Here is a 144,179-nt window from a genome sequence, read left to right on the forward strand (position 1 = left end):
TTGTAAGTCACAAATTTACATGCAAATATTTTTTCTTCTTTAAGCAATTTTTCTAATTTAAACTGTCCTATTTCATAAAAATATCTCCCTAATAATCAATTTTCTTTCACACTTTTACTCTTTTGTATTTCTTCCATAGCAATAGCGAATGTTCTAACTCAGTTTAATATGGTTTTCATCAAATAATCATTTAATTAATCATAAAAATTGTTTATTATTTAATACAAAATCTGAATTAAATTAAATAAATATTGAAGATTTACTTTGAACCAGCCTTTTGCTATTATAAAATTATAAACTATTTTTTACAACAAAATTGTGAAACATTTTCTTACAAACAAATTGTTAAAACATTTCATAGTAGAAAACTATCAAATACAATATATGATATGAATTATATTTACAAGGTTATTCTTATTATTAGTATTTTTACTGCAAGTAATTAATTTGATTGAAAATTTGGTAAAATTTAAATAAATAGTCACTATAAGATAATTATTTTAGTTTTAAAAAATAGTTATTAAAAGATAAAATTGAAAAAATTATATTAAAATTTCTCTTTATTGATAGTTTAGATTATATTCATAGTTTTTATTTTCTCTAATTTTAAAAACAAATTACACAATTTTATGATAACAAATCGTTATGTAAAGTTAAAAATAGTCTCCTTACTAGATAGTATTATCTTATTAAAATAGACCATAGTACTTACAGGATTATCTACAAATATAAAGAACATAACTGTTTATTCATTTGCGAATATTTTTTCTGCACTTTATTCTCAAAATTTTTATTATAAAATGTTACATCCTCTTGTTTTTTTGAAGTCATATTTTGTATTGATCTATAAGACACTGTAATTTGTGACAACCTTTTCTATTTATTGGAGAGTGAATACAAAGCCTAAACACTTACAGACAATAATAAATAAATAATTTAAAGTCTATCCATCTGTTAGAAAAACTTTTTTATGCACTTTACTGATTTTTTTTGAAAAAATATTATATCCCTTGAACTCATATTTGATATTGTTTTATCTGTGACAATTTTTTCTATTGGTCGAAAGTGAATATCATTTGTCTTATGTTAAATAAATAGAACAAAACTCTCACTTTCTTTTTTTTGTCCTCTTAACTAGAAAAACATTTCAAAATATATTTTAAAACAAGAGAATAAATCTTTTAATTGAATTTTTTAAAAATAATTATCACTATTGTGTGTCTATTTTGTGCTAACACTCAAATTTAAAAAAACTTTCTAGTTTCTCAAAATTAGAAAAATAACTAAAACTAAATTTGGTAGAATAAAATTTAGGATTTAAAACCTAAGGTTTATAATTGTTTTTAATTCTAAAAATTAATATTAACAACAACAAAAAAAATTACCACAAATTCCAAGATAAAAAAACATAACTAAATAAAATATAAATAAGTTTGAACCTTTCACATTCGACTTATTTTGGTAAAGATAAGAAATTAGTTGAGGAGTCACTTCACTTAACTGGAGAGACAAAAGGTTAGGTCTGTCAGTCATTAATAACTGAAAAAATAAAATATATTTATTGTCAAAACAACTTTTACAACAGAGTAGTCTCTACCACAAATAAATAAATAAATTAAATATATAATACAAATACAGCAAAATCCATTTACACAGTGATTTCAACTCATCCTTCATGCGCAACCGCCACTAATTGAAGCTTGTTGTCACCATTATTGTGACTATTACTATTATTATTATTGTTGTTAGAAGCACGAAACGATTCGTTTTGGTGTGGCTTTCTTCTGTGCTTGAAAAAATAAAGCAGCGCCGAAGCCACTAACAGGACGCCACCTGTTATTCCGCACACCAGACTCGCCGTCATCAGCGCCTGTCCCACGTGGCTTCTTCCGCCGCCGCTAACTCCCCACCACGGCGGCGGAAGGGCCTCCGTCGCGTTACCGAGTGGAACGTCAGAAGCAGAAGAGCCCTTGGTGGTACTGAAGAAGGACTTCATCTCCGGCGAGGAATTGGCCGGCGGTGAGGCCTGGAAGAAGAGGCCGTGCTCCGACGGCCGGAGATCTCGCCCAGCGGAGGAACTTCCGGTGAAGAGCAGCGCAATCGCGATGAGGATCGCGGTGGTGACTCCCCAGAGCGACAACATCAGAAGAAACGGGTTGAGCTAGCGTAAACACAGGAGAACGGTAGTGACTGGTTTGAACGGTATATAAATATAAATATATAAATAAATATATTAAAATACTGGTTAAGATGAATAGTTTAATTTACATATATTATTATTTTCAATTTTATATTAATAAAAAATGTTCTATGCAATTTATAAAATAATTATTATCATGTTTAATATTTTTAATTAGAAAGGAAAATTTTAGATTAATATAAAAACACTCATCCTTTTATTAATATTAGTATAATATTAATGTATTATTTACTTTCATGAATCAAAGTAAAGCATTTTATATCATTGATTATAAAATATAGTTTTTCCTTCAAATTAATTCATGCACTTTTTAAAATCACTCAACATTATTTAATTATAGTTATCTATTTTCCACAATTATTTAATAATTTTGTAAGGTTTATTTCTGAAATTTATATTTTTCAAAAGAAAAAAAAACTGTTTGTTGAGTGTTATATTTTTATTTCTTTTGGGTTGCTTAGGTTTTAAGCGTTTCCTTGTGTGACTACCTGTCCCTCTCACCACTTGCTGTAGTGTCCTTTTCACGTTATTGTTTTCTATTTCCTTTTATTTTTTATTTTCTCATTATCATGTCAAAATTATACCTTTTTTCTGTTACTTTAATTCCCATTTTATATTGACAGGGAGTTTATTGAAAAGAAATGTTAAAAAAATAATAGTTCATAGCTTATGGGATACCACTAAAGTTGAGTCTCATATAATTTTTTTCTCAAACACTTAAGTCTGTTTGATTAATTTACCAAGACATCATTATTCTATTTTGTATCGAGTTGAATAGGAGTCTGATGAATACAAACCTGTTTTACCTTTTGAATTATTTTTCCAAAATGATAGTCAGTATTTAGTACTATTTATTCATTTTTATTTTATATTTTACAAAACCCACATCTTAATATTTTATTTAATTGATGTGTTTAAGACATAAAATATTAATTTTATTATTATGAATCAAAATCATAAAATTCTGTGTATGATTGGCAATTTTAATGTCCTTGCTCCTCGATGTAATGAGCAAAAGGATTTTCAAATCATTGTCTTTTATCATCTATGTTACAAATATGTACTCCCAATTGTTTTGAAATAGGAAATAGATCTCAGAATTAAATAGCAAAATAATTTAAAGGGGCTCACATGTTTCTTCATCCATGCTTATCCTTTTATAGGATGATAATCCTTATTAAAATGATTCAGAATTTGGCAAAAGAAAATATGTTGCTGTCCTTAACAAAGTGGACTCTACCAGATGCAAGTTGCTTGGTTTTTGAATTCTGCATCGATCAAGAACACAATGTATCATTGCAATTTCCTAATACGGAACAGCTACAGCTACTAAAGCTGCTGGATGAATATTATTATTAAAAGCACCAAATGAAAATGTTTTGTATTTTTCTTCTTTCAGACAAAGGGGACTACTACTCTGCAATCTGCACTAAAGAATCTCAGTAGACCTCAACATGCCACTGTTTGTTCTTCTTAAGTTGAGAAAGCTTCTCTTCCCAACTTTCTCCTCTTTGCTCAGCAACCCTCTTCAGTGTGTCTTGGATCCCAGGCATCATACCTTTCAGACCACAAAAATATATGTGGGCCCCGTTATCCAGGAGTTTGAAGATTTCATCACTATACTCCTCAATCTTATCCTGAACATACATTTTCCCCCCGTTCTTGTTCTTTTGTTCTCTGCTAAGGGCTCGATCATACCGGAAATTATCTGGATAATCCGTGAGGTATTTACTGAATTCCTCATCGTAGAGAAGACTGTCAGAGTTGGCAACGCCAAGGAAAAGCCATGCCAGTCCACCGAACTTGTATGTAGGGACAGATTCCATGAACATTCGACGTAGATAGCCTCTGAATGGAGCAACACCAGTGCCAGTGGCAATCATTATATGGGTAGCATTAGGGTCATCCTCAGGCAAAAGCATTATCTTCCCTGAAGGGCCTGCCAAAAAATTGTAGATGACTCAATTCCTACCCAGAAAGATGCAAGCTCATCAACATTCATAATAGTTTGCCAATAGATCTCTAGTGGGTAGGTTTTGTTATGCATCCTTCTACATCACTACCACATAATTATACAATGAATGCACTTCAATTATGAGAAACTTAGCAGTGTACGCATTAATTACTAGGAAAGCGGAAACTGCACATTGCATAAATCAAATAGGGGTAGAACAATAACAACCAAAACTTTCTAACTCATACTCATGATGAATATAGAAATGCAGTCATGAACTAACCCGTAAGCTATTGTTCAATATATACTTTCTCCTTGTTTGGTTTATCACATTTCTTTACCATGCTCCATACGATAAGAGTTTGATGTTAACCAATAGAACAAATGTTATATTTAAGAGCTGCTAAAGTGTGAACAACTGGTTCACTAGTATACTGCATGAAAACCTTACAAAGTTCAGAGAATTTAAGCACATCAAATCACCTTGTCTGTTCAATTTCAAATCATTGTTTATGAAAATGAGATTTTTTTCTCAATCACAACGTTCATCATTTAAGCACATTGCTGTCTTCACATACGATTCTACCATTCGCAACATAAAGTCCAATAGATTAAACAGAAAACAAACAGCAGGATACAAGTTATATTCCAACATTACATTGAGGAAGTATAGATTAGCAAACACACTCTGGTAAGGTGCGTAGAACACACCTATGGTAACAGCAAAAACAAGAAACAACTGATCACGACAACATCAATATATAAAAAGAGATTAAAACTTGAGCACGGTGCACCAAGGCATCACTCTGTTGGAATACAAATTTTGGGAAGTTACACAAGAAATTAGAGAGTATGTCAACCTTTGCTCAAGTAGAAAGAGTTAAGCCTTACTTACCTGTGATCTTAATTTTGTCTCCAGGCTTTGAGTCACACAAAAAATTGCTACAAACGCCATTCTTGGATGGATCTTCCTTTCCTGTCTCAGGATCATAGTAAACAGCACGGCGCACACACAAGCTGGCTGTTTTACCATCAAAAAAGTCTCCATACCTCGTGGAAGCAATTGAATACAGTCGTACATTATGGGGAGCCCCAGGTTTCTTTGGATTTTCACCCTGTCACCCATGTAAAGTGGTATTTACAAGTTGTGAAACTAATTTAGAATTTTAACTGCATTAACTCCTAAATCTGATCCGATGAAAAAGAAAAAAAAAACGCTTTATACATGAATCAATAAGCCCAAAAGACACCATTAGTTTTGAGATGGAAGGTGAGAGGGGAGACAGAATAAGCTTAAACTCTGCTGATGACCATTGATCACCAAAATCCTATAGGAAAAGGACTCATAATTAAACATAATTAATATTCAAAACCCTTTCCTCCATCAAGATCACTTCATCAAAAAAATCTTAAGGCAAAGATCAATCATCATGGATTACCAGCAGTAATCAGAAAGAATGAGAGGGAAGCATAGTAATAAGTCACTTACTGGAGGAATAACACCATAACTCTGTCCTTCCCAGTAGGGAACATTTCCACCATGATCAATCACAATATGACAAGTTTCCCCAGGAGCTTTGGGTCCCACAAGCCTCTCAACAGACACAATAGTTGCTGTATAGGGCTCTTTAGGCTTGTGCAAGTTCAATGGAGGTTCTTTAGCATCTTCCAGTTCTAAAGGTGAGACAGAAACTTTGGGTACGCTTGCTTGTTGCACTGACATGCATACCACATTCCTACTTCTTAAAGAACTGTTAGCCTTCAAATCCAAAGTTAATACTGGTGCCCATGACTTTTCCCGAAAGTTTAAGTTAGGGGCCTGCACCGTCAAGTGTAATTTTTGTTAAAAATAAACTGCAGTATTATGTTCTTAGTTCTTTGAAAATCAATTAATATATAACAACATATGCATCTATGAAAACAAAATTGTACAAACCCAATACACATGTGTTAAGTAGACACTCTGACTAAAACACCACTGTTCTGGGAAAACCAAAATGCATCAATGCTAAAGCTCTACATTTCTAATATAGAATTAAAAATACTCAGTTGCACCATACAAGTAGAAGACCATATATAACACCAGTTAACAACTACAACCAAAAGATTTTTTTGACCAAAAGATAAAACTTTCACCTTTGCCCGATGTTTGTTCCACTCCATTACAGTTTTGCATGTATAGAAATGAAGCAAATCAAATCTATAGTAAAACATAGCCCTTTGGCCCCTTTCTAAACTCTCAGAAATAAACATGTTCATCCACTAATCTGTGTAATTGAACTTGACCCCTCAAGGTATTCTAATAGCCATACCAAATCAACATAATCATAAAAAAGTTAGCATAACTACATATTATTCACAGTTGGATCGGTTATTTAACATGACACAGAGTAGAAGCATCAAATAACTTCCAAAGTCAAAAGGCAGAAAAAACGAAACAGGAGTACTATCAAACCTTGAACGCAGATCTTCTGAGAGACAAATCGCTGCCAATAGGAACGGTTACAGCCGCCTGCTAAACCCCATAAAAGTTATAGTGCTCGTTAATTAAATTTCATGCACCAACTGATAAAATGAATTATCACTTAAAACTCCACTCAGGTTAAATTTCTCAGCTTTGACTTTCTACAAACACATCTCCACACACACCAAAAAGAAAAACCCAAACAAAAATAGAGAAAAGAGAAAGTAAAAATGAAAAGTTTGAATTTTTATTCCGATTAGAGTGACCCATTGATTCTGGAAAGCCCAAAACAGTGACAACATGGAGCAAAGGCAATGAGTGAAAGGGAAGTACCTGAGACAAAGTCAAATGAAACATCCTGAGATCGAGAACAAAGAGGCTGTAGTGGCTATCAGAGCAGAAGATGTGATTGGAAAAAGGGTAGATTTGAAAAACAGAACAGTTCTTAGAAGGGTCTAATATAAAGAAGCTAGCACACCAAGGACTGTTCAAACTGGTCTTGATTTGGGTTTTTCGATGATCCTTTGGCGAAAGGGAAAGGTCGGGTTTGTTTTTTGGCTCCTGGAGTGTCAGATAATCTCTACCACCTTCCCTTGAATAAGGCTGCTATAGTTAGACCAATTAAGGAGTACTTTAATTTAATTAAACACTCTTAATATAATTATTAATTACTCATTCAGTTTATTATTATTTAAAAAATATAAATAATATTTTATATTGTTGTATTATTAGGGGTAAAAGAGGTCTGGATTTGCGGCCTGGTCCACTATCTGCAAAATTTTGACAAATTGGATTGGTGGTGTTTTTAATCTTTTACCCATCTTGTTAAAAAAATTTCAACCTATTTTCTTGGGTAACCCACCCTAGCGGCTAAACGGGTCAATAGTATTACTACTAACTTTTTTAAATAATTTTGTTACTATTTATTTTTAAAAGAAAAATATACCTATAATGTTTAATAAAATCCAAAAATAAATATATTATGAAAATAGCATCGGTATCTTCTAATGTTTGAATAGAGATAAGGAAAGTAATATAGTGGTTTCTTTTATTGTTAAATGAAGTTATTAACAAATATAAAAAACTTGTGTTTGTTTCTATTTTTAATATAATTTTTAAATTGAATTAATAGTTATTATAATATTTTTTTATAGTCTGTATAGAAATATATCAAATTTAATAAAGTTATTGCAAGTGATGATTTTTTTTTAGATATTTAATCGTTTGTTTTACATGCCTAAAAGTTGTATATAATTTGAGAGTCAAACTTACTAAAATGTTTTTAAATAAAAGATTGTGATGGAATTAAGTTCTAAAAATAGACAATATAATGATGACAATGTCTAAGAAATATGTGATGATCAAAACATTAACATGTATAGTCAAAATCTAAACTACTATAATTAAAAAAAAAAGGTATATAAGAACTTTTGTTTAGTCCTGTAAAATACATTTTCAAAATGAATATATTTAGATTAATAATCAGTCCATAAAATGGTTATTTAGTCTGTAATTATATTAAAAAAATTGTCTTTACTTTTAAATATTTACTTTTAAAATTTAAATAATTATTCATAATAAAACACTATTTTCAGTTTTATCATTTCGGTAATTACTTTTTTTAATTCAAATAATTATGAAATAATTATTTACACTTTTATCATTCTAATAACTACTTTTTTTAATTTAAATAATTATTCATAATAAAAAAATTATTTAGACGATATTACTTATAATACTTTTTTCTTAAATAACTAAAATTTATTTTATCTATAATTATATACACTTTTTTTTGTTTTTTTTTCAACTTTATCATTTTAATTACTATTTTTAATATTTAAATAATCATATATAACAATACATAAATTATAAATAAATATAAATTTACCTAATATATTAATTTAATAACATTATAACATCATCACCTACTAATTTAATATAACAAACTTATGAGAATAATCATTCAACATTTAATTTTATTTTTTTAAATAATGAAACAAGCATGCCGCGTTCGTTATAAAGAACTCAAGGAAAATATTGTAATTTGATTGCGTAAACAAGTCATTTTTGTTGATGATTAATAAAATAAGTTATTTTTTATTTTCTATTTAATAAAAATCATAATCTATTTATATACATATATATATATATATACATATATATATATATATATATATGTATATATATATATGTATATATATATATATATGTACATATATATATATATATATATATGCCAAAGAGTTTATAACAATCATCACAACTACAAAATCAAATGAACTACACATCCTTAATTGCATATAAAAATTTTCAAATATAGTGGAAATAAAATAATAATAATACATGTTTTATGCGCAATGTAACCTCCATTGTAAATTTAGAAGCAACAAAAATTGTTCAATACACAAATGCATTAAAAAGCATATAAAATTATTAATATTTAATTAATATTTGTATAAACTCTTGAAATATCAACATATAATGTTATAAAAATATAATATGTAGCGTCTAAAACACTAATAATAAATACTTTACTATTATTTAATAATTAAATTATCCATTAACCCGTGTTATTATTGTATCAGAGTAAAACTATGATTAAAAATTCTATTTTTTCCTAATTAAACAATTTTTTTTCACAAATAGAATTATATATTTTATTAAGGAGTGTACAATTTCCATATTCTAAAAATGTGATTATGTAACATAAAAGAAGCATTAAAATGTATATCAAAGCAAATAATTTTAGATAAAACAGCACACATGGGCCATACGTGTATCAGAAAGGAGAAAATAAAATATAAATAAATAAATTAGGTGAAACACTAGAAATTCAAGAAAATGAGAGTAGATATGTTATTCAAGAGAATAGAAATCAATAATTAATTGTACAATTTCAATAATCTGTTAGAAAAATTACATGAAAAGAGACCTTTGAAACAATTATATCCGTTTCAGCATTTCAAAAGTCCGCTTTTTTCTCTTTAAAATTTTCAGTGTAAATGTGAGAGAATTTACAAAAATATAAATAAAACTTTGTATTTCAAATATTATATGTTACAACTCAACTTATAACTAAAGTGTTTCTATTGAAACAAATTACACAATATTCTTGTTGGATCACGTATATTCATGAACTGTAATTTACTCCTTACATAAAAGGTCAAGTCTTTTAAAAATGATCAGACAAAAGTTTAAAATTAATATAAAATATCATTAAAACCTTAATAAGAAGCTTGCATCAAAGAAAAAGTTTAAAAAAATTGTGGTTATACAGTACAACCTACCTGAGTAATATAAGACTTCATAGAATAATCTTTGAATTGAATATTACCTTACAAAAACAATTACCTGAGATTACCTTACACAAGAATAATTATGACAATAAAAAGTTGAAAATTTTACTTTACTAATATCAAAGGGTAACCCCTGAACTACTAGTTGTCAAAATGCAATGAATTTTCTGGATGATACTAATATTTTAATTAAATTAAAAACAGCTTCCACATAGATTTCAAAGCTATGATCCAATAACAAAAATTTCCTCCAGCAAAATTGAAAGGTAGTTCGATTGGTATAAAGTGGCAACGAAAAAATTAATAGACACTAAAAAGACTACTCAGTACTTAACAGGGGCAAGAATATCAAGTTGAGGACCGAGTTTCTCATCAGCAATCTTCTCGGCTTTCACCCTCAATTTGTTGAGCTGCTTCTTTCTCTCGTAAACCAACTCTGCCTTATCCTTTCTCTTCTTCTCCAACTCCTGCGAGCAATAATAAAACAATTACTTAAATAACCAAACACACCTAATATGAAAAGGCATAACATTCACACAACAGAAGCACAAATTTTCCATCAATCACTTAGCATGCCCTCCAAGATTGAACAAGACAATTTTTTTTATAAGCGAGTACATCATATTAAAAAAATAGTAACTATAAACTCCCGATTGGCACAATCATAATAATCATAATATTTGATAGCCAATAGGCAATACTAGATACATGAAATATCCACCCACATTCCCAAACTCCATCTTTGCCCTATCACAAGATTAATTAACAACAGCTAAATAATAATCATAATATTTGATAGCAATGGGCAATACTAGATAAATGAAATGTACAACCACATTCCCAAACTCCATCTTTGTCTATCACAAGATTAGTTAACAACAGCTAAATAACAAACAAAAATATATTCTCCACACTGGGCAAGGAGATCAAATTAGAAGTACTCCAATCGCTTTTATAAAATAAAAAATTGCAACTAGGCCATAAGTTCACAGAGCAAAGACTTACCCTGATGGTATCGTAGTAGCTCCATCCAACTTCAGATGATAACCTGCCCAGCACACAATACTTGTGTCCTTTCTGAAGCCTCAAAACCCTGATACCAATTTCCATCAATTAGCTCAACGTCCACTATATAAACAACACCATTCATGCAATGCAGTTTAACAGGCAAGCCCTAGCAATAAAAGAATTTTCCACACTTGCATCCAATTATAAATCAGCATACATGGTAAGTTCATTAATCGCCACAGAAAAAAAAACTAATAGCGTATCATACAAAGAACAATTATGATCCCTAGCTAACACATGTACAATTAAAGTATGACGCGTTATTAAAAATCACAAAAAAAGTAGTTTAGGAGGATAAAATACATACTTGAGAGCGTCAGGAACAACCATTCTCTTGGTCTTGTCATACGGAGGAGGGATCCCCTCGTAAACCTTCAAACGATCAAGAGCAGCTTCCCCACGTTTTGTCTTGTGCGGTATCATTCTACAAAACACAATACGATATTTTAAAACCTCACACAACGAATTAAAACAAAGACAGTAGAAACTGACCTTAAAAGCCCCGAGCATAATCATAAGTTTTCGTAAAAACAAAGAATAAAGAAAAAGAAAGAAACATTTGAAGAGAGAAGTGACAGACCCACGAACGGTACGCCAGAAGATCTTGGCGGGGGCGCGGAAATGAATTGGGCCATGAGAAGGCTTGGTGTTCATGCGTTTGCGCAGGAATCTCATGTACTTCATCTTCTGTCTAACGAGGCCGCCGGAGATGCAGATCTCTTCGCACCGCACCACCACTACCTTTTGGCCGTTGAGAAGTTCTTTTGCCACAATGGACGCAAGTCGACCCAGCATGTGGTGCCGCGCGTCAACCACCACCCTCTTCGCGCAGATTCCCGAACCTGACACCATCTTCACTTCACCACACAACACAACGGCACAAACCCTTTTCTCTCACGGTGCCCGGTGCTTAAGGAGGAGAACATTAGGGTTTTTGAAGTTGCCTCTGGGCTGTCGTTTTGGGCCGAGCCCAACTCGTTTAGCATACTTTTTATGTAACTAATTATCATTTAGGTTTTTTAACCCTGTTCAATATAAAAGTATCAAATTTTTATATATAATGTTTAGGAATGTGAGAAATCATCTTCAACCACACCTAACTATTACCGTCTTCTATATAAATATATCTTTTAATAATTTTAGCAATTTTTCTAGTAAAAATCAATAAATATAAAATTTTTTGCTACAATTTATGGTTGGTACAATATCCAATGAGAGCTTATTGTCTTCTGCTATCTTAATTGTAGTTTTATCTTTCTGCACCTTCCTTTTTTATGCATGCGCTTTATAGGTGTAATGAAATGACATTTTTACCTTCTTCATTTTCTTCTGTGTGTACAACCCGGGCAGCATGGGGAAAAGGAGAAATGAAGAAAAAAAGCAAGTAGAGGAATGGGAAAAAGAATAAGGGTGGGAGAAGGATGAAAAGAAGAAGAATAATGGAGGAGGAGGGAAAAGAACAAAAATGGGAGAAGGAGAAGACAATGGGTATGGATGAAGAATTGAGGAAATACCTAAGCACCTATTTTTATTTTTATTTTTAAATTTATTATGGATTATGTAATTTTAAGGTATTTTTTATTTTAGAGTGTACCATTCATGATATAATTTGGAAGTTATTTTTAGATTCAAAAATACGTTACCAAATCTATATATTTCCAAATGTATTTTTTGGATGCATTATGGAATGCATATTCCAAAACATGTTTTCGTATCCTTACGGTTTTCACAATTTTGAAAATCAAGTTGTGTGAACAATTTTTACTTTTTTTATTGCAATTTTAAATGTTAAGTATGTTTTTAATTTTTTCAAGTTTGACGCAAAATTAAAACACGTATTTAATGGTTGATGCATTTTGGTTCTTAAATTAAAAAAACAATATAAACATTTTAATTAATTACATGAAATTATTTTTTAATATAAAATGTGTTTCGTATTAATATTTGAGTTTTTTAAATTACTTGTGCTTTAATATCTTTTAAAAAATATATCAACAAATTTAATATAATTGAATTAAAATTATTTTTATAAATTTCTAAAAAAATGTATCAAAGTTTGAGGAAATAACCAATTCTAATTTTGCATCAAAGTTCAAAAGGTAAAAATATATTTAACTCAAATTTTAATAAGGGGTAGTATAAATTTTATAGGAGTACACAAAAGGATAAATGGGTAGTATAAACCAAAATGACTCATTGTTATCCCTTTTCACTCCACAATTATTTGATTGATAACAAATAATTTTACATATTTTTATGTATATAAATCAACTCTTTCCGAATGTTTACCTTGTTTTGTTCTAAAGTTTAGTGTGTTTTCATGATTTTTTATGTTTTAGTCAATGTATGTTTGTTTACCTCTAATCTCTATTTTGAGTGTATAAAACAAGTTAATAAGAAGCATTTTTGGTGGAACAAAACAAGTTTGAACTCGAAGAAGCATGATTGGACAATAAATAATTATTTTTAAACAAATACTCACTTTGAGGGCTTTAGAATCATACTTAGCGTTGCAAACATCATGAAAAAAACTCACTTGTAGGGTTATATTTTCATAGACCATCCTAGACGACCAGAAAATCACTATTAGGCGAGTTGGCTGCTCGTTAGACGACATTGACGACCTAAACCTGTAGTGTTTGAGTCATTGAGCGAAAAAAAATGGCTCCCTCGGCGAGTTACAAGTTAGAGAGCATTGGACTTTAAGCCTCGCTAGGCGAGGATGAAGTCGTTGCCCGAGTCTGCCAGTCCCTAATATACGAGAGTGGGTATTTAATCATATTTTCATGAGGGTTTTTATTATTTATAATTCTTACACGAATAAAATCACCTAGGACGCTTGTGAGAGGCTTTTTGAGGTTGTTTAGAGCTTTGGGAAGCTCTTTGTCTCCTTATTGGGTTTCCTTTTTCGTCCAAGGTGGTTTTTCTCCTTTTGGGATTAAGGAAGAAGATGAGTCACGAATTTAAGGTGTAGATGCAAAAGGGAGACGCAATTGGAGCACGGAGCAGTTGACAAGAACCTTGAGAAATAGCATGCATTTCTCTTTGATTTCAATTTCTTCTTTAATTCTTTAATTTGCAGAACTCTAAGTTCTCCACCATTGAAGACTATTTTTATTTGTTGAGATTAGATGTAATAAATTGAATCTTGTGTAGTTCGTTATGTTGATGGACATGCTTTTACTTTTCAAAGTTAATATTGATTTATATGCTTAATGCTTGGTGTGGCTTGGTCACTAATTGCTTTATTTGTGGTTCTTAATGTATTGGGAAACATGACTTTAACCTAATATTGAAATTGAATACCTAATGAAGTTTTTATCTTGGGATAAAACATGATTCATTAGTAATCTTAAGACTTTTGATCTTAATGCATGATTACTTGTTGATGATTCATTAAAACTTAATAACTTGTCATATGCTCAAAGTTGGTAGGGATAAGAGTTGAGTATGTTGGTGAGTTGATTTTGACTTGAATATGGAATTAATATGTTTGTGAATGCATGCGAGTAAAGTTGACTAAATCTAATCATGACAATTGTAAACACTCTTACATTTCCTTGCACACCAACTATACAATGAAAATACCAAAAAGTGTTTCAAGTGTTTTTGTGACCTTTGCGGTCTAATTGAGTTGGAGTTCAATAGTTGTTTAGTGTTATACAAATTACTTGGGAAATAACAATATTTATAATTTGTTACGCTTCGACGCTACGGTTGATGCACTTACTCTATTGGTTTTGTAGCTAACATTAATGCATCTCCACGTTTACACTTTTGAGTTAGAAACTCAATGCTCTTTATTATTCCAACATAAAGTTGTTATTGTAACTATATTGTACTCACTATACTTTATTTATATTGGCCTTTTTGCACTTACACATTCACCCATCCATAAGTCCATAAGTCCTTATACATATGTTACTACAACCTATATTATCAATGTGTAAATGCTAAGGATGACAAATAAAGTTATTCTCGTGAGTGTTATCAAAACTCATTCATGTTTTAATGATTTTTTTCATTTGGATACGTGGATGATTGTGTTTTTGTCACCATCACTTTTGTCATTTAAATTATTAAAATATATATGATTTATTAAGTAACCACACACGTAGGTGTATATATATATACTTTCTATTTTTTTTTAAATTATTTGGCTTGTCATTAAATTCATTTACATATCTAAGATATTTTTCCTCTTATTTAAACCTTTGATTAAATATTTTTTATCTCATATTTGAATGTTTATATTTGTTGTAATCTTTTTATTTATTGTGTATTTTTTCCTTACAAACATTTAACTATGTATTTAAGTGTTATTAAATAAAACAAGTCTTTCATTTATGTAATTTAAAGCACTTAAATTTTTTATTCTCTTATTATTGTTTTTTGTTCTATTTGAAAAACTCATTTTGTTTAGTTTAAATAATTTTCGTTATCTCTCAATAATTCAACTAAGTTGGTATTTGAAAAGTTTCATCAAATCTCTATGATATTTTTCATTTCATTATACCTTTAATTAATTATATATATATATATATATATATATATATATATATATATATATATATATATATATATATATATATATATATTTCATTCAATGATTTGTCAATTTATTTATGAGACACATATTTGATTTCTTTTTTAATATTTTTATGTATTGTTACTTTTTATCAAGTAAAATATTGTTTTGATATTATATATATATATATATATATATATATATATATTAATTTTTTAACTCACTATCATAAGTATATTTTTATAAACAAATTTTATTTATTATAATATTATAATTTAATGTAATTATCATTAATATTTTTTTATTACCATGCAACATATATGAAAATTTAAAAAATGAAAATTTAAGTTAAATTGAAATTATTACTAGTTTAATGTTTGTTATTTGGGTGAAAAAGTTGCTCCAAAAGTCTTCATTATAATAGGGTTTCAATGAACGTAGAACAGTCGTATTAAAAATAATGGAAGTGTGTTAATAGTTATGAGGGTGCAAAAAGTAGATGAAAGACCAAAAATTCAAATTAAGGAGATGTTTACATTCTAAAATACCCCTTTCCGTAAAGTAAAAAACTGTGGCGGGTGAGATTTTTGCAATGTAGAAAGAATGAAACCCTAATTAAGGAGATGCTTATTTGAAAAGTGCACGTGAAAAATGGGATACCAGTCTCACGGAGACTCTGGCAATTCAAGTCTCCATCTCCTTGGCACTCATTTCTAGGATTTTAGAGATGTAAACCTTATCCATGATCCATGAGCTAGTTATATCCACTCTTAAAACAACCTTCTTATAGGAAATCTCCTAAGTGAGGAACAAAAGAAAAACTAAACCTCTAAATCTTTTCTGAAGTGAATTAGGGTTAGGATTTGAATGGATTATCCCAATTACAACTTTAATTATTAGAATAATATTATTTATATACATATAAGATTACATATTTTAGGTTTAATCATTCACTAAGTCCCTATTTTCACATGGAATCTCAATTTAGTCCCTTTCTTTCTGGAAATATCAATTGGGTCCCAAATTTATGAAAATTGCAACAAATGTATCCTTTCCGTTAAATTGTGTCCAACGATGTGTGTTTGACGTGGCACGCTGTTGTGAACTTCTTATCTGACGTGGTTGATTCAAGCAGTAACAGTGAAGCACGTGGATATTTACAATTTTTTAAGTAAAAAGAAAAGAATTGTTTTAAAAGGGGATTCAAGTTTTCTGTGGATCGAATTAGGGATCACTTTCAAAACTACAGCAAACAAGAGAAAGGCTTAAACTTTGCAACAATGGAAGCTTACGAGAACGAATCGAAGAAGGGGTTCTGGAATGCGGAGGAAGACTCATTTAATTTGTTCTGATTTTGATTGTAGGGTTGAAGAGAAGCGACAAAAGTTGCAGACTGAGATGGATGAATTATCTGAGGGTGATTGCAAAAGCGGCAAAAGCGGCAAGAAGCTTGGTGTTGATAAGAAGGGAAAGAGAAAAGCTTGTGTGACTGCAAAATATATCCCTGGAGTTGAAGCTGAGGGTGATTGCAACAGTGCATCATCAATGGAGAGGAGTGGCGAAGGTGAGAAGCTTGTCCATGAATAATCCCAATCCCTAATTCCTAATAGTGTGTTTGATCTGTGCACTTCTCCTTACTGCACTCAGAATAATCCCATTTTGGTTTAAAACAATTATTTTCTTTTTATTTAAAAAATTTAAATATCCACGTGCTTCACTGCTACTGCTTGAATCAACCACGTCAGATAAGAAGTTCACAACAGCGTGCCACGTCAAATACACCCTAACGCCGTTGGACACAATTTAACGGAAAGGATCCATTTGTTGCAATTTTCATAAATTTGGGACCCAATTGATATTTCCAGAAAAAAAGGGACTAAATTGAGATTCCATACGAAAATAGGGACTTAGTAAATTATTAAACCTATATTTTATTATATTGAAATCAATATTTTTATCTTATATTATTATTATTATGGTATTAAATAAAATATGCAATATATAATTTAACATAATTATTAATTATAATCTATTTATTAATTTTATCATTTTTTTAGAAAAAAAAATGTATAACATTTAATAAAACAGTACATAGGACATTGCGATAAAGTTCAAAACATGACAAAAAGAAACATAAAGTCCAGCTAAAATGTAAAAATATCAGATTAATTTTAATAAAATTAACAAATAATTTATTTTTTACAATTGCTAAATATATATTTATCACACACTTACCTCTCTCTCTCTCTCTCTCTCTCTATATATATATATATATATATATATAAAGAGAAATAAAAATTTGGTAGAATTTAAGTCATACGTTAAAAAAGAAAAAAAAATAAACAACTTACAATAAAACAAATCCATAAATTTATTATTTTAAATTTTTAAAGTGAGATGTCTTATTTAGATTTTATTTAGATATAAATAGTTTTTCACACAAAAAAATCAAATGATTATCTTTTATACTTTAAGAATATGTTTAGTTAATAAAAAAAATATATTTAAAGAGTCAAAGATTTTAACATTATATGTTGTTGTGTAATTTTTCTGTATAAGCATACAATAAAGTTTATTGAAACCTCCTACAAAATCTATCTTAGTTTGATTAAAATGTTAGCATATGATTATATGTAAATTAAAAACATTTAGATTTATGACAAATTAAGAATTAATCACTTTTGTTATTCGAAATAAATATATATTTTTTTAAAATAAGGTCCACGTGTTGTCTCTTATATGACTTTGTAAATATTTGGGTTCTATAAACTATTTTTATAAATTCTTCTTAAGTATGAGTTTTTATAACTTCAAGTAGATGACTATCAAATTACGTGAGAGGATCAATTTTATTATATAATCACCTATAATTATATTTATAAATTTGTTATATATATATATATATATATATATATATATATATATATATATATATTACTTGTTTTTTGAATTTTAAACTTAAAGGTATGATTAAATTTAAACATGTATTATAGAAAAATTAGTTAAAAGATCATGCTATTCTCCAACCATATAACTTTTTTTTCTAAATTAGAACATGCATTCACGTTTTATTTTTACTCAGGCTTTGGGCTGGACTGTGATCTTTCGAGATTTTTTTTCACTCATTTCTTATTTTGAGTTTGAATTTTTTTATCTATTTTTCATTAGAAAAGTAAGTTTAATTAAAAAAGTTAGTGAAAATGAGACCCTTATATTTATATTTATTTAAATAAAAATATATAATATTAATAACGGTAGTTAAATAAAAGAAACGGTTAATTGTTACATTTAAAGTGTATGTGCACTTATTTCTATTATTTGGATAATTTAATTTTACATTTTTTTTTCTATATTGAGAGTAAAATAGAAATATAGATTTTTAAATATAATCAATGGTATGTATAAATATGAAATGTATACACTATAGGAAATAATCTCATTTACATATTGTTATTGTTATAAATAACAATTTATACTCATTTTTTTATAACTTTAATTAAGGATAAATACATGCACATACCAAAATAAAGACTTGCATTGCATATCGTTACATGTGAATAATTTATACTTTTATTAATTTAAAAATGAAAATAAAAGTAAAGCAGAAATACGAGACGTGTCAAATGAAAAAAAAGTTAACTATATATTACTATAAATAAAATAAAACAAAGCTAAATTTTGCATAATATAAATGTTTTACTCGGTAATACGGATTTTAGTTCTAAGTAATATATATATATTGAAAATAAAGTATCTCAATATTTATTTTATTGAATTGGCTATTTACTCAGAAAAAAAAAAGTTTTCTAATAAAAAAAATATAACAAAAGAGCCAATGCTATACAAATTTGTAACCCTTAATTTAGCGTTTGATTCTTAATTTACTCAACTTAAAGCTAAGCAGTGAGTTAAATTACTCAAATAGAAATACTCGTAAGTTTCGTAGACATAAATAATTTAATTTGAATCAGAAATCAATTTTATGAAATAAAAAGATCATGCAGGATAAAGTATAATTGGAACAGTTTTCCTTACACACTTGTTTTGTTTTTCAGTTCACGTGAATTGCAATGCTTCTCAACACAGGCAAACAACAACTGCAAGTATCCTTAACTTAAACAAAAGACACCTTAATTTTCGACGTGAACTCAAAATATCACTCATCAAATGTTCCTGTATAATAAATAGATAAAAAAAATATTAAAATATATAGCTTGAACCACATTTTTGGTTTTATATAATTATTATTGAATGTATTTATAGATTTGGTTTTACTAGAGTTTAATAAAAGGAATGAAGTGAGAGAAGTGATTGGTTCCTATTATTGATGAACGAAACATTTTCCATGATTTGAATGTTGAGGTATATAAGTGTGTGTGATTGGATGAATATGATTATATATATATATCTTTAATGACAAATGAGGATTGTCAAAATTGAAAAGAACCCTGTTGGCTTCTTGTTTTTAACATTATCTGCTTCTCACCGATTCTATCTAAGCAATCATATCATTTTTGGCTAAACGTTGTTGGGATTTGTCTTATTGCTGCCAAACTTCTTCCTATTTTTTTTAACGTTTTTACTTTTTATTTATCGTAAGTTTTTGGATAAGTGTTCTCAGTCACTAACTTGTTATTTGTCCTCTTCTAGGTGCGATTTTATTCGTTATCTCACAAATAATAATGATGCTTAAAGCTAACATCACTAATTTTTGTTTTAATAATGTCATCGGTTTCATGGTAATAAACATCTCTTCAATACCATTTATAGGTTTTGCAAATGTATGAGTAAATGCAATTGCTATTATAATTAAAAATGAAAGTAGGAAGAATTTCGGCGGATAAGAAAATTTGGAAGTTGACAAGAAACAAAGTTAGGAGGAAATTACCAAAAGTGAGTACACATAAAAACATGTTTGGGAATCTTATTCTGAAATGCAATTATGCTTTTGACCTCAACAACTTATCAATCATTCGCAGGCCAGAATTTGAACTACCATGAACCAGCTGAAAAGTTTACATTCATAACCCTTTTTCTGCATAAGAAACTGATAAGGGGTGGAGTTTTGTGACTTGATTTAGAGTGTGTGAAGATTTTAAGCCATAAAATAGGGTATTTTCTGGACAGTATTCTTCACTACACCTCCACTTATTAATTGACATTGTTCAACTGCGACAGGAACAACAAGGTTTGTCTGTAGTTAAAATAACATTCAGAAAACAGAAAAATTAGACATTCGAACCTCGTGTGTGTGTTTTTTAGAGAAGGAAACCTTTTTTTTTCTATTTTAGTGAACTTTTTCAGTATATCACTGATATGTAGAAAGTGACTAGCTATCTACAAAACTTATATCATGGAACTGTCTGTTAATTGCGCTTTCAGTTTCTTTAATTTAAATTGGATTCTATTTTTTTTCAGATTTATTTATTTAAAAATAAGTAAATCTATTATTTCCATCATTGATGTTATTTTAAATCCTTCAAAGTCTTAACTTTATTCTATATATATACACCACGATTTATTATGAATTGAGAGTATGAATCTATTTTGTCACTTGAGATAATATTGTTATGGTTGTTGACGATCACATTTAAATACTATTTATTTTGAAGTTCAAAGTTTTGGTATATTTTTTGCTTTTGATATTTTGAAAAGTTAAAAAATAAAAATATATGAAATTATTTTTGACTTTTTAAAGTAAATGGGACTGTTCGATTAACGAAACAATTCTTCGATCGATATTCAACAAAAGTGAGAATTAATTTTTGTAATTATTTTTTTGTATTCTCTTAGTGTCTAAAAAACGGATATTTATCTTTGAAATCACTTTTTTTGTTTTTTAAAAAGAAGGGTTCGTTTTTAGATTTTTGATTTCATTTCCCACATATTACAACAATATATTTAAAGAATAAAATTATAACGTGGGATTTCAAATTTCAAGATAAAAAATAGATAGAATGTAGTGATTAATATAACAATGTTATGATAACAAAACAAGAACAATTTGAAAGTTTTTTGAAATTATAGAGTTGTATATAGAGATAATATAACTGTATTTCTTTAACTATCTTTACTTATTTTCTCCCGGTTGCAACTTGCAATAATTCACATACTTGCTTTCAGGTTATTATAGAAAAAGAAAATCAATGATTCAATTTTTATTCTTCTCGTGTTCATCATATCAAATTTATTTTCCTCCATCTTGTGTATTTTTCGCACTCTCATTTCCAATTTTTAACACCACAATCCTACTCATCAAAAGTATACTCGATTTTGTTATTATTTTTTTTTATCTTCTTTCCATCCAAATTTAGTATTTTGCTTAAAATTAGTAATTCAATTATCGCTCTAACAAGCTTAGTGACAGGTGGTTGGGGGTAAGCACTAAATGCCTTGAAATTTAGTGCCAAAGGTAATATTATATGAAAGTGCATGTAAGTATATTTGGAGTATTTAGAACTTGAGAAATATAAGAGGAGAACTTACAATAGATATTGAGGGAATATTTAACTTGATCCAGATTAAGGGATGGATCTGGATTAGGTATAAATTCAAGAAGACACACTTCTCATATTTAGAATGGTATCCAACTATTTGATACAATTAGTAGTTTAGTTAGGAAAAGTGGTGTGATGATGCTCTTTGTAATTTATATGATAATTTGATTGGTTTGTACCTTATTTTTGTTCTTTGTAATGGTTTTTGACATTGGAACTTAAAGTTTATTAGGACAAAAGTAAGAGTTTTCGCTGGATTAGAGGGAGCTGATTCAGGATTAGTCAATACCCTTCTACTTGTGTAATATTTTGCTTTACATGCTGATTGGAGTATTCCATTTGTTTTTTATGTTTAAATTAGTTTATGTTGAACAAAAAAAAAAATCTTTTCACATTTTTCTACGATTCGATTCCACAGTTACTTTGTCTCATTTTATGTCAATTAATGAGTAAAATGATTAAAAATGGGGAAAATGTATTCATTATCGAACAAGAATAAAAAATTAATAAAGCACGAATTTTAATAAACATGACAAATAATGCGTGCAATTGTCACAGAGGTGGGAAAGTATAAAAGAAAGCTGCATGATTTAATTTTACTTCAACCCTTTATATTATTACTTTAAATCTTAAATACAGGGAATACAATTTTTTTTTTGGTGATTGACATGAGTTGTTGTTTAAAGATGTTTTATTAAGCTTAAACTTAGTTACAAGAAGGAAGGAGCCCTGATATGAGAGACAGTATATATATGTAATGCATGCATGGGGAGTGGATACATGATAGGGAAGTTGGAGAGTTGTTAATAATGTATGAAGGAATAAGTGTATATATCCATGAGATGATGGGTTGGAATATTTGGGTTCTTTTGTAAAGTATAATTAGGAGATTAAATCGACAGTATATACTTAAATAGCACTACTAATGATAACGATTAGAAATGATATGTTGGCATAATTAGTTTGCAAGACATTAGATTTTGACTCACATGAGCATCCTATCATGGCGGCCACCTTTACACCTCTGATCATGCATGGACCCTCATGAAGGGAAGAGAGAGAGAGGTGTAAAACGAAAGCAAAGGCATGCACACAATTCCAGAGAGAGAGAGAAGGTGGTGGGTGCATGTGGGGTCTGGTGAGTGAGTCCATGACACTCTTTTGGTGCATGTAAGGAAAAAGGTTGATCAGCTCAAAACCAAGGATTAAAAAACAAAGGGTTTTGGGTCCCCGCATGGGACTGGAAGGAATTGAAAGGGACCTCCACCTTTGTTTGTTTTTTTATCAGCAAAATCACGCAATGGCCCTGTCCCAATGGCGGGGTCTCACTGTCCCAAATCTCTTCCTCTTCCAGAAGCAAAAGCTATAGCCATAGGGGGGGACTCCATCATCATCACACATTGCAAAGGTAGACAAAAAAACACCACAGAGTCTGTGTATACACCCATTACGACTCCGTTAATCATATTAACTGCTATATGAACTCAGACCTAATAACATTCTTTTTATCAAACAGTTGGAGGGTGAGAGAGAAAGTAGCCAAACGAGTGAGATTATTAATTTGGATGGATCATTGGATGCTCTGAAGGATTGAAGGAAATGTCAACCTTGTAAATATCCAAAAGTCAATTGCTTTTGTGAGGCATTATCTCTCTTGCTCTTGGATCCTTATGAGTAAAGGGAAAGAGGTGGGAAACACTATCAATTGTGAAGAAAAGGAAGGAGGTTGGTGCTTGGTGGATCTCAACCACAAAGTTGGATTTCGGGGTTCAGATACGTGCTACCTAGCTTGCAGGCCTAAAACTTATTCAACACTTAATCGTAATTAAAGCATTTAGATTCTACACTCGGATACACCAGTGTTCTTTAAGCCACTTCTCATCATTAACTTCTTCTTATTAATAATAATCACTAAATATATATACTCATTAATTAAATATCGTATGTAAATTAATTAATATTTGTTGTGCATGCCTACTTCGTAACATAAGCATGGATATACAATAGGTGACTTCACCCTGACGATAATTTGAACCGAGACTAATTATGGCATTGGATAATGTCCATATGAAAGTAGACATGTGCGTACATTATGTATACCAGGAAACCATTTTTAATCGAATAATTAGGTATACACTATGTAGGTATCATTCTATACCATTTTTTCCTCGCTGTTGAAAAGTTTCATCCATGTTATATTAATTCTTCATCAAAACTTGGTGCCTTCCTTTTAAAATTATGAGTAAATAATTTTGGGATTGTTATAAATAATGATTTTCATGCAAATCTATTATCGATTAATTAATTATTTTACTTCCATTTTGAATGGGCAACTAAGTTAATCTTCGGTTATTGCTTTCCTACTTGAATCTGTCACGAGTGTGTGCGTGGAATCTCAGATTGCTCTACAAGACCCAGCTAGAAATCACCATAATTTATGTTTTTTTTTTTGTATTGCGTTCAAACTTTTCATCAAATAACATTTTTATCATAATTATTTTATGCTCCCTAAAATAATTTTGAAAAGTTGATAAAATATCATTAATTTCTTATAATATCTGAATAGAAATTTAATTGTTGATAATTTAAACGTGAGTTTTAACTGTGGATAAATATAAATAATCTAAAAATATTATAAAATTAAAAACTTATAAACTTTTTATTTTAAGATTTTAGAATTAAAATTGAATAAATTTATTATATAATTGAATTTATATCTCATTGATATTATATTTTTATAATATATAAATGACCTATTGATGTTATTAGAATTAAAGATTAATTTTGACGACTCATTCAAATAAGTATAATATGAATGAAAATTTTGTATTAAAAGTTTTCGATGATAAAGATTTTTCACAATAGATAAAAAAATTTATAAACATTAGTATTTTATTCTTGTTAAGTTTGCAAGTTGTGTGTTTTTCAAGTTAAATGAAATGTGGTAGATAATGACTGATATTTAAATATGATAAATTAAAACTGATTTAAGTATAAGATTTGTCCTGATTTTTCTAAAAAGATAAAAAAAAAAAGAGTCAATAACATGATTTATTATACAATTGATTATCATAATAATAGGTTTTAATTTATTTAAAAAGTCCGTATACGATGAACCACTTAGAATGAAAGTTGACTTATAAATGGGCAATTAATGGGTGCATGCATGCAATTGATGAGCCATCACATAGTCATAAATCATGTGATTAACATTTCTTAGTGCTCTTCGCTGACTCTTCTCATACAATTTTTTTCAACACGGTTCAATTAATGCTTCTGCTTAAGTAAATTCATAGAACTAATACGCAAAAATATTAAAATTAAAACAGGGAAAAGGTAAACACATCCTCGGATTTTCTCTGGATCCAATCATGTTAATTACTCTTCACACGATATATAACATCTGTGGACCAAACTATGTGAATTTCGTTTACATAAAAAGACGTATAACGAACATGTTTTCGACGTATTTTATTATTGAATAGAATATAGTAGAAATTAAATTACAAGTTTCAACTTATAATAAATCACGTCTTGAGAATAACGTGTTTTTTACTAATTTTTTTTTCATAACAATATTTTCTTCATGAATTGGCATTTATCAAACATCTCTCAAGTGTTTTACTCTTATCGTTATTGTTAGAGTGGCCAGTGGATGTCTATTCAAATTGATCTTGATTATTATGTTATGGCCCCAAAATTTAAGATAAGGTATCATGTTTAAGAAGAAAAAAAACAAAAACAATAACCCTTTAAGTTAAAAATTCGCTTTTACTCCTAATCATACTTGGTTGTCAATTTTTCCTCAACTTCAACTTTCATTCATCATTCTTGGTTCGTGAATAGGCTAATTATTAAGTAAAATTATTATTTAATTTTGCCACTTTTTAAGAGAATGTTTCCGTAGTCTACAACAACTTATACAACGAGTTTAAATTTTTCTCATAGATTTCATCAAAAGGCAAGACAAATACACCATAGTAATCAGTCACACATATATAAGTCTAGGCTTATGTTCTTTATACAAAATTTATAAAGTCACATAACATTGCATAAACTATCTGTATTTAGTAATCTGGTAGACCATGTTCATAAAAGACATAATAAACGATAAAATAAAAGGAGTTTTGTGTTTTTATATAATTAAAATTAATAAAACAACATCACAAATTAAAGTAATATTAAATTAGTTTAGCAAAGCTAACAAATTTAAAGAATTTTTAAATGAGATACACGAGGTGTGCTGTTCAAAGTACGGAAAAAAATTTATTGAAAATTAAAATTTGCATTATTGTTAAGTTTATTGATAAAAGTTCTGTATTTGACATGGTCTAAGTAAAAAAAGAAAGAAAAAAAGGAGACTTTGTGCGACAATATGTGGAATTTTTGAAGTACAAATAATAGAGAAAAGAAGTAAAAGGAAAATCAAAGTGAAGCCAATTTTATGGGATCCTGCTAACATTTTCACCCTGCAACCAAATGTGATGCCAAATATTTGTCCGTCTTTTTTGTCTACTCTCTCCACCTTTCTTCACCCTCTTTACGTACGTACACTGTACTGGTACTATCCCTCTCTCTCTCTATATCTCTCTCTATATCTCTCTTCCTCATCCATATCATTTGCATCATTACTACATGTACATCCAGTCATGCATGCATACCATACCACATCATCATCACCCTTCGTTTTGAAACATGCCTTCATGAAGAGAGAGAAGCTTGGCTATTGGTGTGCCTGCGTGCCTGCAATATAGTATCTTTTTTCTGCACAAGGAGGAGAGAGAAAGACAAAGGGTTTGCAAATCACAGGGAAACTGAGTCGTCAAAAAATCGTATCTGTTATGCGCTTGTGCTGTCCTCTCATTTATATCGCTCTTTTTTTTTTTCATTTATTTGCTTTTCGTTTTAGCATCACAGTGACCAGGAGTAAAGAGCAAACCAGTTTGGTACTGCAGGAGCAACCAAAAAAGGAAAACAAATAAAAAATATGGCTCAGTAACAAATTAAAGTCCCTTTAATTGCCCATTGGTTGTTTGCTTCCTTCTCTTTGCTTTTTTCAGCCATATTGCACTACGTATTACCTTTATTTTATTATTTTATGCTATACATACAATATAATAATACAGCACAATAATATTACTATTATATTATCACAGAGACAACACATAAAAACACACAACACATTCTTTCTTCCTCAGTTCTTGTTCCATCTCTTTCTCTTTCTTTCTCTCGTATTCTCGAGATTCGGGTGTGTGTGGGATAGAGACTACTGTAGCGCCCCTTGAGGTTCTATCCAGAGTTGGAATTTGAGGAACTGAGCAGCATCTAATGAAGGAGAGTGGAGGCTCTCTTGGAGAAGAGAGCCTGCCCGAGACTACCACCAACAAGAGCAGTGAAGAAGAAGAGCCAAACTAGTTTCTTTCTTTCTCGCTCACTCCATTCCCATTCGTGTTTTTTTTTTTCAGTCTCAAAGACTACTTTAGTGTCAGTGTGTGTATATCAGAGAAAGCAGTGTGTTTTGGGGTGTGATAGTGTGAGATGGCACTTACTTTGCACAAGGACTCGGCCAACAACCAGATGGATTCAAGCAAGTATGTTAGGTACACACCTGAGCAGGTTGAGGCTTTGGAGAGGGTCTATGCTGAATGTCCCAAACCAAGTTCTTTGCGGAGGCAGCAACTCATCAGAGAGTGCCCCATCCTTTCCAATATCGAACCCAAACAAATCAAAGTTTGGTTTCAGAATAGAAGGTGACCCTTTTCAAATAACCCAAATGTCAAAGTCTTCTGTTTCTTATCATTTCTTACAGAAAGCCATCACCTTCACTACTTTTTTTTTTTTTTTTTATCTTACCTCAGTAAAGAAAAGTAACTTGTGCTTGCGTTGGTTCTAATAGTACCTTTTAGTTTCTTTGTTTTTTGTTCTTACAAGACATTGGTGAATTTGGTGTGTAGGTGTCGTGAGAAGCAGAGGAAGGAGGCTTCTCGGCTGCAGACAGTGAACAGAAAGCTGACTGCGATGAATAAACTGTTAATGGAAGAGAATGACCGTTTGCAGAAGCAGGTTTCTCATCTGGTTTACGAGAATGGATATATGAAGCAACAGATACAGACTGTGAGGACCCATCCCTCTCGCCTTCATTTTCTGCATGTTTTTCTTATTTCTAAATGTTAATGGTTGAACCATGCTTTGGTTTGAACAGGCCTCTGCGGGCACCACCACAGACAATAGCTGTGAGTCTGTGGTAATGAGTGGTCAGAATCAACAGCAAAACCCAACACCTCAGCATCCCAATAGGGATGCCAACAACCCAGCTGGGTATGTAACAAACTATGAACTACTTCTTAGTATTTGGGTACTTGTTCGTTTAAATGTTTTCGTGGTAGTAACATGGTTACTCTTTATTGTTTCAGTCTTCTCGCCATAGCTGAGGAGACCCTGGCAGAGTTCCTTTCCAAGGCTACTGGAACTGCTGTCGACTGGGTCCAGATGATTGGGATGAAGGTATATTCATTTTAATGAACATTAGTACTTGTTTCCTAATGTCTTCATCTAAGCAGTAATTATTACTATGGAGTTGAAAAACATGTACAATTTGCTCATTTATGTTAATGTTTTTTGTGTGTAATTATTCGTTGGTGATTTGTGTTGTGTAGCCTGGTCCGGATTCGATTGGAATCGTTGCTGTTTCCCGCAACTGTAGTGGTGTGGCAGCACGAGCCTGCGGCCTTGTGAGTCTAGAACCCACTAAGGTGTGTTGTTGTATCCCTCATGTTCCTTTGGTTCCTCATTGTCGAACAATTGGACTGTATTTTTCTGAAAAGTTGTGACTGTTGTTTGTCAGGTTGCTGAGATTCTGAAAGATCGACAGTCGTGGTATCGTGACTGCCGATGCGTGGAAGTATTGAGTATAGTTCCCACAGGGAATGGGGGCACCATAGAGCTCATGTACATGCAGGTCTGGTGGACGCTTTCTGCACTTGGAATGATTTAATGATTAATTTCTTGATTTTTTTTGGTTGAAATTTGATTTCTTTTTTGCCAGACATACGCGCCCACAACATTGGCAGCGGCGCGGGACTTTTGGACACTGAGATACACGACAAGTTTGGAAGATGGAAGCCTTGTGGTATGGCAAAGGATATGGTGTGCTGTGTTTTTTTTTAACAAACATTTGTCCCTGCCAAAATGGTTGTTTATTGTTCTTGTGCTGAAAATAGTCATTTCTGGAGCTGGTACCTGTACCCTCTCTCTTGAAGAGAAGGGTAGACAACATATTTGCACTAAGTCTACTAAATACTAAACACAATTTCCATTGGACACGACTTCTTATCTTTTCTTTTGAAGTTTCAACTTTTTGTTAGTTCTGTTCTGCAACATTTGAAGGTGTTGTTGCACAATTTAAAATGATTGTTTCTTCTTCCTCATGGGATTTTAGAACAAATTTGGCTTATTGAAATTATAATGCTGGATGGCAGATATGTGAGAGATCATTGACATCCTCAACTGGTGGTCCCACAGGGCCTCCTGCAACAACCTTTATTAGAGCTGAAATGCTTCCCAGTGGTTATCTGATTAGACCGTGTGAGGGTGGTGGATCCATTATTCACATAGTTGATCATATTGATTTAGATGTAAGTAAAGCATCTACAAGTTAAATCACTTTATAATCTCTGATCCTTTACGCAGTATTTTACCGTTATTGTTTGTTACAGGTATGGAGTGTTCCTGAAGTACTGAGGCCCCTATATGAGTCATCAAAAATCTTAGCTCAGAAATTGACCATTGCTGTAAGATTAATATCTTGTTCGATGAATTCGACTTTATAACTTACTCAAAATCACCATTAGACTTAAAAAAAAAGCTATACTCTTTCAGGCCTTGCAACATATACGACAGATAGCACAAGAATCGAGTGGCGAAATTCAATATGGTGGGGGTCGCCAGCCTGCTGTATTGAGAACATTTAGTCAGAGACTTTGCAGGTAAGGCTTGAATCTCCTTGTTATGTAGAACTAGTGCATAATTTTTGAATAATTTGCTGGGCACTTTTTACACTTTATGTGGGGTTGCAGCTTTTATGGATTAGTATTTTTCATATTCTCGCTAAAATTCAACTACTCAATAAGATTTTATTTAACATAATTCTTTAGGGGATTTAATGATGCGGTGAATGGGTTTGTTGATGACGGTTGGTCGCTGATGGGTACTGATGGGGTGGAAGATGTGACCATAGCTATAAACTCTTCTCCAAACAAATTTTTGGGGTCCAATTATAATGCTTCCATGTTCCCAGCCTTTGGAGGTGGGGTCTTGTGTGCCAAGGCATCGATGCTCCTGCAGGTACTTTAGAAGCAAATAGTTATATGCACAATTCCTCTTTTTCCTAATTTTCCAAGCATTTTGTATGTGTTTATTATAATCTCCTGAACAACGGTTCCTACAGAATGTTCCACCTGCTTTGCTTGTTCGTTTTTTGAGAGAGCATCGTTCAGAATGGGCTGATTACGGGGTTGATGCATACTCTGCTGCATGCCTTAAAGCTAGTCCCTATGCAGTTCCCTGTGCAAGACCTGGTGGCTTCCCGAGCAGCCAGGTCATTTTACCTCTTGCTCATACTATTGAACATGAAGAGGTATTTATCTTTTGAACTAAGAGATAACTCATTCTCTAGTTTGACAATTCATTTTATGTTCCATGCTAAATTGTGGCATGCCGTAATGTTGCAGTTCCTGGAGGTGGTTCGCATAGAGGGTCATGCATTTTCTCCTGAGGATGTCACGTTGGCTCGTGATATGTATCTATTGCAGGTAATGTGTCCGAATTTTTTATTTGCATATTTTGTTTAACTAACTTTAAGTATTTATGTTCGACACTTAATGACCCTTTTTATTTGCAACTTCTGGATGTTGCAGCTATGCAGTGGAGTTGATGAAAATGCAATTGGGGCATGTGCTCAACTTGTGTTTGCACCTATTGACGAGTCTTTTGCAGATGATGCTCTGTTGCTGCCATCTGGATTTCGTGTCATTCCATTAGATCCTAAATCAGTTGAGTGACATTTCTTTGCTATTTATATGGTTTCATTACTAGTTCTTGGCTTTTTTTTATAAGCACTAGCTCTTGGTTATAAAACTACTCCCAGTTTATTTACATCTAATCACGGTAGCATAATCGCATTAGCAGATATCAACCTGTTATGGTGTATCTTAGTTCTTTTTTAATGTGCTCCAAGTTACTAATTTTTTTGCATCTGAATGCATCCAGGATGGTCCAGCTGCAACTCGAACATTGGATTTGGCATCAACAATGGAAGTAGGATCTGCTAATGCTCGGCCCTCTGGTGAAGCTGATTTGAGTGGGTACAACCTTCGGTCGGTCCTTACTATTGCTTTCCAATTTACCTTCGAAAATCATACGCGGGACAATGTTGCTGCAATGGCTCGGCAGTATGTGCGTAGTGTTGTTGGATCTGTTCAGAGAGTTGCCATGGCAATTGCTCCTTCCAGGCTTAGTACTCAACTTGGGCCAAAGTCACTCCCTGGTTCCCCTGAGGCCCTTACCTTAGCACGATGGATCAGTAGAAGCTACAGGTTTGTCTTCTATAAATTTGGATCGCAAATCTATTATTTCAGCGTGCGGAACTTAGCATATTATATGTTTGATTTTGTTGTATTAGAGTGGTTTAGGAGCTGTTAAAGTGCCCTTAGAAACTGTGTTATCTATATCTATAGATATTCATTACTAGTATAATCTATATAGTTTATTGGTTATTTGAAAGTTGAATTCTGTTTGAACGTGAGGGGTGTTTTTTAATGTGGTGCACGACTTACTCGACAGATCTTATTCTGTTTAGTCTGACACTATATTGTGTTTCCTTTAAGGATCCACACTGGCACAGAGCTTTTTAGAGCTGAGTCCACTACAGGTGATGCAATCTTGAAGCAACTTTGGCACCATTCCGATGCAATCATGTGCTGTTCTGTGAAAACAAATGTAATCCCTTTCATAACATCTTTAATTTCTTTTCGTTGGAATTTGAAAAATCGAATAGTTGTCAGAGGACTTTGTTATTAATAATATATAATATGCAATATGTTTTGGAAGAATGTGCTATTCTTTTCTCCAATAATATTTCCATTGAGTGGGGTACTTCTGAAATCATCGCAGGCATCTCCAGTGTTCACCTTTGCTAATCAAGCTGGGTTAGACATGCTTGAAACTACTCTAGTCGCACTTCAAGACATAATGCTTGATAAAGTGCTAGATGAATCTGGCAGGAAGATTCTTTGCTCTGAGTTCTCCAAGATAATGCAACAGGTATTTAAAAAGTGAATTGCGTTTTTTTTTGTTAATTTTGGCTCTATTATGAATTATGTTCAAGTCTATGATTATCCTTTTCTTTGCTATATCCCCGTCATCTTATGCAAAATTATCTTTTCTTTGTTTCTTTTCAGGGATTTGCTTATCTACCCGCTGGGATATGTGTATCGAGTATGAATCGGCCAGTGTCTTATGAGCAGGCCATTGCATGGAAAGTCCTGAATGATGATGATTCTAATCACTGCCTAGCCTTCATGTTTATGAGTTGGTCTTTTGTATGATGGACGAACCATATAGACTCTACTTATTTTACGTACTAATTTATATTCAGTACTTAATTACCATATGGTACTATCATAGACAACTGTACTAATGTAAGCCTTACTTTATGTCAGGTGTATGGTATTTTATTGCAATATAAACGTTCTACTTAATGTGGTGAATTTTTTCTTCTCATTTCAGAGTTTACATTTTGTAGAGAACCTCGTATTGATGGTTAGCCTTGTTTTAAATTTGTGTTGATGGTTTTTGCTTTATACTTATCTGGGGTCATTTTGATGTTATCATCATCGGGGTAGCATGTTTTCTCTTTATCTTCCTTCACAAATCACGAAGATCATCATGGTGTTTTTGCTTGCTTCTAAAGCAAAAGTGCGCCTTGGTTTCAACTTCCAAAGTCTAACAAAAAGTTATTTTTCAGATATAATATTTTAACCGGATTTTAATTGGGAAGAATTTTGATATATGATGGTATCTTTTACTTTATAGGTGAAAAAGTAACTTTTGTGCGGACTCTTGTCTGTCACTCTAACATTCTATTTGGTTTTCAAAAGAAAAAAAAACTGTAAAAGAAAGAGTGGAAAGAGAGAAGATTTTAGCAACTTTTATTGAAAAGAAAGAAAAATATGCCTTCCATTGTTTGATGTAGGAGTAGATAAACGACAAAGAAATGATACGATTGACATACATACGTGTGTATTTTTTTTCATGCACATATATACGTGTGTATTTTTCTTAAAGAGGATATAAAAGAAATTTGACCATGAGTGACATTGTTCAGTCTGTCACTGGTCAGCCTATTCGGAACAGTGTGATATGATTTAGCAGAAATCCAAATCCAACTGAAGTGCAGGGTGTTATGCATCCAAATCCAAATCACCTTTTCTCTAAATATTATTTTAAGCAAAAGAAGACAGTATAATATAAGTGTGAAGTAGTATTTAATTTGAAATTTGATTTATGTGTAGGTATGGGCAAGATGTTTGTTATGCTGCATAAAGTGTTGTCAAAACAAGGAATCTGGTGAGGTTGCAAAAGTCAGTAGTAGCCCTCACCCTCGTCATTCAAGTAGATATTTTTGCGTCATGGCAAACATTCAACGTTATGGGCATGTGGGGGTGGACGAAAGAAGAAAAGGGGTATGAAGAGTCTTCTAATCTTGTCCAAGGATTTGATATGATGACTATGTGCAAGATGGGGTAATTGTGAAAGATTGTGTCAGAAGAAACCTATACCAAATTCAACCTTATTGTATGACAGAAAAAAGAAAAAACTCAAAACATTAGGCTGGTTGAGAACTTTCTGCATGACAAGGATGCACATGAAAGTGACACGCAGGTAATAGATGCACCTAGTCACCTACACTTCCCATTGCTGTGATGGGTTTTAGTCTTGTGAAGATGCTGATCACGACACAAGTAACACCATTATTATGCAACACAAACCAGCATTATGCAATGTATGAAAGAGGATTAGTTGTCACAAGTGATGATGTTTTTGTTTTTGTGCCCGAATGTCTGGAGAAGGACTTCGATAGCGAGATCAAAGGAAGAGCTTGTTGTTCTAAAGGACACGCATATATGCTATGAAGCAGTGCTTTCTAATGATAATGATGAAGCTTTGTGATTTAATTGAGACAAAGATTAGGTTAATGATACTTTGTTGCATTAAACATTAAATGGTCCAACGCATGTGCTGCTACAAAAAATTAAGGTGACTCTTCTGTTGCTGTCTGCAGTGTACTAAATGGATGATTAGTTGCTTTATAGCAGCTTTGTGATGAGTTTGTAATTTAACTTAGAATTAAAGAAATAAAAAGGGAAATGCAGAGATATGTGGGGCCCACAGAATCTGGGTTACAAATTGGAGTAAATATATATGGTCAAAACAAGGGATGACGACATGGTTCTGTTGATCCATCACAACACAACACAACTCTGTGCCTGTCATGTCCCTACCTTATCCCATGGATTCTGTTCCTCTCTCTCACCTCACCATTCGACTGTCTGTCACTACTATTTTCAACCATGGAATTCGAATACTCGTCAGATTTATCATCTTCTTTATTTCCTTCATCACCCTTCAATCTCAACTCTACACTCATTCAAGTAACAATTGGAATTTAGTTTCCTCTATTTAAGTGCAGAAATTAGGTTCTCTCTCTGTATAAGAGAAAATGTAATTTTAGCCAGCCAATATAATTTGTGCCTATTTATTAATGTTTTAGGTGTTATATGTTTCTTAAAACTACCTCGAAAGAAAAAAAAACTAAGAACTTATAGTTGGTAGTTGCTGAATGAAACTCTTTAGATTACTCGTTAGATTATAAATGTTTAATTAAATTAACTAAAATCTAATGCTTTTATTGATAATATGTGTATATATATATATATATATATATATATATATATATATATATATATATATATATATATATATATATATATATATATATATATATATATATATCGAGGGTTTTTCTAACCCTTTTTTTTATTGATTTTAAGCTCTTATCATTTTTTATTTATATATATAAAATGTGTTGGTATCTAATACATTTTTTTTTTAAATTGTGTATTTGTTAATAATATTATATTATATCTTACAATATTTATATTCGAATTCAAAATAAAGTAAAAATAACATAGAAGTAGACTTAATATTTAAAATAAAGTAAAAGTAAATTGAAGGGCAATGTCATACGACTTTCTTTAAAAAAAGAGTAAAAAATAAGGTTAAAAATATGTTTTTAATTCATATATTTATATGTGAAATTAAAAACATATCTCTTAAAAAAATAAAACAATTTTATCGGTTATCAATATTAAATATTAATGTAGTGAAGTATAAAATATATCTTGTCAGAACCCATTAAAATCCACAAAAAATCACAAGTAGTGGGAGCCAAGTGTCAAGGAGAGAGAGTTAGAGTTTCAGTTTATGGAAAACAAGTGGCTGTAGGACAATGGCCGTTCGGTTTTGGATGACGGTAGTATTTAATGCTAAATTTCAAATGTCGTGCCACTTCTCTGCATGTTTTCTTTCTTCTCCAAATTGCTGAAACCATTTTCTCCTCCTTCTCTCTAAATCTTCGTTATCTTCTCTCTAAGAAAATCTCATTTTTCCTCTTCCGATCACCTCTCAGGCACCGTTTGAACTCTCCCGACATCAAGAGCTTTCGTTTAAACCGATCGGGTTGTGGTTCTAAGCCGGTGAGTTACTTTCTCCTTAGCACGTTCGTTCTTTTCGCATGCAAACCCAAATTTCTGGTTGCCTGAGCGAATCATATTATTCTGAGTATTTCTGGTGTTCTGTTTGGTTCAGTATTCCTAAAACGTGACTGTCGAATGTTAAAGTCTTTGGTAGTGGTGAGCTCTATTCTGAATCGGTGAGAGTTCGGTTACGTCTAGAGGTAAGGGAAGCTTATATAATTTGATTAAGATTTTGTTTTGAACGTTTGTATGTTTGTATGATACTTTGTTTGATTATTTGATGAGTGTGAAATATGCGTGTTATTGCATGTTAGGATGTATGGATGAACGACTGATAAATGGTGTGAACTGAGTTGAAATAGGGTGTGATCTTCCAATTGTAGTATTTTGAGTAAATGTTGTAGTATGGTCGCGTCATTCGTGATCGTTCGATTCTTCATGGACGTGTATGGTCTTAACTAATTTCTTATGCTTTAGGGATATTGGCTGAGAGTCATTCTGTAATACTCTGCATAATTAGGTAAACTGTAATCGAGAGTCAGTATTGGTCGTTCAGTTTTCCTTTGAAGCGTCCGTCTAAACTAAATTCTTCTTCTGGAGAGAATTTCGTTCTTGAAGATCATTTTATATTATTAGATATATATAAATAAGCGTTCGGTCTAAGTGTAGTTCTCCTTTAGGTTTCCTAAACAGTTTAGTTAATGTATACTATACTACTTAAAGTCATAGAGGGTGTCATTATTCTTCATTAAAAATTAAGTGTGGCACAAGTATATACATATATATATTCATTCATTTTATGTAAGTTTAGTATTGCTCGGTCTTGGACCAAGCGTTCAATCTCAGTAGCGCTCGTTCTTGATAAGTATTTGGTCTTGGACCAGCGCTCGTTTAATAGTGTTCGGTTTCTACAAGGCTTGGTCTTAAACCAAGCGCTGGGTCTCATTTCAGTAATCTATTATTACCGTTTTTAGAATAAGAGTCTTCAGCCAAACTCAATAACGTTCGTTACTTCATAGTTTCTCATCAGTATTAGTATTGGGTGTCAAACAGTGTTGGTCTTTAAAAGGTGTTCGACCTAGAGTCTTAGTACTCGGCCTAAATTGAACTCTTAAGGGTCTGGTTATTGAAATAGATAAATTCGTAAATAGCGCTCAGTCATGTTAGTTTCTAAGAAGTGTTATTCCATTCGGACTTGTGTTATGATGAGAAAGTGTGATCTTATTTCAGTTGAATATATTGATGATGAAGTATAAGAGAATTTGAAATGTGATGCGAATGAAATAGTTTGGTTATGAAAGAGTATTCCAGGGAGGAATATCTCAAAAAGTGGTTATTGATTGGTAAAGTATGAATGTGGGCAAAGCTTAGCGAGCGTTTATCCTGATATTCCGTGATTACTCATTCTCACGTAGAGAGGAGTAAGTCATGTGTGGGAATGACAGGAGGTCTTAGTCCATAAGGTTAACTTGGACGAAACGAATTAACCCTGGGTGGCAGCTGTTGAGGGTATCCCAGTTACTACATCACCCGGGTGCATAAATGTTGTAGCTACACAGGATTCATACAGTCCGGACAGTGAGAGTCAAGTGGTCGGTCTTTGTATGCCATTACGCATGAATTATGATTTGGGTGTTGTTGATTTAATCATGAATGTTGTATGTTGTTATTGAATTAATTAAATTACATAAGCTTATCCTGTTTATCATTTTGTCTGTGTTGTGCGTTCGGTTGTTGTCCTATTGCAATGATCATCCGTGTAGATGTGAGCAGAAGGAGAGGAGTTGCTGGAAGAAGCATTGGAAGAGGCGGAAGTGAAGGCCGAACCTTAGGAACGTTTGGTCAGTTGTTGGCTTCATCTTTTGTAAGACCGTTCGGTATAAGTTTTTTTTGTAAATCGTTCGGTCTAGTTGTAGCCAGTGTGCGGTTTAATTCCCTGCTATTATGTAAGGTCGTTCGGCCATAATAGTATCTCGTTATGTGTAGAACTGATTTGTAGTATTATTAATATGTGATTATCTTCGTATATGATTTTATACTGTATTTTTAGGATGTTACATATCTTGTATATAATAAAAATAAATTATATAACATAGAAGTATCTAAATAATAAAAGCTTATGTTCTATCACTTTTAATAATTTATTTGATAAAATAATAAAAAAAGGGACGTTTGTGTTGGAACTATATATAAGGTTAATTAGTTTAAAATACATATATGGTACAAATCTTATATTAGAAGGTTTGGTGGAGTTAAGTTAGTTTTAAAATTCAGTTATCAAAATGGTATCATGAGTTACATACTACCCTAATGAGATTTAATGTTTTGTGGACATATTATTCTATCCATATCGGGTCGCTATTGAATCACTTATTAATATATAATCTTAGGCATGAGATGTATATAACTCATGGCATGAGAAAGAGTATGAACATCTACTAAAGATAAAATTAATTTATAATATACATTAATACAAACCTCATTCAACAATTTTTTTTATGAAGTTTAATTAGTCTTAAAATTCATTTTTTTAATATAACTTAAATAAAAGAAAAAATATTAAAAGAATAATTTTTATTTAATATAAAAACATGACTTATAAAATAATTTGCACCAATACTATTGTAAATAAAAATACATAAATGGAACAAAGTATAAATTTATATTTTTTTCATGAATTCGAATATGATGTTATTGATAAAAAAAAAAAAAGGTTGTAATTTTCTTTTATTATAGTTAATATTTTTAATGTAATAATGAGACACATCCCTTGCATTGCATGAGTGATTTGAGTGACAAGAAAGAAGACAATTAGGTAAGCCAAGGCCCCACACGTGTTGCCTATTTTTGTCTCTTATTCCATTTCTGTTTATTCAAATGCTTCCCATTTCACACTTTCCATTTGCCATTTCAAGTTCATTATGTCCTCTTGTTCTGTTTCTCATATTTCTCCTTTTTTTTTCTTCAATTTTTAGTCAAATCAAACTTAACTTACCAAATTATAGTTTTATACTCAAATTGGAACTCTAGAATTCAATGAAAAATAAAATTTAAGTTTAATCCATATAAAAATTTCCACTATCTCTAACAAATATTATTGGTTAAGCATATATTTTCTTAATATTAGTATCTCTAATTTTTATTTAATATCACTTAGACCTTTTAAGAATCTAACTATAAAGCCATAACTTTTAAAAAATAATAATCAGAATTATACTAAATTTAGAATTTTGAAATTACTGGTTAAACTTTTTTATTTCAAGAATTTGATACATTCATATGCCATCTAAATATTTCTGAATTTGTGAAACCTTGTTCCCATTGACTGAGAAAGTGTACATACAAATGTATGTATCATGTGTATGCATACATGTCCCCACAAGTAACATAGCGAGATATCATGATGATACATATTCGGGATGATGATGCATAAGGCATTTTGTGATTTGGGATATAAATATAGTAATGGTGAAGGGTGTAATTTGTTTTGGGTGGCTTTAGGATGATATCCTTTTCAGCTTTTGAAATTCGAGGCCTTTTAAAGTTTGAGTGCGAAAGGCACTGTGGTTTCGAGCCTCGTGCCCTATTCTCTATTCTCTCCCTACCCTTCTGCAAATCTATATTATTCTTCTAAAATGTGTGCTACCCTTTTCAGAATCACCATTTTTACTCTGATTTTTCTTGTAATTTAGCTAATTTTACTGTAATTAAGTTGATTAGAAGAAATGATTGAGTTTAATCTAATAGGACAGAATGCATGAATGCAACCAAAGTTGTGAGGTACTGAGTCACAATCACATCATGGTGAAATTTGTTTAATCTGAATTTGGTTATGTATTTTTGACATAAAGAGTATTGAAGATGTGGTTAAATAGCATAAGGGGTTGTCTGTATTGGTGGGTCAATGTTGCGTTATGGTGAGTGCAGGAACAGAGCAGAAAGATGAATGAAAGAGGAGAGAGTGTATTTGTCTATGATCCGCGTGAGACCCCTCGCTTTCCACTTTTGTTTATAGCAGTTATCATATGTGTGTCTCACGCTTCACATGCACTTTTAGAACTACACCAAGCAAAATTTCCTTTTTTTTATTTATTGTTTATTTGTGTTTGAATTAAAAATTCTGAGTAGGCATGTCTTTGGTCACTGTTTGGTTCCTTTGCAACATGTTAAAGTGCAATGTTAAAGTGCAAAGTTCTGCAGCTTTTCAAAATCCAAGGAAAGTGAGTGAGTGAGTGTGGTTTCAAACACACATACACCTACCTAGTGTTTGATGTTATGTCTCAGTGTATATGATAGGCTTTGTAATGGCATGGAGGCTATTTGAACCTGAGAATAAACATATCTTTCCTTTGCAGCTTTGCAGGGTTTTTAAGATTTTTAGCAGACCAAATTAAAGAGATGAAGAAGTGGTGCATAATAGACCACTAGACTATCATGGTCTGTGAATTTTAGAGTGTTAATTTGAGAAAGTTGTTGACTGCTACTTTGGGATTTGGTTTTTCTTTCTTTTGCTAAGTTGGTAGTGAGGGGTCAGGTTTTTGGTTGTTACTATTTTGGTTGAATCGAATTTCAGATAGAGAGGTTTTGATTTTCTGATAGATTATCAAAATCAACAGATAATTTCTAGGCAAAAGAAAGATGCATAGTCTGTGTCAAATTGCTTGTTAGAGAAAAACTTGTAAAATGATCAGAATTAACAGAGTAACTTGGTTCGTTTACCCAGAGGATCTCTGTGCTGCTACACTAACTAGGCAGAAATTGAACTGTGTTAATTGAATGCATGGAGTAGACTGCAGTACTGAATAATGTTTTTAAGTTGGACTTGCAGCATAACAGCACAATTTGTCTGCTATATTTATCAACTACTACCCAATAGTGTTCAACAAATTTATGCAGAATGCAGATGACTGTTCCAAACCAATTCATCAATTAGCTTACTGCTTTTCATTCACTGCTTATTAATTTCCCAACAGGGTTTTTCAACTAAAGAAAAAGGGTATTACTGAACCTTCTTCAAATGCTTGGTTAATACTATTCTAAAGTTCAAAGTGACAGCTTCAAAATTTGAGGGGTTTTAAAGTCTCACTGCAAAGATTTTGATTATTGACTCCCTTTTGGATATCATCTCAAGAAAATTATGATTACTTTTTCGTGCATTTACTGACATTAATTGTAACCAGAGAGCTCTTTAATGGAAGGAAATAATGTACTATCATGCTAGTTTTGTGGACCATCATCTGACCAGAAAGTATTCTAGATCAAACAAAAATTTTCACCACACTTAAAAACAAAAGTGCACAACTCTGTACATAAATTGCAACTTCTTTGCAAGCTATTTTATAAAGAATTATAAGATTGTTTTTACTATATTCACAGATCAATATGAAATTTGTACATATTCTACTATCAAAAGTATAAGCTAAATACCGAAAATAAATAATAAAAAAACAAATTACAAAATATGGAAGATGAATTGGGACAATAAATAGAGAATTTTAACTGTAAAAATCATGATATCATAAATTTCTACTTGGACTTCATATTTAATATTTTATTATTTATTTCTCTTCATTTTTACAAATACAAAATTTTATTTTTTTAAATGACTATATTACTCTTAAAAATATTGTATTGCATTTCACATAGATCTCAAATCTTATTTTAAAGGGATTCACAGTGTGTGAATGGATCTCTTATTATCAATAGCTCATATAATAATACTTCTTATTTTGATAGAAGAAAAACCATAAAATTTTTAGTAGATTATACTCTCTCTTTTTTCAAAATATAAGATGCGAATATTCTATGGAACAATATATTTTCTTCATGAAAAAGAAAAATTATTGAGAGAAATAAGTTCTTGTAGTGAATAAGAGTTCAAGTTTAGGGCAGCATAAGAAGACAAATTGGAATTGATCGAGGTTAATATAGTAATTGTAAAGAACTCATATAAAGTTGTAGGTTGAAACTTGAGTGCTGTCATTTTAAAAGAAAAAAAAATAGATGAGTGGAACTTGTGAATAAAGTGATCTTTCTAAAGTAAATATGATAGAGGGACATATTTTTAAAATGTAAAGTGAAAGTCAAAAAACTAAAAGAAAAAGGTTAGTGAAATGGGCCTTTTGACTTAGGATGTAAATAAGAGTTTAAAAGATTAGGGCCCATTAAAACTGGGGGTTGACATTGTTAGTGGATTTTACCTTTTGAGCTAGCTTTATTCTTTTCGTAGTAGAGCATTTATATAGCTCCAATAGAAATCCAACTACCATCTTAATAAAGTTCTATGATTAAATTAGACCTTTCAATTCCATTTCTTTTTCACATCTAAGTCCATTTTAAAAAATTCATAACATTAAATGTCCTCAATTAAATTCATAAAAGTTCTATAAGATACAATCAGTTGGACTCATTTTTAGAAAAATATTTATTTTAAATAAAAATATATAATTAATTCCTATTGTACACATCATATATTTAATTTGTTATATAAATATTTTTTATTTTATTAATTAATACATAAGATAATAATTTAAATATGAATTAAAACTAAATAAAATATGTCAATTTAAAAAATTAAAATAATAAATTTAATAAATAATGTTATCTCACATTCATGTTTTCAAATAAAATCCAAAATCAACCTATTTAAATTTAATCTTTTTTAAGACACTATCTTAAAAATGTTTTTAACAGAAATCAGGACATTTCTAATTGGTGTAATTGGGTTTGTGTTTGATGCAGCTGACCTCACACTTGCTAATGCTTATAAACTTAAATATAAAAAAAAAAAGTGATGGTATGTAGTGGACTTTTAAATTCATAATGTTTTCTGATTCTTAATTTTAAACTAATATATTGTATATTGTTGTTCTTTGTCCTCACATAGGTTCTTCATTAACCAGAATTAGCAACAATTATTGTTTGTTAGTGTTTCATGTCTGTCATTATATTTGCCAACATCACTGTCATCAGCAGTGTCTTGGACAATCATGTTGCTGCTGATTTTGCACCAAATTTTCTATTAAAAAGTTACTAAAGAATAATATATTGTAAATTAGTTATGATTATATCTGTTTCCCTGATTAAAAACTCATATCAATAAAAAAAAACATTATCACGATTAAATAATGTGTTCTGTATACCAGCAACTGACATTCAGATAAACTTTTTAGGTTTATACAACATAAAGAAGAAAATAATAATAAAAAAGGATACTTTTTCTGTTAATTGAAATCAGATTATCGTTGAATTAATATGTTAAATAATTTTTTTATTAAGTTCTTAAGTATTCAATTCAAATCATACTCTGTAACTTATGAAATTAAAAGGTAACATCTGCCTAATAATATGTTAGGTGTATATTATAAAAAACAAAGGCATGGGTTTGAAAGTGAGTAAACGTTTATATATCATTAGTTTAATTTGAATATTTTTTCTTTACTCAAAAAATTTGTAATTTAATTTCGAGGGTTGAATTATTTAAGAATATTTTATTTGTAAAATTTATTTTATAAATTTATTATAATATAATGAAAGTCGAATGATTTGACTAATCTATTATAATAATAAAGTTAAAATATTAACTTATTTTGATATAATAAAGATAATAATTAAAAATTAAAATATCAATTTACATAATTGAAAAAGAATTAAACGGCTAAAGTTTTCAAATAATATTAAAAAATATTTTAATTTTTAAAATATCAAACTAACAACTTATATCATTAAAAGCAATACATAATTATAAAAAAATGAAAATAAAAAAAGCTAGTGAAGGTGAGTTATATGTTAATTTATTTCTAACTTAGTTGAAATACGATTAACACGTGAGTTAAATGAATGATGTTGACCTTCGTTTCATTTCTTGATGAACTTCAAATCGAACTACTCAATTAAGATACAAGGGTGGTCCCAAACAATATTTTCCTTTAATAACCAACACATACCCCAAAATAGATCAAATAGATTTTAGTATTATTTATTAATTTTATGTTTATTGATTATCTCTGTGTCTAGTATTGACTGTATTTCCATTTTTCTCTTATTACAAAAACATGCAACGCTGTATCTGCATCCTATGTGCCAAATCGGATGTGGACATCCATAGAGCTTTTTTAGCTTTTCAATTCTGATAAATGTTTTTATGTATGTTTAAATTATATTTGTTATATATTTAATTATTATTATAGTAGTTTATAATTATTTATAAATTTATGTATGAGTTTAAAATTTATAATTATTTTTATATATACTTTTTAATTGATATAAATTTAATTGATATAATTATATGAATTTATAATAATAAAAATAATTTAGAATAAAAAAATTGATTATGTGCCTCGGACGTGGATATCCGATGTCTTGATTCTTGGATATCACGTCCGATTTATATTTAATATTTTACATAAAATTTTTATTACATTATTTATATAATTAATTTATTAGTTTATAATTATGTTTAAGACTATAAATAATTTTTTATGAATTCAGAATTTAATTAGATAATATATAATTGTTAAAAAATAACTTTTGTGATTTTTTTAGATTTAATATAAATATTTTAGAAAAATTAAAGTGTGTGGTGGGACGTGGATCGGATATGGAGATCCAAATTCGTTCTTTTGCATATTTGTATTTTTCTTCTCTTTTCCATTAAAGTTTGCTACAAAAGGTATTGATTTATAGATGTTTCAACATTAAGAACTTTTCGAAAGGTCTTTGGTAAATTTTGATGTGCAGTGGTTGAGTTACTTGTCTTCAACCAGTGAGTCTGCAATGAAATTAATGTTAAGATTTAGTAGTTTTTAGTTGACATACTGAATGCTTTCTTGAACTGGGTTTACCCCGCTTCAAGTGTAATGATGGTGCTTAGATATTTCTTTTGTGTTGATTTCAGAGTGATTGAGAGAGTTCCTTTTCATGGCGGTGTCTATGGAGACTGTGGCGGTGAACTCGTGGATGAGAGTAGGACAGTATTACTCTATAAATCACTTGCCTTCCAAAATTTATGAATCTTCTCCGCTAGTTGCTTCTTAGTGTGTGCTTGCAGTGTCCTTTGTGCTGTGTGCCGAAGAAGCAATGGAAAGAAAATAATAGAAGAAGAGGAAAGCAGTGCTCTGTCTGCAAAAGAAAAAAATGTTACTTCGGCCCAATTAATAAGAGAATTTCGGCCCAGACAACAGAAAGAGAAAGGGTTGATGAAATTTATGGAGAATGGACTTACTTTTAACACCCCTTTCTCTTTTTCGGCCAAAATATAATTTTCCTCTCCTATTTTCTCCCCTGTAATTTCGACCTCTCATCATAATAGAAACCTTTAGTCTCTTAAATTTACAAATTTGGTGATTTTAATCAAACTATTCAAATTAACATATTGATTATTAAATATCGATTTTACAAAATATTTTTGTTGCTAGTTTTGCATGACTTGAATGTGGTAAATTTGTATGTATTTTTCTCGACGGAAAGAAAGACTAGACACCTGTATATTTGTGTTTTATTTTCATTAACATTTTTATTTTGTCAAGAGGTTCTTGTTGGGTTGAAGAAGCTCGTGTAAAAATAATATTTGAGTAGTTTATTAAAGATACACATGCAAATAAATACTTATTATTGTGGAAACTAAAAACGTTTTACCTAAAAAGAGTACTTCAAACATTCTTATCAAATTGTATACTCTTCACAGAGCATCTAAGATTCCATGTAGTCTTAAATTATGACGAATCGCCGTTAAAATTTTGCTAATTCTCTTTAATTCACCTTTTTTTTAAATAATTATTTAATTTAAGAAAGTTTATTAAGTTTAGTCAAGTTTGTAAATCATTATTAAGTTTGGATATCTGTTGTCATCATCTTTAAATTCAGCTTGTGCTAATAAAAATCAATCCTCTTCTCATGGACTTTTATCCCGAAAAAAAAAAAGAGTGAACATATTTCCAAAATACTATCATTTTTGTGGCAATAAATGGAAAAAGAAACATAAATTTTAATGGCAAGTTTGAGATAAAGTAAATGTCTTGGCTCAGGATAATCTAAATAAAGGATTGCATAGGTGACATTACAAAATCCTTCATCACTTTATTCACTTTATGTTAGTTAACATTGATGGAAAATATACGTCAAAGGTCTTTCCATATAAAAGTTAATTTGATTTTAAAAGAAAAAAATAATAAATGTGTAATTAATGAATCATTTACCATTTATTTATAATTTTTTAATAGATTTTTTTATTACAATCAACCTAATTATTATTCAAACTTTATTAGTCACAATTATGCTTTAACGATAATGGCTTTTTGAGTTAATCCACTTTATCTCAATTGTTTGGTCGTTATGGCACAAATGCATTTTGGCCACTCGTCTTATTGTAATAAAATTACCACCTCTTTTGTTGATTAAATGATTGACTGTCTAACTATTTATTGATTGGACAAAACACATTATACACAAGGCTCCCAAGCTTGAGCACCGTCTATGAGATACGAAGGGATTTGTATTTTAGTTGTTCGTGTTGGATCGTTTTAGATTGTTAGATGTAAAGAGATATAACAGTTGAGGCTTCACGACGTTTAAGGTACACACTTCTAAATAGGGGTGAAGTTAACATGTCATTTTCACCTTTTTCTTTTGTTGTCTCTATTTCATCGTTTACTTTCTCGTCAAATGTGAGATGATTTGTAGTCAATTTAAGATTATGTACTTATTTCATTGACTCTATCAATATTCTAAAGGAGAAAAGAAAGAAGATAACTTAGTTAATTAAAATTATTACCTTATTTTCTATATATATTTCAAACTTAAAATTAGATAATATTGATAATTCAATTGAAACTTAATGATGATGACATAATAGTTCTCAAAAATAATAAATTTGAAAATGAAGTTTAACTTAAATATACAATACCAATTCGTCTTATTTTTAATTAACGGATAACATATATGAAATTATATTCCAAGTTTAAAGGATCTTATAATCAAAATTTCATTCAAAGATGAATTAATCCAAATGAGCTTTTAAACTAACAGAAGTGCAATATGGTGATTGTAGAGAAAAGAAGAAGATAATGGTGAAAGATTTATGTAGCACAGATGTCGGCAAAATTAATATTTTAAAAATTTCTGCCAAACTCTGTCCAAAATAATAAAAAATAGAGGAAGTGGTGTGTTAGAGATGCAGATTAGATATTGCAGATTTGAAATTGCACTTTTGCGGCGGCACGAGAAAAGCAAATTTCTAGACATTTTTTTATTGACAAATAAAAAATATAGGGTATTTAAGAGTTTGAATTCTGATTATTTTTATACGATTTTTTTAGTTAAAGGACAATTCATAAGAAGTGTCTTTAGATTTTTTTAAAGGAGATTGATCTTGGTTAAAATTTGTAAGATAGTAGCCGTAGTGTTCCAAACATCTTCCTACATAAAATAAGGAAAAATCGGATAACCTTATATTTTAAAAATATATATGTAATTAATTCTTTAAATCGATGTTTTTTGTTCATTTTTTATTCCTAGTTCAATGACTTAATTAGTTAATATAACAACGTACATACATTTAGAAACTAAAAAAATTATGGGGTTTTAAATGAAATCTAAGAAAATAAAAACATAATTTGTATTATTGGTTGATAACCTAATATTATTATACCACGCTCTTTTAAATACACATTTTAATCGGTTGCAGTTTATTAAGAATTGTAAAATTTAACAAGTTCCCTTCCATATTAAATTAATCTATCTTTCATTTTATAGTTTTCAGTAAATCTTCGCCAACAAAAATACTTAAAGGATATATTCCGAATATTCTTCTTAATTAAAATATTTTCAACTTCAGGATAAAGATTCCATAAACAAAAACAAATGAAACTCAAGAAATTTTATACATCTAATAAATTTGACTAAATAAGAAAAGGGTACATTAAAAACAATTTGATTAATACATTTTTGTCATGCTTAATAAATACTGAGAGTTATTTTATAAAAATAAAAATTATATAATTTACTTTTGAAAAACTTATAAGAAATCTTTTTACAAACCCATCCACTTAATGGTAGATTTTAAACTTAACTCAACATTTCAAAATTAGGTTATAAATAAGATTTGCACTCATTTATATACAGTAAATTTGTCTTATCTTTAGTCATTTTAGGATTTCCAACATAGTCCTCATGTTAAAGAATATACATATAGTATGTGAAACTAAATATTAATGAGTGATTTGTATATTTATCTTATCTCTAGTAAGTGTAGGATCTCCAACATATTTTCGCACATGTCGAATGTGAGACTATATTAATGAATGATGGGATAGTTACTAGATAACGAGTGACCCGATAGATTAATAATTAATAAATTTTGTTACGATAGACTTTGGATTTCTCTTATATCATCTAAAATTTGGACTTTAAGTCTAACTCAATCTTACAAATCAGGTGAGGTTTCCACCTACTCATAATTTTTTCTCATTTATATGTGGAACAAAAATAGTGCCTACTCAATCTTACAAACTAGGTGAGGTTGAACACAGATAGTGTCTACTCGCTACCGACCTGCAACAAAAAGTTATTTTAGTCGCCAGATACCCATAGATACCCAAAGATATTTAAGCAAAGATATTTAAGCAAAGATATTTTATATATTTTTCAAATAAAATTATAAAAAAAATAATATATAATATAAATTAAAATTTAATCTTAATTAAATTTAACCTAATAAAATATAATTTTAATTTTAATTAAATTAAATAAAATATAAATTAAATTTTAAATTTAACTTTTTACTGGTAATGAATACCGCAAATACGAATAGTATAATACCTCACTCGACCTATATATAAGAAGATATTAAAATATTTGTTATTCACTATTCGCAAATAACAAATACGTGAGATACCATTATTCAAACAAGAGTATTTTTGTCATTTTTAACTTTGTACTCATTAATATATTAATATATTGTGAATATTTTTTTTTATTTTTTCCTTTAAATAAATTTTTTGTGTTAATTAAACTCTTAAACAATATCTTAAAACATTAAACAAAATATTTCAATTATCTTTTATTAGGACTGTTGAATAAATGTGGGACAATTAAGCATGGAAGAATAAAATATACAAGCACGCTCAATGTAGATAATGCATTTGTATATGTTAGTGAAGTGATGTTAGAAGATGTTTTGGAAGCACACCGTTGAGGTGAAATAATGGCAGTTGTTGAAAACTGACTCTCCGACAACATCAAACAGGTGATAGAGAGAACCATATACCTACAAGGGTCAACAAATAGTTAATACTAACACAAGTGGCTACAATAAACATGTCAAATTCACAACACATTACTGCCAAAACAACTACTATACAATTTTATCATATGTATTTTTTTTTCTTATTGTTAAAAAAATAAAACGCATGTTGAGATAAAGCTGAAAAAGATGCTTCCATGCCAAAACGATAAGGTGGGGAATGTTTCTCTTTAGAAAAACAAATAATTTCAATGGATTTCTCACGCAAAATTATAATTCAAAAGTGCTTCTCATCAGATATCCTTCCCAGATTTAACACTTTTTTATTCTCTTTCACTACACAACAAATTTAATTTAAAAGTGCTTATCTGATTTCAATTTCTTCATTTTGCTCTGATAATAGTTTTTTTTTCTGTCTCGGGAAAGAATTAACTGATAATATAATATATCATTTAAAAGTGTGACATGTCCCTGATTTATTATTTTAGTAAATTGTGTTTTAAATCTCTGATGAACACAAAAAATTATAAGATCTAATTTTTAATTCTATAAAAAAAGGTTTATGTTTGGTTGTGAAAATAGAAGGATCAAGCATATCTGATATTGCAGATTTCTTTTACATTTCATTCAATAGCCGTGCAGATTTCCCATTAAGCTAAAAGAAGGAGAGAAAAAAAACGTGTAATATTCTTCGGATGAAATCCTTACCAGTAATGTTGATCTTGTCAAAAGTAGGATCAACATTTTGGTTCAACCAATCACAACTTCATCATCATTCTTTTAATTATGTCAATTTAATATATTCAATCTTCTTAATTATTATTAAGTGAGATACGTGGATACTTTTTGTTTTTTTGACTCCAAATTATATAAGTTGACAAAAATAATAATTTTATTTCATGAATATTAAGTTCATGCAATTTTAATTTTCAAGTTTGTATTATGTTAACTGATTTTTTTATAGTAAGAGTAAAATAATGTATTAACTAGGGTATTTTTAAAAATAAAGTTAACAAAGAAAAAAAAACAAGTAACATGAATCCCACTAAAAGTGGTGGTGGTGGGAAATGTTGAGATTGAAAGGTTGATTAATGTAGTGGCACCTATACATATTCTCTAAAAAAGTGTATCTGAAGCATGAATCGGTCAAGATTGGGTTTGAGTATTATTGCATATGATGGATGGTAAGTGACTCTTTGGACATAGCCCTGTCAACAACAACAACACAAGTGCCTTCCATCTAGCTAGTATTTCATAAACAAGTATTTCATAAAACACATTATATACTATAATAGGAGGCATAAATGAAAAATACAATGTTAAAAAGAAAAATCTAGGCTATAAACAGGAATCATGTCGCATGGGTGTGCTTTAAAAGGGAAATCTAGACCACAAAAATAAAATGGCAACAAAGGAAAAGATCTCATATAATGATAACGTTATGAGATTTTGGAAGAATATAAAATGAAAAAGATTGAGAGTACACTAAATACGGCACACAAATAATAGTGAAACTTTGACACAATAGTGTTGAAGGAATGCACATATATAAAGCCTGAGAAGCTAGCAAAACAGAGATATCATATTCGTCTTCATAACCAACCATGAAACATTCTGTGATTTACCTTACTATGTGTCTTGCCTCTTCCATTATCATGGTGATGGCCACGGTACAAAGGGCAAGGTTCTTGTTGGGCACCAACGATTACTACGTTCGAGTGATCAACGGTTTCACTGACAATTCCTCTGTGCCGTTGGTGATTTGGTGTTCTTCCGAAGAGATGGATCTCGGAGGACGTGCCCTTCAGGAACACGATGATTTTAGCTGGGTGATGAGGCCAAATTTTTGGAGCAGCAATCGCATGAAGTGTACTATGAAATGGGACAGTACGAGGAAGAGTTTTGAGGCGTTTAAGGCTTCACGAGACACTGAACGATGTGGGATTCATAGGATGTGCTCCTGGATGGTCACTCAGGATGGCTTCTATTTCAGCAATGATGAGGTTAATTGGAGGAAGGACTTTTTGTGGTGAATGTGTGAGAACTGTGATGCCAAGGTTTTCCCCTTCATCTTGGATTCACATCACAACCCTGCTTCAATATGGGGATGCTGTTAGCCAATATCAGCACAGAGGAGTTTTGTATAATTATATATAAATTAAATAAATAAAAAATGTGTGTGCAGTTTTTGTAATGGTAGAAAAGGTGACGAGTTTTGTTTTGTTTTATCGTAACATAGGATGTATCGGTCGAGAATCCAAATGTTTTGCTTGTAGAACTCAGCTATGATAATGAGGATGCCATTGTCGTGCATATCCTTCATTTCTTTTAATAAAGAAAAGAAAAAATGTGTTAAACCGCTTTGAACTTTGAATGTAGGATCAGTTTAGGATTCTCCAGTTACTTCACTGAGTCTATCAATGTCCTAAAGGAGAAAAGGAAGAAAAAAAATGATAATTTATTAAGTTAAAAGGATAAGTACCTTATTTTCTATATATATGTATATATATATATATATATATATATATATATATATATATATATATTTCAAATTTAAGATTAGATAGTATTGATAATTCGAGAAAAACTTGATAATGATACATAATAATTCTCAAAAATAATAAATTTCAAAATGAAGTTTAACTTAATTATACAATACCAATTCGTCTTATTTTTAATTAACGGATAACATATATAAAATTATATTCTAAGTTTAAACGAACTTGTAATCAAAGTTCATTCAAAGATCAATTAATCCAAATGAGCTTTTAAACTAACAGAAGTGCAATATGGTGATTGTAGAGAAAAGAAGAAGATAATGGTGAAAGATTTACGTAGCACAGTGGTCAGCAAAATTATATTTTAAAAATTTCTGCCAAACTCTGTCCAAAATAATAATGAATAGAGGAAGTGGTGTGTTAGACATGCAAATCACATATTGCAGATTTGAAATTGCACTTTTGCGGCGGCACGAAAAAAGCAAATTTCTAGACATTTTTCTAGTGACAAATAAAAAATGGAAAATGACACTTGAACAACCATTTTTTACAACATTTAGACACGCGCACACGTGTCTAAATTTGAGTGGTCCATTTTTATTTAATTTTTCCAACTGGACCACTCAAATTTAGACACGTGTGCGCGTGTCTAAATGTTGTAAAAAATGGTTGTTCAAGTATCATTTTCCATAAAAAAATATAGGGTATTTAAGAGTTTGAATTCTGATTATTTTTATACGATTTTTTTAGATAAGGGACAATCATACAGAAGTGTCTTTAGATTATTATTTTTTAAAAGAGATTGATCTTGGTTAAAATTTGTAAGAGAGTAGCCGTAGGATGAGTGTTCCAAACATCTTCCTACATAAATTGTTTGTAACCATCATATTATAGTCTATAAAAACTTTGGAAAAACAAGCTTGTATTTTAAAAAAATATATGTAATTAATTCTCTAAATTGATGCTTTTTGTTCATTTTTTATTCCTAGTTCAATGACTTAAATTTTAATCGGTTGAAGTTTATTAAGAATTGTAAAATTTAACAAGTTCCTTCCATAGTTAATTAATCTATCTTTCATTTTATAGTTTTCAGTAAATCTTCGCCAACAAAAATACTTAAAGGATATGTTCCGAATATTCTTCTTAATTAAAATATTTTGAACTTCAGTTACATAAACAAAACAAATGAACTCAATAATATTTTACATATTTTTAATAAATTTAACTAAATATTAAAAAGGTACATTAAAAAAAATTGATTAATATATTTTATCATGCACGATAAAAACCGAGAGTTATTTTATAACAATAAAAAATTATTTAAATATATATTTTTAAAAAAACTTATAATTTTTTTTACAAACTCAACTTTTTGGATTTTAAACTTAAGTTCACCTACTTACTTATATATAATAAATTTGTCATATCTCTAGTCTCTAGTCTCTATATGATTTTGAACATAACTCTCACCTCAATGCGTGTGTATATATATATATATGAAGTGTGAAATTAAACATTGTTAGATGATTGTAAATTTGTTTGATTTCTAATCGTGGTAGAATCTTTAACACACCCTCACACATATTGACTGTGTGACTAGATATTAATAAATAGTCTAATAGTTGCTAGATAACAAGTGACATGATAGATCTAACTAACAACAAATCTTATTATGATAAACTTTAAATGACCCTGATATCATCTAAAATGTAAGTTTTAAGTTTAACTAAATCTTACAAAATCATCTGAGGTTAGCACCCAATTATAAATTTGTCTCATCTCTAGTCATGAAATCTCCAACACATTTCTCCCATTCTATATACTTCTCTAATGGAAAATAGATATTAATGGGTGGTATGACAACGACCTGATTATAATGACACAATAGGTCCAACTAACAATCAAACTCCTAATAATGGGTCACATGATAAATCCAACACACAATAAAATTTTCAATAATGGGTAACATGATAGGTACAATAAACAACAAACATTTAATAACCAGTAATAAGATAGATCCAACAAATAGTAAATTTCGTTATGACTATGATAAGATCTTAAGTTATAAACTTTAAATTTAACCAAATCTTACAAAATCTAGTTTATAAGATAATATTTATATCCATTTATATATTATAAATATGTCTTATTATTTTTCTCTTTGAATAAAATTTTTGTATTGATTTAATTCTTAAACGATATCTTAAAACTTTAAACAAAATATTTCAATTATCTTTGTTACTACTATTGAATAAACGTGGGAGAATTAAGCATGGAAGAATAAAATATATAAGCACGCTCAATGTAGATAATGCATTTGTATATGTTATTGAAGTGATGTTAGAAGATGTTTTGGAAGCACACCGTTGAGGTGAAATAATGGCAGTTGTTGAAAGCTGACTCTCCGACAACATCAAACAGGTGATAGGGAGAACCATATACCTACAAGGGTCAACAAATAGTTAATACTAAAACAGGTGGCTACAATAAACATGTCAAATTCGACAACACATTACTGCCAAAACAACTACTATACAATCTTATCATATGCCTTTTTTTTTTCTTATTGTTAAAAAAATAAAACGCATGTTGAGATAAAGCTGAAAAAGATGCTTCCATGCCAAAATGATAAGGTGGGGAATGTTTCTCTTTAGAAAAACAAATAATTTCAATGGACTTCTCACGCCAAATTATAATTCAAAAGTGCTTCTCATCAGATATCCTTCCCAGATTTAACACTTTTTTATTCTCTTTCACTACACAACAAATTTAATTTAAAAGTGCTTATCTGATTTCAATTTCTTCATTTTTCTCTGATGAACAAAATAGATTATAAAATTTAATTTCTAACTCTATACAAAGATTTATGTTGGGTTGTGAAAATAAAGAATCAAGCATATCAGTATTGCAGATTTCTTTTACAGTTCATTCAAAAGCCGTGCAGATTTCCCATTATGCTAAAAAAACGTGTAATATTTTTCGGATGAAATTCTTACCAGTAATGTTGTTCTTTTCAAAGTAGGATCGACATTTTCGTTGAACCAATCACAACTCCATCATCATTCTTTTAATTATGTCAATTATAATATATTCAATCAGAGCATATTATATATGCAAACACACTTTCACACGAAACAGTAAAAAAAAATATAAAATAACTTCTTAATTATTAATAAGTGTAATCAGGAAGGAACTACTACATCAATACGAAATTTAATGTAATTTTTGTAAATTTTTAATTGGATATAAAAATACAATTTTTATTGTTCAAAGAGTAATTGAAAGGAGAGACGGCTTTAGATTGTGAAGTTGAAATTATATGCCATCCTCCGTTTTTTAAGAAAATGAGTCGTATTGAGTATTTTTAAAAATATATATATATATATAAGAACAGTATTGAAAAAATAAATAAATTAGAAAAACATTAAATAATAATTATAAATGTAGAATGACATCCCAAATATATAATAACCACAATCATATAACTTAGGCGTTCACATTCCAATAAAGAGAAGTCAAAGTAGAATACTAGTTCAGTAGCAGTAGCTGATATTACAGTCATCCACAAAAGGTCAAAAGGTGAGAACTTAAAACTTAAACAGTTTAGAGTACTTCAAACTAACACCAACTTAAATTTAGAAATCCTAAAAATACTATACTGCATCATCGACATCCTCCAACTTTTTGCTCCAAGTGGATGATCATCGTAAAGGAAAACATACACAAATAGCACACAACAAAGAAGCAAGGGTGAGCTAAATAAATATCATCGTGCTTAGCTACATATAAAGAACAATCAAGGCATATAACTTTAAATCATGACTCAACCACTCACACGACTCATCCGGATTGGTATAACTGTCAAACTATTGGTCGTCTTTGCACCACTTATTGTTATCATAAGTTACGGAGCCCTTGACGTGGTGAACGTTTGAGCACCACCTATTCAAAAATTGAACGGTTCAACATGGTGGTATTTTAGAGAGAAGGCAGAACAATATTTAGAAGATGAGTTTTTAGAGAGAAGGAAAAAGTTGACAGAGTAAAAGCTGACTTAGAAGAAAGAATGCTCCTAAGGTCATGTGCCTTTGATCTGATGGGTCTGACTGCCCCACATAAGGTCCAAAGGCCCATTTATTAATTTTACAATTCGTTACACATTTTCTAAATGTGAAAACCAAAATTGGTTTTAAATAACATAAAAATGATCTCAACTCAATTTTGGTTTATAAGAAATGAACACTATATCTAGGAAGTATCAAAATTAACATTCACTCATGACAGTATTTTTAATTTTTTCACGTTGTTTTTAATCAGCTCCATTTAACTCAATAAATTGAAAATGTAGGATTGGTGGGCTCGTCCACTTATATTTTTAATTAAAAATTAAAATAAAAAAATTATTTCTTTTATTGAATTTGTTGAAAGTACATCAATTATAAAGTCAAACTACATTATATAATATATTCAAACCTTATTTTACAAATTAAGATTGAATTAGATTTAAAAATTTATTTTTAATGTAGTATCAAAATCAAACATTAACTAAATATTAGACCAATTTATAATAACAAAAAGATACGGCTTAAAATCTAATTTTTAAAAAATATTAATGTAAAATAATAAATATTATAATTTATACAATTAAATATATTATTTAATTAATGAAAAAACTTAAAATAATGTTCATATCAGTAAGCATATATATATATATATATATATATATATATATATATATATATATATATATATATATATATGTGTGTGTGTGTGTGTGTATAATAAAACATTAAAAAAACAAAATAAAAAATTGATGAACTAGCCTTGAGGAGGTGAACTAAAATTTTCATGGTTTGGCTTGTTTTTTTGACTCCAAACTATATCAGTTGACAAAAATAATAATTTTATTTCAGTTGATGAATATTAAGTTCATGCAATTTTAATTTTCAAGCGTGTATTATGATAACTAATTTTTTTATAGTAAGAGTAAATTAATGTATTAACTATAGGGTATTTTTAAAAATAAAGTTAACAAAGAAAAAAACAAGGATTAATGCAGTGGCACCTATACATATTCTCTAAAAAAGTGTATCTGAAGCATGAATCGGTCAAGATTGGGTTTGAGTATTATTGCATATGATGGGTGGTAAGTGCCTTCCATCTAGCTAGATGCCTCCATCACCTTCTCACCCACAATTCTTGCATAACCTCTTATATGTTCCTCACAAAACAACATCTCCTAATCAAACTTACTGTTATACCATGTTTCACCAACGACATCTGTACATGTTCATATTATAAAAATATATTAAAACTTTTACATTAATTAGGTAAATTAATTTTGTGAAATTCAATTAAGTTTAAAATAACATGTTATTAAAAAGTTGTGTTTGATCATTAGTTTATGAGAAGTTTGTTCAAGTCAACGAAAATCGTCTCAATAGCATCTTTTCAAATTATAAGTGTACGAAGTGTTATTTTAAAAAATTATTAAATATGTACTGTTAAAATGATCACCGTAAACCTCCATGAAAGTGCATGTAAAATTGCAACTGAAAAACGAGAATAATTTAATCAGGAACATATTAAATTTAATTTTAAACCATAAAAGCATACTTACCAATAAGTTAATGTCCTTTTAGAAAAATAAGAAAAGAGAAAGTGAAATAATATTTTTATAGATTGAAATTGGTTTTTCATAAATAAATTTATGGAAAATGTGTCATATTAGCTTCCTCAAAATCAGATTATTCACTATTTTTAATACTAATCCGTTTTAGTCTTCACTCAATTAGTTGCAGAGAGACCAAGAGCACGTTGATCAGTTAGGATGAGTGGGCTTTAGTGCCACAAAAAGATGGCTATATATAGCTAGTGGATAAGCTCCACGTAAATTTCTGTTCGTTGCAATTAATTAGGAACATAATTATTTCATATACAAATATCAAATTCAATCGAATAATAATGAGGGATTTTTATACAACAATTATTAATGTTATAGTTAAGTTACATGATATTATATGTTTTTATCTAATTTTGGATTTTCATATAAAACTAATTTACCGATTATGTCAATCTATTTGTGTGTAAAATTTATAATATATATTGCAATAAAGTTATGTGATTCAGTTTCAATTAGATTCCTATTTAAAATACATTTAGTTTTTTAGATTTTTTACAATTTAAAATAACTTTTATGATGGATTTTTGAATGAAGCAATTTAAAAGAATCATTCGTTTATTTAGAATATTTGAAATCTTTTTGAAGCGAAATGATTTGTTTGGATGAAAAACTAAAAAGAAATTGAAATTAACTAATATTGAGAAAGTAGATAAATAATTAAAATAATAGAATGTAAAATTTTTTAAAATACGTGAAATTTTCCATTTATCATGAAAAAAAAACTCACATGTCTAAAATAAAATCAAATTATATCCACTTTTAGTTCGAGTCAAGGTTGTTAATTCGATAAAAGATTTAACTGAATTCGATCAAAGATTTAACTGAATTCAATTAAATCAAGTAGATTATTGTTCCGAATTGGCTTGAGCCTAAAATATAGTCAAGTTGAGAGATTGAACTAAGTCGACTTTGACCGTAGATTGAACTAAGTTGGCACTTTCTATAATTATAATTTTTTTTTTATTTCAAATAGAGAATTCTCTCACTTTTAGAATTTTTTCTTATATGCCAAAATAACATATTTGAAAATAACTTATTATCTCTATTTTCACCATTCTCACAAAGCACAATCTAGTGACGATAATGTATATCCTTGTCGCTTGGGAGGATTGGCGACAAGAAGAAGGTGAGACGATGGTGGTGGGGTCTTGTTAGTGGAATCATAAGATCTAGTAATAACAAAGGAGAAGAGAGCGTCACTAATATGGGAAGAGACGCTAATATGTGTTTGTTTTTGTGTTGGTGTTGTTTTATTTGTTTTGTAAATTTGACTATTTGACGGGAAGTCTCTCACTATATTTATTTGTCTTTTTTTTTAATTTTAATTTTGTATTTTATTTTTCTTCAAACACAATGGAATGAAATGAATTATGACGATGAATTATGAGCCCCTATGTAAAAATATTTTTGCCAAATAATTTTTAAAATTTATATGTACACTCTATTGTGATAATTTTTGTCAAGTATTAATGTGCAACTCAGTAGAATAACCAACACTACTTCCATCGAACAAGAACAATAAATGACACTTTCTACATCATTTTTGAAATCGGTATATAATACTAAAAAATTTCTATATCACCTGCTTTTATATCAGTTCTGAACTGATATAAATTTTTTTTAGCCAGTATAAAAGACTTTTATGCACACGTGTATAATACTAAAATTATTAAGAGATAATTTATTTGAAATAAAATATAAGAATATTATAAATATAAATTTTGTTTATACTTATTATCATTCATTTTGAATCTTTATAACCAAACATGATGTACGTTTAAGATATAAGTCTATATATATATATATATATATATATATATATATATATATATATATATATATATATATATATAGACTTATATATATATATATATATATATATGTTAAAAAATTAATTATGATTTAAATTTGGGAGGGATAAAAGAAAAAAACTCTTTTACTGGTTATAGTTATTTAAATATTGTTTAAAAGAAAAAAAAACATCATCGATCTTGTGTTTGAATTTGAAGAGGAAATGGAGAAGAAAAAAAAAGGAAAGGAAAAGATAATGAAAGATGACTTTGTTCATATTAACAAAAGAACAAAAAAGTAATTAAAAGCGACTGGAAATTGCAAAGTTTACAATTATGATTAATATTATAAAAAGAAGAAACGTTAAAATTATTTTTAAAGTAACTGTGAAATTATTTTTTTAATTTTTCTTTATCAATGCAAAATAAATACACATAAAATTAAGAAAATGTCACACTTAACGAAATTTGAACAGAATTATAAAGAAATAAATAAAGAGAAAACTAAATTCAATAATTAAATGAAGAGAAGAATCAAGAACATTCAATAATTCAAGAGCATCCAATTCTTGCTGGAAACGTGGCAACATATTTCTCTTCTCTCAACCATTGCGCAATATTTCATTATGTTAATGTTAAGATTGAACCAACTAGTGTGCAATGGGATCATTATTGTACAAGGTGGTCTTAAAACATAATGACTCATAATTGTTTTTTTATTTAACCATAATAAATCATGATATAATTGATCATAAGTCATGCATATCTTATATCTTATGCGTAGACCAGTCAAACAAGTTTATTTATACGTGAAAGCAATTATTTTTCATGGAAGTAAACTTTCAACAAAATTCATAATTATGTGTGAAGAATAACAATAATAAAGTTATAAAACACTACCATATCCACTCTAATCTTATTTTCTTTATCACAATTACCACATTGCAACTCCCATTTCATTGTATTAAATAACTACTTTATCTGGAAAATTAGATTAAAATTTTTTAAAGTAACATTCCGAATTTGAGTTTAGTTAACGGTAAATATATGCTTAAATCATTTGATAGAGATTAATCAGTCTCATTGTTTGAGAAATTTTAAACTTTTTATTACGGTATTACGAATTTTTTTCCAATTCATTGAACCAAAATCCATTTCATAATACCGCAGGAGATGTTAAGTTAATACTTGTTCAGGAAAGAAATTATAAATGAAATTGATTCGTGTTTAATTTCTGAATGGTATGATATATAAAAAAGAAAATAAGTGATGGAGGAAGATTTGAAGATGGGACTGTATTGGGGTAATGATGGGGGATGGAGCTACATTATCTCATACTATAGCAATATCCAACACCTAGTCTATAACTTTTCAAACACTTCTTTTCACTATCACTTTCTTTGGATAAGAACAGAGCTCGGGAAACAAATAAAACAAATAGTAAAAATTAAGGATGTTAGAAATGAGGTAAAGGAGAAGTGTTTTGGATATGGAGTTGAGTTCAATGGTTTAAATTGTGTCGTTTAAAGTTTGAATGATGTTTAAAAGTTCAAGTACCAAATGGTTTGAAGGATATCTAAAAAAAATATTTTTAAACCTTAACATTGTAAGGAACATATCTTTTTATTTCAAACATTTCATCTTTAGGTTTTGAGATAACTTTTAATCAATATTAATTTAATAACGGTCCAAATATTAGTAATTATCTTTTATCTTTAAATTGATCAATTTAATCCATAGTTATTTAGTATGTTTGATAATCGATTAATCAGACGGAACTCGTTGATTGATAAATTAAGATGTAATTAATAGCTTATTTTGTGACTGACCGAACTATTATATAGTACAAAAGTTAAAAAAAAATAGAAAGTTTATTGATATGTATTTAAAATTAAAATATAAACTTTTTTCTTAAAATAATTTGATATAAAACTAAATTTCAAAACATAAATAAGAGTTAAAAACAAAACTTTAAATTAAAATAAAAATATTATTAAACTATAATGAATATAAAAGTTATATTTCAAAATGATAATATATTAAATTAAATTAATTTACAAAATATAAAAACTTTAATTAACTTATTTTATTAAATATTTTAATATATATTTTTTAAGCATTTATATTATTATACTTTCATAATAAAAATAAAGTTTTTTTATTTAGTATATAATATTATAATATATTAATATATGATCATCACAAAAGTTGTGGTATATAAACATAAATAATAACAAAATAATTTTATATATAATTAATATTTAAAGCAATGTAAAGGGTTTTTAAAAGAAAGTTATCGTTGTTATTTTTTTTTAATGTAAACGATATAGTGTAAAAAATCCAATGGATAAAAGTCAAATATAACTTTTGAGGCCCAACTCTTTATTTAGTATCCCATAATCTCACACTTGATAATTCATAGTTGTTGTGTGTGTGTGTGCGTGTGTGCGTGTGTGCGTGTGTGCGTGTGTGCGTGTGTGCGTGTGTGCGTGTGTGCGTGTGTGCGTGTGTGCGTGTGTGCGTGTGTGCGTGTGTGCGTGTGTGCGTGTGTGCGTGTGTGCGTGTGTGTGTATTTTAAAATCAGATTTCAACTACAAACTCATAAATATAACTCGAATTCTTTTAATTTATTCTTTTATCTCTTTCTTCATTGGCACTGAAACAGACGACATTCCTTCATCTGCTCCCATATAACGAATTATACGATTATTGCACATACACAAACACAAACAAGTAGGGTGAGCTAACATGCAACAAATCATATATAAAACATGCATAATTACTTAGATACACTCAACAAACATCATATAATAATTATGTCAGACATCCTCATACCATCATACAACAATCGCACCATAGATATTCATCCCATCATACCACAATTCCTAATAGACACTCATCCCACAATACCCCATAAACACTCCTCCCATAATACTCAATAGACACTCATTCCATAATACCCAATAGACACTCATCCCACAATACCCAACAGACACTCATTCCACAATACCCAATAGACACTCATTCCAGAATACCCAATATACACTCATTCCACAATACCCAATAGACACTCATTCGAATGATACCCAATATACACTCATTCCACAATACCCAATAGACACTCATTCCACAATACCCAATATACACTCATTCCACAATACCCAATAGACACTCATTCAGATGATACATTGATGAGCGGTCAGAGGAGGTTATGCACTTGTGATGACTTCTACTTCTTCTTACAAATACACTTCCAAAATACTTCATACCATCCAAAAGGTTAGTCCTCAACACTATGTCCAAAACCGACACATAGACCAGGACCTCCTGCCCCTCTCATCACATAATTCATCCTTCTCTACTTGAGACTGGATGATAATTAGAGTATCAGGATAACCTCCAACAACAGGACCCTCAACATCAACATATACACAAATACCCTATCATTACAGAATCTCTCCACGAGACTCATACCATGCTCATATTCCTCAACTCATATTATACCATTACAAAATCTCCCCATAATACTCATATCATGTTCAGATGCTTAAATTTAAATCCAATATAATAAAATGCAATCATCACCGAAATCATACAAAATAAATATATCACAAAATAAATTAGCAATACTAAAATATCACCATAAATGGTCACAGGAGAAGAATCAAATGTTTGACGAATCAAACTCACCATAAACGCCAGTACATATGACTAGTCACAACTTACTGGATTTGACCAGAGCTGCTCTATGATCAGGGATGTACCAACTCCGGTTTTTAAGATTCCTCTATCCTACCATCACAATTATAATTCATAATTCCATATCTACCACAATAACATGAATTCATCAGAAATTTTCATTCCAACAAGATATATTGCACAGTAATTTAACAGTACATAATCTGTTCAACAAGATTTAAGTTAAAAACTTCTCGAGTAGACTTCCAGGAAAAAGAGGTGCGTCACAATGGACAACTTAAGTACCAAGTCTTTCCTTAGCCAAAGTGTTCCTCAACTAGTTTTAACAAATTTTCTATTTACAGATTCAAAACAACAACATATAATATTAACACAGAAATTCAATATAGATAGATATATAACAAGCACTTATGTTTTTCATTAACAGTATTCATACAGAATTTCAAGACATGAATAGTAATAAAACAATATTAAATTATAATATAAAAGCTTAGAAAGATTAGCTCCCCTACCTCTATTCCAGACTTAATATCTTGCTCAGAATTTGTTTCCCCGAAAACCCTCCAGAATCTCTACTCTTCTTGCAACTAAAAATTTCTTCCTAACTCTTTCTTCTCTATTTCTCAAGATGTCTCACTTGATTTTTCCTCTCTTTGTGCAGAATAATCTCTCCTCTCATGGCTATTTATAGTCCAAAAATTTTACTATTTAATCACCACTTGACATATCTGATCCCTCAATAATGACTTGAAACGTGTAGTGCTTATCCACTATCATTATTTTAAATTTTTTTTAAAACAAAAAGGTAGAAAAGAGTTTGGACCCATGTTCTTGAAATCACCACAATTTTCTACCATTTAAGTTACCAAAATTTCTTATTTAGCTTTCCACATTTTATTTTTACATAAACTTATTATATTCTCCATTCACAAAGAAATTTATTACTACTAGTAATAAAATTGTTACTATTAAGATAAATATTTTTCATGGGTTTTACACTTTCACTGTTTTAAAAAAGTTGGTCTGAAATTCTATTTTAAAAATTATTTTCCACAAAATTTATTTCAAAAATACTGGAAAGTTTGTGTTGAAAAAATTCGGAAGTAAATAATCGAAAATTAACTTTGGAAATATAAAATGTCATTATAAACTTTACGGGGTGCTGTTAGAAATTACATGGTGCAGATAGAACAAGCCCCGTGCCACCAATATTTTGTCATTTTGATTGCAGAAATAAAAATAATAAATATTGATTATACCTATCAGGTTAAAAATGACTTTTACTTATAATTTATTAAAAGATGGACTTATTCCCGTGGTATTATTTTCTTTCCTTTTTAAATTTCCATGGAATTCTAGGTTTGATCATAAAGACTGAGAAAGAAAAGACAAAAGCAACATAGTTCCACAGCAAGGAATCCAAAGGAAATTATGGATTCTATTTTATATATTATTGATACTTTTGAATCCGAATAATCCAAAAATAAGCAATTTGAGAGAATGTAGTAAAGAATAATTGAATTTGAATGAGATTCCCAAAAAAAGTGGTTTCCATTGATGAAGTTATTCTGTTCTACACTTTTGAACAAAGTACCAACCTACAATAATATTTTTTGTCTTTACCACACAATCTTATCTTTTTTTTCCTTTCCTTTCAAATCAGTTTGCCAAATTATACACTTTTTATGTTATGGAATCCACCTTTTCACAACTTTTTGCCAGTGATTCAGTAAAATAAAGATCACCATTTGCTTGTTATTTCACATAAACTTTATAATTAAAGTAAAAAAAAATAAATTCAAGGATAGTTGCAAAGCCATTATGTGAGGAATCAAGAATTTTCTAAATTATTTTTTCTCTCTCAATTTTTTTTATTAAGATCTGTTTAAGTTTCTAATCAAACAAGCTTGTCATTTTAAAAATTCTATCTTACTTAAAGTTTCATTAATTTATATTGAAATTATGCAAAAATGGTATGATTTTAGTGTAATATGATTTAAATTGTGTGATTAATTTATAGTAAAATCGTTTCAATTTTACACTATTTTAATTCAAACCAAATTATACTAAATTAATGTCACTTATAAACTTTAGTCCAGATTATAAAAAAAACAAAAATTAAAATTAGGCATAATAAATTTGCATTTGATCTACAATTTCTATTCAAAATTAATACGATTTTAGTATAATATTATTTGTACAACTTTACTTTAAAAGTTTGAAGTCGTCTTATTCATATATAATTTTTTTCATTAAATAAAATTTTTAAAATTTATCTATTCTGGTAACTTTTATTAGAAAAACCTAATATGATGTTTAAATAAAGAAAAATAAAGAAAAATAGTAACTTCCTGCCTTAGTTAATTGATTGACTGTACACTATTGTTTAGCTCACCTACCCACGCATGTTTTTCTCACAAACTTGTCCTTTTGAGAAAATAAGATATTTTATAAATTGTTAGGAAGTAAATATGTTAACATAAATTATTTTACAACATTATGACACATGTTATTTTTTTATTTGATTTATTATTTATTATGATAATGTATTTTAGACTTAAAAAAATGATAGTATATTAAAATATTCTGAAAAAATATGTGTTAATATATCACTATTCATATTATTATATATAAATTGTTTTCTGTAAGTTTTCTAATACAATTGTTAATTATTTTTAAGAAATTTTGTGTGATCCAATTTTAATAACAATAAAAAAACTATTTTTTCTTCTAAAATATTTTATTAAAAATTACTTAAGCATAGATATGACGAAGGGCCATCTTACCAATCTACATTTAATTTTTGGTGAAAAATCCAAATGAAAGCATAAATAGAAATCTCACGAAATTAATATAGGAGGTAGTAGATGGAAGTCAACGCTGCTTATTTTATGCACACAAATTTTATTTATTTATTTATTTTTTCCATCGAGAGTGGGAAAATGTTGTTAAAAGGTGAAATAAAGATTTAAATGGTAAAGTTCAAGAGATATAAAGAGATATAAAGTTTAAATTCACCAACCTTTTATAATTTGATTGAGAAAATTAAGATTGTTCTCATCCTAAATTTGATATATCTGAATTTCTTTCCTTCCAAACTTTGTTTTTAAAAAATATATCAAAAAATAGAAAAAAAATGATAACACAATATTTAAACTATCTCTAACCACTAGTGCAGAAACGGCTTTTTACGTCCGATATTTTGGCCTTTTGACGTCCGGCGTACGCCGGACGTCTATGCGGTAGACGTCCCTCAGACGTCCGTCGTGCCAGGACGGACGTCTATATGAACGTCCGCTGCCTGAGGACGGACGTCTATATGAACGTCCGCTCTGCCTGAGGACGGACGTTTATATAAACGTCTGCTGCATCAGGACGGACGTTTATATGAACGTCCGTTCCTGAGGACGGACGTTTATTATAAACGTCCGCTGCCTCAGGACGGACGTTTATAATAAACGTCCGCTGCCTAACCACGGACGTTTATAATAAACGTCCGCTGTCTGAGGACGGACGTCCATATAAACGTCCGCTGCTGTCTGAGGACGGACGTCTACCTTGCTGAGTTCTTTTGGTGTAGGGCTGGGGTGGGACGTCCGTATGTGCACAGACGGACGTCTATAGACGTCCGACTGTACACTAACGGACGTCTAGTGGGCGTTTTTTTTTAAAAAATTTGTTTGTTTTTTCAATAGAACCACACCTGAAAAACAGAAAAATGTCCCAGAACAATTCTCCAATAACATAAATATGCGTTTTATATAAACAAATTTCTACTTAATGTTCAATCCACTACCAAACTATTAACATAAAAATAAAACTAAAACCAAACAATGTTCAATCAAGAAGAAATATAACTATTCCTAACTCCATCTTTGTAGAAGATAAGCGGTCCACTCCTGCCTTATCTGGTTAATTGTGTCCTCTGTAATAGGCGATGTAGTCTTGAAGTGCTGCAAAATTCAAGAAAGATTCATTATTGTTTCATATATAGTTGAAGATGATTTTGATTTGTAATGTATTGAAGGTATACATCATTACCTCATTCCAGTCATCTGTAATGACAGCTCGAATGATGGTCTTAATCCAACACATCACATAGAAGCCACATTCCCATGAATCTACTTGCTGGTTACACTAAAATAACAAACTAAATAGTTAAAAATTTAGATCATTCAATAACATAAATGAATTAGAAACTATAAATGACTTACAACCTTTGGATACAAAATTTGAACCAATTGACCACGAGATTTACCAATAACTCTGTACAGATTGAAAACACAAAGTATAATTAATATGACTATTTTATCATAAAAGTTGAAGGTTAACATCAAATTGAAGTCATTTTTTGGAGAAACACTTACCCTTGAAGCATGGTTCTCAACTCAGTTTTCATCCTCCTGTGCAACGAACAAAACCATATAATTTTACAGGTTTTGGGAATGATGACCATCAGCTGCCAGTGAGACCTATCACGAAGGACAAATAGTTATTCAACTAATTAAGGAAACTATAATAATAAACTGACCACATATAAAAACACGTACCCGTCAATGTATGGCACAAGGTATACGTCTCTTTTGGACTCATCCATCCATGTTTGCAAATAATGTTGTCTGTTTTGAAGTGTGTTACCAGACGGTTGAATGGTCTGAGGTTCAACAAATCCGTACATGGAAGACCGACCTTGGTCTACAACGATTGTGTCCATGTACCTAAAACAACAAAGTTAAGTCGTTAGAAACTATATAAGAATGTAAATAAAAGTAATATCAAAGACCAAATTGACTAACTTACATGCACCACAGCTGAATGATGGAAATATTCAACATCCTGTCTCCCTCAATCACCTCCAATGCATCAGAAAATGTGACATAAACTGGCACATGTGAGGGAAGACCAAATACCCTCAAATCCCAGTATAGTTCTAATGATGCTTTCTTCAATCTCGGTAATTTTGTCACTAACTTTGATATAGGATCATCCTCTGCTTCATGAATGTCATCATCTTCATGTATGACTGTATCATGAATTGGCTGCTTCTGAGGACGTGTGAACTGAAGATAAGAATTTACGTCAAAGCTTTATAAACAATTATATGAAGACAATTAACATATAAATACTAAGGAAAAAGACATTATACCTGTGGAGTCGCGATGTGGGACATGATCAATGCTCTAGGCCAGGCAATAAATGTTCCTATGGCCTCCCCCACAAAGTTAATTTCTGGAGTGGGTACAGGCACCTGAGCCTGGGGATCCCGAACCTCGTCAATGGTCACACGCACGTGCTGGGGTAATATGGCAACACCATGAATGGTCTCCCCTCCCTCAAGCACTCGTCCGACAGCCACAATGCGTGGGGGATCCCCATCAACCAACAGCTCATATTGACCGCTATACTCATTGGGTTCTACAGCAGAGCATGATCCTCTAGTGCTGACACGAGGTGCTGTGGGAGTTTCATCGGCCCCCATGTGGCCTTGCGTCATGGAATGCAGCTTTTCTTCAAGCGCTCTTTGTATTTCTTTTTGTTCTTGTAGCTGATCCATGAATCGTTGCTCCATTGATCTCATGCTTTGGTTGAGTCTTTCCTCCCACTGAAGATCCAGCTGCCTCAGTGTCTCCTGACTCATTGATTGGGGGGTTTTCTGTGTAGGGCCAAAATAGTCACGAAGACCAATCGCCCCTGGAACTCCACGTACACGTCCTGGGTGCTCGGGCCTTCCAATGGCCGTTGTCAGAATGTCGTCCCTACCTTGGCCAGCAAATGTGCCCTGAGTCTGCTGCTCAACCAACTCATCCTGCACATAAAAAAACCAAGTTATTTATGTGAAACTATTAAATTAATAAAATTATTTTGTTTTCTTAATCTTTTTATAATTTTGTTATTAATACTAGTGGAATCACCTAAAAAAGTGATCTATCGATCCATTTAATTTATCATATCTTGAAATTTTTTTATTTTAAATATTCTGTATTAAATATCCAAGTTCTCGTTAGTTTTACTGTTTGAGTTTAAATTTTTTTTTTCACGAAGATAGACATATTAGGCGAGGGAAATTATATTAATTTTAATAGTATCAAACATAAATGACCTTGTAAAAGTTATATATATATATATATATATATATATATATATATATATATATATATATATATATATATACACACGAAGGTTTTATGCGTTTTTTGAAATTAATATATTTGACTTTGGTGTGCTAAGTTGAGTATTTTAGATAGTTAAACTTTAATCACTTAAATCACAGTGGTTATTTATGATGTTGTTTTGAAATGTATTTATTAATTTGAAAAAAAAAATAAAGAAAAAAAATCAGTATGAGTCAATGTAATAATCAAATATATTTTTTGGATTTCGAATTGAGTGAAATTCAATTTTTAAAAAACCAAAGAGGTTCGTATTTTGTTTAAGGAAAATGATACTTGAACAACCATTTTTGACAACATTTAGACACGCGTACACGTGTCAAAATCTGAGTGGTCCATTTTCATTTAATTTTTCCAACTGGACCACTCAGATTTTGACACGTGTGCGCGTGTCTAAATGTTGTCAAAAATGGTTGTTCAAGTGTCATTTTCCTTTGTTTAAATAGAACTCTCAATGTTTTTAGTTTGGTAGATGTGTAAATATCTTATTGGACGAAATTAATTTTTTGAAAAGTTCAATAATCTAAAGAGAATTGATGACAAATAACATATGTGTGTTTGAGAGTGAACCTCTCATATATATTAATATTTTATATAAATAGACTTTTTTGAACTATTAACTAATTTTTTATTTACAAAAACTTAATCTGAAAACATGATTATGTATAGTTTTGTACTTTGTACTGTTCATTTTACAGTTAAAGAATGATTAGTTACAAAATATATTAATACAGAGTTAGCTTTAAATTACCGAAAGATAGTAAATAACGAATAACTTTTTTTATATATACAATGAGACGGATTTATCACTTGGTTATTTAGTGATAAACTAATTATTTATAATATATTAGAAAAATATAATATTTTTAAATTATAACTGTTTTTCTTATGGAGTGTTTTGTACTTTGAAATTAACATATTTATAAACCAAAACAAGACAATACAATTAAACCAGATGATTGCCATTAATGATTGTTATTGACTCTATTAATTATTCATTAATGATCTTCGTTATCGTTTTAATGACTATCCTTTGTGACTCCAACGTATGTGTTTTTTGTTTGGTTTTTTTATAACTTCGTTCATTGGAAGTGTAGTCCTATATAGTGATTGAAGGTTCCAATAATAAATTAGACCGAGCAATATTAGAGGGTACAATTACATAAAAATTAATAAAGAGGAAACAAATTATAAGGTTACAATTGAAATATATTGTCAAATAAAAATATATTATTAAAAGTAAATCATTGAACAAGAAATGTTTTACTTAATTAAATTACATATTTATAAACTATAATAGCAATATTTTATATTTTTAAAATTATATCAATTTAAAAAAATTATTTTGAACTTAAACTAATTATAGTCAGTAATAATGACAAGAAAAATTATTTAAAAGTATAAAAAATTTAAAACTAACAAATATCTATAATTATATATATAAATATATATTAATTAAATAATATCCTCTTTTGTTTTTTTTTTTAATTTTACCTCTTAATTACTACTTTTAAAATTTAAATAATTATTCATAATAACAAATTATTTTAAATTTTATCATTTTAATAACTATTTTTTTAATTCAAATAAGTACTCATTATAAAATAATTATTTATATTTTAGATTAAAATACACTAACTTTCTATAATGTTTTTCAAATTACACTATTTCTTTTTACGTAAATATACTATAAAAAATATACTATTTACTGTTAAAACACCAGTTTGTCATCCATTTTCACATGACATCCAAAGGATTTACTCGTAATATTATCTGAATATATTGTTTAATACAACTTTTAATATCCGAAAATGTAGTTATCTTATTGTTTAAGCTCATCTACTCTTGCAAAAAGTTTAGGTACCGTTGTCTTCTTTCTTTTATTATCTATTTTAAGAAAGTATATATATTTGGAGAATAAAAACAAAAGTATTTTTAGGCTAAATCAAATTTATTAATTTAGAGAAATTATAATAACGCATTTAAGCTTTTACCACTTATTTTCAAGATATTAAGAAATAATATGTGAAATATTATCTGGTATTCGAACAACACTTATTTGAATATATAAATTGGTAAGAACTATTTGTTATATATAATTCTTAATATCTAATATATCAAATTGCATTCAATAACCAATTGTATTATTATTACTATTTATTTATATTGATAATATTTCCAGTGTTTATTTAAGAACTTAAAAGTTTATAAATACAAATTAATTTCACAAGAGTCACTCCATTTCTCTCAATCACTTTCACATTTTATAATTTTTCTGGCTGTTACTAACTTGAACGTGGAAATTATTCCGAAAGGGAAACTTCTTCTGTGTTCTTAAGCACTATAAGCACTAGATTATCGCTTCCCGAATATTGAAACTCAACTTCCAATAATACTTCTCTAACCAACTCCAGAAAGCTACCTTCTTGGGGTAAAAACAAAGTTTAAATTTTAATTGTATAAAATAAACATTTAATGTGGTTTCAAATACTAGTTAAATCTTAGTCAAGTAGTAGAGCCAAACTCTAGTTGGTATAATTAAGGAGAAAAATTGATGTTTTAGTATGTTGGAATTTTTACCCACATGGTTGTGATCACCCCCATTTCTTAACCAACTTCCACACTTCTCAAAGTGAAAAACCGCCCACCTCTGACTACAACTGTGATAGGTGTCTCCCACTACCATCCATATGTTTTCTTTCTGTTTCCTCCGTATGCAGTGAGTGCCATTTCCATTATTTCTATCACCCCGTTTTCCATTGGATCCAAAGTTACCAACTTTTCTAGATATCATCTCATAAAGTCACTGTTTTTTGCTTCCCTTTGAGGTATCTGTCCCACCCTTTCTCTTTCTCTCCTCCACTGGATCGTTGTAGCTGTTCCTTTGTTTTGAACCATTCATTCACTTCCCTTTCTATTTGGTTAAATAAAAAGAAAATCTTGCTGCAAAAAAAAGTGTGTTTGATCTTGGTGACACTTGCTACTTTATAGTGTAGAACCTTTCTCACATTTTAAAGTTAAAAAATAAAAAAACCTGCCTTTCAAGGAATGGGGTTTGGTTTTCTTGAATCCCATTTCATTGTATATGCTTTTCTTTTGCTTCTGTTCTATCTTTTTACATTAGAGACCAAATGGGGTATAACTCCAAAAACTAAACCTTTATTGGGTCGGGTGTTATTTTCTGTCAAATTCTGCAGGTGACGCTTGAGCTGGGGAGCTCAACATGTCTGGGACATTGGTTCATTTGTTGGGTGTTCTGTGGGTATGTTGGTGGTTGGCATCAACTGGAGAGGCTCAAACAGAGTATCTTAGATACAAAGATCCAAAGCAACCAGTTGCAACTCGGATTAAGGACTTGATGAGTCGAATGACTGTGGAGGAGAAGATTGGTCAAATGGTTCAGATTGATAGGAGTGTTGCCAATGCTAAGGTTATGAAAACCAGCTTCATTGGTAAGAATAACTGAGAATTCCTAGCTTCTTTTTCTCTTTTCAGTTGCAGTGTTCGAGTTAAATCTGTAATTTCATTTTCAAGAGCGAATTTTTATGTAGTTATCTTTCTTTACTCAGGAGCTTTTTTGTTTAGAAAAAAAGGGGTAAAATAACTACATATGTGGTTGTCTGGTATCTCCCTTAAAAGAAAAGGGGGTACATATGGCTTACTGAGAAAAATCCGCATGTCTATGAAATTAACTATTTTGTAACCTAACTTAAAGTTTTATGTTGTGTTTTTCCTTTTTATTTGCATTGCATTTGATTGTTTGCAAGTCTGACTAATATTTCAAATTACATGTTTTACTGGTGATGAGTCTCCTGATACGCAACATTTGTTTGACATTGCTTTCGGTATTTCTATTCACTCATGAAGAAGGATTTCTTCTGTGTAATTATATGCCTTGCAATTCATTTTCATTGATAATTTTGTGTTGACCTTGGACATCAATTTTTTTTTGCGTAGAAGATATTTTTGGGGAAGGGGATGACACCTCTTCCAAGGAAAGGCAAGTATTTGGGTTCAAAGAGAACTTATAAAACACTTACATGTACTTTACCCAAGGAGAGACAAGTGTAGTTCAAAACCTTTGACCTCTCAATGTAAAATTTGTCATACTAATTGAACACCACCAACTTCTGGGGGTTTCCTTTAGATAGTTTGGCTCCCAACTCAGTTGCTGATTAGCTTCTGAGCATCTTCTTCACTGTATTCACAATCACTAGATTTAATTCAATAAATATGAAGACTAAAGTCTACAGCACAGGAAAAGGAACCTTAAGAAAGTGAGAAAGTTGCAACATTCGTGCTGTTTATTTCCTTGGCTTCAGTTTGTGTTTCCTTTTCTCTCAATCTTTTACAAACGTCTTTGTACTTGTTCATTTGAATATGTTACTAATTCCTTTCAAATCTATATTTTTTTTCTTTTTTTTTAATCTTAGTTTTATAATCTCATGATAAGACATTATTTGTGTGCAGGGAGTGTTTTGAGTGGTGGTGGTAGCGAGCCCCTTCCAAAGGCTACTGCGGAAGATTGGGTTAATATGATAAATGAATTTCAGAAAGGAGCTTTGGAGAGTAGATTGGGTATTCCAATGATCTATGGTATTGATGCTGTTCATGGACACAATAATGTCTACAATGCAACCATATTTCCCCATAATGTTGGTCTTGGATGTACCAGGCAAGTTTAAGATTTATTATCATTGTGTCATATGAACAAGATTTGATAAATAATAGACCTTTGATATCTAATTTGATAATTGACGTAGTCACCTGAATCATTTCATCAACAGCATACTTGGGTGAGAAGGGTGTGGTTAAAAGAAATATGCCGTGAATTCTGTAGGTTTAAAACATAGGTTGTTCCATTCTAATAATCTTTAATGAACAGGGATCCAGATCTGGCACAAAGGATTGGTGCTGCTACTGCTCTTGAAGTCAGAGCTACTGGGATTCCTTATGTTTTTGCTCCATGCATAGCGGTAAGTAGGAAAGAGTATAATGATAAGATTTTGGAAAATTTCTTATTAAATTAAACAGGTTTTCAAATGTGTACCTTTTTCTTTAGGTTTGTAGAGATCCAAGATGGGGTCGGTGTTATGAAAGCTATAGTGAGGATGCTAAAATTGTGCAAGAAATGACAGCAATCATACCTGGTCTACAAGGAAGTATCCCTGCCAATTCCAGAAAGGGATTTCCATATGTTGGGGGCAAGTATGTATTAATTATTTTAAAGCATTTTTGGAAATAAGATTGCATTTCACTATTTTTTTTTCATACAATTTTTGGTCTTATTTTCAATAATTTACACGGGGCCGTGATGTATGGATTATTATGCCCAGTCTATTGTTTTTTCTGCCCAGAAAGATGATATAATTCGTGGATCTTTAGTGATTTTAGTAAAACTAAACTTTAATCTAGTTTATAATTTGAAAGATTCTTATGCATTTTAACTAAAGTGTGAAAAAAGTAACATTGTTCCTCTGTATCAGCAACTTGTTGATATGATGTATGCTTGTTATTCATCGTCTTGGTAACGATTAGATATTATTTTATTTGGATAATAAGGTATGTTTACTGTCTTACTTTTTCATAATTTGACTTGGGAATTCACTTCAAACAAATGGCAGTCTATATAGGGATACTAGTCAATTAGTTATTATTATCATCAACCAACATTATTAAGATGCAATCCAAATGAATAAAAAAGTTGACATGATTGACTTGTACTTATGTTTTTCTCCATCCCTTATTAGGCTTATGAATTTTGTAGGACAAAGGTAGCAGCTTGTGCTAAACACTTTGTTGGAGATGGTGGTACAGTGAAGGGAGTAAATGAGAACAACACATTGATTGATTGGCATGGATTGTTAAGCATTCACATGCCTGCCTATTCAGATTCCATTATTAAGGGGGTCTCCACTGTCATGGTTTCTTACTCCAGTTGGAATGGTGTAAAGATGCACGCAAATCGTGATCTAGTCGCTGGCTTCCTCAAGAATACCCTCAAGTTTAAGGTTTGGCTTCTGTTTTTTTTTTCTCTTGCATAATAAATGTTCTGGTACAGTTGTTCCACGCAGTGGAAGCAACTACTGAATGCTTTTACAGTAATGCTTCTCGCTTGCGTGTCTATCATATTATCTTGTCTGTCAAGTATGAAAAACAGACCCAGCATGGGTGGGAACACTGCACAACATGATTTGGACATGGCAGCACAAGAAAATTCTTGTACTTAACTGATCAAGGCCTTCAGTGTTGATCATTATTGGTTTATGTGTTTGTCTTTTTTGAGTCAATTCCATTTGATTTTCAATTCAAATATAAAATGTCAACTCATTTCCCTTGAAACATTTGACTAGTGTTTGATATTTCTGTCACATTTTGATTGCTTTCTAACTTGCTATTTGTTACTGCTATATAAGTTTATTGTTTAAGGAGAGGTTTGTAAATAAAGCTTTTCTGAAATCCTTCTTCAAAAAAACTCACTTTGGATATCCTTGAAAATCAATATTTGCTCTATTATGTTTAATGTTATGCATTACTGAATCTACTACAAAAATTGGTGTGTCAGTCATGAGAAATCCATTTAAACTTTGGATTACTGTACAGCCTGTCTTTATGCCATTGTCTGTTCCTGATCTAATCAAGACGGTTCATTTTCTGGATACTAACAACAAATTTGTTTACTTATTTATCAGGGGTTTGTCATCTCAGATTGGCAAGGTATTGATAGAATCACATCACCACCGGATTCAAATTACACATACTCTGTGCAGGCTTCCATTGAAGCTGGTGTTGATATGGTTAGTTTCTCTTCATGCTGACATTTCCTGCAGGACTGGAGTGAATAATATTTCTCCTCGAGTGTAGCTCATGAAACCTTTCTTTTTGTTACCAATCATCACAGGTCATGGTCCCATTTAAATATGATGAGTTCATTCAGGATCTTACAATCTTGGTCAAGAGCAATATCATTCCAATGGAGCGTATTGATGATGCTGTGGAGAGAATTTTGCTTGTAAAGTTCACCATGGGTCTTTTTGAGAACCCTTTAGCTGATACCAGCTTAGTCAATGAGCTTGGAAGCCAGGTGAGTCATTCAAACCGATTATTTCAACCAACAATGTAAAATATCATCCTCTTTCCTTTGATGGAAAAACAAATACATTTGTTGAAATTGTTTTCCCAATAACGCCTTGGAAGACCACAGGCAATATCAAGAATTTGAACCATGTCCTGTAGGTGTGAATTAAAGATCTCCTATTTGGGATTGTTTCTTATTGTTCAACCCATTGTAGATGATCCAGCTTCCAAGTAGATTCAGCTGATAACACTTTTAAGAAAAAGAAGAAACTCTTGAAACTGACTTTTATTTAGAAACTAAACAGAATATATTTACATTCTTTGTTAATTCTTAATCTTACTGCCTGATTGGGACTTAGACATCCCATGATACCCAAGTCCACATCAGAACAATGAACATATCTGATGCCAGGTCTGATTTTTATGAAAAAAACTATTATATGCGGCAGTTCTTGTTGCCTGTAATTTATCTGACCATGATTGAGACGCTGAGAGTCATGATTGTGTTGATTCACTAGGAACACAGGGACCTAGCAAGGGAAGCTGTGAGAAAATCTCTCGTGCTACTTAAGAATGGGAAAAATGAAAGTACTCCGCTACTGCCTCTTCCAAAGAAAGTCCCAAAAGTTCTAGTTGCCGGTAGCCATGCCGATAACTTGGGCTACCAATGTGGAGGGTGGACAATCAAATGGCAAGGATTCAATGGCAATAGTGACACAAGAGGTAAGCAACTCTCTTGCATTCATAACAAGCTGAAGTCTAGGTCCATGGAGATCGTCAGCTCTAAATGTTGTGACTTTTTATATTTTGACGAGTGACACTAGTTAATGAGCATTGAGCATTGTCTGAAGTTATCCAAAATATTATAATTTATGGAAGGGAACTTCCCCTTTTTATAAATATTCACCGAGCTTGTGATGCATATATTTGAATAACTAACAGCAGGTAGTTTGCATGCATGTGAAAGGAGGAGAAACTAATATTATTTTCCTTGAACAGGAACAACTATTCTCAGTGCCATAAAATCAGCAGTTGATCCAAGCACAGAAGTAGTCTATCGCGACAACCCTGATAATGAGTTTGTTAAATCCAATAACTTTGAATATGCAATTGTTGTAGTTGGTGAGCCTCCTTATGCTGAAACCGCTGGGGACAGCACAACACTTATAATGATGGAATCTGGGCCAAATGTGATCAACAATGTCTGTGGGACTGTTAAGTGTGTGGTAGTCATCATCTCTGGCAGACCTATTGTGATTGAACCATACGTTTCTACTATAGATGCATTGGTGGCCGCATGGTTGCCAGGCACTGAAGGCCAAGGTGTGACAGATGTTCTTTTTGGTGACTATGGTTTCACGGGTAAGCTTGCAAGGACATGGTTCAAATCTGTTGATCAACTACCGATGAATGTTGGGGATCCTCACTATGATCCTCTTTATCCTTTTGGTTTTGGACTAACAACCGAATCTGTTAAGGACCTGGTAGCAAGGTAATTTCCATTTAAACTATGAAAGCTATATATTGTAGAAGAAAATGAGAAGGTAAAATGAATTGGACTTTTTCCATGAACCAAAATCAACGTATGTCCTTCAGCTTTTGGAGAAGTCAGATGAACAAAATTCTGCGTAGTTAAGTGCTCAAGTGAACAGAGGAACTCAATTCATTTTATCTTCTTATTTTCATATCTTGTATACTTATAGAAAAGGTTATTCCAACAAGATCTTGACCAATGCAGTAGTCATTAACAGCTTTTCATTTCATAAGATTTGCTCTTGTTATACTGAGGAGTCATCCATTGTGCAGGTCAACTTCGGCTTCTATTGGTGTAAGAGCTTCTATATTTACCATCATGGTGACACTATTCATCGGCTTATATTTAACTGGTATGTTGGTGATTTTGAGCTTGTACATAATGAGTTTATTTTTTACATACTAAAGTGTTTGATTGTTGACTCTGATAGGTATGCAGAATTGATGGGAGCTTATTGGAGCAGGCGGCTAGAGAACTAACTTGGGACACTTCCCAGCTTAGTTGATTAGTGTAATTCATTGTATTTGAGACATTATTATTGTTCTCGAAGTAGTAATTTGAGCACATTCTTTTTCACCATTTAAAACTTCGTTCCAAGGAATTAGGTATTTAATCTACTAGGCGTTAAGGCAGGAAGGTATTTGAGAGGTACTGGGATTTTGACTTTTGCTGGGAAAATTGGGGAGGTTGTTACAATCCTGTTGCCTCTACTTGTACCATTCACCTTAAAACTTCAATTTCATGGCTGTAAATAAGCCCAAATGCAGAACAATTAGGAAAGTAATGTTCTTTGTGATTGGTACTAGGAGATTGGGTGTGGGTATTAGGAGAACCTCATCTAAAAAGTTTCAAATTGACTTATTTCAATAGTACATTGTTTATTTTAGTCCAATTAATGCGTTTGTTGAAAAATAACATTATTTCCAAAATAAATAGTTTTACATAATTATATATTTATTATTGATTTTAGACTGAAAAGAGGAGGTTTTACTTAAAAAAGTTTATTTTGGGTAGCTTTATATTGGGAGGCATTATAAGAGATGTTGCAATGCTTCATTTTTCATATTTAGGATATGAACAAACTTAAAAAGTTTGGAAAAAAAGAATTAAGGAGTAAAGAATTTGAAAAACAAATGTAATTTTTTTTGTATTCTTTTTAGAAAACAATTATTCTTCTTTTTTTCTGCTATTACTTTTTCTTCTTTTTTCTTTTATCCTTCTTTTTCATGAATTTCTTTTTTTCTTTTTTCATTTTTACTATTTTGTCGGTGAGGTATTCACCGACATTTTATCACAAGAACATCGCACTCTGGCTCCAGAGATTGCCATATAAATAGGTCCCTTCTACTTTTACAACTAAATCTTTTCTTGCAAATACACTGCCATAATTTGGCAGAAGGAGACAAGAGAAAATTCTACTCAAATATTCTCTCTTAACATTTGAGCCTTCGAAAATTAACATAACTCAATGCTCTCTCTTGAGCTGGCCTGTTTTTACTGCTCACAGCCGTAGAACAACGTGTAATTAGTGGTATATTAATGGCAAATAAAACGAGAAAGAACAACCAAAACATGAGGATTTGAAGATAATTTTTTTTGTCGTTTATTTGAGTGAATTTGAAGGTAAATGAGAGTGAATTTGAAAATAATTTTTTTTAATTTGTCACGTCAATACAATTCTATACTAATTCTCCCAAATTTTATTTTCAAATTCACTCTCATTTACCTCCAAATTCACTCAAATAAACGACAAAAAAAATTATCTTCAAATACTTTCAAATTCACTCCCTCAAATCCACTCAAAAGAACAAGGCATTGAGATAGCTCTCAATGCTGAGAAACTCCTAATATTTACAAAAAATAATACATAAATAAACTTTGATATAATAAAAAAGCAAACAAAAAATAATATTTAACAGACAAAAAAAAACTGGAAATGAAAAAGAAAATTACAAACTAAATTATAATGTTTTAAAAATAAGAAACTCATAATGTACAACAATGAGCTTCTTCCCAGTACACTGCAAACATTCAATGTGTTCTTACAGCTTGCGTTCAAGGGCCGAACAGAAAAGAGTGAAAAAAAGAAACACGAATCAATGTGTGGTTAAGAACTAAGAGTTGCAGATATACTCAATACATTAAAAAATAATCGGGACAAGTATATATGGACAAATAGCTCATTTACAAAATTAATGTGATATTTCAAATGATCCAGCTGGAGTGCAATTCACACCTTGCTTTGTCCTATGCACTCACCAGGAACACACTTTATAAGCCTCCGACAGAAATCTGCATACTCCTTCCTGGGAACTCACAAATAAGCACTCTAGAACAGCACGAGGAAAGGAATTGCTTTCCACATTTTGAAGTGCGTGAACTTTTACCTCCGTCTCATTGCCCAGTGTTCACAAGCAGAGTGGCGGCGATAATATTTTGCCCAAGTTGAATGCCTGCACGCATGGGCCCTCCACTCCAGTTATAGCACCCTTTCTCTTGGAAAGCATCCATGGTGAGAAGGTGAAAAGACAATATCAACCTGAAAAGAGGAAAAGGGGTTTGTGGAACATCAGAGATAGATTCAAAGATGTGAAGTGTAACATTTCTGATAAATTTCAAAACGTTACTTCTGAACAAAGATATCAGGAGTTAAGTAGTTAACTGAAATAGCAAATTGCCAAAATCCAAATTAAATTAAAGAATGAGAACATAGAAACTCATTCTATGTTAAGAAACTCATTTTAAGTAAATTTCAGAAACACTTAACCCTGTATCATGATAATATCTCACAGGATCATCAACTCTCTTAAAAGTTAATGCTAATAGGTGAAATGAAACCACATGAATGGTTTCCATACATCTCTAACACACGGCCTTAGGCAAGACACGCTTGTCTTGTTAAGTGTACAATGCCCATACCTTCTTTTATCTAATGCTGACATTCAACTTTTTTTAAATGAATGAGGTGGTTAGGATCCAACACTTGATCTTTCAGCCACAAAGTTTTCGACATCAAGGCAAGGAAATCTACTAAAAGCTTTAGTACATTATTGGTTCTTATATATACAATAGTCATCCTTCTTAACACATGTTAATATTTACTCTCCAGGTTAGAAGTCATAAAACTAGGAAGGAGAAGATCAAGAACAAAAAAAAGGGACAAAGTGGTTACCACCCAAAGATCAGGAATAATAGGTTAAAGCTACTTATGCAGGCAAGGGAGGGAATCAGGGAACTAAATGAAAAAACTATTATTTCATTTTCTCAACGAGTCCAAAAATATTCTGAAAGAACCTACTCAAAGACCATATACAAAAATATTACTCCTTGGGGAGTACAGATTACAAAACCTTTTGTTACATTTGTGCTGCATTCATCTTTCCATCATCTTCTTCCTCTTTGTTTATGTTGTCCTGATCATCCTGGTTTGAGCCAACTAGCGAATGCTGTTCTACAACACTTTCGTTGCTCCTTACTAAGGAAAGCTGGTCCATAGCAAGAGAATTCCTTTTGTAATTCCACACAAGCATTGAAATATAATCTTGAGGTGTAACAAGACCTTGTTCACTGATGCAACTCCGTTGCTCCTCCAAAGTCTTTGGATCATCCAGTTTTATGTATTCTAGCAACAACTTTTCATGGTCAGGCCTCCAGTTACTAGGGAATAGAGAGTAATCTGTCTCAGGTACAAGAGACAGCCTTGTATAATGGAGCCCATCGATTGATTCGGCAAGACCCATCCTTAACAAATTCTGGTACTCAGGAGACTGACCTTTTTTCTCCTTCAATGGGCGGCTCAAGTTACGAGCACCTATCTTGTACACTTTTGCCCTCGAACGAAGCTTGTATTTTGCAGCATACAGCTTAGCAAGGGAGCCTCTTATGATATAAGAACAGAAGTTTACAATCTTCTTCCTATTGTCCGCATACCTGTACCACTCAACCATGGTTGACAAAAACTTGTTCATTTGAGCATTGGTATGCGCCTGCGTGGCATGAAACATCCTAAAACAAGGCTGGGGATCAGGATCCTTATCCCCCTTGAGAAAGCTTAACTTCCTAAACTGTTTAATGCACTGTTTCAAGCTGGCCGTCACTGACAACAGCGTCCCCACTCCCTTCTCACTTATGATCTTACCACCAGTTGCAGTGTACCTAAGAGTTGGATACACAACCCTCCGACACAACACATGGTCCAAAAACATGATCCCTTTTGTTATATGCTCTATAGGGAGGCTCTCATTATCAAGCTTGAGCATAAACCTCTGATCACAAAACTCAATCAACTGCTTCCTCAATACAGCCGCATCAGCCCTAGGCCCTCTAACACCAATCAAGACATGCCCTCCATACCTAACAAAATCCATCTTCCTAGTCTTATCCGGCCCACTCGTGGGCACAAACTCTGGCCATGAAGTGTTCCCCTGCTCCTCTTCAGGACTATTCCATATAACATCACTTTTGGAAGGAACGTAGAACTCCTTAATCTTCCCCTCCATCCACCTATCCAACTCATCCAAACAAACATTGGACAAAAGTGGACTAAGCACTCCACAATGCCCCCAATTGGGAACCCTCTCGGCCTCCTCGGGCGCAAACCCAAAAAAGGTATCCAACCAATAAGGATCAGGCTTAGGCTCATCCTCGGCTAGCACCCTCTTCTTCTGATACTTCCTCTTCTTCTTCTTCTCTTTTTTCTCCAGGGTAGTGACAACCACCGGCGTAACCAGAGCGTCTTTAATCAAATCAACAATCAATTTATCCCTAACATCCCTCATGACAGCATTGATCACCAACCCCACTTTCATCCCATCTAACAAAACACTAAAATCAGCCTTTATATACCACAAATAACCAGCAAAGCTCCTTCTGATGACCCTTAAGACAGTGTGCGGTGTTCTACCCGGTCTAAAAGCGTACGACTTTGGGGAAAAGCGAGGCTCGTAGATTGGTTCCAGGATCATCAATAGAACCTCCTGAACGATCTTGTCCTGGAAGGGTGAGGGCTGCGTGGTGGTGAGGATGGTTTTGATTTTGCGCTTGGAGAGGGAATCGTAGTCGGTTTTGTCTCGCGGGGATTTCACGAAGAACTTGAGTCTGGCGCCCCACTTGAATTTTCCGTCGAGGACGGCGTTGCGAAGGGCGAGGAGGTCCTGGAGGGTGGAGGTGGAGATGGAGGAGCGGGGGACGTAGGAGCCCGTGTCGTCGGTGGCGACTTTCTGGTAGGCGAGGAGCCAGAGGTCGAAGCGGCGGAGGAGGGGGGAGATGGAGGTGACGACGCGGTCGGGGTGGCGGAAGTTGTCGATCCACATCTGACAGCAGAGGGAGACGCCATCGTCTCTGGAGAGGGTGGAAGAGGAGAAACGACGAGGGGAGGACAGAGGCGGGTACAGGATAGGAAAAACTGAAATTGGCCGCAGGGGATTGGTGGTATTGGGGAGAAGTAGATGGCGGAGGCGGCCGGAGAAGAAGGGAAGGCGGCGACGCATTTGGAATTAGTGTTGTCAGAGCATTGGCTTGGAAGGGAGTGAGGGAGGGAAGAAAAACCCACCAAAAACCCTTCTGTAACCCCCCGTATCACCACTCTCAGTCTTCCTTCCTCCATTTTTCTTCACACATTCCAATTTAATTTAACTATTTTATTAAACATTTTAATTCAATATCTTTTGTTCCAGGTGTCACAACTTTTATTAGTTATTAAAAACTTATAATGCTTCATAAAATATTATTTGTAAATAATTATAGTATCAATGAAAATAAATATAACAAGTTTTTGTTTCTGGATGAAATTTCAAATCCGAACATATCAAAAATGTTTTATAAAATACTAAATTATAGATTATTTTATTTTAATTTTTTATTATAATATGAAATATATACCAATTTATTGTCTATCTCACTCAATATTTATAAAACCATTATCCAAAACTTGGTTAATTTAGATATAATCTCCATAACCACCACACAGAAAAAAAAAAGGCCAACTTCCAGTGATTTAAACTGGCCCAAAGGGGAAATATGAATAAATATTTTTAAATAACTCATGCATGGTTTTGTCTAGCTTATAATGAATTTATTTTTTCTTTTGTTGACAGTGATGTCGTTATACATTCGATTTTTTTTTAATAGTTAACAATATCTCTTGCTAAACAAATTATTATTACATGTTTATGAGTAAAACTAAATTTAATGAAAGGAAGACAAGACCAATTCAACTGATCAACCAAACTCAACTAATCATTTAGCTAAATGGGCTGGAGGATAAACTATATATAGTTTTTTTATGGGAGGATAAATTAGACAAGTTAACTCATCAAACAAATTCTATACATGCCAAAACTGTTAATCATTTTTTTTATAAATAAACCTAAATGTTTTACATTAATATTATTAATTTTTAACTTTACATTAAATTTCTTCTCAAATATTTTCACCTACAATCATTTATTATTTATTTTTAGACTTATTACATAATTTTTTTATTATATAAATTATTTTAACTAACTAAATATATATTTATCAAAATTAATTTTACAAAAAAGGACAACCATAATTACGATAGTTTATTATGATGATTTTTCTATTATCATAATTAAAGTGTATTTAAATTATCTTATTTATTATAATTACTCTTCAAAACCATTATTCTCAATTAATTAATAAATATTAAATTAAATATGTTTTTTTAAATTTATATTCACATCAATTTATAAATAAATTTAAGTTTTTAACGAAGTAAGTTATTATAAATAAATATACAAATATATTAAAAAAATATATATTAAAAAAAAATATGGCTAAGAATTCGTTTATAAGATCTCACACTTCATAATTCATATAAGGTAATCCCATAATCTCATACTTGATAATTCATAGTTGATATATATATATGTATATGTATATGTATATATATGTATATGTATATGTATATATATGTATATGTATATGTATATATATGTATATGTATATATATGTATATGTATATATATGTATATGTATATATATGTATATGTATATATATGTATATGTATATATATGTATATGTATATATATATGTATATGTATATATATGTATATGTATATATATGTATATGTATATATATGTATATGTGTGTATTAAACTCAGATTTTAACTACAAACTCATAAATATAACTCGAATTCTTCTAATTTATTCTTTTATCTCTTTCTTCATTAGCATTGAATCATACGACATTCCTTCATCTGCTCCCGTATAATGAATTATACGATCATCGGACATACACAAACATAAACAAGTAGGGTGAGCTAACATGCAATAAATCATTTACAAAACATGCATAATTACTTTGATACACTCAACAAACATCATATAATAATTATGTTAGACACCCTCATATCATCATATAACAATCGCACCATAGATACTCATCCTATCATACCACAATTCCTAATAGACACTCATCCCACAATACCCCATAAACACTCATCCCACAATACTCAATAGACACTCATTCCACAATACCCCATAAACACTCATCCCACAATACCCAATAGACACTCATTCGGATGATACGTTGATGAGCGGTCACGGGAGGTTATGCACTTGTGATGACTTCTACTTCTTCTTACAAATACACTTCCAAAATACTCCATATCATCCACAAGGTTAGTCCTCAACACTATGTCCAAAACCGGCACATAGACCAAGACCTTCTGCCCCTCTCACCACATAATTCATCCTTCTTTACTTGAGACTGGATGATTATTAGAGTATCAAGATAACCTCCAACAACATCTCTCCACGAGACTCATACCATGCTCATATTCCTCAACTCATATTATACCATTACAAAATCTCCCTATAATACTCATATCATGTTCAGATGCATAAATTCAAATCCAATATAATAAAATACAATCACCACAGAAATCATACAAAATGAATATATCACAAAATAAATTAACAATACTAAAATATCACCATAAATGGTCACCGAAGAAGAATCAACAATTTTTAAATATTATTTATTATTTTAATATTATTTTATTATATTAATATTTTAATCACCACTTGACATATTGGATCTCTCAATAATGCCTTCTCAATAATGCCTTCAAATCCGAGTGTTTTATCCACTATTAATATTTTATTTTATTTTTTAACAAAAAGGTAGAAGAGAGTTTGAACCCATGTTCTTGAAATCACCACAACTTTCTACCAATTAAGCTACCAAAATTTCTTATTTAGCTTTCCACATTTTATTTTTATATAAACTTATTATATTTTCCATTCACAAAGAAATCTAGTAATAAAATTGTTACTATTGAGGTAAATATTTTTCATGGGTCTTACATCGTTCATAAGAAAATAAATTTTCACTGCAACCAATATGCAAAATTAGAAAAAACATTGTGAGAATTCAGTCTTTCACAAACAAAATTTTATCTGAACAATAAAATTGCATAATTTCAGACAAAATATCTTGATAATTTAGTCATATCAATAAAGTTCAAAAACGATTTATAATAGAAAAAAAATCTTCATTGAAGTTGTCAACTTAGTAACCCAACAACGTGGTTTTAAGCCACATAATATGTCTTGAACACAATTTTATTCTTTAATGAAAAATCACACAGATAGTTAAATTCGATGTTGTTGTCACTTATACTTTCTTTGCTTTCATATCAAATATTATATCAATAGAGGCAACAAAGTGCATAAACATAGTTGATGACCTTTGATTAAAGCAATCACACCATCAAGTGCATTTGTTTAATTTTAGTATCAAGTGTTGTATCCATAAAGATTTAATCAACTCTTATAAAAAGACTATGATGCTATCTTGGATTTGTAATTAAAACGGTTTGGTTGTGATGTTATTATCCATAACTCTAAGTTAAGATAAATAAGTCGATAAGGTAAAACATGTTGGGATTATACTTCACAACCCTCTTCTTAACCATGTTTACTATTTTATTGAATTAACAATATTCATTAATTGTTCCTAAATGAAAATTAATGTAATCATAAACTCATGTATGCAACCTATGACCTAAAGACATTTGAATTCAAGGTGAATTCTTCACTTCTTGGTGAATATACTTTTGCATTAAGATTATGACTCTTTAACCAGCTAAAGCATATAGATGCATGTTTACCACTTAACAATATTAGATGATTAAGTTGGATCTATAAATCGAATTAGCTAGCTTTCGTCTAATTCGAGTTATGGATGAAAATGATGAGTGATCAATTAATTATATGTATAAAAAAAATTAAATCACTAACATATGAAATAACACTTATATAAAATAATAAAACAATACTAGTATAAAAGTTCATAGTGCTAAATTCAATCCGAATATAGGAAATTTCAACAACTCGTGTTGATTCTAATATTCAATCCAATGAGCCACTGTAATATCCTTATGTCCCTCGTATTCTAAGAAATATTACAAATGAAATGGAAGATAGAACTTAAGGAGAAGTTTAAGAACTGAATATGAAAATTGGATGTTTAAAACACGGGGTTTGCTCTTAATTTATAGAGTTTCGAGACTTGGTTACAACTTTAATTATGGTGGTCAACTTGTGAGTTTTCCTTCCATTGAGAGTTTTCTCAAGGCTCAGTCCCTCTGTGATGTTCAACCGTAAGGTTTTCTTCATAGGTGAGTTTCCTCCATGGTTGAGCTTTATACTTTGATGTTTCATATTACTTTAGGATGAAGTTCTCTTTGTGTGGCTGAGGCATCAACATTGTTGCTTAAGTTGTGAAAGCAATGTTTGAATTTGGTTGAACTGTCTTTCAATGCTCAAGTTGTGTTTTTTGAGGCTTCAACTATGTGACTCTGTTTCTTATAAAATCAGTAAAACTTACACAAAAATTGCATTAATTTGTTACTCCTGATTATATCCAAATGCTTTTATCAAATTATTAATAAAAGGAAATGAAATATCAATTTTTGTAGCATAATCAAGCAAAGTGATAAAATGTTTGTGAGTTATGAGTAAAATAAACACTTATCAATAAACATAACTTTGGTTTTGTTGTATATCAAATAAACTCAAACTAAATGAGAATAATCATAAACAATTGTTAGCTAATAATGTGTCCATAAATCACAATGAAATAATTCAAACAAATTACTTACAATATGCTGACTCGATGAAAAGTGATTCCTATGTTGTTTAACACAGGGACATGTGTCACAAATTTTAATATTATTGCTTTTATTAAATTAACTCACATGAGGGATGGACTTTAACACAATTTCTAATGGGTGACCTAATAGTTTATGCAAAAAATCAATTGACGAATCTTTCTCAAACGTTAATGTGTTGTATCTTGGAATATCCCGAAAAAATAAAGTTCATCGGTCTGTTCACCCGCTCCAGTCAACATCTTCATTTTTCGATCATGTATAACACAATGCATTTGTAAATTGAATGAAACAATTTGAGACATCAATTAATCGAGATATAGAAATTAAGTAATAAGTTAATTGTGGCACAAAAAAGATATTATCAAGTTGCAAATCATCATCCAAAATCACACTACCCTTCTTGTAATCGTGACATCTTTCCCATTTGATAATCCTACATGTATGATTGTAATTGTTTTTCACATTTACACAAGATAAATTTATTGTCACATGATATCAGACTCCCCTATCAATAATCAAAGGAATGTCATTATTACCACAATGACAATCACAGATTTTGAAGACATTCTAAATGCGAAGTAGTTGAACCAAATATTTCTATTGGCTCACAATTGTTTTCTACCATAACCTCTTATAGTTTTTCAAAATATATATATATATATATATATATATATATATATATATATATATATATATATATAGTCTCCTATGATTTTTCTATACTTTTACCATGATAAGATTCAGAACAAGAAAACTCATTGCCTCTTTTATTCATAGATCACTCAACTAAAAATATATACTAAACTAAATAAAGACCAAATTATCACTCCTAAAAATATTCATAATTATATTTATTCAATAATATCTATAATTATATCCATTAAATAATGTTTATAATTATGTTTATTGGCAAAAAAAATATATATCTCCATTTGTAACATCCCAATAACTTACGCTGGATAATTCATAATTTATATATTGTAACATTACATTTACGGTAACATCCCGTAATCTCACACTTAAAAATTCACAGTTGATATATTTTAAACTCAGATTTCAACTATAAACTCCTAAATATAACTTGAATTCTTCTAACTTATTCTTCGATCTCTTTCTTCCTTGGTATTGTTTCAGACGACATTCCTTCATCTGCTCCCGTATAACGAATTATACGATCATCGCACATACCCAAACAAAACAAACACAAACAAGTAGGGTGAGCTAACATGCAACAAATCATTTATAAAACATATATAATTACCTTGATATAAACATCATATAATAATTATGTTCGACACTCTCATACCACAATTCCTATTAGACACTCGTCTCACAATACCCAATAGACACCACAATACCCAATAGACACTCATCCGGATGATAAGTTGATGAGCGGTCACGGGAGGTTATGCACTTGTAATGACTTCTACTTCTTCTTTTTTTTTTTCTTTCTCTCTTTTTTTTTTATATATACAAATACACTTTCAAAATACTTCATACCATTCACAAGGTTAATCCCCTCACTATGTCCAAAACCGGCACATAGACCAGGACCTCCTGCTCCTCTCACCACATAATTCATCCCTCTCTACTTGAGAATAGATGATTATTAGAGTATCAGGATAACCTCCAACTACGGGACCCTCAACATCAACATATACACAAATACCATAACATTTACTTAATCTCTCCACAAGACTCATACCATACTAATATTCCTCAACTCACATTATACCCCTACAAAATCTCCCCATACTACTCATAACATGTTCAGATGCATAAATTCAAATGCAGTATAATAAAATACAATTATCGCATAAATCACAATTATAATTCATAATTTCATATCTACCACAATAACATGAATTAATCAAACATTTTCATTCCAACAACATATTTTGCATAATAATTTAACAGTACAAAATCTGTTCAATAGGATTTAAGTTAAAAACTTGTCGAGTAGACTTCCAGGAAAGAGAGGTGCGTCACAATGGACAACTTAAGTACCAAATCTTTCCTTAGCCAAAGCGTTCCTCAACTAGTTTTTAACAAATTTCTTATTTACAGATTTAAAACAACAGCATATAATATTAACACCGAAATTTAATATAGATATCAAAAAATCGAAATTAAGCAATATTAAGATCCCTGAGAAGATACGAAATTAATATCTCTAAATCTGTAACTCCGATTTCAAATCTGATTGGTCACAATAATTCACTATTTGTTATAAACTACATATTAAAATTTCAGGTTGATCCAACGGTTAACTAGATAGATATTGAGGTTTTACCGAGGTAACTCAAGTGCAGAATTTTAAGTGGTTTTCGGTTATACTCAAAATGCGAAACTAATTTCCCTAATCACAGACATTTAATTACAAATCTGAACGGTCAAAATGACTTAATATGTCTTATGAATTACATACTAAAGTTTGGGCTCAATCTAACGGTAGATGAAATATATATGAAATTTGTACCATGATAGCTTAAGAACAACAATACAGTGTTCATCCGATTGTTTCACACTTTCGAAATTTCTTTCTCTAAACATAGACCTTCAATTACAAATCCGATCGGTCAAATTGTATTAATATGTCCTAAGAATCATATATCAAATTTTGAGGTTGATCTAACGGTTAAATAGGTCAAAATCTATATTTTTACCGAAACAACTTAGTAACAGAACTACAGGGTGACTAATTTACTCAAACTTGCAGTATTTATTTCTCCAAGTACAGACTTCTATTTTCAAATCCGAACGGTCAAAGTTTAGTAATAGGTCTTAGGATTCACATACTAAAATTTTAGCTAAATCCAACGGTGAAAACAATTAATAGAAAATTTTCACAACAGTAACTCGAAAATAAGAAATTATAATAATGAAAACTAAATTTATATAAGTGAATAGATAACTACCATTACCAAAATTTTAACATACTCATAACTCATATTCATTATCATAACATGGATAAAAAAAATCATAAACAAGAAGGATTAGCTCCCCTACCTCTATTCCAGACTTAATCTCCTGCTCCGAATTTGTTTCCCCGAAACCCTTCAGAACCTCTACTCTTCTTGCAACTAAAAATTTCTCCCTATCTATTTCTCAAGCTCTCACTTGATTCCTCTTCTCTTGGTGCAAAATACCCTTCCCTCCCATGGCTATTTATAGTAAAAAAAATTTACTATTCATTAATATTTTAATATTATTTATTATTTTAATATTATTTAAAAATAATATTTCAATCATTTTCTCACCAAATCTGATCCTAATTTCTACCTACTACTTTCTTCCATGCTAAGAAATCCAAATGCTGAAAATTTATTTTTACTACTTACTTTTTACTATTTACTATTTACTTTTTACTATTCCATTTAAAAAAAATTTTACTAAATAAGTTACCAAAAATTTGAACCTCTCCTTCTAAAATTACTATAATTTTTATATCCAAAATTTACAATTTTCTATCCATTAAAATTATTATTACTAAGAAAATACTAAAATTTACTACTATATATATATAAATATATATATAGATTTTTTTTTTATGGGTCTTACATTCTCCCCAACAACAAAAATTTTCGTCCTCGAAAATTCAAAAATAAAAATTTTTAATTTAATACTCATCTGAACGCATTCAACTAGAAAAGTCTCACACTCATAACCTGAATCATTTCTCTACTTATTTTGTGCATAAAATTTCTAGCATCTCAAATTGAAATGTACTCACAAAAATTAAAATCATAAACCTTCCAAACACTCTTACTTTAGCCCTATCACAACCATCATTAAACCTACCTCAATTATAATGTGTTTCCCGAGATCAAAACCATATCCCAAGGATATTTAGTGTTAACTAAATCTAAAATTTTTTTTTTATCTTATGCGAATTAAAAGTAATTATCAACAAGTTCACTCATACACATCACTGGATAGAGATCAAGGTGCGACATCACCATTGAGGTTTGAATACTACCATATAACTATGCCTGATGAAATTGCTCCAATTACAACCTACAACTTCTTAATTATTCCTAATTCCCTAATCACATTAGTGTTGCAACCCTCCTTTTTATCTATTTCCAAACTCTTCTTCTTCCTTATCTTGCCATATTCATAATAATATCAATTCCACCTACACTACCTCTACTAACTTTAACATTCCAAAATCAATAAAATTTACAACCATAAATCATGACATTTTAATCCTATCATAAAAATACCAAATATTTTGCATAAGCCGAAAGCCAAAATTTTCGTACCTGGATTTTCTCCACTACTCCTCATACCAAAATCACATATTCTCAAATCTTATCTCTAATACATTTACTGAAAAAAATCTAACCATCTCCTTTTAATCATCCATTTAGCTTAGAATCCTTCCAATACTTCATTCTTCTCTAAAGACCTCGTGTTCTCTTAACTTATAAATTTCTCCTCCTATTAAACTTTCTCTCAATCCTCTTTATGCCTTATACAACTTCTTATTTACTCTTCTTCGTCTAATATTTGATTTATTCTTAATCTACTTCAGTATTCCTATCCCTTTTTATTTTAAGCTTTATCTTCAAATCTTCATCTATTTTCTTTCTTCAGATTCCAATCATCACTGATACATCAATCCATGTTACCAATCTCACACAATGCCACTCTGTTTCTCATCAATACTTCCTTCTCTTCTGACTTCTAACGTTGCTGATATACTAAACCAAACTGATTTCTCAAACCTTGCCACATTCATGCTTATCCAAAGCTTCTCTTAATCTAGCCTTTGAACTCAACTCCTTTTTGGTGAAACGTAAGATATCTCATCTATTAATTTTGTTCTAGAAACTTCTAAAAAATTTACTTCTAAACACCAACATCTTCACTCATCCTTTGAAACTTAAACTCTAGTATTATATCTCCCTATCAAGGCTTTAACTAATTCTAATATATTTCCTCAAACCCTCATAATTAAGAAAGGAAAATCATCTATGGTAAAAGTCATGGTAGTTAGACACAATACTCTACTATCTAGATTTAGAGGAAATGGTAAATTATACCATTTAGACTCAATTCTTCACAGAGAAGACACGGAAGACCCACAACACAGAGGTCATCCTAAGGACGAACTGCTCTGATACCATTAATGTAACATCCCAATAACTTACGCTGGATAATTCATAATTTATATATTGTAACATTACATTTACGGTAACATCCCGTAATCTCACACTTAAAAATTCACAGTTGATATATTTTAAACTCAGATTTCAACTATAAACTCCTAAATATAACTTGAATTCTTCTAACTTATTCTTCGATCTCTTTCTTCCTTGGTATTGTTTCAGACGACATTCCTTCATCTGCTCCCGTATAACGAATTATACGATCATCGCACATACCCAAACAAAACAAACACAAACAAGTAGGGTGAGCTAACATGCAACAAATCATTTATAAAACATATATAATTACCTTGATATAAACATCATATAATAATTATGTTCGACACTCTCATACCACAATTCCTATTAGACACTCGTCTCACAATACCCAATAGACACCACAATACCCAATAGACACTCATCCGGATGATAAGTTGATGAGCGGTCACGGGAGGTTATGCACTTGTAATGACTTCTACTTCTTCTTTTTTTTTTTCTTTCTCTCTTTTTTTTTTATATACAAATACACTTTCAAAATACTTCATACCATTCACAAGGTTAATCCCCTCACTATGTCCAAAACCGGCACATAGACCAGGACCTCCTGCTCCTCTCACCACATAATTCATCCCTCTCTACTTGAGAATAGATGATTATTAGAGTATCAGGATAACCTCCAACTACGGGACCCTCAACATCAACATATACACAAATACCATAACATTTACTTAATCTCTCCACAAGACTCATACCATACTAATATTCCTCAACTCACATTATACCCCTACAAAATCTCCCCATACTACTCATAACATGTTCAGATGCATAAATTCAAATGCAGTATAATAAAATACAATTATCGCATAAATCACAATTATAATTCATAATTTCATATCTACCACAATAACATGAATTAATCAAACATTTTCATTCCAACAACATATTTTGCATAATAATTTAACAGTACAAAATCTGTTCAATAGGATTTAAGTTAAAAACTTGTCGAGTAGACTTCCAGGAAAGAGAGGTGCGTCACAATGGACAACTTAAGTACCAAATCTTTCCTTAGCCAAAGCGTTCCTCAACTAGTTTTTAACAAATTTCTTATTTACAGATTTAAAACAACAGCATATAATATTAACACCGAAATTTAATATAGATATCAAAAAATCGAAATTAAGCAATATTAAGATCCCTGAGAAGATACGAAATTAATATCTCTAAATCTGTAACTCCGATTTCAAATCTGATTGGTCACAATAATTCACTATTTGTTATAAACTACATATTAAAATTTCAGGTTGATCCAACGGTTAACTAGATAGATATTGAGGTTTTACCGAGGTAACTCAAGTGCAGAATTTTAAGTGGTTTTCGGTTATACTCAAAATGCGAAACTAATTTCCCTAATCACAGACATTTAATTACAAATCTGAACGGTCAAAATGACTTAATATGTCTTATGAATTACATACTAAAGTTTGGGCTCAATCTAACGGTAGATGAAATATATATGAAATTTGTACCATGATAGCTTAAGAACAACAATACAGTGTTCATCCGATTGTTTCACACTTTCGAAATTTCTTTCTCTAAACATAGACCTTCAATTACAAATCCGATCGGTCAAATTGTATTAATATGTCCTAAGAATCATATATCAAATTTTGAGGTTGATCTAACGGTTAAATAGGTCAAAATCTATATTTTTACCGAAACAACTTAGTAACAGAACTACAGGGTGACTAATTTACTCAAACTTGCAGTATTTATTTCTCCAAGTACAGACTTCTATTTTCAAATCCGAACGGTCAAAGTTTAGTAATAGGTCTTAGGATTCACATACTAAAATTTTAGCTAAATCCAACGGTGAAAACAATTAATAGAAAATTTTCACAACAGTAACTCGAAAATAAGAAATTATAATAATGAAAACTAAATTTATATAAGTGAATAGATAACTACCATTACCAAAATTTTAACATACTCATAACTCATATTCATTATCATAACATGGATAAAAAAAATCATAAACAAGAAGGATTAGCTCCCCTACCTCTATTCCAGACTTAATCTCCTGCTCCGAATTTGTTTCCCCGAAACCCTTCAGAACCTCTACTCTTCTTGCAACTAAAAATTTCTCCCTATCTATTTCTCAAGCTCTCACTTGATTCCTCTTCTCTTGGTGCAAAATACCCTTCCCTCCCATGGCTATTTATAGTAAAAAAAATTTACTATTCATTAATATTTTAATATTATTTATTATTTTAATATTATTTAAAAATAATATTTCAATCATTTTCTCACCAAATCTGATCCTAATTTCTACCTACTACTTTCTTCCATGCTAAGAAATCCAAATGCTGAAAATTTATTTTTACTACTTACTTTTTACTATTTACTATTTACTTTTTACTATTCCATTTAAAAAAAATTTTACTAAATAAGTTACCAAAAATTTGAACCTCTCCTTCTAAAATTACTATAATTTTTATATCCAAAATTTACAATTTTCTATCCATTAAAATTATTATTACTAAGAAAATACTAAAATTTACTACTATATATATATAAATATATATATAGATTTTTTTTTTTATGGGTCTTACACCATTAATCATAAAACAAGTAACCATGATTATAATATTCTTCCATAATATCTTAATATAGGACTTGTTTGAAATTTATCGAGCGGAATAATTTTGTTTTTGAAAATCTTGGAAATACCAACATCCTAAATTTCATTATTCATTACAATTTTCCAAGTGGAGTGATTTTGTTTTATCAAAACTTTATCACACAACTTTTCTTTGATTTATCAGAAGTCCTTCATAAATTTCCATCATTCATGTCCCAACCCTATTGTCTTTAACAATGTACCATAAAAGTTATCGATCAATGCACTAAACTTCCTATTTCATGAAATGAACACAACTTAATAAATTGGCACAACAAGGCTTCAATACAAGATAAAATTATACAATCACAGTGTATTAATTTAAGAAGTAAAATAGGCAATCAATATATTACAACTAAACTTGCTTTAAGACAATTTTTGCATTGTCCATAGAACATATGCTTGATAGTTTTTCGAAAAATATTTGAAAATTATGGTATGTCTGAAAAAAGTTGTTTATAAATACTCATACGAAAAAAATGACATGAATTTGTAAAAAAAATTATGTTTTCTTATATATTTTGTAACTTCTGCATATAAGTTCATTTTAGACTGTAGAGAATTTCGTTCCCTCATTATTTTACTGTAAAGGTGCTCGTTAAAATATTTTCTAAATGAACTCGTAGTTCAACTTGTGGTGTATTTTTGTATTTTCTAAAAAAATAATTCAAACAAATCATTTATTATTATTTTTTGTACGTATGCGTTACAACACGTGATTAAATATTTAAACGCAAAAGTAGAAAAATTAATATAAAAGAAAGGTAAGCTGTAGTGATGATAATTTTGCACGAGTAACCCGTGGGCATTAATATAATCTAAAATAATGGAATAATTTATGGAGATATTTAAGATGGATAATTATCATACTTCGTTTAGAAGTTTGAGAAAGGACCAACGTCCTTGTTCCACTAAAAAGTAAACCACGTTGCATTATTGAAAAGAAAATATTGACTAACATATAAAATTCTAAATGTTCAGTAAAAAAAATAAATATAAATATCGCGAATTATGTGACGTGATGGAAGAAAAGAAAAGGTAAAAAATAAAAATATCGCAAATTCTAATGTTTAATAATTCAGTTAACTAACTTGATTTTTATTGCTTACTAAGTTTTCACGCAAGAACATCAGTTGGTCCTGCTCTAGTTTTATTTATTATTTAACTACGTTACTGCCTACATACGAAAACAACATGTTTGGCAAAGGTTTAGATAAAAGGTTCTAAAGTGTGCTGTTTCTCCAAATCGAAAGAAGCGAAAAAAAAAGATAAAGAAAAAGGAGACATAATATATATATATATATATATATATATATATATATATATATATATATATATATATATATATATATATATATATAAAAGATTTTTTTGGACTATACTTATACAAATTTGTTTTAATCTCTATACTTAATTTATATTTAAGTTCTTTTGATTCTTTTTGTTTATATATTTGATTTTTAATAATTAAGTTAATATATTTGTAAAATTATGTTAATATGAATTTTTTTACTAAATTGACCGAAAGAGGATCACGTGATTTTATTTGATTAGTAATATAATTAATATATATGGATTTATGGTTTATTTTTGTCTTTACACTTCGTTTTGTTGAACTTCACTGTATTTTTATATTATTTAAATATAAATAGTATGATCTATTTCATCGAATTAATATTAAATTGTTAAGAGGTGATCATATATGACTCTAAATCCTTTTATTCATTTCTAATATATTGTTATTTGACGATACAATTTCATTGAGACACTCTATTTCAGATCCATTAACGTGTTTTTTAGATCTAATATCACAAATTTAAATTCGTTTTTGTTTACTATATTGTCAGTGATAATCGATATATGAATCCATTTTTAGTTTTAAATTATTCAAAAAATCTATAAAGAATGACACTAACCAAAAATGGATCACAGTATCTTTTTGTAAAAAAATATAAGAACTTAAAATAAATATAAATATTAAATTAGTAATTAAGTTTTTTTATTAAAATCACATATGATCACATTTTAAATACCGTTAATATTAACTTAACGGAAAAAAATCATATTCACTTTCATATATTGAAGGAAATGAAAAATGATAAATTTGAGAAGAAAGACATGTGAAAGTGATATTGTTGAAATTAAATGAAAATAATGAATAATGCAAGGAAATAAGAAGAAATTTTGTAAATGGTTTGGTTGATGTGAATGACAGAGTAAAATAGTTTAATAGATGAAATTGTAAGATAACAAAATTGTCACTCTAATAAAAATGATTGCTATTGTTATTAATTTTATTACTTTTTATTGTTTTGAAATATAAATTTATTTACATTATTATTTTATATTATTATTAGTAGTACTATTATTAAATTTTTACTATTAAAATTATCATTTTTTATTAGCATGATATAAATTTATTTATATTATTAATATATTTATTATTATTATATATTAAGATATAAATTTATTTATATAATTATTATATTTTATTTTTTTAATAAAATGATTTAATTATTATTATTAATTTAAACTCAATTATATTTAAACATAACAAATACATATATTGACAACAAAAAAATGATAAATGTTCTTGTACATAATTACATTCAAGTATAGTAATTTACAATTTTAAGAAAAAAAATAATTAATCATCGCTTGAATTTAAAGTTTTTAGAAGTAAAAAATAGTTTTAACTTAAGCATTAATAAAATCACCATGGTTATTTTTCTCACATTTATCTTTTTTTTTCTAAATTTCTTGTATTTATGGAATATAGAAAGATTTTCTTACAACTCGAATGCTATAGAATAATATTCAATACTTAAGAAGAATATTGTTTCATTTTCACTCTTTTTTTTCATTGCATCAATTATGTGCAAAAAAAGGATTGTACCATATATGTTTGAAACCATCTCAACCAACAATGTAACATCGTGACGATAAAGACAAATAATAGCTAGCTTAATGCACAAAAAATAAATAAATAAGATAATTAACAATATCGTAAGTGGTTTAACAAATATCAAATATAACCACCTAGATGGTCTATATCTAATTAAGTAAAAATTCACAAAACTACTATAAATAACATTGTTTATGAAGTAATATTCAATTTTATAAAACATGCTTAAACTTCGTAATATATTTGTAGACAACCCGTTCAACTGAATATTATTCCTTAAATATATCTCAAATGATGTTGAAGCAAAGAAAACATTTCGTATTCAATACTTAAAAATACTCAATAATATTTCTTATAGTCTTTTTAAAATATATTTAAGCTATATAAAAACAAAATACATATTCCAAATAATACAATCTCATTAAACCAATTTAATACTTTTGAAGTAATTTCTCATATTTGAGTTAATAGAAATTATCCAAAATTATATGTTATTATAATCCGATTTAATAATAAACGAACATAAAAAAAACATAAAAAATATCAATAAACAACTCACAATAATATACATTTTGACTTTATAACTTCTAAATTCATTTTTAAATAATTAACTAATTAAAGACAACAAAATAAAATAAAATAAGATGTATGAAATGTTTTAAGGCCGAAAGTTAAAATTGTCAACGAAAAAACATAATTATAAGAATTTATTTATTTATTAATGGCAATTAATGAAGTTAATGACAACAAAATTATCTTTAAAACACATAAGTACTTCAAAATTATAATCTATTTTTCTATATTCATGATAATAATAAACATTATTTATTACGAGAACGATTGATAAGGTTAAAAATAAGTATTTTTCTTGTAGCGTAATTTATTATTATACGATTATAAAGCATGAACATAAATAAACACTTCAATTGCTTTTAGTGAAGCATCTTCCAGTTTAACAACGAAATAATAAACACTTTCTTAATCATTTGTCCAATTAATCACTTCGTGAACATGACAAGTGAACACACTAAAGTATATCTTTTAGTCATTTGCTCAATTTTATGGAAACTAATTAATCTGCATTGCATTTTTTTATGCCATATATTGATAAGTAAAACAATGATTTGTATGACTTATTTCAAACGATTCCCCCCACCCACCCCTTTTATATATATAGACACACACAAACACAATATTATATATGTAATAAAAACTAGAACAAATTGAAAATTACATATGTAATAAAAATGATTGATTTTTAAATATAAAAACTAATGTTGTATATATTGAAATTTCAAAAAAATCCCGATGACTAGTGTCAGAACCATTAAAATCCACTAAAGATTCGTTTTAGTGGATTTCACGTGTCAAGAAGAGGATCCGACACTCAGAAGATGGAAGATAGGTGTGAGCAGCTGAGTGGTCGTTCGGTTTTGACGTTGGAAGGAAAACTCTAAGTTTCAAAATTTCACGCCATTCTCTGCGTGCACCCTTCTTTTCCAAATTTCTGAAAAATTCCACTCTCTCCTCATTCTCTCTAAAAAGCTCTTACTTCTCTCTAAGGATTCTCATCGTTTCTTCCTCCGATCATCACTCAGGCACCATTTCCACTCTTCCGGTGTCAAGAGCTTTCGATTGAACCGATCGGTTTGTGAAGTTGAGCTAGTAAGTTCTTCTCTTCACTTAGTCGTGCATTTTCCTGGACATGCAAACCAAATTTTGGTTTCATGTGTTGATCACTCTTCTAAAATGAGAGATTCTGATAGTGTTTTGGTTTTTACTTGGTTTAGTTTGGAAATTTGTTGAGCGTTGAGGGTAGAAGGACTTGCAGTGGTGAAACCGTATTATGTCTTTGTGAATGTTTGGTCACGCTCAGAGGCGAGGGAAGCTTATATAATTTGATTTTTTATGTTTGTTGGGAATGTATGTATGTTCGTTGAATTGCTAAATTAATATGAAATATGATTGTTGCTATGTTTTGACTGTATGAAGTATGAAAATTTACTATGATATGAATGTATGAAATTTTGAAGATAGATGTTGAGAAATGAATTGAGATAAATAATTCTAAGTATGAAATTCCATATGAAAATGTATGTTCGTTACTGAATGGTCTTTGACCGTTCGGTTTTCCTCATGGACTCGGTTGGAACTGAATTTTTTCATTTGGAGGGAATTCCCGTTGAGGACCGAGCGTCTTCGTCTAGTAAAATTTGCGTATAGACGTTCAACCAAGGATATTCGTTCCTTGGCAATCAGTTTTTTAATTTAAGTATATCTATATGTAGTAGTATGTTCGTTCGTTCTTGAACATTATTTAATTGATATTGTATATTTATAAAGTCTTTCTTTTATAAATTAAGTTGTGCTCGGTCTTACACTAAGTGCTCGTACTATGTAGTGCTAGGTCTTTCACCAAGCGCTCGTACTATTTAGTGTTAGGTCTTACACAAAGTGCTCGTACTAAGTGAGTGCTAGGTCTTACACCAAGCGCTCGTTCTCCTTTCCGTAATCTATCTTGATAATAAGAGCATTCGTTCAAACTCAATAGTGTTCACTCTCTACCGTGCTCGGTCTTCAACTGACATTCGGTTTTATTGATGTTAAACTCATAAATAAGCTAAGTATTTGTAGTGTGCGGTTTCTTCATATGATTCCTTCAAGTACTATCAATTGATGTCTTATAGTGTTTGTCTCTATTGGTTTCGACCTAGAATCTTAGTACTCGACCTAGGCTTTACGGTGTTCGGTCTAAACGTTCATGAGTCAGTTCATTAAATTGGCTCACTTTGTAAATAACATTCACTTCTATTTGTCCTTATGAAATATTATTGTGATCGTTCTCTTCCCAACCCCGATAGTAACTCTCTCTCTCGGTTTTGATCTGTTCTGAAACTGGAATCCTCTCGGTCTCGTGTCCAAGTGTTCGGTCTCGTTAGGGGTTGAAGATTTACGTTCGGTATTTTGTATCCTAAGGGATCTTCGTTCAAATTGAGGTTTGAAAATGAAAGATGATGGAATACAATGTAGATGAAATGAGTATGATTATGAACGAGTATTCCGGGGAGGAATATCTCATGAATGGATATTGGAATTTGGTAAAATATGAATGTGGGCATGCTAAGCTGGTGGTTCATCCTGATATTCCGTGATTACTCGTTCTCACGTAGAGAAGGGTAAGTCATGTGTGGAAATGGCAGGAGATCCTAGTCCTTATGGTTAATTTGGACAGATAGGTCTAACCTTGGGTGACAGCTGTTGTGGGTATCCCAGTTACTACATCACCCGGGTGCACGAACGTTGTAGCTACACGTAATTCATACAGTTCGGACAGTCAGAGTCTAGTATTAGGCTTTGCATGAAAGAGTTAATGAATTATCTTGTGTGGTTGATTGTGTGAAATATATGCTGATACATGAATTAAATTACATAAGCTTACCCTATGTTTCCTGTCTTGTCTGTTTTGTACGTTCAGTTGTCTTTCTGTTGCAATGATCATCCATGTGGATGTGAGCAGAAGGAGACGAACTGCTGGAAGAAGCGTTGGAAGAAGAAAATTTAGTTGAGGTAGAAGTTAAGACCAAACAGTAGAACCATTCGGTCAATATTTTAGTTTAGTTGTAATATGATTGTTCGATCATCTTTTCCCTTTTCTTTTGTATGACCGTCCGATATAGGCTTTTTGTAAACCGTTCGGTCGGGATTGCTTATTTTGTACAATTTTAAGTTTCTTGTCTTTTTGTAAGGCCTTCGGCCACAAACGTACGTTCTCTATTTTGTAATACTGATATGTAATATTATTAGCTGTGATTATTCTATTATATAGTTTTATACTATATTTTTGGAATGTTAGAACTAAACACTTTTCCTAATCATTTTCTCGGTTAATCATTTAGTCATCAGGGCAATTAAATACACCAGAGTATATTTTTTAATCATTCGGTCAATTTTATGAACACTAATTAATGCGCATTGCATTTTTCATGGCATACATTGACAAGTAAAGCATTCATTTACATGACTTATTACAGTGAATTTTTCTCCTTATATACATTATCTTAATCTGTTTAAGTCTTATTATACACCTTTTATAATAAAATTAAAATTAATTTTGTAGTATAAGTTTGAAATTAAAATTATATATGTATAGATATACAGTTAATTATATATATATATATATATATATATATATATATATATATAAATTCATTAATTTGTTTACATAATTTGATGTTTTAATTAATCCATAAAATAATACAATTTAACAATAAACGTTGTTTATCTATCTCCCTATTAGAAGAAATGTCTCTTTCAAAAACTTATATACAATGTTAATAAAATAATTTAGGAAGACAATAATAAACACAGTCCGATCAAGTGATGAAACAATATGAATGACTTACACATGACTACAAAATTACATGGTAAACAACCTTAACAAAATAATAAAAAATAAAAAAAGAAAACATCACAAGGAACATATCATCTGGACCATTGAGGGAACTTTTTGAATGTTTCATGTTGGCAAGTGGACAACAACAATAATCCTCCAACTTTAGAGGAGCAATCATAAATAGTGTATTTTATTACGAACTACCAATTTCTTTAAAATAATATCTTTTTAAGATATTTTAAAATTATTATTTTTCTAAAATTGAAACAAAAGCTACATTCTCTCATCTATCACAATTCATTATTGCTAATGCTTATTGTTCATCAAATTTTCGTATTTTTAATAAAATATAAATTAATAAAATACATAAAGAAAAATAAAATCCTGGCACCAGCTATTTAAATTTGAATTTAATTAAAATTCAGAAAAATATATATATGAAGGTACATGATGATGGTTGTGATGCTATTGTTCATTCATCACTTGGAAACAATCTTCCTCCCGCAATTGAAGGTTGTTTTTGGTCTCTCTCTATTCGATCTTCCTATGTCTCGTCGTTCCCGATTCTAGGGTTTCCGTTCTGATAACAATTTCTCCAATTCGATTTGGGGCACAGCACTAGGGTTTCTGCGCTGCCAGATCCGTTTTCGGATTTCCGCTTTCTGGATTCCCAGTCATTTCTTCAGAAATTCAACATGTTTTGGCGCATGGCTGGTCTGTCCACGGCGTCGCCGGTGAGTTCCGAACTCTCATTCTTCAATTCTTGGCGCAAGCTGCGCCGACACTGATTCATGTGTTTTTGTGGTGGTTTCGGTTGTTTCTTGGATGCTGTTTTGGCTTGGATTTGATTTCCGTCTGTTTCTCGGGAAGTGTGACTATGTGGAGCGTTATTGTCTTTAATTTACTCTACGATGATCTCAGTGTCTCTTTTCTCCAATTTGTTTAATCAATCGGATGTTTTGAATAATTGAATTGGTGCATGTAACTCTGTACCTTATTGTGAAGCGATGGCTTGCGCTGTTTTGCCAGGTTGTAGTTAGTGCCACATCAGGTATAGGACACTGGGGTAGTCTCTGCATTTAAGAATTTTGGAAGTGATATATGGAGATCGATTACAGGAGTGAGGAGTGCGTGACTGATCAATGCAGTAATGCGGTGGAATTAAGATTTTTGTTGTTTGTGGATAGATTGAATGGAACTAATGTTCCTGTTCTTACACGACCTATGTTGGTCACAGATTTCAGTTATCTTTAAATAGGGTAAAAGAAGAGCTGCCATTTATTGTCGGAGTATTTGATTTTAGCAACGATTTGTATATCCGTTTCCCTGTCTAAATATTTAATAACCTTGCTGCTAGCTCTACATTACATATTTTTATGGCGTATTTGGTTGTACGGAAATGCCCACATTTTAATGCTGTTTATTTGTCCTCAATTTTAATGATATAGATTTCTGTTCTTGACCTTGGGTTTGGTGTTATATGCATTGTTGCTGGACAGATTTGAATGTTTTTTTCCATAATGGATAGGGGAAGATTTTGGAGGGCTTGTTTTCGTTGCTTTTAGTTCTTCTGTTATTTTGTAGTTAGGAGGACTTCTTATTGTCTTCTGGAACTTGTTAGAAGGCATTGTACCACTGCTCACAAGTAACTTCTACATTTGTAACATTTTCTTTGATATTAGTGTTTACTAAGTTATGCCTTCTTTCTCTTCCTTCCGTCCTAGATTAGTAAAGTATTAATTTGAGGATTATTTTTATTGTAAAATTAAGTTTAGTAGAAAAAAAACTTAAGTAGTAACATCTGTAATGAGAGGACACTATGTCATCCAAAATGGAAAAGAGAAGCATGTTAGAGAACAAAAAGATGTGAGAAAAAAAAATTGAATGTGCTCAATTCTTATGCATACATGTGAGGGTGTCCCTTGTGATGGTGTGTAAAGGCTTGAAACCAATATTTATTGCCTGTTTCTTGGGGACCAGAATAGATTTATTTAATTTAATTTTTGAAGTAATATAGGTACCTATTGGTATGGGGATTTTACTATTTATTTGGTGTATTATATTGCAGGTGGAGACCATTTTGGACAGGGATAACTTTACTTTGGATGAACTTCTTGATGAGGACGAAATTATTCAGGAATGCAAAGCTCTCAATAGTCGCCTTATAAATTTGTAATCCTCTTCTTTTCTTCTATTACAAATATCTTTCATATGTGAAATTATTGTAGTTTATTATTTAGTGCATGCCTTGATAACTACTGCGTCCATTATAAAATGTTTTGCATAAAAGATAAAAATATCTCACTCTAGAAGTATATTTAGCATCCAAAAATATGTTCCAAACATGCACCCAGTTGCTTTCCGTTTTCTGTTTTTTTTTTTTTCAGAAACTATCATTCACAAGTGAATTATAATTTATCAGTATCATAAAAGCTGATTTATGAACAAGTACTTTTTGGATTAATATTATTGTTTACAGGTGAGGATGGGATCAAGTGACGTGCTTGAATCCACTAAAGCGAGCCTCTCACTCTGTTTTTTAACAATTTGGACTTGTGCAATTAATTAAATTAGGAAACAAAATATTGCTTTGATATTCCATTTTATCCTAATTTTTCTTTGATAATCTCTGATTCAAAACTTAAAAAATTGTCACCTTGGCGGTGATAAGGAGTAGGGGTTAACAGATATACCCGTTTTGCATGTCTTAATATTTATTATTGTGAAATAACTAACCACTGAGATAATGCTCATTTACTTGCCTTTGTCTAAAAGTAACTCTTGTTCAGGAATCAGGAGAGTGAAGAAAGGATGGAGAAATTCTTCTATAGTATTAACTCATACTAATGTTAAAAGGATGGTCAATGCATGAGGTTTTCATCATAGTAAACTTATGAGAATCACTATCTGTTATTTTTGTAAGGAAAATGATTTCATTACTATAAATGTTTGGAAGTACAATTTTATAAGAAAATGTCTTTTTTAACCTACATTTAGTCATCATCATAATAATAATATAAAATGTATAGCGTGAAATTCTAGGGCTTTGTGTAAAGAGAGTAGAGACTAAATTCTCTGAAGTTAATGTTATATGGTTATGATGTATCACTAATACTTAAACATGAAGAAATAATTTTTTTTAATGCTAAATCGTAATTGTGGCTAAACAAGGAAGTAGATATGAAGTATAAGGAAGCATGGAAAATAAGGAAATAGAAGGACCAATCCTAAGGCCCTGTTCTCTTGAGTGGATTTGAGGGAATGGATTTGAGGGGATTTGAGAGGATTTGAAGATAATTTTTTTTATAGTTTTTTTGAGCAAATTTGGAGGTAAATGAGAGTGAATTTAAAAATAATTTTTTTTAATATGTCACGTCAATACAATTCTATACTAATTCTCACAAATTTTATTTTCAAATTCACTCTCATTTACCTCCAAATTCGCTCAAAAAAACGATAAAAAAAATTATCTTCAAATCCTCTCAAATCCTCTCAAATCCATTCCCTCAAATCCACTCAAGAGAACAGGGCCTAAGTGATACTCGAGAGAGAAAATATGGAAATAATTCTTATTGTTTCATCTCTTAGCTGATTCGTATATTTATATGGGTTCTTATGACAAAGATTCACAAAAAGATAGGAACAACCTATGATAGAGCCAATAGCTAATATAAAAGATAAGTTAACTTCATCTAACAAGTTAAACTATTTAAACAAGTTAAACAATCAAACACTTCCTCAACCTGGAGTATACAAATTATATGTACCAAGCAGAAGTATACTAATGGTATGTACCAAGCATGAATATATAATTGAACTTGAGGTCTTCCAAAGAGTTAGACAAAGTATTTGCATGTTGATTATTGAAGCCGACAAATTGCATGCAAATTTCTTTGTTCAACAACTTCTATTGAACAAAATGACAATTACATTCTGTATGTTTAATTCTTAGATGAAATACAAGATTGAAAGCAATGAAAATAACTATCTGGTGATCACAATACACACTCATTTGATAAACTTCACTAAACTGCTTGAAGGAATTGTTTTATCCACAAAAGTTTACGAGTGAGTGATGTCATTGTCCTATACTCATATCCGACACTAGATCAAGCAATCATTTTGTTTCTTGTTATTCCAAGAAACAATTTCACCTTCAATGAAAACAGAATATCCATTAATGGAACGAATCTCTTTAGGAGATCTTGTTGAATCAACATCACAATACCTATTCATATGAGTATTTGCCTTATTTTCAAAAGGTAGCTTTTGTCACGGAGCTTTTTTAGTTATTTGAGAATGCGAAAAACAACATTCCAATGATCAAGTCGAGGAGTTTGCATAAACTTGTTAACCACTCCAAGTACAAAGACAGGTCTAGTAAGAATGAGATCACTAAGTTTTTGAGCAAGCTTTCTAGATATTTTGGGTTTGAGAAGGGCTCAATTTTCTTTGCTATTGATTTCTGATTTGAATTGATACGATTATTCACAGTTCTACAATCAATCATGCCTATTTCTTTTAAGATATTAAGGCACATTTTCCTTGAGAAATTAAAATACCTCCCTGTATGCAAATTGATGGATACCTTGACAGTAAATTTCTTCAAATTGATGCGAAACAATATGTATTTCTAGAGTTAAACGAGTTTTTAATACTTGTAATTTTATTATTTTAATTTTAGTCCTTGTGTTGTCAATTTGTTCCTATCAGTGCCCCCAATTTACTACCTGCATGGCATATGATTTTCCCCCTGAATTACTTTATTAAGAATTCAAATGAAATATATTATAACTATGTTAACTTTTACAATTGCTATTTTAAAAGTCATATGAAGGACTAAAGTGAGTGACATTGAATTTTTCCATTGAAGATGCATTGATCGTCATTGATTATACTATTTAACGATGTTTCTACGGAACATTCATTTTCACAAGTAGTTTGGACAAAAAGTTCCTATAGTGACATCATGTTATTGGTAAACTGAGGGGCTAAAATCAATGAATGGAAAAAATAAGGGCTAATATTCATATAGAGGAATAATATAAGTATGAAAAAAAGTTGAATGGAGCTTAGTTTTTAATAGACATTCCTACTTCCCACTGTATTAAAGTTGTAGACTTTGAGCAATTGTAGGTCATTCTATGTTAATTGTTAGGGCAAGGGTTGTCTCGTTGGTGCAGCTCCCAGTATCTTTATCTTCTAAAGATGAAAATAAAATTGGTTCATCTCTGATTTCTGAATTATTTTAAAAGATTAAGATAATTTGTTGCACACCTAATTTTTCCCAAGTCTGTTTAAAAGATTAAGATAATTGGTCACTAGGTTTTAAATTATACATTCTCCTGGCTTGGATACTGATAACAAAGTTGCGTTTGGGGTTTGGAATCAATTATTCTCTTTGTTATTTTCAAATGACGTTTCTTATTGTGTGATTGTCCGACCACACTACCCTTTTAATTCATTTGCACTGAACAAAGTTCAATGTTGTTTGCTGCAGTTTGTCTGCAAAACCACAGGTTGAACAACTGATACGATACATCATTGAAGAAGCTCCAGAGGATGCTGAAAAGAAGCGATCTTTTAAGTAGGATGTCCAAAATGAAGATTGACTAAGTTTCCTTTTTAGTGGATATTTTCTGTGGAACCTTATTTCTATAATTTTTTAACAGGTTTCCCTTTATTGCTTGTGAGATATTTACCTGTGAAGTTGATATCATACTCAAAACTCTTATAGAGGATGAGGAAGTAAGTCATCAACCACTTTTAAAATCTTTTTGGTTAATGTTTTGAAGTAGTGCTTACCTGATTCCTTTTTGGCAGTTGATGAATTTGTTGTTCTCCTTTTTGGATCTAAATCACTCCCACAGTAACCTACTAGCAGGATATTTTAGCAAGGTACCCATTTATTAAAACTTGAAGCTCACTGCCTGTTTAGTCAGGCAACATAATTTCTTTTGTGGTGGGTACTGTTGAACTTGCCCACAGAAATAAGTCTGTTGACTAGAGAGTTAACTTTTGCTCTCTGACTCCAAAATGACTTAAAAATTAATCCCGTCAACTTGACCAGGCATTTCCATTCCTTTAATTAAATTAATTATTTTCCAATTCAAAGTTCCTTTTACGAATAATCTGGACCCTTGTATTTATTAAGTTCTTATGCTGCTAGGTAGTTGTATGCCTGTTGCTACGTAAGACAGTTCCTTTCATGCAATATGTTCAAGTAAGTCCACAACTTATTTATTTTATTTAGACGTATCCTTCTTGCCATGCTGTATGGTTACACATTGAACTGTTGTGTAAAAAGATTATTGCAGACAATAATGCATTTCTGTAAATAACACTAGTTGGTTGGTCTGAGGAACAAAGTTTTTTTATATCATCCTCTTTTGATGACATTATATTATGGTTATGTCTTGATTCTGAAAAAACAGAGCTGTGCTATTGCTTTATTGATTCATATTCCTCAAGTCTGTTATTTGATTTAATAAGCCATCGATAACAAATACAGATTTGTATGTGTAAGAAATTGTTCTCTCACACTCCTCTCTGATTTAGTGGCCAGCGCCCACAATTAGCATTTGTTTGGTTTAAGGAAATAAATTAAGGGAGTGAAAGAGAGAAGAAAAGAAGAGAAGTAGGTAAGAAACTTGAGGAAAGTGAGGTCATAATATGTCATATCATAATATATTTTTTCCACACTCAACCAAGTTTCCACAAGCAAAATAAATTTCGTAAGCAAAATGGAGTAGCTGTTCTGTCAAACTCCATGCTCCCTACTCAACCACGAATCTACACTACCATAAGTGTTCATACTCCTGTTTTCTCCATACACAACCTATTTTGTTAACATTTACATCACCCATCTCCCAAAAATTACCAGTTATTACTTTCTTTTTCTTCTTTGTCTTCCTTGCTCTTCTGAACACTCCTTCCACAATTCCCTCATCCAAACCACAACCGTTCCGCACTATTCTTTCCTTTTCTTGAATTCATTATACGATCTTCCCCACAACCAAACATGAGCTTAGAGATTTTATGTAGAAAAGGGAAAACATATTATACAAACTCTTTGAAGTCTGCTTTCTAACCTTCTTAGTCACTTCTCGTATTTCTCTAAATCCTTTCTTCCTCATCTTCCTCTCTAAATGTACAATATGCACCAATTTATGTATAGGTAACTATTATGTAGGAATATCTTCAAGTATCTTCTCTGTATTTGATTATATTTTGTGATCTGCATTCTTGTTCACGAATAATAGGGATTGATTTCTCATAAATAGAATGCCTTCCTCTTGTTTTGAACATAAAATTCCTAAATTTATAATTTTTTGAAACAAACAGTTATATTTTGTTTTTTCCTGGGTTTTCGGTTGTATTTGTTTTGTTCTTGATGTCTCTTTAGGTTTGGATAAGCTTTTAGCCTGAGCTATCAAATGTGTGTTCCTCGATTCTTGTCTTTGGAAAGGGTACCAATGCCATTCTCCAAACATTAAAAGATGTTAGATGTTTCTTGATGTTATCTTTTTGAAGAAACTTTCTTCTTTACCTCTTCTTTACAAGGCTTACACACTATCCAATAGGTTTTACCTGTCCCGTCCTTTTATCCATTGTTGGTTCCTCATCATGAGTCTCCTAACCATAATAAGATGAATCCTCTTCTTCAATCAACATTCTTGTTGATTCCTCTTCACCTCCTTCTATCACAGATCAGCTCAAGCCCCGAAGAAATAATCCAACTTTACATGGAGAACCTGTTTTTATTCATGTAAATGTCTAATACCATGTAAACTCTAGTTGGTTTATACCTTTTAGGGTAGGTATTCAATCCACTCCAAATCCTTATCCTATTTATAATTGAGTTATAACTGTTTATCTCTGTCGAATTTCTCTTTTGTTTTCTCTTTGACTCCCATTTCTATTCCAAAAAATGTTTGTGAAACAATTGATCATCCTAGTGGTGACAAACCATGATTCTTGAAATATAAACTCTTGAACAAAATGGTACATGAGAGTTGGTTTGGTCACCCTGTGTTTTTTGTTATTATTTTTCTTTTTTAATAATATCTTTTGTGCATGAGTTTGGTTTGATCACTCCATGTTTTTGTGTTATCATTTTTCTTTTTTAATAATATTTTTCATGTGATGGCAAAGTATTGGTGTGCTTTGAGATGAGCCTAACTGAGATGTCATAGTACATAGTAATGCCTAACATGAGTGTTATTGAAAAAAAAAATATACTGTTGGGAATTGACATCAGATAGCACAGCAATACATTTGTTGTCTCAGAGAGAAGTAGTCTCCCCTTTCATAAATTAGATATACAGTTGCTGTCCCAGAGGCCGAGGCCTCCCGCAGAGAGTATTCACCGACCACATGCTGAAAATAACTTCAGAGACATTATTTCATAACCTATTATCTGATATGTACTGCTAATACATAACTACCAACAGTTTTTTTCAACATATAATTTTCATCTTGATGTTCCTAATATAAAACTAACTGCTAGCAGTTATTTTCTGCACATAACTTTCATCTTGGAGCTTCAAATACATAAATGATTTCTATAGCAATTATTTTCTACACCTGTCCAACCTGGCAAGGCACCTCAAACAGAATTTTCGAGGAGCTTATGTGGTCTGGAGGCGAGGGATTTGTTTGGGTGCATTTATATAATCTAAATTCAGTACTAGTCAGGTCAGGTCTGGAGTGTGTTGTGAAATGTCTTTTATGGTGCTTGTTTTGTTGTATTGAGATTAGTGGTTGAATGTTGAGTGGCTGGCTACAATTACATTGTAATGTCAGGTAGTGTTCTTTGTTTTGATTGTGGACTTTGGCCTTTGCTTCATTGTAAGTTTAACTAGGGGTCATATTAAATGTATGTTCTCTTATTCCACTTTGCACATATGGTTATTGTTATAATAGTTTATTGTTTGTTTTACAGCTTTAAAGCTGCTTTCTGGCTGTATCTAGCTTAAGGGCATGATTTGGATGCTTTTTCCTTTGGTTATACTTCTCATTGTATGTATATTGAATACATCAGTTGAGGCAAGACTCACTGATTTGTGACATCCTTTAAATTTAAATGTTACAAATGTACAATTAGATGTTGAGTCTGTGAATTGAAAAATACCTAAGAAACTTCAATCTTGTTATGGCTTTTAGAACGACTCCACCATGAAAGTGTGATATGTGTATTACATGTGAATGTGAAAGATATCCTACAGATTTTTCTCATTCCTCTCATGGCTATTATATTAGCACAACTGAACTAAAAGGTGTGATTGTGTTGGAATTGGAAGTGTACAATAAAGAATGTTACTTTATGGAACAATTTGAGGAATATTTCCTGGTGATATATATGTTTTAGTAATGGACTGAATGACTACATTACAATTTTAGGTTTTGGAAAACTATGCTGACACCCTCTGCTTTTTTCATTGTTACAATGTCCTCCCTTAATGGGGTGAAAGGGGTAATGTAAAATGGACTTCTTGTGTGTTTAAAAACATAAAGACATTAAAGACATGTAATGATTTTAAAACTTAAAAAGGGTGTATGCGTAATGTAAAAAGGGAGACTGTAATGTTTTTAAAACAAATGGGATGTTTGTGTAGAACTACAAAATCCTGGGGTGTTGTTATAATTCCATAAACATTGAGGGTGTTTGTTTAATTTACTATGTTTTCATTGATGTGTTAGCATTCATTGGGTTGCACTTATCAGTTTGCTGTTCTGTTGTCATTGTGGCTAACCAGGCTCACCGGGAAATTGTGAAGAAACTAGTTGACTTGATTGGAATCACGTCTATCATGGAGGTTGGGTTTTTCGCATTTATTTTATTTTAAATTGTTATACTTGCCTATTAAGGGTTATCTTTGCTGCTGTAAGTTCAAATCTTTGTTTTACTGGTATTTAATGCCTAGACTCCTGCATGGGAATTAGTATTTTTAGATTTGGGAATCAATTAGTTTCATTGGTGTGAATTTTTTTCCTCTCTATTCTGTGCATGTGTGTTTTTGTATATTTGTAATTTTAATGGTAATTTTTTCTTTGAAATACCAGGTTTTGATACGTTTGATTGGTGCTGACGAACATATGTATGTAAGTCATGTGAATGCAATGCAGTGGATTGAAGATTCTAATGTGCTTGAGATGATTGCAGATAAATTCAGTTCTTCAGTAAGTATCATCAGTTTTCTGAAGTCTGTAGTGGGGATTTGGATATGTTATTAATTCTAAATTTAAATTTGCTAGAGTTTGGATGAATTAAAAGTAAGAGGGAATTCTTTAAATTGATATGTGAGGTCAATAAGTGAATTAAATATGTGCACACTGATGCTGTATGATTTTCTTTTATCATATGGAACATATGATTTTAAGTTTTATTTGTCACTGTCTTTTTTATTACTTTATACTTTAATAATAAATCATGGTTCCTCATTTGACCTGTATTAACCATTCTGGAATTAAAAATGGTTAATACAAGCCATATAATGGGTGCTATTGCTGAATTATGTTGTGAAGCGGCTGGAACATGCATTAATGATTGTATAATAGCCTGGCACAGTGCCAAAGTTTCATTGAAAATTTTGGTGAAGTCAAAAGCTTGAAATAATGTTGGGGGAGCTTGAAATAGAATTTTCAGGTGCCAAACTATAATTTAATGTATTTACTTTAAAAACTTAGAGAGAAAGGTTTGGGGGAGACATGGTCCAAGATCTGACACTAGCCAGACAAAAACCTGGAAAATTGCAGCTGGAGTGAGTGAGTGATGTTGAAGTGTTTTGAAAAAGTGTACTTAATAAGGAAAGAGGCTCATTTCCAGCAGGGAGGGGGGGGGGGGGGGGGTGTTCAATTAAAGAATTTCCCCCTCTCTGAATCAGAATTGAAGCCCTCTCACAGTCACTTGCATGCTCTTTGTTAATTGGTGAGCATGACCCGATCCAACCTGCTAGCCTTGACCCAAAGTTGATTTGGGCGGGTTGGGATTTTAAAAGCAGAAACGATATTTTTTTAAGGATGAGGTTAGATTGTGTTTCTAGCCGTTTCCACATGGTTTAGTCAGAAGATTCTCTCTCAATTCTTTTTTTTTTTGAATAATTGTGTATTAGTAATAACCTTTTTATTTAATATTGGAAAATTTTGTATAACGTGATATTATATTTATAGGTTAGAATTTTTACACCTGACGAAAAAGTCATCTAAATTACACCTTCAATAACTTTTTATAGAACACAAATTCAATCAATCAAACTGTTGAATATCATTATACATTAAAATGAAGAGATGTAAAGAAATTCTTAATAGCTTTAAAACTGTATGAAGTTTTGGATACATGATCTAATTAAAAAGAATATGAAATTTAATATTTGGATAGATTAAAACTGCTTTCTATAAAAAATTATTGAAAGTATGTTTGACTACTTGATATAAATAGATCCTAACCCTATATTTATTATTTTAAAATATAGATTAATTTAAGTTATTATTCTTATGTTCTACTATTTAAATATTTGCAATGTTAAAATTTGTATATTGTGTAACAGATATGGGTTAACCCAGTATTATCTCATTTATTTAGGGTATTGGGTCACAATTTTGGGTTTGGTTGGGTTGGATAAAGGGTGAACCCGACTCAACCCAGTCCATGCTCAACCCCAAGTACCCACCCTTCTCTGGCAATTTTGTGGAAAAATTGTCTGTTTCCAGCTGACATTACCTCTGCTGCCTGGCCTTGTGTTGTCCTTGCGGTTGTTTTTCGTTTTTTTACCCTCATTTACTATTCTTATTCTAATTGGTTACAACAGCGGCCACCCTGCTAGCCACAATGAGATTTAGTGGGTTGGCCACTTCACACGATCATTTGGGATTGACAACTATTTCCTGTATGTTAAATTTTTGTTTATAAGGATTAGTTGAGGAATAACGGAATTTTATAAAAATCTTGAATCAAGGCCTAATAACATATTACTTGAATTACTATTGGAAATCTGTAAAACTTAATTAGATCAGAAAACCCAACTTAACTATGAAAGTGCACAATTTTTAGGTTAAGAGCAAGAAATCATGTAGATTAAATTCAAAATATATTTGTGATGCATTTAGACTGTTCTTTTTGTCTGGATTGTCATAATGTTTGTTGTTGGAATTTTAGTACAAATATACAATGCCAATTTTTTTTTCACTTAGGCTGTTAAATGTTTTGGCACATAAGGATATCTTTGTATTACTTATACTACTTATAATACACTTCACAAAACCTCCTTAAACTCTTATAACCTATAAAGATGAATATAGTAAACACGTACAATAAATAGAGTAAGGATCGTGTGTATAAGCTGAATTCTCTTTATTACGAAGGCCAGCCAATACATTTTCACTGACTATACATTCTTTTGCTATGGCTTTTACAGGATTCTCCAGAAGTACATGCTAATGCAGCAGAAACTCTGTGTGCTATTACACGATTTGCTCCTGCAGGGCTTTCTGCAAAAGTCTGCAGTCCTAGGTAGATTTGTTTGAGGACTTGCTCTTTGTTATGAGTGCAATCCTAGATTAGTTTTCATCACTTGGAAGTTTATGCATCGTTTTCATTAACCAACATTTTTCATCATATATCTGCAGCTTTATAGGAAGATTATTCCGTCATGCCCTGGAAGTCTCTCGGCCAAAATCTGTTCTTGTAAACTCCTTATCTGTATGCATATCTTTGTTAGACCCCAAGAGACATACTTTTGGAGCTTATTATACATATAATCGACAAATGACTAACGGATCTAGTGTAACTGCAAATCCCGAGACTGTTGAAGGCATGCTAGAAAGCCTAGGTAAGACTTCTGAATGGCTTAATATGTTTTTTGGGAGAAGAAAAGTGCGAGGAACAAACTCTTGTGGGTTTGAGTTTATTGGACATCACTGACATTTTGGTTCCACATCCTTATTTAGTGAACATCTCATGATTTGTAGTTATCAATAAATTTTAATCAATAGAAGAGTGTGTTAGAGAGTGTTTTGTAACACTCTTCATGGGGTTTATTGGTTTGTTTCTTTCCAATTTCCTTATTTTATCTCTCTCTCTCTCTCTCTCTCTGGCTTTCTAGATCTTTCTCCTCCGTTTTAATAAAAAAACATCCCTTTCCCTCAAGCAAGAAATAAATTCTATACTCACATCTAGCATGTAAAATTCCTGTTACACTGATTTATAATTTTCATTTCACATTTGTAAAATGAGTTCACTTCAATTAGGTAAATTAATTCAAACATAATCGTGAGACCATTTGTGTCTGTATGTATATTCTTTTATCTGAATTTTTATTTTACTTTGTCTAAAGGAGAACAAAATTTTGATCTACCTTACTCTGCAGGTGATTTACTCAAGCTATTAGAAGTTTCTTCTTCTGAAAATCTCTTGCTAACTACTTTTGGCAAATTACAACCACCTCTTGGTAAACATCGTCTAAAGGTAAGCTAATTATTTGAAATTGTCCCGTTTGTATATTTGATTCGAAGACTAGTTTTGAACATGTGCTGTCATGAAGGTATTTTCACAAGTAATTGCCTTTTTTCAAATTTGTTGTTCTTTGAAGATGTTGAAAAGTAATATTGTAGCTTTGCCATAAGTAATATTAACTGAACATTTATTCTTTCAGATTGTAGAGTTCATATCAGTCCTAGTAACTGTTGGTGGTGAAGCTGCTGAGAAGAAATTGATTGATCTTGGAGCAGTGCAAAGAATTATACACTTGTTCTTTGAGTAAGTTTTGCAATTCTGGTATCTTGTGCCTTGTCATTTAATCTCATGCTTTGCTACTATGTTTGAATGTGGTAGGTACCCATACAATAACTTTTTGCATCACCATGTGGAAAACATTATAACATCTTGCTTGGAGAGTAAGAATTCTTCTCTTCTGGAACATCTTCTCCATCATTGTGATTTTGTCGGGAAAATTATTCAGGCAGAAAAGCAATTCACGTTGGAAGCTGATACAAACAAGGTACTTGGTTCCTCTTGCCCCTTATGCACAAAAATATTGTATTGCATAATTTTTTTGCAGAATTGTTTGTTTTGCTCTATGATTTGGATACAATGTTTGATGGAAACTAAAAAAAAATCGTTTGGAATAAATGAATATTTTAAATGTTCTATTTCTGCAAATTTCTTGCAGGCAACAATACCTGCCGAGGGAAAATCAGCACCTAGGATAGGATGCATAGGACACTTAACCCGTATAGCTAACAAACTTGTCCAGTTAGGGAATAACAACACTGTGATTCAGGAACATTTGCAGGTCTGTTACTATGTCTCCAGCAAGTTTTGTGGTATGATTTTTGAATGTTTAAACTTAGTTGTGATATTTGATCAATTCTCTTTCTTTTCCCAGTAAGTAATTTTCTGATTTTTTACATGTACTTGAACAAAATGAATTTTAAAGGTAAACTACATAATCTTGAAACTTATTTTCAAAGTTCTTAAATTGACAGGGAAATAGTGATTGGACAGATTGGTACTTGGGTGTTCTATCCAATCGCAATGCTGTGGAGAATGTCTATCAATGGGCGTGTGGGTATGTTGCTTTTCTTAACTGGCACTATCTTGTTATATCCCATGGTTAATCTGCTGTGCCACTATCTGAATGAGCTGAAAAATTAAAGATTTGCCTCTTTCCTTGAATGCCATCATGCTTTTAGAAGTCGTGGTTGGAATCTTTGGAGTCCAGATTTATATTCTAATATTTTTTCTTAACAGTCATAAACACAATGTCACAGCAACCATTATAATCATTAGAGTATAATATACCTTTCTCAATGAAGAACAATGCTCCGATTAGAGGAATAGATCATTGCTCACTGAATCAAGAGAACTTTGACCTCCAGAATACATAGTCCCTGTGCTACCGTATGCTTGCTGATCTCTGTCACGTGATGAAATACATGCTTGGAACCACAAACTTGAGCACGATCTTGATTCCTGTTACTGAATACTTTTCTTATTATTGTTGGGATTGTTTGTATTTTGATGTAGCTTCATTGTAGGTCATCTTGTGGTTGTGTATTGGGCATGTTTGCTGATTCGTAATTAATTCGTTGTTACAGGAGGCCAACAGCGTTACATGACAGAAATAGGGATAGTGATGAGGATGATTATCAAGACCGGGACTATGATGTAGCAGCATTAGCAAATAACTTAAGTCAAGCCTTCCGTTATGGCATTTACAACAGTGATGACATTGAAGAGGTACAGTGCAGTTATTTTAGGGAACCTCCTGTCTGCCTGCAGCTGAATGTGCATTTCGCAGTGTCATTTGTTAGATAGTTGTGAATGGAAGAACAGAAATATGTGGAATTTTTCTGAGATTATTAAGAATAATTTTCTGATATGGTGTTGGTTTCACAAAGCCCTTAGAATTGTTTTTTCATAATGGCCAGAAGTACATGAAATACCTACAGAAATTATTTCTATAGTGTGTTATATATATAAGGATTCACAGAGAATGGAATGACTCAGTCTGGGTTCACTTAATAGTTTGTTCTTAGAGTATTTAGACCAGCTGATGTAGTGACCAATTTGTTCATTCAGCATTGTGGAATGATAAATTCCTAATGCCTGATTTAATTTTTAGGTGGTGATACTACTGCTTATCGGATTCTGTCATTAATAATTCTATGCGATAGCTCTTGATTACTGACCAATGTATCTTTGTTTCAGGTTCATGGCTCTCTTGAACGAGATGATGAGGTATAATATTTTCCTCTTTATGTGATAAAATCCAGTCTTGAATTGAGGTGAAGTGAATATGTGCAGGTTAATGCTTGAGATAAATATGTTTAAAGATGGATTGAACATTCTTTCTTGGGTGTCTTCTAATGACTTTAACTCCTCCATCACATAAGTTTTGCCTGTCTGCAGCTTTGTGCAGAGTAAATTAATTGCTTGAATCATACAAGTCTGCGAGTGTCTCTTTTAGGGCTGATTTCTCATGTTCATGTAAATTGATAGACATCACTAATGTGTCTTAGGGTTTTTGGTTGAGGTTTGATTTACTATTATGATAAAATATCTAACAGAATATGAATGTTGCAGGATGTCTACTTTGATGATGAATCTGCAGAAGTCGTTATATCTTCTTTGCGGTTGGGAGATGACCATGAAAGGTAAATGGTGTGCTTTTGTTGATCGTACGTGTCAGTTTTTTACTTTGAATTGAACGTCTTGCCTAGTTTTTCTTCACATTCTTGGGATGTATTCCTTATGCCATGGCATATGCAGTGGATCTCTATTCACGAATTCCAACTGGTTTGCTTTCGAGGAGGATAGAGATCGAGTAGCCAATGAGCGCTCAACCGGTTCCCTTGCTTCTCCATCACCTAATGCCGAGGAGGGTATTGTAAAAGCCAGTGGAGATGATGTTGCTGGTGAGGATGAAGAGTTAGCTGACACTGCAACATCTTCTCCAGAAGCAGGACCAAAGTTAGAACATGGTGGGACAGATAAACCTGTTGAGTGGGTTGAATGGAGGGAATCTTCAGATGCCAATGACCCTTCTGATGTTCTTCCGAATGGGGAAATTGGGAACAATGATCCTGGTGCAACTGAATCACCATCTCCATCAGCCAGTGTTGCAGTGACAAAGGATAAGCAGTTAGCTACTGATTTGCCATCAGCATCTCTCGATAACTCCACTATTGTAACCTCTGAGACAACTAAAACAGTAAATGAAAATCCAAGGTCATGTGCACCTACTTCTGCGGATGGGTCAGTCGCCGAGGTTGGAGGAAACAGTAACAAGGACACAACTGACAACAACAAAGGAGTCGAACTTGAATAGATAATGTAAATTCCTGTGAACTGGCTTGGGTAGCGAATCATGCAAAATTAATCAGGTGGGAAAAGTACATCCTGGAGTCTGGCTGGGCAAGAGCATTTAGACCTCTCAGCACGCTTTTTTAAATAGGAGTATTAAATTTTTATTCCCACCAACTTCTGAAGCTATAAATTCAATGTTTGATGTGGCTTTATTAGCTCATACTGTTAGGTGCTAATGGATTCTTCACCTGTTCATATCAAATGTTTAGCTCGCCCAATTAGGTGCTACTAAATTTTCCCCCTTTTCGTATTAACTGTTCATATAAATACGTCTCTCCGATCCGAGTGTTTCGGTATGAAAACGGGTTCCTTGCTTGACTTTTACAATCGCTCAAAGTAACCTCGTATGATGATTTTTATAGGAAGTTCCTTGCCCAAGCTCAAATGATGTGAATCTTTAGCATTGAAGAGCTTGAGATGGTTGCTGATAAGGAGTTGAACCTCAAAAGCATACTGAAAATGGACCAAGACCAAAACATGGGGGGTAGGGGAGGACGTTCTGTAATTACGAATTTTCTGAGATGAACAAGATTCGTTTCATTGTTACATGAACCTTCGGGTACTGAAACTTGTATTGACTTGTCCCAGTATATTGTATAAGTTGCTTCAGAATCAACTTTTGAAAGACTTCCTGGTTGGATTTAACTAGTTAAATTGAATTTCTATGCATTGATCATTTGAGTAGTGTTTCAGTATTTACGTTATATTACTCTGAACATGACAGATTGATTGAATGCATTGTCTTCAACTTTGGGCATAATTTCTTCAGTGATTTTACTCGTACAATATGAACTACTGTTAATGCTATTAACGTATTTCCTACCTGATGATTCTGGTCAAACCCAAGTCCTGGTAAAGAAATGGTGTAAAACAAACTCCCACCCGATCATAAAATCGGCATTCTGTCAGATATGCAAAAATACGAGATGATGTAAAAGTATCTCAATGGTAAATTTATACAGGAACATAATGGTATGAAAGAAAAATACCTTAATTGTCTTCTATATATCCACTGAATTTTTATTATTTTAACTATAATTCTTCCGATAATAACGGACTCAAACCAAATAGCTAATAATGTCGGTATAAAACGCAAACAAATTCAGCTTAAGTTCCTGAATAGCACAAATAAGTCGACAATGCCTGAGTTGATGGTACAGTACAGATAAAAGCCGCCAGAAACGAGGAGGATTAGTGCATGACACTTTTAATTTTTCTAAAAGGCTTTTAGATCATTGGAACATTGAACTGTATTGAAACAGGTGGTATTAGGGTCAAGGGAAGGGAGTTTTTTATTCTGGATTTTTGTAGCCATTACATAAATAGCTTTATATTTTTTTGCAGAAGAAACCATTCCAAAATTTTGAAATCATATACAAACATGCAAAAACTAAGAAATTATTTATAACAAAAAAATGTAACCGATACATATAATTAAGATCACGGACGGACATTCAACTCAATGTTACAATTCGTATACCAAAATTGAGGAGGTACAATTTTTTCATTGCATCATCTCACAACTTAAGAGGAAGAATTGAAACTCCATTTCGTGCTTCAGGGTTACTTCCCCACCTCCCGAGACGAGGTTCCTGCAGACAATTACTCTTTAGTGACAAGAACGGCAGGAAAAGAGTAACAATTAATCGAGATAATAACAGGATATTCATTGGTAGAAATATGCTAATCAAATATTCGCAAGGCGGTTGCATGTAAACTTCACCTGTCCAACTCCCGCAATTAAGAATTCTGCTGATTTTGCAAAAGCCAAGGTATTCACAAATCCAACCTATAATGCAAAAATGTTTAATTAAATGCCAGTGTTTGGCAAATGTAAATGCAATACTAGAAATATAAAGAATTACGTGTTTGGCAATTTATTTTTACTTCAATAGAAAAACTTGACTTTTTATGTAAAACTAAAAAAACACTATGTACAAATTGACAACTATATAATGGAAGAAGCAAGGTTTTCCATGTTGAGTATCTACCATTCTGAGAAACCTTAACGATACATCACATGGCATAAGAGTAAAGGTTTGTGCATAAGGGGAGATAATTGTTCACTAAAATACAGGGCTCTACAGAGAACGACATTCAACAGGAACAAAATAAACAATAAGCAAAATCCTTTTTTTCAGCAGAGATTGTAACTATAATCAAAATTGAAGAAAAAATTATCTAGGAAAAGTAACTTGAGTTTAACTGCTATTCCGTTCACTTACCAATGGCACATTATGAAGAGGTTTAATGTCTTTTGTATCACTTTCAACTGCCCATAATCGAACAGAACCATTGCCAGCCCCAGATGCCGCAAGGTCACTGTTTCTACAAACAGTGACTGCACTGACCCAAGAGAAAACTGACGCACAATGATGGTTCTCAGGATGGTGGTAACCATTTTCTGCATGGTGAAGACAACGGTATCACTTTAGGATATTAAGAGAAGGGTAAATATATTATAAACTCACACCTTTCTATTGTAAAAGTAAGCCAACAGCAAAATGCGATGCTCTTTGCTATATCTTGACCATACATTAAATGAGTACGGGAATACAGAAACATGGAGAAGATAAAACAACACTCTCAAAGTGGTAAATGATACTCGTACACTAATAAGTACAACGCACTATACATCAGAGATAAAAGAGAGAATATTATAGCATGCAATAAATATTGTAAGAGAGATATTCCCAAAAAGTGTTGTTACACAAACTGTGGTATCACATACATTGTAGTGCGTCCATCACAAAAACTTTCAGAAAAGTGAAAAAGAAAAAAGAAACAAAAGATGTTACAAACATCGTAAGTATTTTCTATTCGATATAAGGTAATTCAAACTGCTGAAGGAACTGCCAATATTGAGACATTTGGATTACAAGGAAACTTGTACACACATAATTGTTTACCTATGTTACCGTTGGGAAGTTTTTCACTGTCCTTTTGGTCAGATTTCATGCTATCCACCAGTAAGGCATGAGCATTCCTCAAAATGTAAATAGGCTTCTTTCGCATTACAGTCCAAAGCTCAATGCTTCCATCATCCGAACCAGACAAGAGTTCCTCATTATTAACAAAACAACAGCATTCCAAGGAGGATGCAGGAGCACGAAATACAAGACGTGACTCTTCATGAACCTAAATTAGGGAGAATACACAAAACAATCGTTAAAAAAGTCAAGTCTAAAACAGAAATTGGAATAACCCAAGAAAAAAGTAGTTATGGCAAAAGTTTCTACTTAATCACTTGAATATTTTCCACACGAAGATAAAAAAGAACAGAGCAACAGTATGAGAAATAAATGAACAGTTAACATACATGATAGTTGATAGTCAAATACTTAGATCTTAATATATTGGTAAGATTACCTTAAACAATTGCATGCTACGATCACGTCCAGCAGTTAGTACCCTTTCTTTGCGTAAGCAATCAATACTTAATACTTCACTTTGGTGACCAAATAAAGTATTCATGTAAGTTCTGTCTTCAACATTCCATATCTTAATTGTCCTATCAAATGAACCTGAAAAAAGTTCCGAAGTTCCTTGCCTAAAAGCCAGACAAGAAACAGGGCCCCTATGACCTGGAAAAGCCTGTAAAAACAATTACAATTCAATATCAGCAATCCAATCCACAATTAGCCCACAAAGGCCTATGGTTTTCCAAACATTGACTGTAATGTGTACAGCTACAAATCAAAGGAAGCAAATTACTTCGCATTTTACTTTGTCAAACCCTGTGTAGGATCCTGTTTACATTCAAATAAGTTCACTATCCACTAAAACACAAAAATTCTCATTGACTTTAATCTAAGCAAGGCGAAACATACAACAGTAGCAGTAAAACATTTTTATTAAAAAAATGAAGCAAAATACGCATACATGCGGTCCAATCCGAACAATCAGTGAACAAGAAACCAACTACACGTTTATCTACACACATAGCCAGCAACATGCAAGCCACCTTTCATACTACATTCCTACCATTCATTTGAGAGAATAAAGAATCACCTGAACATGCTCTCTGGTACGAGTATCCCATATATGAACATGGCGATCAAGTCCTCCAGTCGCCAAATACCTACCATCCGAGCTAGCAGCCAAAGCCAATACATGTTTACTTTGCTTTGCAGCCGAGCCTTGCGGATCCTTCAAGCCATGAGATTTCAACACGGACTCACTGGGCCACTTATACCGCTCAAATTGCCCACTGTTCACATCCCACCGCATAATTACTCCGTCCTTCGACGCGGAAAAGCCCTTCGAATCATCCTCAGACAGGGCCACCGCTGTAACGCTCTGTCTGTGCTTCACCAACACCCTAAACCCTTCATCGCTACTTACTTTCACCCTAAAATATCAAACAAACAAATTTAGTGTTCCATCAAAATCTAAAACCCAAACACAAACAGTTGGTGAAGAATGAAACAAACTTTGAAGCAATGCTTCTTCTGACGCGCCCACTTTCCTCTTGTTGCTCCTTTATCAACTTCTGAGCTACGAGAGAGTCTCTTGCTCCTTCTTCGTCTTCTCCATCACCATCTTCATCCTCCTCACCGTCCTTTTGTTCTTTCTCTTTCTGCGCTATTTGCCGAACCATTTGGATATAGTCCTGTGCGATTCTCTTCCGAGCCTCCGCGCCTGTTTCTACCTCCTGATCCTCACCGGAGCCGTCGTCGACGCCGGCGAAGAAGCCATCTTCATCAAAATCGCTTTCTATCTCGGCATCTTCTTCATCGTCGCGGTCAAGTTTGCCATTGGGCTTTTGGCGTTTTCGGGAATCGTTGGTGAAGAAGGGGTCATGGCTTTTCTTCTTTCGCGGCATGATTCAGATTCAAAAGGTTCGAATTTGCGATACAGTGGGTGTTTGTAGGGTTTTTGAGAAGAGATGCAGACAGAGGAAGAAACTAGGGTTTAAGAGCGATACAAAAACAAAACATAGTTTGTGTTTAAGGACTCCAAATATTAACTGTTTTTAATTTTCCTTCAACGACAACAAAAATGGCTTAATTTTTAACATTATTCCAAACTTTTTCTTACTTTATTTTCCATTGGGAGGGGAAAATTATATTTTCTCGTAAAGAAAATTATTTTGTTAACTCAACTTTAATTTCTATCTAATTACCTCCAATTTCATATATTTAATTTTATTTGAAATAATATTCTTAATTAAGAATGTTATTCTTAAGAATAAAATATTATCTTAGAGACAAATATATTTTAAGATTATATTTTTCAGATTGCATGCATGATTATGTAAAGAAATATATATACTTTTACATGTCTACTAAATCCAACATTTTCTTTATTTAATGTTTTTAATGAACAATGAGGAATATCACAAACGATATTAATGGGAATTATGTTCCTCTTGTTTATTTTTCGTCTCTTTTCTTTCTTAACGTGTGTGGATAATTAAAAAAAGAAGAAGTGAAACAGGGAAAAAGGGGTTAACAAAAGAATATAAAAAATATTTAATTAAAACAGTAAATAAAAATAGAAAAAAATAATTTTTTTTATTAATGTTAATATTTTACTTTTTATACAATAAAAGCTAAAATTTTTTTTACAGTAATATTTCATATCCTTTTAAATTTTAATTTTATACAAGGGTTTCATTTTAATTATTATAATATATTTAAATAGCAATAAAACTCGCAAAAATAGTAAAATTAAAAAAAAATTAAAATCCGGTGGAATAAAAAAAAGTTCTACTAATAAAAAATCATTTACATTTTACATATAATTAAAGTTAAATATATTTTTAGTTTTTAAAATTAGATTTGATCTTCGAAAATTTAATATAAAATTTATATTGTACTTTAATAATATTTGGAATACATTTTTCTCATTCGGCAACCTTAAACATACATAGTAGTAGGCTTACACGTGTAATTTAAAGATAAAATTTTAATAATTTCTTTTCTTTTACATTTTTTCTAATTTTTCTATTTTTTCTTTTCCTCTTTCAACTCTATGGTCGGTTATTGAGTCCTAAAGTAATGGATCTTGATTTAAAGGGGTAGCTAGTGAAAAGGGGAAAAAAAATTAAAGAGAAAAAGAAAAAGAGAAAAAAAGTGTAAAAAAAAAAACCAAAAATTTATTTTTAAATTACACGTATCGTCCTATATATTAATCATGTGTGAACATTTTTTAATTCATTCAATATAGTTTTTAAACACCTAAAAAAATTAATGTCGTTGAATAATATATTCCTGCACTATTAAAGTATATGAATGAGTTTTATATATACTTTTTGAGAGATAAATTCTAATTTTAGATGTAAGTTGAATTAATAAAAATATACTTAACCTTGTAATTAAATTATTGGTGTTTCTAATACTTAATTCTACATAATTAAATTATTTTAGTTCAATAATTTCAATATAATATATAAAAGATAGTATATTTAATTATTTTACTTTTAAATAGTAAAAGATCATATATATGAATATATATTTATAAAAAGTCATAAAAAACATAATAAAAATTCTGATACCGTGAAAAAATAAACTCCTATTATTCTTTTACCTTTTATTTCCCATTTTTTTTCTCATAGTTTGCTTTTAGTTTTGGCAATTGCTTTTCAATTTTCTTTTTGTACCCTACAATATAAGAAAAACACTTAAATTTCTTTGTGTACCACACCATTACAATCATTGTCGTCGATAAAACACTAAAAGAACTCGTTTCAAAAAGTTTTTTACAAAAAATATTTCATATGTTTATAAAAAAAAAACTCTTTCCAAAACATATTTCATAATTAAAAAAAATTCATTATGAGAAACGTATTATATGCATTCTGAAAATTTTGTCCCAAAAAATATGTTCCAGAATTTATTTCGTGTGTTTTGAGAATTTTATTTCGAAAATCTCATTTTTAAAATTTCTTTTCAAAAATTTTATTCAGGAAAATTTTGTTCTGGAAATGTTATTTCGGAAAATAAAAATCCGAAAGCCACTTTTCCAAAAGTAAAATAGTCATATTTGAAAATTGAAGGAGGTGTAGGAAGAAAATAACGGAGTGCATGATGCAATTGGCTTTAGTTTTTCACTTCTTTCCCCCTCTTTTCTAATTTAACAAAGACGCCCTTACTATGGTCTTTAATTCTCTACCTTTATTTATTTATTTACTTACTTTATTTGCCTGTGTTCATTCTCCCTTTTTGAAAAACAATTTAAAAATTCATGTTATTTTCATAATAATCCGTGGTAGAATCCTCTTTTTCCTGCGATTATATGAGATTGGAATTGATTATCCTAGGCGATTAGTTGAAAGTAGAATGAAATTTACTATTTTCAATTATTTATATGATAGTTACAATGGTACATTTCTTCTTTATAAAAATTGTTTGGTTAATTGTGTTTTGTATATTAGACATTAACTATAAATAAGATCAATTATATTTAGTATAGTAAAATAAGAGTAATTACTATGATTAAACAAGAGGTACAATATTTCCAGATAATGAAAAGTCCACACTAAAAGTTTCCGAGCTAAATATCAATAATGTCATCATGGTCATGTTTCTAGCTATCAATATTGACAGTTATTTATACTTTATACTATTTTTAACATAAAATTTTAAGATTTAATGATTTTAGATTTTATCTTGTATACATTATTCAATTTTTTTTATTTATGCTAATATAAAACTTTTAATTCATTTTTATTTTTATCGAGCTATAGATCTTAAATTTATCATGTGAAAAATAACTTTTCTTCCAAATTAAACAAACCAATTCTCATAAGTGGATATTATGCATGGCCAGACAAAATACAAAGGTTGCTACGACACAACATTACCACACGCATGCATGTTCCTGTAAAACCTTTTATTAATGACAACTGCATCGCATTTACTACAACATTCTTGGTTCATATTTTTAGATTGAGCTCACAACACCATCTTCTGAAGATTGTTGGGTAGGTAGAGTAGTGAAAGTAGCTGAATTTCCATTGACAAAGTTACAGTGTGCTCGAATCTCTCCCTGTGTTCCTGTGAGAACTTGTATGATGCTCATTTTTATCATCGAAGCCTTAAAATTTTCGTAGAAAAGAGTTTGGTTACTGCTGAAGCTGTTGACAATGGGAATGGTATCTGCACCAGTGGTGGAAAACAACTCTTGATCACTTCGAAGTAAGCCATTTTGAAGTTGAAGATTGGAGTAGTAGTTAGAGTCAAGTCTATCAGGTGTGCTTAGGTCCAGGTTGGTGAGATTGGTTCCAGATCCACCGTTGGGGCAAATTGCTCGAAGTGCTTGTAACAAGGTTGTGTTAAGAGTTGGGTCAGGGTTTCCAGTGCTGTTGAAATCGTATAATCGATTCACAAAAAATCTGCATTGAGCTCTGCCAATTGTATGAGCACCTGAAAAAGAATTATACATTATACCAACTCTGTTCAATATATGTTTTTTAATATGCAAGAAATTTGTATACCTGAAAGTGCAACTAGATCGGTTGTGTTGAGGTTTTGTCTTTCGAATGCAGATTTCAGTTGGTCGAGGGAGAAATTAGGACCAGGAAGATTTTGATTAGCAAGATCAAAACTTGCGTTTAAACTGTCTCTTCTTCCCAGAGGAACTTTCCAATCGGGACCATGAGCCTAACAAATAACAACACAAACAATATAGGATTTGCTTAATAAATTTAAACAATATTTAAAATTAATTCATTTGACTTTTATAAAAAAAAGAAGGACAAACTTGTCGATAAACTACTATTTTCTTTTAACTAAAAACTCAAGGAGATTTTTGTGTGTGTAAAGTATAAAACATAGGACTATGTTATTTCCATCCTGTTTTTTCTGAGTTCTTCCACAGATTCTTTTGGTTATGTATCTCAATACTGTTTCCTTTAAATACTCCTGTCAATGTATTTTTAGAAAACTAGTGGTGAACTTAACACAAGTATAGAGAGAATGGAAAAGCCTTGAACACATTTAAAAAATGTGGGCTTTGTATTTATAGACTTGGGCTCAAGGGTCAAAGGCAAGTTGATAATGTCCTTGAAAAACAACTTTATGATGAGATCCAGATTTACAGTATAATAAATTTGAATTCTTTTTTTTTAAATAAATTTATTCATTTGATTTTATGTTTTTGTTTTGTTTTATAACAAGTTGAATTTCTGGACTGTGTTTTTCTACTTAATTATATGTCTGATTTTCTTAATATTTTATTTTTCTTATCTTCATTAAATCGAACTTATGTGATTGATGTTAAAAGTAACAATAGTTATGTAAATTCATTACGAAAATAAAAGCTAAAAAAATGATTTGTTACTTTTCTTATAAACAATTAGATTATACAATTTTTTTTTTAATTTTAACGAGTATCTATAAGCATTTTTTTTCTTTACTTTTTGAAATAAAATGTTATTTCGAAATGATCAAATAATTGATAGACACAGTGATGCTACCTCTGTTAGTATATATATGCTTTGTAGCTATACATCAGATGTCACTTATATAGAAAAATATATTTTTTGTTTACAGATTTTTATATTATATTTAGTTATGAATGGTGTGTAAGATAAAGATAAATGATTGCAAGGTAAGGTAATATATTTAAAGGAAGACTTACCTATTTGGAAAAAAGTCCACAGAGACTTACTTTATTTATTTTTTTCAGTATTACTATAAGCACACGAAGCTTCCTACTGCATAATACCATAAATTTCAACACCTAACGGGAACTACATAATCCTTTGCCATAAATCTTGAACAGTTTTAAATAAGAGATCTTGATACTTTTTGTTGAGATGGATCACTATGTTCTTCCGTCTATGAAAAGATATTATATAGCAAATCGTGTGATGGATTTTTGACCTCAGTACAAGGATTCATTGTACTACAGGATCTGACATTATGGAGTACCCATCAAAATCTTGACAATAACACCACAACAACTCACTTGCCCACATCCACAGATATCAGTCTAATTAAGTTGAGTAGACATATGCATTAAATAAGAATAATACTCTTAAATTTTTTTATCTTAAATGGTGTTTTGTATGTGAAATTGATTCATATGATTCAAGATTAGTCCGAATATCAGCTTCAGGTTAAATACAGATTCTACTGATGTAAGAAGCATTAGTATTAAATTTGAATACTAACTTTATTTTCTTATATATGAAAAAATTGATTTTTTAGCCCGAGATTTGTTTATTTTAACTACATTAGTAGTTAATATGAGATGTATATGATTTAGTATGATGAATAGAGGAAGATAAGCATATATAGTTACCAGAACAGAAGATATCTCAGCTGCAAGAGCAAGAATATCAGCACAAGAAACAATGCCAGGGCAAGCATTTTCTACTGCTGTCTTGATCTGATTCACAACATCCAAACCTCTTAAGCTGTTGTTATTTGGCGCTGCAGTTTGCTCACTCACGATCGTATCAGTGCTGTTCAAAAGAACTGATGCATCACAACCCTGTCATGTGAACAAATACAAAGCAGCATGAAATTTGATGGATTATTAAAAGTGATTAGTAAGATTTTTGAATATAGATTATTCATTTACAAAGACTATTATTGATGGTTTATTTATAAAAGAGAAATGGTACCTGAACAAAGCAATCATGGAAGTGAAGTCTTATGAGACTGGCGAGAATACGAGGATCAGATTTTGAGACATTTCTGAGAACTTCACGAACAATAGAATGCACCCTTGGACATGTGTCCCTGTAAAAAGAGTTATCAAGCTGTGCATTTGAGAAGGGTTGTGATGCTGCAAGCAAAACCACCACACAGAAAAGTGCTACTTTCACTGTGAAAACACTGAAAGAACTCATTGTTTCTTGTGTTTTGAGCTGTGAATGTGATGTTCTTGTGAGCTTCCCCAAATGCTTTGGGTCTATTTAAAGAGACAGAAGAAAAGTGGAACGTGGTTCAGTTTCATGATCCGCTGCTGGTGGGTTCAGGTTTTCAATCATGCTACCGAGATTAATCAGAAAAGTCAAATTTGGTGTTTGTGAATTTTAATAATAATTGTTTATTTGAAACATAAAAATATAAATATTTTTGTACAACTTCTTCTGCCTAATTTATCTTTTTCGTGATTTTGGCGTTTTTCTTTTTATTTTGAATATAGGTTGTGACAACCTTATTTGTGAGTGGTGATTAATAGGTCTTGTTCTTTCATATCTGTTAATGGTTTTGCATTTATGAATTAGGTTATAATTCTTCATTGATTGCAGCGGTATAAACCTTCATTTTGTTTATAAAATTAATACCGTTATTATTTTTTGTGATTCAATCACATCACAACAAGTTGAATATATCCATTAGATTGTTATCCTTCATGCTGTATATTCGTATTATTTAGATGTTTAAATTTTAAGTTTTAAATATTGAAATTAAAATTTAAAATATAGAAAGAGTTACAAATTATAGAAAGTGAAAAGAGCACACTATATAAATTTGTTACTTAATTGCCCAAATAATTGCGAGACTGATTACTTAAAAAGAGGATACCAGAGTTGACATAAAACTCGAAGGGATAAAACGTCATGCCTAATTGTTACTAATTTTATCAATATTTCACAAACCTCTATAAAATATCCATACATCAAATAGTACGAGATAAAAACAAGGACAAGTTAATCATGATGTTATAATTAATTATATGCTAAATCAAAATAAAAAGTTACTAAATACATCAACACACATAACAAACACACCATCAGACAAAATATATTCAAAATATAATTCAAAATACAATGAATTGAATAGCTGAAAAATAAATAAATTTGACAACATAAACTTATGATCACAATTAAATATCTTCTGTTCGGAAGAATAAATCATTAAGTTTTTTACATGATTTTTCTGATAAATCATCATAAAAAAAAGTGATAGGTTACATGATTTTTTACAATAAATCATTAACTCAACAAATATAACAATCAAATCTCAAATTTATTAAATTTATTAGTATACATTTCAAGCCAAAACACATTCGAACCTAAAAATTATACTTCATTAAGTTTTCTTCAAAAAAAAATTATTACGATTCATTGTCATTATTATCTAAGACTATAGAAATGAAACAAATAAATTATTTATAAGAACTAAAATCAAAAGTTCATATAAAATATTTAACCCTTAATTTAAATAAACTTAATGATAATCTACAACAATGCTACGGTAAAACAAAGTTTACTTGTTACACCTATTACTGTTTTGTTCAACATTGAATGAAGCGTATGATGAGAGAATAAATTTATGTTTCCTTTATACTTACGAGTGCATAAATGTCAATATATAATTGGGTTTCCTTTATTGAAGTTCTGGAAAAATTTAGTTATAATGTTATTTTAAGAATGAGCATATTTGGGTTGGTGCGTCTAAGAGGAAAAAAAAAAAAAGGAAGAAGACGCTATTTTTACTTTCTGTGTATTATGTAAAGATTATTGAAGTAGGTTTAATATATTATTCATGGTTTTAACCTTTTATAAGATGGTCCATGGTTTGGTGGTTCCACAAGTGTTATTTATTTATTTGTTGGTAACTTTTTCTTTCTGAGTTCACGTTATTAACCTTGCTTTTTGTGTCATCTTTATATTATAAGTATTACAATTTATATTTTAACTTTTATAAAAGTTTCATTTATTTTAAATCTTTATACTTAATAAAAAAGAAAACAGTATTATTTCATATCCAAACTCGTGATAATATTCTTAATTAAAGAAAGATATATATCAATCTTATCGGTTGATATATATATATATATATATATATATATAAAATAGAAATTTGAAACCTTATTTTTCAATAAAGTTTTAACAACTTTAAATAATAAAATATTAAATTAAAATATAAACTAAGTTATTGAATAAAAATTAATAAAATATTGTGAAGAGGAGTATGAATATACATGCTTATCAATATATCCTTATGTTAGAAATGAAATTTAAGATTGAGTTTTATATGATGTAAAATCAATAAAGGTAACCAACATAATATAAAAAAATATCTACAAATTTTTTACTTTAAATTTTTGAGTAAAAAGTGACGTTATGTACTTTGTATGGGTTAAATTGTTTTCAATTCTACGTACCTACTCCTCTCAGAATTTCTACTCGAATTTATGATCTAAAATACTGTTGAAATATTTTATATGGTGTTTCGTCAAGAGTTATTGCATTAGAATCTTTGCTACAAATTTTGAAATAAATGTATGAAATGTAGAGAGTTGAAAATGAATTTCTATTAAATATGAGTGATCGATCATTTGAATTGTTTTTAAGATATATATTTTTATTAATACTGTAAAATCATATTTTTATATTAAAAATGTTAAACTCAAATCTTGTCCCAAACATATTTTGATTTAATATTGGAGAAAAGATAAGGTCTGCATTATTAACCTTAAAGTAAAGGTGTCTGCCAACGACCATGCTTTTGAAACAACGAGTGGTGAAACAGTAACATGCAACGTGGGACCTTCTGAATTCTGAATTGAATACATTAAGTTTTCCAACCATTCTTTTTCAATGGTCCTTTCGGTCAACAAAATCAACCCCATCCCATTTCGAGTAACTTGTCTCTAACCATGCTCTTTTTCTTTTACCAATTCATTTCAACATTAATACACAATTTGTATATTTTTTATTTAATTACAAATTTATCATTTATTCGTTTTATATGTCTCAAAATACACTATAGTATGATGATTTCATGTCATAGTTTCTATTTTCTAACAAGATCCCACCGACACTTGATATCACTAATATTATATTAGTGATCACGTGATAAAGTTAATTTGACTACCATTAAAATTTACTTAACAACGGATTTGGTCTCCAATTATTGGCGTTTTCTTTTAGTTTTTCATAATGTCACTTTAACTTCTGGTATCTGAAAAAATATGTTGTATTTATTTATTTAATTTTGTGGACTCTCCTTCGTTTAATGTATTTTTTTTTGACTTTTTTTTAGGTCATTACAAAAGTATAACATATTTTCAATAACGTGTTAGATTCATATACTCAAGGAACAATATTAAAATAAAATAAAAAATTAAACCAAAAATTATAAATATCGTATTTTTTGCTACGCGTAGATTTACCTATATATAACACGATACAATATAACTTTAATCTGTAAATTAATTCAAACTAGTCTTATCCGATTAATGGTTTATTTTATTGATCTATTAGTTGTTAATTATCTATATTAGTTGTCCCCTCAGAATATATATATATATATATATATATATATATATATATATATATATATATATATATATATATATATATATATATATATATATATAAAAGTTAAACCTTAGTTTTTCTTGTAGTTACATAAGCTATATTCTTTTGCAATATATTAATTATCACAACAATTTTTAAAATATTGCATTAAAGAAAAATATTTTTAATTTCATATAAAATATAATGCATCAAAGTTGGTGCAAGAAATTATACGAATAAGTCTTAAATATGAGAAACTTAACACATAATATGATATAGCAAACTATAACCAAAATCACTTGTCACATATTAGTGGTTTATCAATCACAATACACCTCCACAATCTTTATTGTTATTGTTGTGTTACGTTATTAGGTGTTCGATATTCATGAATGCTCTGAAAATCATGTTAATATCTCATGCAAAGAAACAAATGATATAATATAATTTTAAAAACATCTATAGAAATGAGATTTAAGACACTTGCAAATAAACAAGTGATGATAACCCATGAATGAGATTCATATGGGTAAGAACATGTTACTTGTTAGTTCTGATAACACTAAATTGATTTTTTAATCAATTATGTCAATTACTGTGATGTGTGAAAAGTGTTAGATATTGTATTATTAAAAGTTTAAACTTTTATAATTAAAATTCTATATAGTGTAAAAATTTTAGTTTAAACAAAGTTTTTAATTATTTTCATATCCCTTATGGATGATATATGATTTATATCATACATTTGATGAAATTTACTATATAGGTGTTGAGTGGGGCTCCTTGCGTGAGATATTGGTATGATTTCTAAAACACTTATGAATATCAAACACATACATGGCCTAGTAAGTGTAACATAATAATAACATACAAAATTATGGAGTTGTATCGTGACATATGTCAAGTGTATTTGATTCATATAACTTGCTATACTAACTACATTGTGTGTTAAGTTTCTCGATCTACGACTGATTCATATAGATTGTTATATCAACTCTGATACATTACATCTATGAGATCAAATATTTTCTTTTTTCATTCTTTTCGTATATTATCTTTTGCAATGTGTGGGGATTATTGTTATAATCAACATAGCTTATGCAACTGCAATAGATTATAAAAACTGCATAAACGTTCACACATGATGGTGGTTGTGAACGTTGGACTATTCTTCTCAATAAGGAGATATTTTTTCCACTCCTCTGTAACTCTTCTACACTCATAAATAAGTGCTTTTTTTCACCTCCGGAAAGACACATCGCTCTCTGTTTTTTCACTCTCACTTATTTTTTTTATCTTCTCTTTATCTTCAATCTTAAGTGTATATTCATTCTTTAGCAGATTTTTCCTTGCTAAAGACGTTCCTGTTATACTTTAGTAAATTTGCAGATATTGATGATAAATCCTTAACGACAAAAATCATTCTCGTATAAGGAAATTCATTTAAGTGTGCTTTTATCAAATTTTTCAATAGTTTTTGTGGATACAACTCATTTAAATTATCTTTTATTTCATAAAAAAAAACATATTGAATAAATCAAAGTTATTGAATGGGACATCGAATTTGGAGAATGAAATTAATAATAAAGAAATTAACCCTAGTTTAGTAGGTCTTGTTTGTTTGGATGCACAGTGCTCGTGCTTCGTACATGGAATTAATTAACGTTCATAGCTAAATTTGTTTAAGTAGTTGGTACAAACTGGGATTCTGGGAACATCTTGCTAGAACCACACGTCGATTTGATTATTAATTAATGTCGATTTGATTATTAATTAATGTAGATTTTGTCTAACTTTCAGTTAGGATTTCAACCTAAACCCCCAGACATTTTTGCTTGGATTTTGCTGCACATGTATTTTATTTCATCTTAGTCAATAATCTGAAATCAAAGTATTTGATTGATGTACTTTATTTACCGAAGAGCAAAACGTGTAATGAACACAAGATTTTTAAGTTATTGAGATCCGCGCATTTTTTATTACTAAAGTTTATTTGCATTAATAATGTAAATGAAAAAAAAGTAAAAGTTAATTAAAGAAAAAAAAGAAGGACGTAATATATTTGTTGTTTATTTTAAATAAAACATTTGTGTAATAAGGAGTACATAATTTAAACAAAACATGAGAAAGTTTTGTAAGTTGACTACAGACAATTCATAAATTTCCTTATAGTTTGTAAGGTTGAAAGTTGAATTTCTTGGCTAGAAATAGTAGGCTCAAGATTGTAAAATATATTTTTGCGTCGAAGTTTCTCTTTTAGAGCATACACACACACACACATATATATATTATGTTAGTTATATTAATTTTCTTAATATGTGATTGGTACCATAATGTAGCAATGAACTTTGGCATGGATAGAGTTATGAGGGCAGGCTTTGTTCTGTTCAATCTAATATATACCACATGTACAAACATAATTTGCAAGTTGTTGAGCAATTTTATATTTCAATCTATAATTAACCACCCTTGTTCTGTGTTCTAGCATGTGTCTGTCTCAACAAAGTTCCCATTATTGTATTTGGCTTTTGATTTCTTTTTAAATTGATTTTAACTTATGAAAGAGTTAAATATATGTTTATTTTTTTAAGTTTGATGTGATATTAGAATTATTTTTATATGAAAATTTGACAGTATTCAATTTAAAAAATAAATACATATAATTTTTTTAATTTAATTACGGTGAATTTTTTTATGATCAATAGGGCTATGATAACGCAGGACTTATGATAATAAAAAGAAAAACGTATATCAAAGAACTTGTTCCTCTGATATTGTTCCGTGGAGACAACAAGGGTTGTGATAGTCAGAATGCCACTGTAACGGCATGTCACTACAAAAGCATGATCATCTTTTATTATGATCGTATTGAAAGTTTTTTTTTTTAAATGACAAATATTTCAAAATACGAAAAACAAATTAACATAGATTAAATTAATTATATGTATTTGTTGTTAAAAATTGGAAACTTAAATACATCAAAATTTTGTATGAAAACAAATTTTAATTTTGTATGGAGATTAAAAGATAAAAAATATATTTAATCTTAGTTTATAACGTTAGTGTGTTATTTTTATATTATTTGTATAAATTCCTTGACGAAACATATGTGGTTTTAAACATAACACAAAGGTAACTAATGGAGAATTTAAGAGATAAGAAAAAGAGAAATTGATACTAAGAACAGAACATAGTTGGAAATACAAGAAAGGCAGAGATGATACATGCGACAATGAAACATGGTTAGCTGCGGGCACTTTATGCGAATAAAGTGGCAATAGCTTCGTTATTATCAACCATGGGAATCACAGAATTTGAAGTGTAGACATAACTCCTCCTAATTGATTTATATAGAGCTAACCATACCCTCCTCTGATTCGGAGGCCACAGTTCCCATATCAACTTCAACGGATCTTCTGTTAATAAAATTACATTGTTTTCTGATTTCTCCTCTGTTCCCGGTGAGAACACCGATATTTCCCATTTTTATCATTGATTTGGCAAAGCTGCTAAAGAAAGCGTTTTGGTCAGCACTGAACCTGTTCACAAGGGCGATGGTGTCAGCACCGGGTGTGGAGAACAACTCTTGGTCACTCTGAAGCAAACCCCTCTTAACCTGAAGGTTGGAGTAATAGTTTTTGTCGAGTCTATCAGGAGTGGTTGGGTCAAAATTTACCAAGTTGTTTGGTCCACCTTGAGGGCATATATTGCGCAATTGTTGTGCGTAAGCAGGGTCCAGAGTTGGATCGGGTCTGCCAGTGCCACTGAAGTTGTACAATCGGCTAAGAATGAAAAAGCAGTGAGCTCTGCCAAATGTATGAGCACCTGAAATCGAACCACATCCAAATCAGTTTTCAACACTTTTTCCATTTATTATTGTTACTGCAAATTGGGGAAGATTTGTTATTACCTGAGAGTGCAACTAGATCAACAGTGTCAAGACGTTGAACAGCAAATGCTGCTTTGAGTTGATCGAGTGTGGAGAAAGGAGAAGGAAGGTTTTGATTCGCAAGTGTTCTGTTTGCTGTTAAACTATCCCTTCTTCCCAATGGAAATTTGATGAAAGGACCACCAGCCTATCAATATTAAATCACACACTACTTTTATATCATTGGACAACTTCAAAAAGGTGAAAAGAAGTTTGGTATGAGTTCTGAGACGTACCAGAATAGAAGAAACTTCAGTTGCAATGGTAAGAATATCTGCACAAGAAACAACGCCGGGACAAACATTCTCCACTGCTGTCTTGATGTCATTCACCACATCCAAACCTCTTATGGAGTTGTTGTTTGGCAGGGCTTGTTGCTCACTCACTATCGTTGCAGTGTTGTTCAACAAAATCGATGCATCACAACCCTGCAAGCCAAAACCAGTAACACCATATATATCAGTTTATTTCTAATTCGTTCTTAAAAATATCAAGTATTTGATAGTTGTTTCAACATGAAAAAATTACATACTTGAACAAAACAGTCGTGAAAGAAAAGCCTGACGATACTGGCAGGCAGACGAGGATCCTTTTGTGAAGCTCTCTCTACCACTCGGAACACAACATGACGCACAGGTGGACAAGTCCGCTGGTAGAAGAAGGGGTCTAGTTGTGCATCTGAGGAAAAGGGTAACCCTCCAAGTACCACTAGGGCTGTTACCACAACACAAAGAAACCTCATTTTCATGCCCTCGAGTGTTTTTGTGTGTTGCTGTATTTTGAGACAGACCATAATGCTACACTATTTATAGCTACAAATGGCCATGTCCTAGCTCCTGAATTGTGAAACGAAGAACAAGACTTCCTGTTGAGCACGTTATCTGGTACAAAACGCATATATTTTTAGAAATAATTCTCACACAAGTTGTTTGTTTATGCTAAATGATGATTTAAGATATAGATTATGCTAAGAGCCACTTGATCAAGAAAGGAAGGTGCAATGCTAGTCTTTACCGTGTTGCAATTCTTAATCGACTCATTTATTGCTTAGTCAACTCTTGTCGATTACCACCAAAAAAAAGTCGTACTTCAGCTTTGTGGATATACCATCATTCATCTCACCAAGATGAAGTTTTCTTGTGTGTGGACATTGTGAAATTTAATTTTCAGCACACAAAAAAATAATATACGCCATATATATATATATATATATATATATATATATATATATATATATATATAAATGAATGTATATGTAAACAATGTGTAATTTTTGTGTACTGTTAAATGATTAAAACGATCTTAAGAATAGCTTTTTAGTCAATATTTTTTTTTAATTTTCTTTAAAACTACTTATGCTGGATAAATATATATGAAATAGATTTAAACTCTGAAAAAAAATGATAATTTCTGAGAAATTTAAAGTTGTTGTCATAATATATTTAAAAAAGTAGGATGGATATTCTTTTCATATTATTGGGTAGTTTATAGTCTTACATCTTTTGGCAAGCGCAGAAGCGGGAGGTGTGTGTTGAACAATCTAAATCCTCTAGGTATTTGGGTGTAATTATTTTAGATTATAAATCTATAAGTGGTCCATATATAATTTGCTTTGAACACTCTAACATATATGTTACGTAGTGTTCTCTATAATAATATTATTTCCAAATATTCAAACTCGCCACACTCCATTTTGGGTCATTATTAATTATTTATTGTATTTAATTATTAGTATAGTAGCCTACTGTAAGTATTTTATTCAACATTCAACCCTGAATTCTCTTGAACGTAACATCATCGTTTGTAAACTTCAGTTTCTGGCACAAATGTTTTGAGTGAGGGTGGAACTTCGTACAAATGTTTGGGTAATTATTGTTTTTTCAACATTTTGTAGTGATTTTTATTTTCTCAATGAGATATATGCTATAATATTTTTCAAAACAAATATTGCAAAGAGATGCGAGTGTAATATTTTTTAAATCATGAAGTATTTTTTGTAAAATAAATTCTATGAATAATATACTTTTTTTTATTTGTTGATCATTGACATCGTTTTATCTTATCCATAATTTGTTTCATTGTCTCCTTCCACATATATTTGTTAAAACCTAAATCGAGATCGAGTTTCTCTAAATCACACCCACGTGGCTGCTTTAAATTTCTACCTAAATTATTATTTTAGGCATTGAAATTTGAAGGAGTTGTTACGAAGATGATTATTATAATACGGACGAAACTTCAATGATACACACGTACCACTTTTATATTGGCTAGTTTTTCCATTTTTTATGTTTGGATTTAACAATGCTCAAAACCTAATTTGATGCTTCAAATGGATAACGAATATTACTTTGTGATATCAGATTCTTGTATATCTTTAATAATTGATTATTCAGTCTCTCTCTTTAATTTGTAATTACCACACATTTTCATGATGAGGTGTCATGTATTTAAGTATTTCACAAAAACGGCTTGTAAGGTGATATTTGCACCCTATTTATTATATATTATAATGGGTGAAAACATAAATACTCACTTACAACTCGTAAGGATAGACTCTAATAATAATTCTGATACCAAGTTATGAAAAAAGGAAGGAACTCTGATACCATATTAGAAAGTGATTTAAGTCTAACTCAACTCCACAAAATCGGCTGGTAAGGTGAGGTTTGCACCTGTATTATCTCTAGTCGATGTGTACTTCCAACACACTCCCTTCACATTGAGGTATAGACATACCGTGCGTGAGAATGAAAATTAATTTGAATGTCCGATAGCGGCCCGACAACAGGTTGAAAAGAGAAAACTTTTCTAATAGGTCACCCATCATGAGAATAACTTCTCTATTTTTTGTATGTTTTTCTCAAATAAAATGTTAAAAAATGTTTATTTTTATCTCATCCTTCTTATTTCATCCCAAACAAACAAGAATAATTTGAATAAACTTTTAATTAAAAAACCAGGTCAACAATCAATGATCTCAACGCATGATTTTAATAATCATTATATCAACAACTAGTATAAAAAATGACCCTAATCACATACAGTCTATGAAGATAAATAAAATAGAAAACTTGCTCCAAGATATAACGCATTAAAATCAAAGTGGACCAAAACGATATAAAAAGAAAGTCGAATTCTCTATATTTGGCTTCTACTTCATTCTTATCATAGTTAATGTATTTATGATATAATTAATGTCTTTATTTCCGTATTTGAAATTCTAAATCTACCAAAAATAATTATAATGTTAAAATAAACGCAAATTTAATTTTATAAGTTGATTTTATGATATTAAATTAAATTAAGTTTATATTTTATTTCTCAGTACAATATTAGGATCTATTATATTGAGATATTGATGTTTGTTGTTGAATCACAAATATTTAAACTAACAATTAATTTAAATTAAGTTAAATTAAGTTAGTTCATAATACTCTCATTTCTTGTTAGAATGCAAGAAATTGATCTTGAATGGCCCACTCACATGAGAAAATTTGGTTGCATCATCCTTTATTTGTCCTTAAGTCAAAATCCAAACCTTTCCCAATCGCATCAATCTTTGAAGTGACGAAAATTTCCATTTAGCTTGGAATTTGGAAACACAGTAATTTTTTCTTTTCCTTCTTTCTTTGGTTCACTTTTTCCACAGAGGAATTTTCAAACCAACATAAAACCGACACTTTTAATTCACCTTCGTTAATGCATGTTGAAATTCAGACCACGGTGCATTATTGCTTCTTACAGAATTTATAAATAAAACTAATTAATTTTAATTGAGTTTATTTAAAAGATACTTGTAAAATTATATATAATAATTCTTAATGACACTATTTACAATTTTGAAATACTTTTGGTCAACAAAAAAGACTTTATACTGTTCATAATAATAATTATACAAATTTTGGTCGAAATATTCAATTAATATTCGTTTTTTCAGCTTATTTTGTTACTTGTTATTAAAACATTGATTATTTATTAAATATATTATTTTATTTATTATCATACTGCTGTTGGATCATCTCTTCTAATTTCACGTTTAAAATATATATATTTCAGTGTTATAAGAATATACATAGACTAAAAATGAAGAGATTTCATAATATATAAATAAATAGAAACCTTATCTTATAAAGACTAAATTAAGCTTAAATTTTACCCTTACAAACAATAATTAATGCACTTGAAAGTGATACTTTTTTTTTTAAGATGAAAAACAGTGCCATTTATTTCTTCGACAAAAGACTGTAGTACAAGCTTGTTCACCCATTGAGCTTGAGTAGAATACAAAGTACCAACGTAAACCGTTCACCACAAGCTGCATACACATAAAACTTTTATTATAACTTTAATCACTACATTTTCCACACTAATCTTCCTCTGTTTATTTAGATTAAGCTAACAACTCCATCTTCTGATGATTTATGGTGGTAAAGATATCAAATGCAGAAGAATTTGTATTCACAAAGTTGCATTGTTTTCGAATTTCTCCCTCTGATCCTGTCAACACTCCAATGTTGCCCATTCTTATCATTGACGCTATGAAATCTTCAAAGAAAAGAGTTTGATCGTTAATGTAACTGTTGACAATAGGAACAGTTTCTGCATCAGGTGTGCTAAACAGCTCTTGATCACTCCGAAGCAGGCCATTTTGAAGTTGAAGATTGGAATAGTACATGGAATCGAATATTTCAGGAGTAGTTACGTCCAAATTGGTGAGGTTTGTCCCAACTCCACCATTGGGACATATTGCTCGCAATGATTCTAAGAGAGTGGTGTTGAGAATAGGATCTGGGTTCCCATTGCTAAAATTGTATAATCTATTCACAAAAACTCCGCATTGAGCCTTACCAATTGTATGGGCACCTAAAAATCAAATATTTTCAATCATAAATTTGATATTTTTATAGTGTAAACCACATTACACATGTTATAAATATTCATACCTGAAAGTGCAACTAGATCAGGGACAGTGAGGTTCTGATTAGCAAACGAGGAAATAAGTTGATCGAGTGTAAAATTAGGACCGGGAAGGTTTAGATTAGCAAGGGTTCGATTTGCTGTCAAACTATCTCTTCTTCCCAGTGGAACTTCCCAAGAAGGACCATCAGCCTGCAAAATATCAAAAACATTTGTTACAACTCAAATGTTATAAAGTTCCATCATTTTCTATAAACTATGAGAAATGTAAGATGAGGTGAAATGATTATGCAGATACCAGTTCAGAAGATATCTCAGCTGCAAGAGCAAGAATATCAGCACAGGAGACAACCCCAGGGCAAGCATTTTCTACGGCTGTCTTGATCTGATTCACAACATCCAAACCTCTTAAGCTGTTGTTATTTGGCAGTGCAGTTTGCTCACTCACAATCGTATCAGTGTCGTTCAAAAGAACTGATGCATCACAGCCCTGTTAGTCATACAAAATATATATATTTATATGTAGTAAGATGTTAGGTTTATAGAAGGAGTTAAATGAAAAAACACGACACTATCTAACGTGAGACTTAAATTCACATTTGTATTCTTGACAGAAAAATATATTTACCTGAACAAAACAGTCGTGAAAGTGGAGTCTGATGAGACTTGCAAGCATGCGAGGATCAGATTGGGAAACATTTGAGAGAACATCTGTTACAATTGAAGAAACATTTGGGCATGTGGTATCGTAAAACCATGGATCCAGTTGATCACATGAGAAGCAGTGTAGTGTTCCGAGCACGACCAGAACACAGCATAAAGTAGTGAGACCAAGGGAATTCATTTTTTCTTTCTGATGTTTGAAATTATGAGCGTGTCGTTGTTGCAAGAACATGCAGATCAGCTGCTCCTATTTATAGATCGTCTTTAGCAGGTTTTAAGCATGTGAATGAAACAAACCAATTCAAAGAATAACACCTGATAAGTCTGATTTGTAGATAGAGATTGCCTATCAACAGAATTCATAGATATATTTGGTATAAATAATATAATTAAAAAAAATTAAATTAGCTAAACCATGATGACCTGGGTTTTAGTTTTGAACACATTGCATAGGTTAAATGTTGAAAATGAAAGTTTTAAAGCATATGGTGGTAATCTTGTATAGATTGAGTAAGATTATCTTGTATGCGAAATAGAATTCAAACCATGAAATAGAACATTACACTCGTTCTCATATTGTCATGATAAAAGCCTTTGGTTTATTCTGGATTAGTAAGTGAAATTCAGTTAAATGTAAGAACCATTACTGTATGCATTAAGTAAAGGAACATTTCAACTCACCCCGAACATTATCAGTTTACAATTTCGGTATTTTTTTCAATTTACAAAAAAAAAATTGTAAATTAATATAAACTACAGTTTATAATTAAATATATTTACAAAACTTAAAGTGAAATTCCACTTCTTT

The 144,179-nt window shown here is 30.7% G+C and overlaps 11 protein-coding genes and 1 pseudogene across 17 annotated transcripts; 4 read left to right on the top strand and 8 right to left on the bottom strand.

Annotated features, from left to right (window-relative positions):
• Positions 1–1,536: 1,536 nt before the first annotated feature.
• LOC124845156 (GATA zinc finger protein) lies at positions 1,537–2,403 on the bottom strand. Its single transcript, XM_047322223.2, has one exon. It carries the CDS (start codon positions 2,141–2,143, stop codon positions 1,667–1,669), a length of 477 nt encoding a protein of 158 aa, XP_047178179.1. The 5' UTR covers positions 2,144–2,403; the 3' UTR covers positions 1,537–1,666.
• Positions 2,404–3,270: 867 nt separating this feature from the next.
• Positions 3,271–7,208, bottom strand: RFNR2 (root FNR 2). Of its 2 annotated transcripts, none has more exons than XM_047322313.2 (5): positions 6,952–7,208; positions 6,610–6,666; positions 5,644–5,973; positions 5,050–5,269; positions 3,271–4,139 (listed from the first exon to the last, which is right to left on the bottom strand). In XM_047322313.2, exons 1-5 carry the CDS (start codon positions 6,973–6,975, stop codon positions 3,640–3,642), a joined length of 1,131 nt encoding a protein of 376 aa, XP_047178269.1. In that variant the 5' UTR covers positions 6,976–7,208; the 3' UTR covers positions 3,271–3,639. The 2 variants fall into 2 exon arrangements, with proteins under 2 accessions (XP_047178269.1, XP_047178265.1); XM_047322309.2 differs by having other exon boundaries at positions 6,610–6,669.
• Positions 7,209–10,068: 2,860 nt separating this feature from the next.
• LOC124845254 (large ribosomal subunit protein uL13w) lies at positions 10,069–11,896 on the bottom strand. Its single transcript, XM_047322320.2, has 4 exons — positions 11,563–11,896; positions 11,290–11,406; positions 10,920–11,007; positions 10,069–10,381 (listed from the first exon to the last, which is right to left on the bottom strand). The coding sequence occupies exons 1-4, from the start codon at positions 11,832–11,834 to the stop codon at positions 10,238–10,240; spliced, it is 621 nt and encodes a 206-aa protein (XP_047178276.1). The 5' UTR covers positions 11,835–11,896; the 3' UTR covers positions 10,069–10,237.
• A 15,274-nt stretch (positions 11,897–27,170) lies between these two features.
• On the top strand, positions 27,171–32,773 carry LOC124845261 (homeobox-leucine zipper protein ATHB-14-like). Its single transcript, XM_047322332.2, has 18 exons — positions 27,171–27,757; positions 27,962–28,121; positions 28,210–28,325; positions 28,421–28,511; positions 28,664–28,759; positions 28,852–28,965; positions 29,053–29,136; positions 29,486–29,641; positions 29,723–29,797; positions 29,886–29,992; positions 30,161–30,350; positions 30,454–30,642; positions 30,737–30,817; positions 30,923–31,057; positions 31,275–31,600; positions 31,892–32,003; positions 32,178–32,327; positions 32,465–32,773. Exons 1-18 carry the CDS (start codon positions 27,546–27,548, stop codon positions 32,609–32,611), a joined length of 2,541 nt encoding a protein of 846 aa, XP_047178288.2. The 5' UTR covers positions 27,171–27,545; the 3' UTR covers positions 32,612–32,773.
• Positions 32,774–50,567: 17,794 nt separating this feature from the next.
• Positions 50,568–51,421, top strand: LOC124845165 (S-protein homolog 5-like). The gene has a single exon (XM_047322234.2). It carries the CDS (start codon positions 50,666–50,668, stop codon positions 51,092–51,094), a length of 429 nt encoding a protein of 142 aa, XP_047178190.1. The 5' UTR covers positions 50,568–50,665; the 3' UTR covers positions 51,095–51,421.
• Positions 51,422–71,496: 20,075 nt separating this feature from the next.
• Positions 71,497–78,404, top strand: LOC124845272 (uncharacterized). Of its 4 annotated transcripts, none has more exons than XM_047322350.2 (12): positions 71,497–71,620; positions 72,099–72,353; positions 73,372–73,576; positions 73,787–73,877; positions 73,964–74,109; positions 74,669–74,912; positions 75,594–75,698; positions 75,803–75,985; positions 76,497–76,701; positions 76,978–77,470; positions 77,785–77,864; positions 77,943–78,404. In XM_047322350.2, exons 2-12 carry the CDS (start codon positions 72,125–72,127, stop codon positions 77,954–77,956), a joined length of 1,995 nt encoding a protein of 664 aa, XP_047178306.1. In that variant the 5' UTR covers positions 71,497–71,620; positions 72,099–72,124; the 3' UTR covers positions 77,957–78,404. The 4 variants fall into 4 exon arrangements, with proteins under 4 accessions (XP_047178306.1, XP_047178298.1, XP_087972288.1 ...); XM_047322342.2 differs by having other exon boundaries at positions 71,517–71,729; XM_088116162.1 differs by lacking the exon at positions 71,497–71,620 and adding an exon at positions 71,840–71,856.
• Positions 78,405–79,449: 1,045 nt separating this feature from the next.
• Positions 79,450–83,116, bottom strand: LOC124845287 (Intron maturase, type II family protein). Its single transcript, XM_047322362.2, has 2 exons — positions 80,863–83,116; positions 79,450–80,051 (listed from the first exon to the last, which is right to left on the bottom strand). The coding sequence occupies exon 1, from the start codon at positions 82,999–83,001 to the stop codon at positions 80,869–80,871; it is 2,133 nt and encodes a 710-aa protein (XP_047178318.2). The 5' UTR covers positions 83,002–83,116; the 3' UTR covers positions 79,450–80,051; positions 80,863–80,868.
• Positions 83,117–103,173: 20,057 nt separating this feature from the next.
• Positions 103,174–120,327, top strand: LOC124829289 (SIT4 phosphatase-associated family protein). 2 transcript variants are annotated; one of them, XM_047302762.2, is made up of 20 exons: positions 103,174–103,297; positions 103,401–103,518; positions 104,853–104,956; positions 108,285–108,371; positions 108,457–108,532; positions 108,608–108,682; positions 108,954–109,007; positions 112,543–112,602; positions 112,850–112,966; positions 115,201–115,295; positions 115,412–115,614; positions 116,152–116,249; positions 116,437–116,540; positions 116,616–116,781; positions 116,953–117,075; positions 117,269–117,351; positions 117,881–118,022; positions 118,494–118,523; positions 118,869–118,939; positions 119,055–120,327. In XM_047302762.2, the coding sequence occupies exons 2-20, from the start codon at positions 103,480–103,482 to the stop codon at positions 119,611–119,613; spliced, it is 2,286 nt and encodes a 761-aa protein (XP_047158718.1). In that variant the 5' UTR covers positions 103,174–103,297; positions 103,401–103,479; the 3' UTR covers positions 119,614–120,327. The 2 variants fall into 2 exon arrangements, with proteins under 2 accessions (XP_047158718.1, XP_087971051.1); XM_088114925.1 differs by lacking the exons at positions 103,174–103,297; positions 103,401–103,518; positions 104,853–104,956; positions 108,285–108,371; positions 108,457–108,532 and having other exon boundaries at positions 108,613–108,682; positions 108,958–109,007.
• Positions 120,328–121,033: 706 nt separating this feature from the next.
• LOC124829288 (U3 snoRNP-associated protein-like EMB2271) lies at positions 121,034–124,591 on the bottom strand. The gene is made up of 7 exons (XM_047302761.2): positions 124,085–124,591; positions 123,663–124,002; positions 123,021–123,245; positions 122,561–122,789; positions 121,877–122,055; positions 121,375–121,440; positions 121,034–121,243 (listed from the first exon to the last, which is right to left on the bottom strand). Exons 1-7 carry the CDS (start codon positions 124,474–124,476, stop codon positions 121,169–121,171), a joined length of 1,506 nt encoding a protein of 501 aa, XP_047158717.1. The 5' UTR covers positions 124,477–124,591; the 3' UTR covers positions 121,034–121,168.
• Positions 124,592–127,381: 2,790 nt separating this feature from the next.
• Positions 127,382–130,509, bottom strand: LOC124829290 (peroxidase A2-like). Its single transcript, XM_047302763.2, has 4 exons — positions 130,228–130,509; positions 129,903–130,094; positions 128,092–128,257; positions 127,382–128,020 (listed from the first exon to the last, which is right to left on the bottom strand). The coding sequence occupies exons 1-4, from the start codon at positions 130,453–130,455 to the stop codon at positions 127,539–127,541; spliced, it is 1,068 nt and encodes a 355-aa protein (XP_047158719.2). The 5' UTR covers positions 130,456–130,509; the 3' UTR covers positions 127,382–127,538.
• A 6,507-nt stretch (positions 130,510–137,016) lies between these two features.
• On the bottom strand, positions 137,017–138,676 carry LOC148198792 (peroxidase E5-like). The gene is made up of 4 exons (XM_088116707.1): positions 138,321–138,676; positions 138,025–138,216; positions 137,771–137,936; positions 137,017–137,685 (listed from the first exon to the last, which is right to left on the bottom strand). Exons 1-4 carry the CDS (start codon positions 138,579–138,581, stop codon positions 137,207–137,209), a joined length of 1,098 nt encoding a protein of 365 aa, XP_087972833.1. The 5' UTR covers positions 138,582–138,676; the 3' UTR covers positions 137,017–137,206.
• A 3,217-nt stretch (positions 138,677–141,893) lies between these two features.
• LOC124829291 (peroxidase A2-like) lies at positions 141,894–143,669 on the bottom strand (annotated as a pseudogene). The gene is made up of 4 exons (XR_015786809.1): positions 143,337–143,669; positions 143,007–143,198; positions 142,735–142,900; positions 141,894–142,654 (listed from the first exon to the last, which is right to left on the bottom strand). The product of XR_015786809.1 is annotated as a peroxidase A2-like (transcript).
• Positions 143,670–144,179: the final 510 nt, after the last annotated feature.

The sequence above is a fragment of the Vigna umbellata genome, chromosome 5 (genome assembly GCF_029865625.1).
Source record: "Vigna umbellata cultivar VRB3 chromosome 5, Vumbellata_1.0, whole genome shotgun sequence".
Lineage (NCBI taxonomy): Eukaryota > Viridiplantae > Streptophyta > Magnoliopsida > Fabales > Fabaceae > Vigna > Vigna umbellata.

Bases quoted from the DNA above. Each gene is read 5' to 3' on its own strand.
- LOC124845254 (XM_047322320.2), bottom strand. From the start codon at position 11,834: ATGGTGTCAGGTTCGGGAATCTGCGCGAAGAGGGTGGTGGTTGACGCG. The intron at 11,407-11,562 runs GTCTGTCACTTC...TGTGTTTTGTAG, and splicing joins TTCTGGCGTACCGTTCGTGG to AATGATACCGCACAAGACAA. The intron at 11,008-11,289 runs GTATGTATTTTA...AATTGGTATCAG, and splicing joins GTTGTTCCTGACGCTCTCAA to GGTTTTGAGGCTTCAGAAAG.
- LOC124829288 (XM_047302761.2), bottom strand. From the start codon at position 124,476: ATGCCGCGAAAGAAGAAAAGCCATGACCCCTTCTTCACCAACGATTCC. The intron at 122,790-123,020 runs GTAATCTTACCA...TCCCTAATTTAG, and splicing joins GTAGCATGCAATTGTTTAAG to GTTCATGAAGAGTCACGTCT. The intron at 121,244-121,374 runs GTGAAGTTTACA...AATTGTCTGCAG, and splicing joins TAATTGCGGGAGTTGGACAG to GAACCTCGTCTCGGGAGGTG.
- LOC124829289 (XM_047302762.2), top strand. From the start codon at position 103,480: ATGTTTTGGCGCATGGCTGGTCTGTCCACGGCGTCGCCG. The intron at 108,533-108,607 runs GTAAGTCATCAA...CCTTTTTGGCAG, and splicing joins CTCTTATAGAGGATGAGGAA to TTGATGAATTTGTTGTTCTC. The intron at 115,296-115,411 runs GTAGATTTGTTT...ATATATCTGCAG, and splicing joins GCAAAAGTCTGCAGTCCTAG to CTTTATAGGAAGATTATTCC.
- LOC124845156 (XM_047322223.2), bottom strand. From the start codon at position 2,143: ATGTTGTCGCTCTGGGGAGTCACCACCGCGATCCTCATCGCGATTGCG.
- RFNR2 (XM_047322309.2), bottom strand. From the start codon at position 6,975: ATGTTTCATTTGACTTTGTCTCAG. The intron at 6,670-6,951 runs GTACTTCCCTTT...TATGGGGTTTAG, and splicing joins TTCATTTGACTTTGTCTCAG to CAGGCGGCTGTAACCGTTCC. The intron at 5,270-5,643 runs GTAAGTGACTTA...CATGGGTGACAG, and splicing joins GTTATGGTGTTATTCCTCCA to GGTGAAAATCCAAAGAAACC.
- LOC124845287 (XM_047322362.2), bottom strand. From the start codon at position 83,001: ATGCGTCGCCGCCTTCCCTTCTTCTCCGGCCGCCTCCGCCATCTACTT.
- LOC124845261 (XM_047322332.2), top strand. From the start codon at position 27,546: ATGGCACTTACTTTGCACAAGGACTCGGCCAACAACCAGATGGATTCA. The intron at 29,642-29,722 runs GTAAGTAAAGCA...TGTTTGTTACAG, and splicing joins TTGATCATATTGATTTAGAT to GTATGGAGTGTTCCTGAAGT. The intron at 31,601-31,891 runs GTTTGTCTTCTA...GTTTCCTTTAAG, and splicing joins TGGATCAGTAGAAGCTACAG to GATCCACACTGGCACAGAGC.
- LOC124845165 (XM_047322234.2), top strand. From the start codon at position 50,666: ATGAAACATTCTGTGATTTACCTTACTATGTGTCTTGCCTCTTCCATT.
- LOC124829290 (XM_047302763.2), bottom strand. From the start codon at position 130,455: ATGAGTTCTTTCAGTGTTTTCACAGTGAAAGTAGCACTTTTCTGTGTG. The intron at 130,095-130,227 runs GTACCATTTCTC...TTCACATGACAG, and splicing joins TCCATGATTGCTTTGTTCAG to GGTTGTGATGCATCAGTTCT. The intron at 128,021-128,091 runs GTATACAAATTT...ATTCTTTTTCAG, and splicing joins CGATCTAGTTGCACTTTCAG to GTGCTCATACAATTGGCAGA.
- LOC124845272 (XM_047322350.2), top strand. From the start codon at position 72,125: ATGTCTGGGACATTGGTTCATTTGTTGGGTGTTCTGTGGGTATGTTGG. The intron at 73,577-73,786 runs GCAAGTTTAAGA...TTTAATGAACAG, and splicing joins GTTGGTCTTGGATGTACCAG to GGATCCAGATCTGGCACAAA. The intron at 74,913-75,593 runs GTTTGGCTTCTG...CTTATTTATCAG, and splicing joins AGAATACCCTCAAGTTTAAG to GGGTTTGTCATCTCAGATTG.
- LOC148198792 (XM_088116707.1), bottom strand. From the start codon at position 138,581: ATGGTCTGTCTCAAAATACAGCAACACACAAAAACACTCGAGGGCATG. The intron at 137,937-138,024 runs GTACGTCTCAGA...TAATATTGATAG, and splicing joins CTGAAGTTTCTTCTATTCTG to GCTGGTGGTCCTTTCATCAA. The intron at 137,686-137,770 runs GTAATAACAAAT...GTTCGATTTCAG, and splicing joins TGATCTAGTTGCACTCTCAG to GTGCTCATACATTTGGCAGA.